Source organism: Armigeres subalbatus, unplaced genomic scaffold, assembly GCF_024139115.2.
Source record: "Armigeres subalbatus isolate Guangzhou_Male unplaced genomic scaffold, GZ_Asu_2 Contig1729, whole genome shotgun sequence".
Taxonomy (NCBI): Eukaryota; Metazoa; Arthropoda; class Insecta; order Diptera; family Culicidae; genus Armigeres; species Armigeres subalbatus.
The window spans coordinates 2,775-146,953 of NW_026942538.1; the positions used below are offsets into that span (position 1 = coordinate 2,775).

The 144,179-nt window shown below is 39.8% G+C and overlaps 1 protein-coding gene across 3 annotated transcripts; it reads left to right on the forward strand.

The window, feature by feature from the left end:
* Nucleotides 1-10,200: 10,200 nt before the first annotated feature.
* Nucleotides 10,201-83,038, forward strand: LOC134203266 (protein tipE-like). Of its 3 annotated transcripts, none has more exons than XR_009977554.1 (3): nt 10,201-11,714; nt 80,001-80,386; nt 81,215-83,038. XR_009977554.1 is itself a non-coding variant. In XM_062678140.1 (2 exons), exons 1-2 carry the CDS (start codon nt 10,942-10,944, stop codon nt 80,068-80,070), a joined length of 843 nt encoding a protein of 280 aa, XP_062534124.1. In that variant the 5' UTR covers nt 10,201-10,941; the 3' UTR covers nt 80,071-81,171. The 3 variants fall into 3 exon arrangements, 1 of the variants encoding a protein (XP_062534124.1); XR_009977555.1 differs by having other exon boundaries at nt 80,001-80,290; XM_062678140.1 differs by lacking the exon at nt 81,215-83,038 and having other exon boundaries at nt 80,001-81,171.
* Nucleotides 83,039-144,179: the final 61,141 nt, after the last annotated feature.

Sequence of the window (144,179 nt, forward strand, 5' to 3'; positions counted from 1 at the left end):
ACACTTATTCTTGGCCTATTTACTCACAGCTAGTTGTATGGAACGTGCATCCTGTTTTATTGTTTGCTATTGGAAATGGACCAGATCGGAAAACGTGTTCTTCAATGTTCATTAGACCTGTTCACCATTTTCAAAAGTATTCCAGATTCAAAGTGCCACTCCTCTATTTCAATGAGTATCTTAAATGGAGTCTCCTGACCAATTTTCAGCCAAATCCATGGAGATTTAGAGGTGCATCAAACGAGATTTGTGATTTTTTAGACTTTTCATAGAAATGTCGTCTGAATGCATCAATTTAACTCCACATACATACTAGAAGCATTAGTCGTGAATAGCTTCTTTAGACTATTACCTACCACTTTGTCATTGATACTAGGATGTTTAGAGGGCTTATTCTATGAATTTTTAGTAGATTTTGCTGAAAAAATGGCTAAAAACCAGAAAAATAATTTTAGGTGCTTCTGGGGGTAGTAAAAATTTTCAATATGTGCCCAATTCAATTATTCCGTTTATTTCCTTCAACTGTTGCGGAAGTTTCGTCCATACACCACTTTATTCTGAAAAATAAGCTTCGGCATGTAATAATGCAGTTTTCATGAAATACTCAACATTTGAATAGGGTAGTCAAGCAAGACCATTCCCCCATGCTAAAACAAAGTTGACCATGATTTATGAGCAATGTCATCCAGTATGCTCGACCTATTGGTATGGAACTAGAGTGGGCTATGTGGTAGTGTCAGGGCCTGCAGATCAAGAGGTCCACGGTTCGAGGCGCCGAGTAGATAAAGATTTTTTCTTGTCAAGTCTTATGGAAAATGCTATGTTTTCAATGACCTTTCGGGGTCGTTAACTACATTTGAATGTGACTGATTCTATACCCTTCTCCTAGTTATTGCATCACTCATGCCACTGACTAATTTTAAACGACCTTCAATTATTGAGATTATAATAAGTTCATGTCCATCATTGCAGTCACCAATGAATCGTCTACTTTGAGCGTGCCTACAGCGACACACTAGGAGTTAACTCTCTGTAATCAGTATGGCGAAAGGTATCTACAGTTGATTTTCTCGAAGTTAAAAACCCTAATCGAAAAAGTATTTGGTAAGCGAAGTAGCGGATTCCCTCCTGCATAACCCGGTACCAAATATTTTCCCGATAAAGTTACCCTTTTTGAGAAAACCCACGTAAATTAAATGTGTTTCGCCATACAAAGTTCTGGCAGTTAACTCATGCTGGCTATTTGCGCATATACGATAGCGCCTGGATGGTGGCATCGGCGGGTAGAAAACCAGCCACTACCAATAATTCATTGTGAAGTAAGAATCGATCCGGTTTTGTTTGTGCCATGAGTGTGGTACAATAACTAAGAAGAGGATAACCAATAAATCAGAATGTTTTTTTAAACTTTAAACTAGATTTTTTATCACGCTCAATTTAAAATAAGTTTCTGACCGCGACAGATTATAGACAACATGGAATTAGCCACCTGGCTTGATAAATAAAATATCTTTAACTGCTTGGCGCCTCGAACCGTGGACCTCTTGATCTGCAGGCCCTGACACTACCACATAGCCCAATCTAGATCCATATCAATGGGTCGAGCATACTGGATGACATTGCTCATAAATCATGGTCAACTTTGTTTTAGCATGGTCTTGCTTGACTACCCTATTCAAATGTTGAGTATTTCATTAAAGCTGCATTTATTACACGCCGAAGCTTATTTTTCAGAATAAAGTGATGTATGGACGAAACTTCCGCAACAGTTGAAGGAAATAAACGGAATAATTGAATTGGGCACATATTGAAAATTTTTACTACCCCCAGAAGCACCTAAAATTATTTTTCTGGTTTTTAGCCATTTTTTTCAGCAAAATCTACTAAAAAGTCATAGAATAAGCCCTCTAAACATCCTAGTATCAATGACAAAGTGGTAGGTAATAGTCTAAAGAAGCTATTCACGACTAATGCTTCTAGTATGTGGAGTTAAATTGATGCATTCAGACGACATTTCTATGAAAAAGTCTGAAAAATCACAAATCTCGTTTGATGCACCTCTAAATCTCCATGGATTTGGCTGAAAATTGGTCAGGAGACTCCATTTAAGATACTCATTGAAATGGAGGGGTGGCACTTTGAATCTGGAATACTTTTGAAAATGGTGAACAGATCTAATGTTCATGGTTCAATATTTAAAAATTTGATAGCATGTCTACTGCCGCTAACCGCAAGTCAAGCACATCTATATATATATATATGGAGGCCCATATACAAATGTGCTCAACTTCCGGTTAGCGGCAGTATAGTGGTAATCAGGGATTGAACTTATCATTTCATTATCATTTAGTATTCAGCCAATAAATTCCAGAGGCGGAATTCCGAAAAGTGTTGTATGGCGGACCTCTAGCGCTATTTTCCCTCTACAACTTTGTTTAAGGGTACATTGCTCTATGCCTAATATTTACAGCATGAAACGCTAGTATCACTTAATATACTAAATGATAATAAGTGTTATTACACAAGCCATAATGTTTTGTGATATGGAAATGCTAATATCATCTTCCAAACTTAGACGTACATGTTCATAATAGAATTAGAGGCGAAAGTATAGAATTGATAGTTCCGTTAGGATACGGCAGGCATGAAGAATGTTTTAATAGAAGTCGATTTGAAAGCGAGCGGAGGGCAATATTTGTGATGGCACATATCGCACAACCTTCCTTCAATGAACTATTAATTTCGACTGTAGTTTAATGATTCGGAGATGGCTTTTCAGTCTTGACAAAATCAAAACACTGTTATTTAATCTTGTCCAACGTTTCGGTCCGTTTGGGACCTTCCTCAGGGACTCAATTCTTACAGGTTTATCCTCAACTGTGGTTCTGCTGAACCATTGATTGTCATGAGGTCAGGATTTTCCCACGTAAACGAGAACGTTTCGAGCACCGCGTTCATGGTAAAACCCTTTCCGTTTATCGTTCGTTGGAATTCAGTGCCTGGCACAAGATCGATCACCATTGCCTAATGAAAGAAAGCACTACAGGGATGACCCGATTTTTAACATGTTCAAATTATGTATGCTCCTAATTTCGTAACATCGATTTTATGATAGCTTTATAATTTATTTACGATCCAACTTTGTCGCTTTTTTTTAGTACATAATTTTATACTAAGAAATAATATAAAAAAAAAAAAAGATTTTCATTGTCTGCCTATTATGGATTATATAAAAAATTTGGAAGTATTATTTCAATTTTTTGGAAGTATATTCTTCTTCTTCTTCTTCTTCTTCTTCTTCACATCCTGATACGGAACGGGTTTACGGAAAATTTGATCAAATTACCAAAGTAAATTTGACAGCTGATTCAGTACGGAAGACATGTTAATTTTGCTTACGGGATAATAGTACGGAATATTTTTCCGTAAGGAAAAGTGACTGCTCCATTTACTTTACCCAGCAGGCGTTATTAGCGTTAGGAATATTGATCTATTTGTCAGCTCCGTACTGCTCACGGAATTTCTGTAGCGGAATCATTCCGTGACCATTCCGTGTCCTATCTAATTGCACAGTACTTTTCAGCAGCGTACTACCCTTAAAGCTTTGAAACGAGAACACCCCTTCATTGCTACAGCATCAGAAGTGGGATTACCTTCAAAATGCTACTATGTACGGAATCAAAAAAACTTTTGAAGAATTGCGAAGCGAAATCAGGTCAGCGGAATCCATTCTTGGGGATCGAAATCTCGTCCAACTAGAAGAAGCTTCAGGATTCAGACTTGTGGAATCGATTATAAAGGATGACGATTTCGTCCAAACTGGAAGGCAAGAATAAAGGAAAGAACAGCAAACTGTAATGTATTTTCTAACGTCAGAAGGTTCGAGTAGATATCTAAAAGTCCATCAGCAGAGGCCTCCGCTTTATCAACTCAACGACTTGGAATCACTCAAGCCGGAAATGCAATCAATTGTTCTTGACAGCCGTTACAATTTACTACTATTCCCAATAACAGTGTGCGTCAAGATGAACTTTGCTTGACATTGCCAACGTTTTCCGGTCATTATTAAGAAGACTTTAACCATTTTTTTGAAAACGTTACCAAATACGATACAGGGGAGCGGGCCATTTGGCATAAAGTCATTTGGCATAACGCCATTTGGCATAAGGTCATTTGGCATAAAGGCCATTTGGCATAACGGTCATTTGGCATAACGGACATTTGGCATAATTGTAACCAACGTCAAAAGTGAGGGTCTTTTGGCATAACGGACATTTGGCATAATTTTTCTTTGCATTTGCTAAATGGTGACTAAGTGGTGCGGGAAACACCCCGGAATAGTAAATATAATACCCATCAATAACAATATTAAAAAGACATTGTCCTCTCGTGGAAAGAATGCATTTGCAATGCAATGCAAAAGTAGGCGCATGCCCGGACTAGAGCAGTGGTGGATATAATCCCCTCTTTAAAAGAAGGCGTGTTGCCGGATTATGGCAATGAAGGATGAGATCCCTTCTTTAAAAGTAGGTGCTTGCCCGGATTAAGGTCATGGTGGATCCGATCCATTCTTTAAAGGTAGGCGCTTGCATGGTTTATGGCAATGGATGATGTGATCCCTTTTCTAAAATTAGGCGCTTGTCCGGATTAAGGCAATGGTGGAAGTGATCCCTTCTTTAAAAGTAGGCGCATGCCCGGATTAAGGCCATGGTGGATGTGATCCCTTCTTTAAAAGTAGGCGCTTGCATGGACTAGGGCAATGGAGGATGTGATCCCTTCTTTAAAAGTAAGCACTTTCCCGGATTATGACAATGGTGGATGTGATTCCTTCTTTAAAAGAAGGCGCTTCCCAAATTGAGGCAATGCAATGGTGGATGTGATTCCTTCTTTAAAAGAAGGCGCTTGCCCGGATTGAGGCAATGGTGGATGTGATCCCTTCTTTAAAAGTAGGCACTTGCCCGGATTATGACAATGGTTGATGTGATTCCTTCTTTAAAAGAAGGCGCTTGCCCGGATTATGACAATGGTGGGCGTGATTCCTTCTTTAAAAGAAGGTGCTTGCCCGGATTGAGGCAATGGTGGATGTGATCCCTTCTTTACAAATAGGCGCTTGCACGGATTATGGCAATGGAGGATTTGATTTATTCTTTGAAAATAGGCGATTGTCCGGATTGAGGCAATGGTGGATGTGATCCCATCTTTAAAAGTAGGCACTTGCCCGGATTATGACAATGGTTGATGTGATCCCTTCTTTAAAAGAAGGCGCTTGTCCGGATTATGACAATGGTTGATGTGATTCCTTCTTTAAAAGAAGGCGCTTGCCCGGATTGAGGCAATGGTGGATGTGATCCCTTCTTTAAAAGTAGGCACTTGCCCGGATTATGACAATGGTTGATGTGATCCCTTCTTTAAAAGAAGACGCTTGCCCGGATTATGACAATGATGAATGTGATTCCGTCTTTAAAAGAAGGCGCTTGCCCGGATTGAGGCAATGGTGGATATGATTCCTTCTTTAAAAGAAGGTGCTTGCCCGGATTGAGGCAATGGTGGATGTGATCCCTTCTTTAAAAATAGGCGCTTGCACGGATTATGGCAATGGAGGATTTGATTTGTTCTTTAAAAATAGGCGCTTGTCCGGATTGAAGCAATAGTGGATGTAATCCCTTCTTTAAAAGTAGGTGTGTGGCCTGAATTGTGACAATGCAATGGTGGATGTGATCCCTTCTTTAAAAGTAGGCCCTGCCCGGATTATGGCAATGGTAGATGTGACTCCTTCTTTATAAGTAGCCGCTTGTCGGGAATAAATCAATGGTAGATGTGATCTCTTCCCCGAAACGCACAATTCAGATTGATTTGGTTGCAATAACTCATATGTGACTTGATTGGTTTTAGTAACTCGTCTACGACAAGTGTGTTGCTTGAGGTTTTAAAGTTAGGCGCTTACCCGGATTGGTGGATTTGATCTGGTCTTACGGCGCATGCTCGGATTGAAGCATTCATTTATTTAGTTAACATCTAAACAGATAACACTGAATCAACAATTTGACGCCACAATGCACGGTTCGAGGCCGCATCTCTCCATCCTCGGATACGTCCCACGCTCCCCAAGTCGTTCTGCACCTGGTCTGCCCATCTCGCTCGCTGCGCTCCACGCCGTCTCGTACCTGCCGGATCGGAAGCGAACACCATCTTTGCAGGGTTGCTGTCCGGCATTCTTGCAACATGTCCTGCCCATCGTACCCTTCCGGCTTTAGCTACCTTCTGGATACTGGGCCGTAGAGTTGGGCGAGCTCATGGTTCATTCTTCGCCGCCACACACCGTCTTCTTGCACACCGCCAAAGATGGTCCTAAGCACCCGTCTCTCGAATACTCCGAGTGCTTGCAAGTCCTCCTCGAGCATTGTCCATGTTTCATGTCCGTAGAGGACTACCGGTCTTATTAACGTCTTGTACATGACACATTTGGTGCGGTGGCGAATCTTTTTCGACCGCAGTTTCTTCTGGAGCCCGTAGTAGGCCCGACTTCCACAGATGATGCGCCTTCGTATTTCACGACTAACGTTGTTGTCAGCCGTTAGCAAGGATCCGAGGTAGACGAATTCCTCGACCACCTCGAAGGTATCCCCGTCTATCGTAACACTGCTTCCCAGGCGGGCCCTGTCGCGCTCGGTTCCGCCCACAAGCATGTACTTTGTCTTTGACGCATTCACCACCAGTCCAACTGTTTGTTGCGGATTGAAGCAATGGTGGGCGAATCCCTGCTTTAAAAGTAGGCATGTGGCCGGAATAAGTCATTGATGGATGTGATTCCTCTCTCGGAAGTAATTCTGCCGTTTTGTTATTTCGTTCTTCCGGAAAAGGTCTACCATCAATCTAAATTTATCAGAAAACAGCCTCGACCTACTTTATCTGCGCTAAACATTACATGAAATATCCCTTTCGCTTTTACAGCTCGAAATTATGCCAAATGTCCGTTATGCCAAATGACCCACTCTTTTCTTACAGTTCAAAATTATGCCAAATGTCCTTTATGCCAAATGACCATTATGCCAAATGGCCTTTATGCCAAATGACCTTATGCCAAATGGCGTTATGCCAAATGACTTTATGCCAAATGACCCAGACCCACGATACAGGCACTCAATGCCGACGAACAAGACATGAAGATTGTTCTGATCAAACAGTTGAAGGGAAAAGCCCAGAGCTAGTTACACTCCAGTGCCGATTTTATAGTAAAAAGCTTTAATGAACTCGTTGCAGGATTACAAGTCATGTTTGTAGTAAAGATTAACGTTTACCAATTAAGAACACAACTGGCAAAGTGAATTTGGTCTTGGTTTGAAGATTATTATTAATCAAAACGACTTTTGGCGCAGAAAATCAATCATCAGAAACAGAGCTAATCGGATATCTCGTGGAAGGAATAGAGGATCAAGTACAGCGGAACCAAGCCAGAATTCAGAATTTTGCTACTGTGAACTATGTGGTGCGAGCGTTTCGGGTGATACGTTTCGATTCAGCAGCAGCAGAAGGGTGAAGCTTTGCTTTTCGTGCAACCAACCAGTACATTTTGCTGCACATTGCTGAGTTACCCGAGGAACTAATGTCAACCAGAAGAAATTCGAAAATCCAAGAAATAAATCTGAAACAACAAGACAATTACAATCCGACAGGGCTATGAAAAATTTAGACGACCATCATGGAATCCTAAATCCCGGGTACTTTGAATAAGGTCCTTTTGAATAAGTAGTCGAAAAATGACGAACAGGTTAAATGCGGCGGCTCGGTACAGTTCAAATTAATTGATAGTGTAACAAAGTTAAAGGCCCTTTTTGATACAGGTAGGCCGGCTAATCAACATCGCTTTGGAGGAAGTCATACGAAGGGCAGGGTACGAGTGGTACGATTTTCAAGAAGTTCGTTGAGCTATTTGATTTCGTCGACGACATTGACGTAACTTTGAGAAGATATTGGAAGCCTACATCAGACTGAAGAGGGAGGCTAAACGGATTGCACTAGTAATCAAGACGTCGAAGACGATTTACTGGAAAAGGCTCAAGCCAATGCAAGGCACCTACCACGAGTTTGTATCGGTGGTAACGAAATCGAAGTGGTTGAAGAATTCGTATACTTGGGCTCAATGGTGATCTCCAATATCCAGCAGAGAAATTAGGAGACGCATCGTGGCAGGAAACCGTACGTTCTTTGGACTGCACAATCGGAGCGATCGAATAAAGTTCGCCGCTGTACCAAACTGACTATCTACAAATCGCTCATTAGACCAGTACTGCCGTGAATCGCATATCTGTCCCATCTTTGCTGGGTTTCCTATTCATATGGGACAAATATGCGATGTTAAATGTAAGAATGAATATCAGGATAAACTGAAACGTTTTGTGAAATTTAGCATAGCATATGTGATTGTACAAATCGTGGGGGGCTATACAATGCTCAATTGAGCAATCTACTGCATATTGTCGCAAATTGGTACTTGGGATTAGTACCTTTTCCTATACAGTAGCAGTTGTATACCTGGCCGCGTCCTTACAATCACGGAAGGAAGGGAAGGAATGTTAGTTCAACATCTACTAGTGAAGATGCAGGGAACCCATATTACCTTCATAGATGTCTCGGGAAGGAAAATTTGTGTTAGTGGGTAAGGTGAATAATAGGGAGCTCTATTCGACAATATAGAGCATTTGTCAATAACAGTATATGCTGAAAAAATAATAAAATAGGGGTATACACTTAACAGCGTAGGTTGCTGCGTATCTGATTATAGAAATGTTTCACACTCAATCACAAGGGACATATTTCAAATCGCCTATGAAACATTTCCATAAACAGATACACAGCAACCTATGCCGTTAAGTGAATCCCCCTAATATATTCATCAATTTACTTACGAACCGTCTAAAGGAGGACAAAGTAACCTGGATTTTACAAATGTTTCGCATTATATACAAAACACGCACACTTATTCACCGAACATTATAATCAGAACCAAAAACTCGGATTTTACGAATGCTCTAAATCCTACCTGAAACACGTCCGATCACGCACCAATTGTTTACTCACTCGGCCGCGCGAACTATCTGCTTACTGAGCAGAAACACGGCAAAACAAGCACTGACGGCCGCGCAATGCAGAACACAATATTTCGGCAAATCGCGCGATCGTTCCGCTGTCCGAAACAAGAGCCAACACGCACTATAATTAACTTTATTACCGGCCGCGCAATGCAAAACACAAAATTTCGGCAAATCGCGTGATCGTTCTGCCGTCCGAAAACTGAAACGTTTTGTGAAATTTGATCATAAAATATTCAAAGTACTTAATATTACATCAGATGTTGCCAACTTGCCACTTTGAAGTAATGAAATATATGTATATATGGTTCATTGCAACATTGGTCACATTATGCTGCGGAGTGTGGATTCCATTCCAACCTTTGACGTGAAACTTCGAGAAATTTCTTTTTTTCGGAAGTGCCAATGGACGTTGCATGCTGGTTCTTTGACTAGTGTGGTGCTTTCTTCAAACAGCCAAAAAATGCTAACAGGAAGCATTAAACGTGTAGTCTCTCTAAATAATGAGGCAGCATCATTGCCGTGTTATGTAACCAGTAATGTAAATAATTAGTTATTAAACTCGCTATTAATGGTTGTAAGCGGATTTCAGTAAAAATTTACATTATATCGATATTAGCTGATAGGCATCTCAAACATATTTTCCCTAATTGGTACAAGAAAAATATAGTCCACCCGAAAAAATGCATCCAGAGAACCGATAACTATCCACCACCTACTGTCAGCAGTTCAAGAAAAAAAATACATCGTAAAATGAAAAACACCTCAGTTTGATAGTCTCTTTCTCTTGTTGCCATAATCCTCAATCGAGATGAGAAGTATCGTTCTCTTGTAAGCAAGGATTAGTACAAACTTTTCGTCGCACACGCATACCGATGAAAGCTACGGGGGGCGGCGATCTACTCCCACAATGTGGTGACAGAAAAACAAAAACCGCGTGTAGTGTCTCATTCCACGAGTCCCGCGAAGAGAAAAGCTCTGCCTATCCTTTTGCGTGTACGGAAGCCAATGAGAGTGCGAGAGAGTGTGCAAATAACCGAATGATAGATTTTACGACCAATTTAATTGATTGTAACCCATTTCTTTGTGTTTGTTTACAGTGCGAGCGAAAGCTTTCTGCCGTTTCCACTCTGAGATAACGAGCGGAGCTTGCCGGAGAACGACCGATCCTTGCAAGAGCGAGAGAAGAATCACCCAAAGGATAGAGGGTGGTAGTAACCATCCGAGTGACAACAATCCATCGCTGCCGCCGCGGTCAGTTCCGATTATTGTGCCGTGGTGGGCTCCCTGTGTTGGTGTGTCTGGAGAGCATTCCAGTTGGAGTCTGAAGAACGGATACTGGTGAAGAAGATGAAGAAATAAGAAGATAACGGTGCACAGAAGGAGCAAAAAGAAAAGTGTGGGTGATAAAGGGAACAGACAGTTTTCGTTTTGACATATATACTTATCGAGAAAGGACACAACAGGCGATGCCCAGCGAGAAAGGTATCTCCCAGTCGAGGAAAGTGCCACGTGAATAATTTAGAGTGTACGATTGCTCTTTTATTTTTAGAATATCGTGAAAAACTGTGAAAAGCTTAGGGATTTGTGCGGTTTCTGAATTATAGAAAGGGATAAAGAGTTTTGTATTTACCTACAAATAACAAGTGCGGGTCTCAAATAGAGTGTGTGAGTGAGAGTTAAGGGAGTTTAGAGGAGCCAGAACAGACGAAGGATACGGAAAGTTGGGTGGGGATGAGGTGGTCCACCGTCCTAGCTGTTTTCGTCGTTGTCTCTAAACTGTATTCAGACAGCGCCAGCAAAGTGGACGAAACCAGGTGCTGCAATCTGCTGATTGGCCGCTGTACCAACAATGAGGAGTGGTAGCTCAGAACTTCTGCTCGAACAACAAGCAGAAGAGCTACGAAAGAAAAAGCTGCTGGAACTAGCGGCTGCCAAGAAAGCAAAAAATGGTCCCGCACCGAAGCGAACGCTGCGCGAAAATGCCAGCTTCTATACGACTTCCAGTTTGGCGTTCCTCTCGGTGACAGCCGGAGCTTCGCTGTTATTCCTGGTTCCTCTCTATGTCGATCCGGCGATCTCGACGCTGGTCGGCGACTTCGTCGAGCAGCCCACAATGTGTGTTACGACGCGGCGCGAAGATATGACCGGGCTGTTCAACTGCTCGTGGAGTTCGTGTCGCGAAGGTTGCACCTCGGATGTGTTCAAGTGCACTCATATCTATGTGACGTTCATCGACGATCTGAACTTTACGTTCCCTTTTAATGCGACGCCCTCGGAGCTGTTCAATCTGACCGATATCGAGCGATCGGAGGAAGCGATCCTTTTGGTGAACATAAAAGGCTGCGGTTACCCACCGACGGTCAAGTGCAAAAACTTCACCGATCTGTACGGCTTCGAGGGCGCAGTGTTTCCATGTTACTACTCGAAGCAGAATAAAACGGTCGTGATGACTGCGTACAACCGGGAGGAGCAGTTGCAGACGATCATACACTTTTTCGTGATTCCATTCATCATTACGGTCGTCTCGTCGGTGTTTCTTTGCGTAATGCACTGTGATTGTAGATGTAAGAAGGAGCGACGACGACGGCATCGACACCGACGGCCTAGGATAGAGAATCTAAGGTGAGTGATTATTTTCTTAAATGTATCAAATGTATTCCATATAATCAAAGGTTGAAGTGTAATTGTTTTGCATCTATCAAAGTTTGGAGGCCACAGTGTTCGTCACATGATGTTTTAAAAAGGATTTCTATTTCAACATTTATTGATTTCTGCATAGTTTCCCCAAGGTTACTCATCTACACATGCAATTACTGTAAATAATATTCATGAGGAGCCCAGCCAGCAGCTTCAAAGCAGACATTGCTGAAGATGGCTACCCGACCAGTAGATAGTAACAGATTTATATCAGACCTTGTTATTCTGTTACAGCAGTTTTTTTATAACAGCGGTTGTTATAAAACATGTACCATTAGTAGTTAAAATAACAAAAATTGTAACAAAATCTCTTCTAGTTTTAACAAAATTATTACTAAATATGTTATTAATTGAACAAAAATATAAGTCGTTGTGTTACATAAAAAGGGGTGAAAATAGCTTGTACTATAGCAAATTATGTTCCTGGAACGATTATGATTATCCATAATGTAGGCAATTAAGTTTGTCCAGCTGGTTCAACTTTGGATGTAGATTCAAGTTAGACTGTAGGTGGTACCTCACTTTTTTTTCAATTCCTATCTACCAAAAATGTAGGCAATTTTTTTCGGTGGAATAAACATAACACATTATGTTATAATCATGTTATGACGACCATGAAATTTTATTTCCTCCATTTTTGGCAGAGAATTTATAACAAAATTATTGCAAGTTTTGTAATTTGTAACACATATTGATATAATTGTGATAAAATTTTGTTATGACTAACTAGTCGGGTAGCTTTGAACTCCTAGACCGAAGTTTAGTATTTGATTGGTGAATTTAACATAGTAAAATTGACATGTTTGTTTTTAATAATATAAAACATCCCAAGTAACAATTTCTATGCTTCTTGGATTTATTTAATTCTTATTGCGGACTTATGACAGCAATCACGAAGCTGATTGCTCAGTTTTATTGGCGCTCTTATTGCTATCAATAAACCTCCCATAAATCTGCTGAAAAATGCTTCAAACGTCAAATGCCTATTGACCATATGAACAGATCTATGGTAGTGATGAAGAGCGTAATAAATCCAATTTTCAACGCTCGAATAAAGCTACAATTTTTGGTCATAATGTGGTCAAATGAATTACCCCCATAAGAATGTTTGTATTGCGAAGAGTTTATGACGGTGTTTTATAAAAGCAAAATTTTTCTGATCAAATTCCATGATGGCCATATTGAAAACGGAAAAGCATTTCGCAGTCAGTGAAAAATGTATCACTGAAATGCACGATTTAACGAAATTTTCACCGCTTATCATACTTTTTCCGATAAATAATTTTATTAATTAATAGTTTGGGCAAAATACTAATCGATTTAGTGGACATCCTAGATGTTGTGGTAATCAATATTTTCGATTTATTTCCCTGAACTACGTGATATGGCCGGCGCGTGGTGCTTAACCTTATTTTTTTCACAACATTTTACCATAAAATCGGAAGCGCACTTCTTTTCAAATGGTACTGAATCGAAGAAAACAACCTGAAATAAAATATTATTTTGTTGTCATCATCATAATTTTCATCAACAATCCATTTTGTTATTATTTTTCTGCAAAGATTTGTTTCTCTTTTTTAATGCAACATTTTGACAGCTGCCGCAGCCAAATTCCCTTTTTTGCGGGTGGTTTAAAAGGGGTTTCTAAATGCTCTTATAATAGGTTTATAGTGGTTATCTGGAGAGGGCCACTTGGCAATATCTTACTCTTATAGTGGTCATCAGAAGGTTGCCGTGTATTACTCGGTTTTATTGTAAGATCTTATAAATTGATCTTGAAAACCATTCTTAGAGCGGAATAAAACTTAAAATGTTACTTGGGATACGATTTATTATGTGTGATGCTTCATGTTTGAATACGGTTTTCGAACAAAGATTTCCTCTACTAAGGTTTTTCCCATAATTTGCATGTATTTTACGCCGACGGTTGGTTAATTCCCACATTTCTGGACACGTATGTGCTCCAACAGCTGCAGCATTTTCATCCACGACCAAACTTTTTCGTGTGGTAATGAAAAGGTTCTAAGCCTGTTCACTGGTCTGCGGTATATATACGTCATTACTAAGGTTTGCATTCAAGCAGCGATGTTTATCCATCCTGCATCGACCGCTGATGGGGAAACACCTAGCCTTCACGCAAAAGCCGCACTTGAGCACGAAACTTTTGAACCCAACCTACGTGAAGCAAGGGGAATCAACAAACACAGCCACAGCGCAAACTATCCTGATCCACACCATTTCATCAACCTTCAAAAGTTTGCTCACACTGACAACGCATAATTTCCAATCCCACTTACTTAGGCAGAGTGTGCCTTACCTAGTAAGGTACACCGGTATTTCACGGGGTGGTGGATTGGCATGCCATCGCATCACTTCGGTACGGCTAACGAATAAAGCGAAATTATGCACTGCCACGCCATTGGGCCATGCTTCCCTTCCATTGTAGTGTTCCTCAGACGGTGCGACCAAACCACACAGTAGGAATGGCATGTGATTTTAGACATTTTCTTGGGTCTCCTCCCGCAATATGTATGTAGCTGCTACTGGTCTCACTAGAAACAATGGCTCGCACGCGAAAAAACTTCGACAAATTGGGGCTGCATGCTGAAATCTTGACCCTTGCATAAAGTAACGAATAATCTACATAAGTTTGATATTGCCTTTATTTGTGCATCATAAGGAACGCTAAAAAAACAAATAGATTTTTTAAAATCTCGTCGTATATTAGATAGACATACAACTAAAGAAGTGTAAACAATAATTGTCTTCTTTTAAATTGTTTACCGTTCGCAAGAAAGCACAAGAAAACCCAAGCACAGATCAAACGAAAATGCTCGCAATTACTTGAATGTTGAATGTGACTGAATCTGGTAACTCATAAGTTGCAAACAAATTGCGGAGCATGGGTGCTACTATGGAATAGAGGAACCATCGAAACTATTTATGTAGACCAATCAGCTTCCTGTTTGTTCTTCTCCTTCAATCACAGAGAAATCACTTTCATACACAATTAAATACCGTAGATATACACCTTCGCCCAATACATTATATCAAGACCTCCGATCCAGAAATTATATTTCTGAAAAGAACACGTGGCCTTTCAATAGAACGGAATTCATTATGTTGATAGTTGACATGATTTCCGTTACGGTTATGCTACGGCGAAAAATTCATCAGCTTGAGCTACTGTAAGGAGAGGCAGCAACCGTAACGCTGACCATTTTCACGGTTGCGGTAAAATTCGCCTAGAGATAAAGGTGTCCACATGTTGGGGAGGATGTGACACTGCGCTCGCTCATAATAATCTTCTTCTGTATAATAAAAATGAGTTGAGATTTTATTCCTGACGATTTAACTCGCGAATGGTTTGATCAATTTGCAAGATTTTTTCCCTAATCGATTCGTTTTGGGATCCGCAAGGTTTGTATATACAAAAAACTGGCCAAAATTTAAGGGGGAAATGTAAAAAAAACATTATATCACAATTTTGGGTCAGTTGTTGAGGAAAACAAAACAAACGCACGAAAATTAATCTAGAGTGTGGTGCTGTAAATAGTTCATTGTGACATTTGCAACACCCAGGCAAAGCTGGGTTTCTTTCGGTAATTTCTAATAAAAAAGAGTACGGCTGTGCTACGAGAGCTCCAGCCCTGAACCCCTGAAAATGACAAATTCATTTTTTCCTCATTACATAGTTTGTGTCTTTACGAAAGTGGTAGTGAAAATTCGCCTGAACAACATGTGCGAAGACGCAAAGTTCATAATTAAATTATTTTTAGTGATTTATTACTTTTTATACCAACAAGCTTTCAACATGTTCTTCTACACATTAATTAAGCATACAAGCATATGGAGACGCATGGTGGTTTGGTCAATCAACTCCTTGTGGTGACTGAGACACATTCCGCCGTTACAAAGTTTCCACACACTTTGGTTTGCTTTTTACAGAAAAACTTTGATATAACTTAAGATATTATAACATATTTTGAATCCTTGAAAAATAATAATCGTATATCGAACCGAAATGTTGAATTTGTAAAAATGAGTTTCCTTTTAGCGATTTGCTACGTGACGTTACAACACGCGTGAATTCTAGAATTTGTACATTGATTCAATTATGTATACATTTCTGGTCTGTTCGTTATTTCTGGTCAAAATTGAGGTTTGCTCATCAAATATATAAAAATTATAAACGTTACAACGCTAGTCATTCTTAAAACAGGGTTGCCATTAATGCAATTGCGTTCTAACGTCATGAAAAAACGTACCGCTTAATGATCAGTTTTAATGCTGATTTCGATACATATATATTACAAGTAAGTTGGTCAGAATTAAAACTATATAGTGAAATAATGATTATCCCGACTGAAAACTGACTTGTGATAAATGGCCAGGCTGAATTAAACGATTTTTGTGTATAATATAGATGCATATTTTTCTGTGGTGGCTGGCTAAATTAGAAAATGTTGGTGAAACAGATTACACTTAGTCTTTGCCAAGTCTAAAACATTAACTTTAAGGTTTTCGATGGATCTTGTATTCAAATAAGAGAGAGTTTACCAAGGAGTTTACAGCAGATAGAGAGACAGTATCTCTTAAAATTAATCCGGAAAAACCTTTCAGTAATTAGTGAATGTTAATATATTTCAGTCACATATTTTAAGGTGATTATAAAATGAAGCCCGTGGTGAATTTCAAATTCACCACATGTTCATCTACATACATTTCCAAAAGCCCAAATGTTGCGTAATAGTTTTCGTACAGTGCCGAAACTCAAATTATGATTGTTCAGCATAACTAAGGAAACGATCTACCATCATTTTAGCCCCATACGCGTTATGGTTCTTCTATCTCGTGGTGTTGAAAAAAATATTGGAAAAGCACGTGGTTTACAAAATGGCCGATTTCTGGCTTTATTGTATAATCACCTTAAGCAAATCCTTGATTGAAGAAAATATGGTTTACATTCTATTTCGAGTATGTTGTGTCTATTATATGATGTTTCTAAAAATTACAGTTTTGCAAATAGCTTTTAAACTAAAAAGAGAAATTTGCGAAAAATTAAGTGATAAACATACTAACAAATTGGTGAACATCTTCAAAGGCTTTTTGATACACTGTTTACCTCTCTGAGTCACACAAACCTTTTACCACCACTGCAGTTTGGAAATATTAACAAGGGCGAGTAAAAACCTTTGCCCTTTTGCTCTAAAATAACTACCGACATATTTGTATAAGCTTTTCTATTGTCTTTTTAAAATGCATTAAAACATCCTAGTTCGTTTATTTGGTAGGCTCAGGCGTGTATAACACTTTACGGAGCAATGGTTCTTTGTGATATATACAATCAATATCATTTAATTTTTCAGTTAGTAAGAGAGGGGTAGATGCCAGCGTACTCGTGGTAACTCAAGTTTTTTTTATTATTGTCTTTATTAAGGAGACTTTCAGCCCTAGGCTGGCTCGTCTCCGATGTTACGTAGACTCGAGGTTAGTTCACAATGTTTAAGGATGGACGGGCCTAAGGATTTGGGATAAGGGAATTTCAGCTTCTCATCCGGTCATTTGGCGTCAGAGACGGTGTGGCGTGTCGTCGTGCTCGAGAAATGGTTGGACTGGGAGCATCTTCCAGATGGCAAGACCTATGGTTCTATACAGAAACAGAACATAAAGCAGAGACTGAACAAAAAAAAACTTTGAAAAAAAAAACAAACTATTAGATTTTGATGCCAGAAGGGCAAAGAAAACTATAAATGGCCTGCATTAGACCACATCACGATCTTTCAAAACACCTCGAACTTCCCTAAAGGGTTGTTTACATCGAGCAACAAGGGTATCCAATAATTGCTATCTGGAGGCGTCATTTTCCGAGCAGAACCAAACTACGTTATCGATGACATCATAACCGGCTCCACACTTACAGAAGTTACTATCGACAAGGTTTATTCTGTACAGATGTGCGCTTAGTAAATAGTGATTGTACATAAGTCTCGACATCACGCGAATGGAGCCCAGTAATGCATTTTGCTCGACCCAATGGTCGATTCTTGAAAGGATCATTTTATCTAATAATTTTCTCATGTATGATAGTACGGCAATCGGTCGGTATGAATTTTGATCAGACGCTGGTTTCCAAGGCTTTTGAATAGCTATTACTTTGACCTGTTGCCACTCAGGTGACACAATGTTGTACTCCATGAAACAGTTGTACAGGTAAAGTAATCGTCTTTTTGCGATATCTGGGAGGTTTTTAAGAAGGTTGAATTTGATGTTATCCCATCCCGGAGCAGAGTTATTCGATGAAAGAAGAGACATAGATAGTTCCAGAATTGAGAATGGTCCACTGAACCGGGATCAGTGACTGATTCTCGAAATAGCGGTTTTCCTGGTAAGAAATCTGTACAGACCTTTTTTGCGAAGTTGAAAATCCATCGATTGGAGTATTCTTCACTCTCGTTGGTGAAAGTGCGGTTCCGCATGTTGCGGGCCGTTTTTCAAAGAAAGTGTTGTCATTGAGGTTTCTCGTGATAGTCCCTCGACAAAACGTCGCCAGTAGCTACGTTTTTTAGCCTTGAGAAGATTTTTGAGCTTTCTTTCAAGCTTCAAATACTCTTCGAAATGCTCAGACCTTCCGTATTTACGGAAAGGCTTAAAGGCATCAGATTTCTCAGAATACAACTTAGTACATTCATCATCCCATCCAGGAGTGGCTGATCTTTTTATGACAGATGTGCGCATTTTTTAATTAACTCGGTAAGGAATCAATATTCATCCAAAGGTAGAAGAGTATCAGTTGATTCAATACCAATTTTTACCGCCGAAGCAAATTTTTGCCAGTCAATGTTCTTCGTGAGGTCGAAAGAAACATTAACTGACTCAGATTCTTGTTAGCCACTTTTGTTTATGGTGGCTATCGGCATATGGTCACTACTATGAGGATCTTGGATTACCTTCCACGTGCAATCTAACGATAGTGAATTTGAACGTAGGGACAGATCAATACGGCTTTGCTTACCATTTGGTCCTATTCGAGTTACTTTACCAGTGTTCAAAATATTCAAATTGCGATCATACGTTTCGCCCCATCCATGTGCGTTCACATCACCCAATATCAAACTGGAAATGATAAAAGTAAGACTGCGCTCCAAAGATGTCGACAATTAAGAGAGGCATTTGAAGGAATGTACACTGAAGCTATACAAAGATCTTTATTCTTCACATTTACTTGGTATGCGACGATTTCTAAACAGTCAGAATTGGAATTCTGTAGAAGGAGTAGCATTTTGTGTTCCTCAAAAGAACCCCACCATAATGATCTTGGCGAATAATATTAAAATCGTGGAAGTTGATTTCGTCTTTGGAAGAAAGTCATGTTTCACAGATTGCAAGTATGTAGCAATCGGAATTGCGGATCAAATACTTGAACACGTCTAATTTATTTTTTAGACCATGACAGTTCCACTGCAGCACAGTGATTGCATCTTGTGTAATTGCCGTATTATCCATCGAAAGATACAATTCCTGCAAGAAGGGGCCATGGAAAAGTCAATTGCTTCAGATAACTTTCCACTGTTGGTATAAAGAGGTCAATGATTGGCCTCAATGAATTCGGAATATTGAATAAATTCAAAAAACGGTCCACAAGGTCCTTAAAGGAGATCAATCCTTGCTTGGACGGAGTACTTTTTTTTGTAAGAACGAATTGCAGTTTTTCTTTCATTAATTTTCCTAGCCGAATGTTTCTTGGAAACATCGGTTTTGGGCAATGGCGGGAATGTCTTGCTGCAAGATGGATCCAAAGGAGCAGTGAAGACAGTGATACCACAATAAGCACATTTTGTAGCTTGTTGCTGGCAGGACTCCTCCAGATGTCTTTCGTAACATTTACCACAACGTGGTTTGTTGTCACAAAACTTGGCAGTGTGACCAAGTTGTTTGCAGTTGGTACAATCAAATACCCTTGGCACAAAAAGACGCAGCGGAAACAACATATTTTCTATATCGACATATTTTGGGAGTATCGAGCCGACAAACGTCACGTTTTTCTTGTACACAGTATTGAATACAAGCTCCATAATAGCGACAACCTGTAATTTTGAAGAAAAAGATGGAAAAATGAGTCGAATCGAACGGAGTCTTTTTGTTACATTACGCAGTATAAAAATGTTTCAGCATATATGATGTAACGAAAAGGCTCCATTCGATTCGACTTATTTTTCCATCACTTTTTTAAATTACAGGGTATCGTTACTATGGAGCTTGTATTCAATATTATGTACAAAAAAAACTTGGATGAAAAATTGAGTGTTATTCACTACAAAAGTATGGGTTCTAATATTTTAATGGCGTGTAATTTTCAGAATTATTTACTATGTATATATGCTGTAACATTTTTATACTGTGTAGGTACGGTGATTCGTAGTTTGTTCCTGTTGATCTGATTAAAATCAAGCTTCGTAAAACGACGCGTCAAATCTCGTTTAATGCCGAGAAAGTCACTTTCTGCCGCACCAGACAACAGCACTCGCACTGCCTAACACAATCCGCGATGATGCACATAACACACGTCTGGCTCGTACACGCTATCGTCACAGAATGATGAATATTTTTCATTACCCAGACCTTGCCCAGGATTTCTTGCAGTGCTGTAGGCTGAAGAATTGTACTGATTTCAAGCCCGTATCAACCCGTAAGGTAATAACAATCAGACGAAGAGCTGTTCCGTTCCGATGTTCTTTGCACTGACTATTGTGTTGAGATTCCGGCTATAGTCATGAGTTTGGGGTACACAGATGCAAACTATCATATGTGTAGGGGAGGAAGTTCGGTTGTGGGTACTCCTTTGTCTTTGGCCTATAACTTTGGTTCTAGTTGATCTTATGCCGAGATTTGTATACCAATGGAAAGCTAATCAAATAACCCTACTGTTAGCGAAGAAATTATATTGATTTCGACGATTTGGGAAATTTCATTGACAATTTCGCAATTTTGACATTTTTGGACATAAATTTTGATCCCCGTAGTCCGATTTGACCATTATTCGAATGCTACTTGTCAACGTTTAGTTCCAAAAAGTATGTGTACAATAACTAGATATGCCCAATAAATAAAAATATCAATTATACTCATTATTTTTATCAATTATGTCTAAATAATTTTAAAAGCTGCTAGAAAACGTCAATAAAAATAAGTTAGGGAACAACTACAGCAGCATTGATTGAGTTGTCGTTAAAATGAGGGTGCCCACAACCGAACCAATAAGGGTTAACACAACCGAATTTCGCAGCCTTTTTGGAATGCGAAGAAAAAAAACTCTCAACTTTGATGGCAATCGTCATTGATCCTCAATAGGGGAGATTGGGAAGACTTGATCCCCTTTTCTGATTTACGATGTATCACAGCCAAAAATAAATAAAAATACGCGATTTCCACACATACTCTCTAAGAAATATAGTATTTAACTTTACTGATGTATGACAGTCCTTAAATTATTGTTGTTATTGATACACAATCGATTTTCGATCGAGTGCTGTTAAAAATCGACAAATTCGGGGGAAATTGAGCCCTCTCCAAGAACTTGCTTTGATTAAATTAGAAAGGAGCCCTCAGATTCTTTTATATATGAAAAATAGGCGGAATTTTTGAATTGCTGTGGGTATACATGATCGATTTTTGTTATTGAATTCGACAGCACATGCAATTTTAAAATTTGGGGAGACTTGATCCCCTTTCTATGATATCTACGCAATCAATATTTTTTCCTGTCAACCCTTCATCAAATCTGTCAAATCTACAAAAAATTAGAAACCTGAGAACAGATTTATATTTTCTGAACAACAACTTCAAATCCAAATATCCTAAAACTTTGATGGAATGTTGACATTTTCATCAGTACAGATAATATGGCTTTGTGCTGTGAAAAAACGACAGCACTTGGTCATTCTTCTGGATAGTTGTTCAAATTTTGCGTTGCCAATAAAAAAATCTTTAGGAAGGTCAAAACATTCAAACCGCCCTGCAGAATAAATAAGGTTGTCAATCCAAAAAATAACTCACCACGTAAAGGTCATTTGTGTAGAGGATCTATACTAAAAATACGCTAGAACAAAACTACTTTAGTTCTCGATAAAACAGGGGGTGATCATGTCTCCTCGGGGATCAAGTCTCCCCACCTTCCCCTATAGATTAAATTTACTGTATAAATACGCATTGGAACTCATTTTTTCAATTGAATCATTTTAATTTATAACACGTTGAAAAAGGTAAAAAACTTTCGTGCTGTTTTCTTGTAAAACAATGATTTGTTCGTAGTTTAAAGTAGAGATGTCTATCTGGTTTGATATTGAGCCCAAAACATCTTGTTACTATAGCAAACAAATTACGGTTCAGTAACAGCATCTGTTATCTGTATCTGTATCTGCCCATGAAAAGGAGTAAGATTTTTTCACGCGTTTTTCTGTATAAATATAACATTTTGGTCATAACTTCTGATCTCATAGTCTGATCTGTTCCATTTTTGATAGGAAATAATCGGAAAGTCGAGTCAAGTACGAGGCACTGAAGACGACCTCACTGTTGAGATCGAAATACGTATCGGTAAAGGTAAAATCAAGTGGTGGAATTGAACGGGATGGTACAAACTCGCCTTATGACAAGTGAATCGGACAGAGTTTCCCTTGTTGTGAGTAAATCGAGCAAAGTTGAGGTGACTATAAAATGAGTGACACTGTTGCACTTTTTTTGCGAATAAAAAAAATATTTTGGTCCTAAAGGCCAGTGTTGAATTGAAAAGTAGAGAAGTCACGGAATTTTGTTCATTATTACCAAGCGGAATTTTGACAACTGATCTGTATGGAGCGAAATGTCACTTCTACTTACGGAAAAATCGGGCAGAACATTTTTCCGGAAGTAAAGTGTTAGCGTGTTAGTTAGCGCGAGAACATTACAAATGCCTATTCCGTTTTTGTTCTTTTCAGGTGGATACTGTTGGAGAAAATTCCTTTTTATTCTTTACTTTTCCGTTTCAGTAAGCGGAATTTACTATGCGATTGGGATAGAAAAAGAAATTTCTTTTGAACACGATACCAACCTTAACTTCTGAATCCATAATTCGATCTTACTGATATTTTCAATAAGAAACAATAGGACCAGCATTTCTCATCGAAATGGATAAAGAAAAGTGCTTGACAAAAGAGTGAAACATATACACACATACATTCATACACACTCCTCAGCCATGCGGTAAGATGCGCGGCTACAAAGCAAGGCCATGCTGAGGGTGGCTGGGTTCTATTCCCGGTGCCGGCCTATGCAATTTTTGGTTTGGCAATTGTCTCGACTTCTCTGGGCATAACAATATCATCGTGTTAGTCTCATGATATACGAATGCAGAAATGCTAACTTGGCTTAGAAATCTCGCAGTTAATAACTGTGGAAGTGCTTAATGAACATTAAGCTGTGAGGCGGCAATGTCCCAGTGGGGGATGTAATGCCAATGAAGAAGAAGATACATACACACTTGGCCAACCAGCCCCGGTCTTTGCTATTCCTTGGAATCTATCGCCCTAAACTGCTATTTTGATCTCTCTTGTGTATTTTTCTCATTATATTTTATAATACACAAGAAAGACACCATCACCCAAGCCATCTCCGTTAGGTGAATTATTCCTTTTTTTCATAATCCCGCGATCACGTCATTATGGATTAATTGACATTATTCGTAAATAGTCGAAAACCTTGTATAATCCTTATAATATACCCAAAGTATATGCAAGAGACTTCAACGATTTACCAAGAAAAAGCTCAAGCGACGAACTCGAGATTCAACGTTCAAGCATTCACGTTCACTACACAGGCACATTTGATCCCGTCTGCTCCTAATGTCACTGCATCTCAGTTCGTTAGGCTGACATGAAAGTGCTTCTTTTTCACCTGTGCGGCTCTATTCCGCAGGCAGTGGCGTGTTTCGCGTGACTGTCCTCTATAAGCTGCCACAAATGAACAATGGTGGAATATTTGTTATTTCATTACGATTAATGTTGTGATTGCGACGTACACTTTGCTTGGCACCGAAGTCGTCATCCTTATATTTTCTTTGTCTCTGTGTGTCACATGGCGATGACGATGGACGACGACGACGACAACGACAAAAAGGCTCCCCCTGCTCATTCGTTATCTTCTCATGTAGGGTATCATGTGTGGTATGGGTGACGTAGTCCTACGTCGTCGTTCAATGTGCGATGTTGAGCGGCAGGTTAGGAGGGTTGTCTAGTTTCATAGCCACTGGCAATGGATGAATGACATTTGATGGGTGAGAGAAAAATGTTACCTTACGTGAAATAGAATTTTGTTCTTCAGTGCTGTTTCTTTGCTCGCATTATTTTTACGATTGATGGGAGGATGTTACCGTATTTGGCAAATTTGAGGCCCCTTCGTTATATTTGTGTTCTTCGAACGAACTTTTGATTATTTGGGTGGAGCATCGTTAGGTTTAAACGCGAAGGTTAGAAAGTAATCTTGTGTGTATGTTCATGCTTTAAGTTTAATATCATTTGCAAGAGAGTCAACATAATATGGAAAAGTTAACGTCGATAAGTTAATAAATAGTCGAGTAGTGATACTATATTTCTTGCATTAGCCAAGACACTTAATAACTTTTAAATACAATGGTTGATCGTTATCACATTCAATAATGATCAACTAGCCTTTACCACTTTTCGAATGCATTTTGTTGCGACAAAATCGAAAAAGGATTTCTATATGAAAACTATATGAGACATACATAGAAAGTTCGTTTTCGGAGTTATATGATAGCCTTTCGGTACAACTTTGTTGTACAAAAAGAGCAAAACGTTATTTGGCATTTTCTTTCTTACGTCCAATATCAGACTATGTACCATAATGTATACATAAGTTCAACTCATTGAAGGCTACATAAGGTTAAGCACTGTGACACCCATTTTTATTTAGCTGTATCCCAAAAATCATCTACCCCGGATTAGCACTCGTAAATGTTCCGAATGCTAATTTGTAATGCGAACACAGAAAATCACTGTTTTGCCTCTCTCCTGTACTAGTACTATAATAAATTTTGCTACAGTCAGCTCTACCATTTGACCAATTTACCTCGCTAGCTCGATGTCTTCCTTCACTTGATATTCTCTTTAATATCAGGAAGGATACAGTTCAATAAGGTACCAGTCAAAACGTTCAATGCAAGAGATGGCGTTGATTCAGTGGTAGTAAAATCGAAATTTCATCACTATAAAACTACTAATCAGTGCAAACTAAGTGCAGGAGATCATCTTTTCACCTCATACTTCATTCCTTATCACTACTTTCTTCTGAAACACCCCCTTTTCCATTAATTTGCGAAATACCTGATTTACCCATACATTTGATCGATTTTCAACTACCATTCTTCCATGAGCTCATGGTGGAAATTTCAAAACATCAGGTATCAGAACGTCGGCTCCAGCTCAATTTGGGATATTTGTGCCATCGCCTTCACAGCTTTTCTCATCACGCACCTGACGGAAAAGGAAGTGAACAAAAAGGAAAGGATTAAAGATGGGAGAAAAATGGGAAATTTGGGAAAGGGACCCTTAAAGAGGGCATACAACGTATACAACACGTACAAAAGCTCATAGCTCCTTACCACAACGGGTTATGAGAAACAGAATACTTTGAAGGTCCAGGTTTCTGTAGTCAATTTCACTTAGTAAGTGTTTACCAAATATTTAAAACCGCAGTTGCACATAAACTGGGAAGTTAGATATCAGATGATAAAAAGTTCCAAATTGGATTCACATCCATCCCAGGCAAATGATCCAATACGTTGAATATTTGCTACTCCAATACCGTTTGTGCCGACTTCGCGCCTGCTTCCCTCTGCACGACTGGTATCAAGAATGATGATGCCGCGTGCACCCCAAATTGACCTTTCTGCGATAGGGCCTATTCGCCAGCTCACAGAGGGACTTGCCGACGCGAGGCCTACGCCTGCCCCAGCCTTGCCGAGGACCCCTTTCCGTCCTCGGGCTCGGAACCCGCCCGGTTGACCGACGCCGCGAAAGCGACGATACCATGTTGTTCTTCGCGCGGCCACTTGTTCGATAAAAGGATCGAGTTCGACCACAGGGCACCGGTATGACCCATGAAGCCGACTCCGATCCCTTGGACCACCTCTTATTTGCGCCTGAACTTGCCATCCTTGAGTCCACGCGCCACCTTCTGTGTAGCTCCGAGACGATTTGGGCGATAGCCGATAAAACGGCGTTCCAGCCAACTTCATCTTTACACATCCTCCGAACTAGGTTGTCCGGGGTAGTGTCCAGACCACATGTGGCAAGCATGTGATCACGCATTGCGCGAAAACGTGAGCACACGAACAACACGTGTTCCGCCGTTTCCTCTAAACATGCGCACACCAAACACTCGGGCGAGGCCGAGCAAGCCAGCTGCGTTACCTGCACTTTGATTTTGCAGCACGCTTAAACGCCGGGCACATCGAACCCCCCATGGGGTGCTTGCTGTTCACAGCTTTGCTGGAACAAATCAAACAATTGGGAGGGTTCGTGCAGCATTGTGCCTTATGTCCCTCCAATCCGCAGCGTCGGCAGAGATTGCTTCTGTCAGGGCCTTTGCAGTCCCATTGCTTGAGCCCCGGTTCCAGGCACTTGAAGCAAACTTCGGGTTGCTCGTATATGCGCACAGGGCATACCGACCATCCCACCTTGACGCTCCCTAACTTTACTACCTTTCGAGGCGTCCGCTGCAGATAGCCGAACCAATGCTACCTGCGTCCCTGCCGGACCTTTCCGTAGCCGAACGGCTGCGGTGGGCGTCTCCACTTCACGCTGTCGCCGCAGTGCCGTGACGAGCTCTTCGACTTCAGTGATCTCGTCCAGGTCTTTAACCCTTAGATTCACCTCCGTCGTGAGTGCCCTCACCTTGACCGTCTCGCCTAGGACCTCCTCCGCCAACTTCTTGTAGGCGGCGCCCTTTTGCGAGACGCCGCGCTTCAGCTCGAGTATCATCTCGCCCATCCGGGTACGTCTTATTCGACGTACGTCGGCGCCGAGTTCACCGAGCTTGACGTCACTCCTCGTCGCCTTCAAAACATCCGAGTACTTAGCCTCGTCCGCCGTGATGACTAGGGCATCGCCCCTGGAGCGATTGGCGCCTACCCTAGACTTCCTGCTACCCTCATTCGCCTGGGCCTTCTTTTCGGCCATTAACGTCTTCGGTTTCCTCTTGTTCTTGACCAGGGTCCAGGAGGCGTCATCCCCCTCTATTTCCCTGGTCTGGTACGGCTGAGAACTTTCAGCCTGCCGTAACCCCTTACCACCGTCTTTCCTGAGTGGACGGACCCTTCCAGGTCCTTCCTCCCCAGTTTTGGAGGTACCTGACCGGGGTTCAGCTTCCAGCCCCACTACCCTTGTTCGGGGTAGTAACCCTCCGCGTTTTGGAGCGGCCCCAGGGAGCTCATCCCCTGGAGACTGTCTCCCCTGTTTTGTGTCTGCTCCGTTGGAGCAGTCACCCCTGACGTACCCGCAAATACTTGAGCCTCAGTCTGGGTAGACTTTGGCACCACCGTCTTCGCTGGCACGCCTTCGGTCGATTCGACCTTGCCCGAGTCCGTCCTTGGGCCTCAGTCTGGGTAGACCTCGACTCCACCGATTTCACGGGTTTACACTTGGCCGTCCCGACCGCCCTCTCCAGCTTGGCGTCCAGCATCGACTTTCGAAGTTTCTGCAAGCTCCTCTTGAGGTCCTTGCTGATATTATGCTTCGATGACGCAAAGTCGATGATGGCGTCCAGCTGTTCCGTCGCCACATCGAAGGCCGAAAGCCCATCGCGTTTGCGGTTCATCGCCTCCACAAGCCATGGGCCGTCAATAACCCCTACCGGCGTTTTTCTAGCCGAGAGGAAGGTTGAGTGACCCACGCTGGCGCTGCGCACTGAGCTGCCGACTATTGCCTCTGGCCTCCTAGGCAGAGACCTGAACAACCCACCTCTTGCGAAGGGGTTGTCGCCTACACTACTACCACTAATTGAAGAGTTGACTTGGTTTTCCATTTTGGTCCCACGAGTTGCTCGGGAAAAGAGGTCCACCACGCCAGAGCCCAGCATGACGCGGTAAGGGACAATTACTGTGGAGGGTGCCCAGGTACCCCACAGGCTCCGTTAAAGGCCTAGCTTATTATTTCACCCCCTGGCCATGCATCCCCTCGGCACGGGTCGCTTGACGCCTTGGGATTAGGGGTTAGGGACGATGGTCCCGGTCTAACTCGCAGTGGCCATGGGGAGGGGTCGTCAAGCCCTTGGACAAAGTCCCTGCTGCCCCGTGATGCTCCAGTGCGAGCTAACTCATCAGTCAATTCGTTTCCAGCTTTGGATGAACGGCCAGGTACCCATATAAGGTGTAACGTATTAACTGAATTCAGTTCCTCAATTTGAGTTCGACATGCGATTACTGACTTCGACCTCGAGTTGGCCGAAGCAAGAGCTTTTATGGCTATCTGAACAGAAATATATTATTTTGACCATAATGTGCTTTTGCATTGCGGATTGCACTCCACACATGATGGCAATTATTTCCGCTTGAAAGACAGTGCAGTGTGTACCCAGTGAGTGTGACTGTTCCAATCTCAGCTCACGCGAATAGACGCCTGACCTTCTCTACCTTTGAGGAGGGAGCCGTCAGTGTAACAAACAATGCTGTCCGACATACTTCTCTCCAAATAGCCAGATGTCCACTCATCCCGCGAGGGGAATTGTGTTGAAAATGTCCTATAAGGAAAATTACTAGCGAGTGTGAGATCACTTGAAGCGAGGACAGTTCTGTCCCAATCAACCATGAGCTGTAACAACGAAGTGTGTGTAGAACTGCGGTTTACAGGATTCTCTTCCATGAAACCGAGAACCCATAATCGGTAAGTACAAGAAAGTGATTCTTGTTTGAGATGTATGTGTAGTGGGGACACGTTGAAGAGAATCTCGAGAGCAGCCGTGATAGTCGAAGAGAACGCACCAGTCATTGCAGTTAGGCACATTCTTTGAAGATGGCCTAATTTAGACTGAATTGTCCTCACTTTACCCTTTTGCCACCACACAAGACATCCATAAGCCAAAATTGGTCGTACAACTGTTGTGTGAATCCATTTGATATATTTGGGTTTAAGATCCCAAGTTGTACCGAAAGTTCGCCGGCATTGGCCGAAATCCATACTTAATCCCTAGAAGCACAATTCTGGCTGATTTCGTTGCTGCAACTCTAATGTGACTCAATTTGGTCACATATGAGTTACTGAAACTTGTCTATGACAAGTGTGTTACTCGGGATGTTATGTGTTCAGGAGAGCTTGGAATCAAGAATTAGTCCCACATACTTTACCTGACCCGTTACATTGATTTCAGTGTCAAAAAGATGTAATGGGCGAATACCATTACGGTTACGTTTTTCCGTGAAAGGCCATATGCGTGACACAAAATTTCTACTGCCTGAAGTGCGTTTTGCATCAGGTCGAATAAAGTAGTAATACACAAACCGACTATCAATATTAGATAGTCGTCGACAAATCCATAGGTAGGAAAACCGCAATCGTTGAGTAATCTCAATAGCGTATCTGCAACGAGGTTCCACAAAAGTGAGATAATATCCCCCCTTGGGGCATCCGCAGACAATTAATTTCCTAATCGTTGCTTGGAGTAATGTCGGTTTTTCAGCATCTGGTGAATCCATTTGGTTATTATATTAGGGAGCCCATGACAACGTGCGGCTTCCAATATGGCATCGAAAGACACGTTGTCAAAAGCACCCTCAATATCTAAGAACGCACCCAAGCATGATTGCTTTTGAGCAAATGCTTTCTCGATGTCGTAGACAACCTTGTGTAGAAGAGTCACGGTGGACTTTCCAGATTGATAAGCATGTTGATTAACGTTTGCCAAACAGTCATCACGAATGTGATGATCGATAATACGTTCTAAGCATTTCAGAAGAAATGAGGTCAGACTGATGCACAAAGGTTTTTCCAGCCGGATCGTTCAGCAGATCGACCTTCTTGTAGGCTTTCCGAGCCGACTTGAAAGACTCCTTCCCTGCTGAATGGCGACTGTTCCAACTCCTAATGCACTGCTTCCTGAGTTTAGCCAATTTGGAATTCCACCATGGGGTTCCTCTTGAGGTTTTTACAGAACGCAAAGGGCAAGCTTCTTCGAAAGCTTCCACGATGTGCAACGTTGCAGTATCAACGACATCATCCAAGTCGGTAGGAGTTTCAATGGTTGGTAGATATCCATGAAATTTTGTCGATAGCAGACAATAGTATAGAGATCCCAGTTGGTTGAATGAGGATTTCTAAAACGCAAGGTCTGTGAAGTAACATTGAAATGATCAAAGAAGGTGTAGCGATGGTCAGATATGGATTCTTCATCTGATACATGCCAATTCGTCAACTCGTGACTGATTCTATTGGAGCAGAGAATTATGTCTAACACTTCTGCAGATACCATAAAGGTTGGGCGATTGCCTATGTTAAGTAAACCAAGTTCGGTACTACTTAAGTATTCCATCAAGCTGGAGCCTCTCAGATTGATATCCGAGCTACCCCAGATGATGTGATGAGCATTAGCATCACTGTCGACAATTAGCGGAAGGCCTTTTGAAGTGCAATAAATGACAACTTGTTTGAAAGCATCCGTAGGGGATGGTTCATCATGTGGTAAATAAACCGAACAATAGACGTATTTTCTGACGGGCGTTCCACCAGTTACATCAATTGTAACAGCATATGCATCTCTGGTTGTTAGTTCAGAGATAAGTAGGGTATCCAATCATAGTTTGAACTAGTGAAAAGCGTATCATGGTTTGAACCATTTTGAAATCAGTAGAAATTACCGTCTCATTGGCAGGAAATGAACCTAAAACAGTATGAATGGCATATTTAGCTATACTGGAAGTGATAGAGTTTATTTAAACATTTGTACATGTGGTTCAAGTAATAAAATGGAGCGATTTAAAAACGTCCTGAATTTGCGCTAAATCCTCCCCACCAGTGGCATAATTCCAAAAAGTGGCTTGTAAAGGACGCATTTTATGACACAGGTGTGAGATAATATATCAAAACAACGCTATTTTTATCTGTAATCGATTGACATCATCATACAAATGGGAAACAGTTTTAAATAGTTAAAATAGTAACATTTTTACAAGGTGAAAACTGATCATGGTTTGAACTAAATTCGTACCATTGTTTGAACATGTAAATGCAGTCATGTTCTGCTGCTGTCCACTAGGAGTGCTGCATGCGCCTAGCTGGAGCATTTTGTTTACATTTCCAATATGAAAAAATCGCAATTTTTTTGCACTGCACATGTTGCAATTTTATCCCCAACATTTAAACTCTAGATAGAGGGACGAATCCTTAGAAAGAGGGTCAAAAGGTCATTTTTCAAAATGATGTATTCTATTTTTGAATTATTTTTCTCGCATTATACAGGTAATAAACCATTGTAAATTACTTTGGTTGAGTCAATTTGACGATATTGTGCCCATTGGGGTACCTTTGAAGTTGGCATGAAAACTGTTTTTTACACCATTGATAATATATCAATATGAAGTATGATATCTTTTCAATATTTTTATAATTTGTTATTGAATCATTTCAAACTCAATACATCTTCAAAGATAACATAATCAACTATCAATTGCATACATTGTATCACAAATTCATGATATGTTCACCCTTGGCTTATGGTGTTGAATTTGGGCTTATTTCGAAATTTACTCATTTCGTGGTGTTTTCATGTGGTCAGAAAACAATTTACCCATCATTACCCAGCGCTGAAAATTACATGGCTACTAGTTTACATTATATATTTTCAAACTAAACCAAATTTAGGGCCCGCAGGTTTTTTCCGAGGCATTTGAAAATGACAATCGTTATGAATGTAGTTGAAAATGATGAAATTTCATCACAGTAAGTATAATAAACCCAGTTGTTATCATTTTAAACCATATTTGTACTTTTGACCGTCTTTTTTTCAATCCGTCCCACTGTGCATCTGTCCAGTCCAGAATATTGATCAAAGATATAAATTGTAAATAGAATAATTATTAATTGAGAAGAGTAAGGGATATGAACTTCATTGTTCTCTTTATTGTACAGACTTTATTTTTCTGATATGACATGCTAATTACAAATTATTATTAGAGCCTTTTTATGATTGATATATTCCAATTTCCTTTTCTGTATTTGAAACTTCGTCTCATTTTACGAATAACTCAAATTAGAATTGATAGTGCCAGCTCAATAATTCCCGAATAGATATATTGCTTATTTGTCACATTGGAAACGATTCTGATGATAGTCATTTTTAATTTTACTTAAATCACTTTGAAGCTTAGTTAAGTTTGAGTTAATTAAGAAAATAAGAAGTAGCTAAGAAGCAGTTAGATGCAACAAAATATGCAAACATATTGAGAAACGCGCTGGAAAATTATTTGTTTATTATTTTAGGTCCCTTTTATGTGTTTTTCTCGAAATATTAAAATAGTGCACAGGTTGAAGAATCGATCACGCGACGCCTCTGCGAAATACATGTTAAATATCAATTTTTGTATAACAATTTATTGAGCGTCTTTTCTTCAAGTTCGTTTTTTTGCAACATATGTTTGTATCAAAATACTAATAGGACTAATAAAACCGCGGTAAGTATTACAACCCTTCTAAATGGCCTTATTCACCACTATTTGAATAAGCACCGCTTTTTCGGATTTGCTTTTTGTACCGTTGGTCAGAGTTTTTTTTTGTTGATAGAACTTTATAGAATTCGGCACAAGATACGTTGATATACAAATGAATGTTAAGGCCAGATTTGATCATAATTGATTAAAGATAAACTTGGCAAATATTAAAAAATCTGCCAAAACCGCAATTTCTTCTGAAGTAATTAATTATGCAACGTTGTAATTAACTGTAATTAATAAGGTAATTAACTGTATAGGTAAATAAAGTAGACAAATAAGATTAGATTAGGTAGCGTAGTATAAATAGTGTAAGTTGCGATTGTTTTCTTCAAGTTGAGTCAAGTACGAGACACTGAAGACGACCACATAGTTGTGGTCGAAATACGTATCTGCAAAGATTTCGAAATAATTGGTGGAATTAAATGGAGAGTGCTAAACTCGTCTTCGACGGTTGAACGTTGTTGCAGTTATTCCTTCGGAATTTCCAGAGGAATATCCGGCAGAATAATTTGCGTAAACTTCAACAGAAATTAGTCGTTATTTTTCGGGAAAATGGTAAATGCATCATGAAAAATTCATGATTACCCTTAAAAAAATGAAAAATGCTCCTTAAAAAACTGATAATTTTTTCCTCATCCTCCGAAACATCTAGCGGAAATTTTCAGGGAAATGTTTGCAGAAATCCAACTGCCCTTGGATCTGCTGAAGTGTCTGAAGTCGCTCCAAAATTGTCTGTGGAAATTCTTCCGAGAACATCTGTGAGAATTCTTCCGAGTATTCTTAGAAAAATTCCCCTGGGTAATTATTCTGCAATTCATTTGGGAATTTTGTCGTGAGTTCAAGTAAATTCTACAAAAATAACCTGCGGAAAAACTTCAGAGCTTACTTGCAGAAACTGCGGAAAAACTCCCGGTGCAATTTTTGAGCATTTATTACAGAAATTTCTGTGATCATCGTTATAATCCTTTTGTAAATTCAAAGCGGCATTCTTTTGAAAAAAATCCTGCTAAAACTTTTGAAGAATGATATAATATATCATGCTGAGTGGTTCACCGTAAAAGAAATAACCAATCAGAAACTGACAAATATCTTGGAATTACAAAGAAATTGACAAGATGAAAATGGGTGTTTATGTCCTTCAATAGACATGGTTTGTGTGCGTCGTGTTTTAGAATGGATTAAAAATGACAACAAGTGACGTATCTCTCATCATCTTCTTCTTCTTCTTCTTGGCATTACATCCCCAGATACTGGGACAGAGCCGCCTCGTAGCTTAGTGTTCATTAAGCACTTCCACAGTTTTTAACTGCGAGGTTTCTTAGCCAGGTTACCATTTTTGCATTTGTATATCATGAGGCTAGCACGATGATACTTTTATGCCCAGGGAAGTCGAGACAATTTCCAATCCGAAAATTGCCTAGACCGGCACCGGGAATCGAACCCAGCCACCCTCAGCATGGTCTTGCTTCGTAGCCGCGCGTCTTACCGCACGGCTAAGGAGGGCCCCTCTCATCATAACATTTGTTTAAAGAATGCTTGAGAGTGTAATAATGTTCATAACCTTGAAAAGTAAATTTGTTCTCAACAGCATTTGCTAATGAAAATAAAACCCATCTAGATAGACACAAAACTAATTTTCAAATAAACTTCCTTAGATTTAGCATTTTATTTATTAAATTTCCGACTAAAACTAAATCCGCGCCAAATCCGCGCGAAACCCTAAAATCGTTATGTAAATCCGCGCCAAATCCGCGAAAATCGCGAAATCCGCGTAGTCGTAACAACCCTGGATTTGCCATTTTGGTTAAGTCTACTAAGATTAATCGTTGCTATTCTTTTATGCTGAAGATTGATTTGAGCTATCTTAACTGTAGCCATTGCGAATTAAAATAATACACTCCACAACTTCAACATTTATCTGAACAACAACGATGAAACCAAGTCGGTACCGTATCAAGAACGTCAAAGACGAAACACAGAGTAAACTGTGAAAATCGCATAAAGAGAGTCCATTTAGGTAACAATTTGATGAAAAACTAAATAAAAACATACTCATAATCCCAACCTCAAGTTGAGATTGAATAAGAGTAGCCGATTATTTTGGAGAAGCAAACAGTCAACTACGCCATAGCTCCGGTTAGCGCAGTAAGGGCTCAAAAATGTGAAGGGTGCCCTGGTGCTTCACAGGCTCCGTTAGCGGTTGGGTTTTTATTAGACCTTCCTAACCATCCATTCGTAGGCACGGTAAGCATAAAGCCGCATCACACCAAGAATTAGGGGTCACCTATATGGTTGACTTCTACCACTGGAACAGGCAATCCGTATAGTTATTCTTAGCCAGACAACCGGCTGCCGACACCACGCGGCTATCTAGGCCTTTCGTGGAGAGAAGTTGACATTGACTTTACGTCAACTCTCAATGTGGCCGAACAGCCATTTCCGAATGCTGATTTGTAATGTGAACACAGAAAATCACTGCTTTACCTCTCTCCTGTACTATAAGAAATTTTGCTACAGTCAGCTCTACCATTTCACCAATTTACCTCGCTAGCCTGATGTCTTCCTTTACTTGATATTCTCTTTAATATCAGGCAGTCAAAATGTTCAATTTAAGAGATGGCGTTGGTTCATTGATAGTAAAATCAAAATTTCATCACTATAAAACTACTAAGCAGTGCAAACTAAGTGCAGGAGATAATCTTTTCACCTCATATTTTATTCCTTATCGCTACTTTCTTCTGAAACACCACATTTTCCATTAATTTGCGAGTTACCTGATTTTCCCATCCAAGTTATCGATTTACAACTACCATTCTTCCATGAGCCCATGGTGGAAATTTCAAAACATAGAGTAGCAGGTTTAACAAATCATATAGAAACGCCGGTATCTCCACTCAGTGACTAGTACCGTAAACATGGTGCACGGAAAGTTGTTGTCTATACACTTTTCACTGCTGCTGTCAACTAGAAATTTCATTTTAAAAAAACAGTCGGTACCTCATTGATTTATAATTCCTTGATATGAAACGTCATACCTGTGTATTATTTCTCTGTTCTCATTATCATAGGATTTGCGTTTCTCGTACCAATGTTCAATATTGAACCCGAAAATGTTGTTTAATTGCTGACTATAAACTACTGTCGAATCGGGATCACGTCAAAACGTGAAATGTCCAGCTGAATTTTATTTGCTAGACCCCACAAGCAGGTTAAATTGGAAATTATTCCACATATCCAGCAAACAATGATACAAATTGTGCCACTACAAAAGGGTACCGTTGCCATTTTCCCAGCGGAATGGAAAATTTAATGAAGCATCAAAATACAATAAATGTTTCAGCAATCAAATTTATCAGCAATTGCAGCGAAATCCACCCATCCCACGCATTGTGGCATGATGAAGTGCGATGCACTTTGTCGATGTTGCTTTTCGTTTCTCTGCGGACTCCGTGCAGTATGGTGCGACTGATAACAATACAGCTCATCAAATCCCATGTACAGTATACATAGTGAGGCACAGCAGAAATGTGTTCTGTGCTGCTTATGTGTTCTTCTCATTATTTCCCTCTTTTTTGTGGAACTACGTTCCTACTGGGACATAGTTTGTCTCCGCCTTTTTCGGATATGTGGTGAAGTTAACTAAGTTACATAGAACTTCCTATATTTCATATGTTTATGATATGTTATTAATTGAAAATTGGGGAAGCTTTTCCTTTAAAAATATGTATCAGTCGAATAAGAATTGAACTCAGTGTCTCCAGTCATATTGGCAGAGTTTTTGCTGTAAAGTCCAATGAGAGTCCCTCTCGCATTAAATATATTTTTCACGTATGAATGAAATGGATCTATCCATGTATGGCTTAGCCTGGTGCAGTAAGGCTATATAGAAGTGACTCAAAAACAAAGGATCACGTCGGGCCTGCCTGTTCTTCCAATCCGAGTTAAAGCTATTGTTACGAATTTCATTGGAAGCTCATGCCAATATATCATTATACTTAAAACGCCTTTTTTCAGATGGCTTCTTCTACTAGCTTGGAAGGCTTCGTCCAGAAGCTTTGAAGGCTTCCTCCAGAAACTTGAAAAGCTTTATTCAGCAGCTTGATAGGCTTCCTGCAAATGCTTCAAAAGCTCTCTCCAGAAGCTCCAAAAACTTCCTCCAGAAGCTCCAAAAGCTTCATTCAGAAGCTTGGAAGACTTCTTCCAGAAGCTTGTACTTGAAGGCTTCAGAACCATAGAAGGCTTCCAATACACGGAGGCGAGCCAGCCTGGGGCTGCAAGTCTCCTTAATAAAGCTAATAAAAAAAAAACTTCCAATACAAGCTTGTAAGGCTTGCTCCAGAAGCTACGAAAGCTTCCTTCAGTAGCTTGAAAGGTTCCCTCCAGAAGCCTAAAAGGCTTCCTTCATATTCTATTACTTTACATCATTAACCTATGGGGCTGTCCATATACCACGTGGAAAGATTTTGGTCAGTCAGTCTATGTAATTTTGGTCTGAAATGATGAATTTTGATTAATTCACATGAGCAACGATCCGATGTGAATTGTTACGTCCAAAATATAAATTTCATTATTTATGAGCCGGTCTATTGTTGTGGGGTCGTCAAATGGGACGACGACAACATCCACTACCACGGCGACGACGATGACGGTGGTCCCTCAGTGGGCGTTGTTGCATGCGTCCCGGAATGCCTCAAGGCTAAATGGATTCATTGTTGAAGTTTGTTACGACTAAAGCGATTAAAGCGGAATGAAGTTGATTCCTGTTGTTCGACGTAACACTTTGCATGCAAGGCCTTTGTTAGGGATATGAGCTTTGAGCTTTCGAACGATTTCATACCTCGTGATCATATAACAAAGCGGGAAGAAAGCCTAAGGATTCAGCAGAAATAAGTTTAAACACTTGATATATCCATCTATATATACCAATCAGATTTCTTCAAAACATTTTTTGCCCGATATAGGGCTTCTTATTTCTCATCTACGAAAGAAAATTTGAATTTGGGTAAAAAAAACCTTGTTGGATTTATTCTTAAGTTTGGGTTCAAATGTAACATTAACCTTCAACAGGTGATTCAAAGTTCATCTTGGTGCTATGATTGAATCTGATTTTGCTTTTGAATTTTGTCTTCGTCGTTGGTCCACCTATAGGAAGCGGTTCATAGGCATACCGCAAGCTTCGCAAGTCCAAGTAGATATAGAGCAGCGTAGGAGTTATATATTATAGATTGTTACAACCTGACCCATATTTCGGCCACAGTGTCGCTCTGCAGGGGGTAGAAATGGTGCAGTGCTTATCGGTTTCGGACTGGTTGTGACAGTGTAGATACGCTTTGTTTTCATGTTATCATATTGTGGAGCTTTGCTATAGACACAGATGAAAAGACCTAGCAGATGAAGTATGGGCTACAACAGATTATTTTCCATCTGCCTATTCGCAATGCCAGATAAAATGCTATCGGCGTTTTTCTGTTAGTCAGAATGTGATGACGGTATATAGGTTTAGTGCTCCGGGATTTCATTTCCTGGTTCCCATTTTCTTCCTAGCCTAAACATACGCATAAAATGCACAAGTTTCATCTTTTTCGTAAGCAAAAACACCTTGAACATATTTAAAAAATATACCTTTAAAACGGCTTGTCCGATCGCTTTGGTGTCCTGGGCAATGTTCAAATAATAAATGGGGCTATGTGGAAAAATATAAACTTTGAAATAAAAATTGTACAATCATTAAAATTAAAATTTTAAATTCATTTTTCTCGATAAAGAATTTTTCCACATATTTTTATTTTTTTATATATTGTAGTTGACAAATTTTATGAGAGTACGGTAAACTTCCAAAGGAAATTTCGGATTGGAAATTGTCTCGACTTTCCTGTGCATAAAAGTATCATCGTGATAGCCTCATGATATACGAATGCAAAAATGGTAACATGGCTTAGAAACCTCGCAGTTAATTACTGTGGAAGTGTTTAATGAACACTAAGCTGCGAGGCGGCAATGTCCCAGTGGGGGATGTAATGCCAATGAAGAAGAAGAATGCACGTAAAACTGGCTTAATTTTTTTTCTACCAAATGTTTTCTACGAGACGATGAACCACTACGCATTTCCACATATTCATTCTGAATCCATTTAAATCATTCCAATCCATTCTGAATTTCAACTGGATTTCTAGCCAATATAAACGAAAACGAATTTCGAGCTAATGAAAGATGCTAATGACTAAGCTCAAGAAAATATCGATCAAATTATTAATCGGTGAGTCAAGATGAGCCCTGAGTTCCAATTCGAGATCCGCATCTAAGTTGATTCTTCCTCAATCAAACTGCACAGTTTATCAAACATTGTAATATTTCCGACATTAACTTTGCGTCGCCAGTTTTTCAGCATTGCCGCGAAGGCTTGCAAATTGTCTCTGAATTGATTCAGATTGGTTTGCATTGCCTGTAATTGCAAGTTCAGCGAGTTAAGTTCGTCAAAAATGTTCAATAGGTAAGCGAGACATTTATGCCATCCTTCTTCATTGAGGTTGCCGAGCAGACCATTTTCAATGATGAACATGCCAAGAGTGGAGATATCTAACCATATGGTTGAAACGGGTTTTACATCCGCGCAGCCGAGTGGCGAGCTGCGCGAAGATTGGCATCCATTGCTCCGTGATGTAGAACGGAGCAGAATTCTTCAAGAGGGACATTTTCGTTCTCCGGCTGTCGACGGAACCCAGAGGAAGGGACGGTGGAAGGATTGAAATCGCTCGTCAGGGAGCCGCGATAGCCGAATAGTTCACCTCGTTGAGTGCAGGAACACGGTTTCTCTTCGGCAGGGTCCTGGTGAAAGCCTTCCCTTGCAACATTTTGCTTTTTGGTGTTTTTATAACACACTCGAAGAGTAAAATATAATTTTCAAGAGTGCTATAAAATATACAATGTTGCTTGGGTTCTTCCGGATTTCTAGGAAATCCGCCCGCTTTAGACAGTCCTAGCTTGTAGCCCGTAGTTCGTCGCCACAGTTGGCGCACATGCGATCGGCCACCTCCATCTTGTCGCACTCGTCGGACGGATGATTTTCGCCACACTTGTTGCAACGCGGCTTTATGCGGCAGTTCCTGGTGCCGTGCCCGAAGTTGAAGCCGTTAGTGCACTGCCTGACGTCTCGGTGGACTGGCCGATATCGTTCCCAGTCAACGACGGTGTAATTTAAACGTTGACCAGCTTCAGATCTTTCTAGGTTATAGGGTCGTGTTTTAGATGGACCAGATGGTATCTCCTCGCCTTGTCGTGACGAGCGATCTTGTGTATAGCCATACTGGCTTCAGGCCGCAACTTCCGAGTTCTGCTTTGAGTTCCTCTTCTTGTGGAGTACTCGTAGCTAAGCCTTGAGTGGCTTCTTGCCGATATGGTCAGGAGTGTACGACGAATTGATGACCTTCATCACTTTTACGCCCTCGCTGCAGAGCCGAAAAGTTCATTTCAGCCCCTTAGCGATCAACTGCGAATTTTCGGGCGCAAATCCGGCGGATCGCTCTTCACAAACACAGGCGGGCACTTCTCTTTCCGCAGGTTGCACCTGCATTGCCGGCATCGTCGAACATACGTTGCTCTGCAAAAGCTGCTTAGAGGGGTAATGCGCGCCTCCAAGTGCAGTGTGCTGGCTCGAATCTTCCTCGATCCTCCAGCTAGATTCGTCAGTCGCATACCGTCGAAGCTTGGCACGGTGTTGCGGAACAGGAGCGGAACCTGATCTGAACGATCCACGCCGGAAGTTGGATGGAGAATCTACCGATGGGAGAACGCTGAACTCGACGGGAGTCTCGTCACCGGAACCCCTCCAATCGGCGGATATACTGACGCCATCTTCGGAGGCATCCGAATTGTTCAGCTCCATTTGGAGTAATTGAAAGACACTTGACTTGCCGTGCTCAAATATCACTTAAGACTGAATTTATTATCATAAATAATTTGGCTTTAACCTTCTTCGGATATTAGAAAAAACTTACGAATAAGATGTTAGGGTCATATTGAGCCAGAAGCCAGAAATGTAAATGCTTATAAAACAGTCAAATTATAACCGAATTGCAAAGTTTATATACCGTTCGAAAGATAAACTCATCAATTTTGTGGCTGATATGCTGGTTCTGGAGACAATGGCTACCGGGAAACGACTTCCACGGGGACCTTGTCGGTCATATAAGTGGAACATAAAAATCGCTCCATATATGCCATTCGATCGCTAATTCTTCATAGATTCTCTTAAAACGGTAATGTAATGTCCATGAGAGGGCTTCCGGCGAAAGTGGCCACTCCTGGTACATGCCAGGTGCCCCCGGGGAACCCGCAGGAGGGGACATTTCCGTTTAAGCACCAAAATATGCCGTGCGGCGGCTCTGTCGTCATGATTTTCCACAAAATAGATGATAATGCGCTTGAAATCGCTAAGTGATCACATTGGCCACTCTTGGAGCCTATGAGGTGCCCCCGTGGAACCCGTAAAAGGGGACATTTCCGTTTTAACACCAAAATATGCCGTGCGGCGGTTCTTTCGTCATGATTTTCCACCAAACAGATGGTTATGCGCTTGAAATCGATAAAAGACCACATTGGCCACTCCTGGTACATGCAAGGTTCCCCGGGGAACCCGCAGGAAGGGACATTTCCGTTTTAGCACCAAAATATATCGTGCGGCGGCTCTGTCGTCATGATTTTCCACAAAATATATGATAATGCGCTCGAAATCGCTAAGTGACCACATTGGCCACTCTTGGAGCCTATGAGGTGCCCCCGTGGAACCCGTAAAAGGGGACATTTCCGTTTTAACACCAAAATATGCCGTGCGGCAGCTCTTTCGTCGCCGCGTTCACGCAAGGTATCCGGCATTAAATGTAGTCGTGCACACGTTTACGTGTGCATTACTCCATTTGATGCTGGGTACCTTGCGTGAACGCGGCGTGCAAGCAGCGCGAAAAAACTTTACGTGGACATCGGCCCTTAAAGACATGCCGTACAGCGGCTCTTTCACTATAATTTTCCATCAAATAGTTGGTTATGCTCTTGAAATCTAATATCAACCCGGGGGGAACTCCAGGCCCAATTTCGGTAATTGTGCAGTGCCGTGAAGAGTTCATTGAAAGTGTCTGTGCACACGAAATCTAACTCACTTTTTAGGAACTTTTCCTCAACCGAATTGCTCGCAGTACATAGAATTCGACGAAAATCCTGCCCTATTGTTTCCTATTGGAAATTTGCCAGATTGGACTATGGGCTCCGAAGTTATGGCCAAAATACTAATTTCAGCAGCTACATGGGAAAATCACTTTTCTGGCACTTATGCTCATCCGATTGGCTTGCAATAAGTTGCGTTCAGCAGAAAGTTTTAGAATGCAAATAAACAAATATGAAAAATAAGAGCTATCTACCTATTTTTTGTTATATTAGACTTTTCTTATATGTTTCTCAACCCTTTTGAACGAACGATAAAGGCACCATCACCACTAGGTAGATTAATCTTGTTTTTTTTTTCTATCTATCTATTTATTCATTCATTCTGAACTTAATATCTACAACCTACAAGGTACTCGCAGGAGTCTCACAGAAAGAGAGATTTTTTTATATCAAAATGTTGCGTTTTCATATCATTGTCCACGGCGATCGGTGAAAACCTCAAACTTCTATGAGTAGATATTGAAGGGACCATCGACTAATGGTAATATCGAGATGCGGAATAGAAAATCCTTGGAGAGCTGTTCGAAGAAATCATCACAGTAGCTCAGAAACTATTTTTTAATTTGACTCAGTATACTCAATTTCAAATGAAGAATAATTTCAAGCGCATAACCAACGAAGATAGAGCTGCCACAAGCGGCACAGTACATTTGATATAACCATGAAAATGTCCTCTCCTACGGGTTCGCAGGGCATCTCAAAGGTTCCAAGAGTAGTCAATATCACTAATCAACTCCAAGCACATGACCATCTGTTTGATAGAAAATAAGAAAGAAAGAGCCACCGCACGGAATATTTTGGTGTTAAAACGGAAATGTACTCTTCTACGGGCTCCCGAGGGCACCTCATAGGTTCTAAGGGTGGACAATATGTCAATCGATTTCGAGGGCACCTATTTGGAGGAAAATCACGACGAAAGAGCCGCCGCATGACATATGTTGGTGTAAAAATGGAAATGTCATCTTCTACGTGTTCTCCGAGGGAGCCTCATAGGTTTCAAATGTAGCCAATGTGGTAACTTATCGATTTCGAGCGCACGTCCATCTGTTCGATGAGAAAACACCAAAAGAGCCGCCGCACGGCTTTTATTGGTGTAAAATGGAAATGTCCCCTTCTACGGGTTCCCTGGGGTCCCCTCATAGGTTCAAGGCGTTGCCAATGTGGTCACTTATCGATTTCAAGCGCATAATTATCTATTTTGTGGAAAATCATGACGAAAGAGACGCCGCACGGCATATTTTGGTGCTAAAACGGAAATGTCCTCTCATACGGAATACCCGGGGGCACCTTGCATGTACCAGGAGTGGCCAATGTGGTCTTTTATCGATTTCAAGCGCATTATCATCTATTTTGTGGAAAATCATGACGACAGAGCCGCCGCACGGTATATTTTGGTGCTAAAACGGGAATGTCCCCTCCTGCGGGTTCCCCGGGGGCACCTTGCATGTACCAGGAGTGGCCAATGTGGTCATTTATCGATTTCAAGCGCATAACCATCTGTTTGGTGGAAAATCATGACAAAAGAGCCGCCGCACGGCATATTTTGGTGCTACAACGGAAATGTCCCCTCCTGCGGGTTCCCCGGGGGCACCTTGCATGTACCAGGAGTGGCCAATGTGGTCTTTTATCGATTTCAAGCGCATTATCATCTATTTGGTGGAGAATCATGACAAAAGAGCCGCCGCACGGAATATTTTGTTGCTAAAACGGAAATGTCCTCTCCTGCGGGTTCCCCGAGGGCACCTTGCATGTACCAGTAGTGGCCAATGCGGTCTTTTATCGATTTCAAGCGCAATATCATTTATTTGGTGGAGAATCATGACAAAAGAGCCGTCGTACGGCATATTTTGGTGCTAAAACGGAAATATCCCCTCCTGCGGGTTCCCCGGGGGCACCTTATATGTACCAGTAGTGGCCAATGTGGTCTTTTATCGATTTCAAGCGCATTATCATATATTTTGTGGAAAATCATGACGAAAGAGCCGCCGCACGGTATATTTTGGTGCTACAACGAAAATGTCCCCTCCTGCGGATTCCCCGGGGGCACCTTGCATGTACCAGGAGTGGCCAATGTGGTCACTTATCGATTTCAAGCGCATTATTATCTATTTTGTAGAAAATCATGACGACAGAGCCGCCACACGGTATATTTTGGTGCTAAAACGGAAATGTCCCCTCCTGCGGGTTCCCCGGGGGCACCTTGCATGTACCAGGAGTGGCCAATGTGGTCTTTTATCGATTTCAAGCGCATTATCATCTATTTTGTGGAAAATCATGACGACAGAGCCGCCGCACGGTATATTTTGGTGCTAAAACGGAAATGTCCCCTCCTGCGGGTTCCCCGGGGGCACCTTGCATGTACCAGGAGTGACCACTTTCGTCGGAAGCCCTCTCATGGACCATACATTACCGTTTTAAGAGAATAAATGTTGAATTAGCGATCGAATGGCAGTTATGGAGCGATTTTTATGCTCCTTTTATATGACCGACAAGGTCCCCGTGGAAGTCGTTTCCCGGTGGCCATTGTCTCCAGAACCAGCATATCACCACATAGCAACAAAATTGATGAGTTTATCTTTAGAACGGTATATAAACTTTGTAATTCGGTTATAATTTGACTGTTTTATAAGCATTTACATTTCTGGGTCAATATGACCCTAACATCTTATTCGTAACTTTTTTTGTGGGGTCGTTCCTGTTGCACCTTAAAATACTTTTTTCATGTCAGATGCTTCATTTCCACAAAATATTAAAAGTCAAGAAATTTCAGAACGATCGGATTATCAGGTAAAAAGTTATTCTACTTTGAAGTTTTGTTTTGGGTCATATTGACCCCAACATCTTACTAAGGTTAACTACTCTGATGCCTGTGTCTCCTAAGTTAATTAATTTTTTAAAACATATTTTTAATCAAACTCATTTGTACACTACATTCTTTACTACCCCTACTGATTATTGATATACATGATACATGAACATATTTTTAAATCTAATGGGTTTCTGAATATTTCTTCTAGGTCTGGAAATGTTTATGTCCTGCTGTTCGTTATGTTCCACAGGGTTACTGTCCATCAGTTGCTCATTGTCTGATCCAAACATGAGTGCTCGATCTTCCTTGCTTGATACTTCCAAGGATTCTTGTGACTCCAATTCAAAATTTGATATACTTTTAACATCCTGAATATTTCTTGTAATTTGCACACCTCTATCGCTTTGAATAATAACCTTGGCGCCATCTCTCGCAATAATCGTGTATTTCTCCTTTGAAAATGTTGGGTCAGTCTTGCAATGCCTTTTAGTGGCCAATAACACCCTGTCGCCAATTGTTATACTAGATTCTTTCGCTCCCCTATGGAGATCTGCATACTTTTTGCTGACTAGTTTTGCATCTGACTGCATCTTTATCTCGAACGGCATCACGGTCGATCTGTTTCGGAGGCACCCAAAGGCTCACGAATGTACCCCTATATTTCCATCCGACAAGTAGTTCGAACGGTGTAATACCGAGACGGGAATGTGGTTTCATGGTATTATGTGTATGCACATAGATATTCAACGCCTGCTTCCAATTCGTCTCATCTTGCATTGCTCCTGTTATAGCCTTTATGATACCTTGATTTTGTCTTTCCACTACACCATTCGATTGCGGACTTAGAGGTATGGATTTTCTGACCTTGACCCCTTTAGCCTCCCAGTGATTGACAAACTCGTAACTTTGAAATGGTGGCCCATTGGCACTTTGCATTATTAACGGTAGGCCCCAAGGGAAAAATATCCGATTCAGTGCTAGGTTCGTGTTCTTGGCGTCAATGCATTTTATTTCAATGACAGAGATCTTGAATAAGTGTCTACAGCCACAAGAAATTCTCCCGAGCCACATTTAGGAAATGACAGGAAATCAATTTGAATTATTTCCCATGGTCCATCTGGCAATTCTCTACTAGACAATGAATTGAAGCACAACCAATATGACCCTGATGTGCTGTTTTTAGAACCTTATCGCGAAGTCTCTTAGGAAGTATTACTTTGACTTCTTTAAAAACCCGGGGACCTAAATTTCGGAGATTTTTAGCATGAGCTTCGTAGCGACCTAGATTCGGGGGCCATTTACTGGATTTAAGTGCCAGCCTAACGATCTCGAGCTCTTCATCACATTCTGAAGCAAGATCAATATCACTCCATGTAATACTCATTGATCCAGCATCTAGAACGTAAAGTAAATGCTTATCGTTGTCCTCATCGAAAGATTCATCAATTTTTGATCCTGCGATCAGCCTAGACAATGCGTCAGCAACATTGAGGTGACCTGGTATATATTTCACAGTGAAGTCGTATGATTGCAATCGTAACGCCCAACCTTCTGCGCGAGACAAAGCTCTTTTGCCGGTTCGGAAAGCGCTTCCAAAAATGAATTCATTTGCTTCAGAGTCAGTTCGAACAACGAAAGAAATTCCCAATAAATAGAATCTGAAACACTCGATTCCCCAAACCATGGCTAAGGCTTCCTTTTACGTGTGTGGATACTTTTGTTTCCGATGATGTTAGGGATTTGGAAGCACAAGATATTATACGGGGTGTTCCATTTTCGTTAAACTGTACTAGCACAGCTCCAAGACCTATTGGAGAAGCGTCTACATATAATTCTGTTCTATCCTTGTAGTCGAAATATCCCAGCTTCTGAATTGATTTGAGCGCTTCGTATTTCAAAAAATTGAACTCGTCATCTTCATCCTTTGTCCAGTAAAATTTGTCCGATTTAGCAAGCAATCTCAGTTTGTATGTCTTTTCCGCTCTTTTGAAGATGAAGCGCTCTGTGAAATTCATGAGTCCTAGAAAACTTTTTACCTGTTGTTGAGATTCTGGACGTCTGAATTCACGTATCGCTTTCAGTTTCTCTTCATCTAAACTCAAACCATCTTTAATTATCATAAAACCTATGAACTTCACGGACTGCTGTCTAAAAACGCATTTTTTCTCATTTAGTTTTACTCCATGTTGATGTAACTTGTCTAATACTGCCTTTAAGTTCGCATCTATTCTTCCTTCGTGTTACCAAATATAAGAACATCGTCTAAATAATTTACCACGCCTTCGCTGTCAGCTAACACGACCGTTTGCAGTATTTCTTGAAAAATATCCGGCGCATTACACAAACCGAATGGTAGTCGCATAAATCTGTATGTTGATTCCCCGGCAAAAAAATTCGTCAAATGCCTGGAACTGGGGTCTAACACAACGTGGAATAAAGCGTTGGTAAGATCAATGCTAGAAAACCACATTGCACCATTTAATTTAGAAACTATGTCTTCTTCATTTGTACACTACATGCAGCACGCTTCGAAACCTTTTCCGCGACCGAGACTCTCATGACGAGTCCGGGAGAAATTAACGCTATTGCGACGAAGCAAAAACAATTGAACGAGAAATAAACGAGAGAAAACACTTGGAAAACATTTGCGAACAAAATTCACGTCCGTACGGGCTGCTGTCACAAACTGGGAGATTGAACTGAGGATTAGAGCCCAGCCCGTTTTTTTTTATTCCTTTATTTATTTGTTAGACACTCTGTGTTACTTAACCGCTACTGTGCCGAGATCTACTGTGGTATTCTGCTCTACAGAATCCACACATAATCAATTTCTAGATTTCCATTACCATTATTGTTGTCCTTGCCAGTCCATCTCATCGTGGGTCCATTGTGTCCGTTTGTTCATGTCGTGTATTCAAGGTTATTTCGCCGAAAACCATTTCGCGGAATTTTTTTTCGCGGTGTGACATTTCGCGGAATGTATCAACTCACCGAAACACATTTCGCGGAATGCACCTTTTTTCCGAAAGACATTTCGCGGAATGTACATTCTCACCGAAAGTCATTCCGCGGAATGCCATTTGGCGGAATTCAGTTAGAATAATTATCATAATAATTATCAAATTATCAATAATTGTTATCAAATATTATCATCGATTTCTGCTTAATTACATGAAATTGGTGCAATTTTTTTTTGCATTTAATGCAAATCCGAACCCGACCCATTCCCGAGAATTTCGATTAGAACCCGACATAATTTAATTATTTTAGCCCACACACAATTTTTCCCCGAAAATTTCAAACTAGATATTTTCTGGTTCTCTTAAAATTGAAAAAAAATGTAAGCCCAAACAACAAACTAGCCTCACAATTAACAAAACTGAATAAAATAATTTGCAGTATTTTATTTCTCAAACCCGTACCCGACCCGAACCCGATATTGTAGTAATTTTTCAAACCCGAACCCGAAAGGAGTGCGAAAGGAGTTGGTAATGCCTTCTTTAAAAGAATGCGTCTGCCCGGTATAAGGCGAAAAAAGTTGATAATGTCTTCTTTAAAAGGATGCATCTACCCGGTATAAGGCGAAAGGAGTTGGTAATGCCTTCTTTAAATGAACGCGTCTGCCTGGTATAAGGCGAAAGGAGTTGATAATGCCTTTTTTAAAAGAATGCATCTGCCCGGTATAAGGCGAAGACAGGGATAACGCCTTCTTTAAATGGATACATCTGCTCGGTATAAGGCGAAAGTAGTTGATAAGGCCTTCTCTAAAAGATTGCGTCTGTCCGGTATAAGGCGAAGGGATGGGTAACGTCTTCTTTAAATGGATGCAAATGGTATAAGGCGAACGGAGTTGATAATGCCTTCTTTAGATGAACGCGTCTGCCCGGTATAAGGCGAAGGAGGGGTAACATCTTCTTTAAATGGATGTATCTGCCCGGTATAAGGGGCAATTGAAATTTTGAAAACTACTTCTAAATATTCTGGGAGGCGTTTTTAGCTGTGCGGGAAGATGCGTGACTGCAAAGCAAGCCTATGCTGAAGGATAGTCTCGTTAAACTCGTGTTAAACGAATGCAAAACAAAATGGTAACTTGGCTTAGAGACCTCGCAGGTAATAATGTCGGAATGCTGAATGAACAAAGGCTATTATTATTAATATTCCGCGAAATGGTGCATTCCGTGAAATGGTACATTCCGCCAAAAGTCATTTGGCAAAAAGGTACAATCCGCCAAATGTCGTACCGCGAAAAGTTACAAACCGCCAAATGTTATTCCGCGAAATGTTCAACCGCGAAAATGAGTTCCGCGAAATAGTTTTCGGTGAAATGTTATACAATCTGTATTCAATGATCGTTGGATTGTTCGGTTGCCGTTAATTCGGGTAACGTTGGAGGAATGCCACCGAGAAGAACAAGTTGTCAGTCGTTATCAGGCAGCCGTGACGGTAAGTCGCGTACCCCAAACGCCACCGCTGCGGATCTGGCGATTGACGAGGGTTTGGTGGAGGGGCTGGGAATCGAACCCATGACCATTCGCTTGTAAAGCGAACGTGTAGCCAACTACGCTACGGGACCCCCTGCTTAACCCGTTAGTTGCACGATTTTGATGTCTATGCTTGTGATGCATGTGCGGGATTTGTAGGTTTATCGATTTTATATAGTGCCTAGTGATTTTTTTTAGTTAAGCGTCTTTAATCTAATGTGTTTAATAGTTGGGTAAAGTCTTAAAAAGCTCGTCGATCGATTGATACTAATATCTGCCAAATCGTACTTCTTGACCATTTTTCGTGTTGGTTTCAAATTTGAATCTACTGAATCTACCCCTACTTCCCGAAAGAAGTAATCCTACGTCAAAAAAAAACGTGGGGTACCGTCAACTGGGGGCAGTGGCGCCGGGAGTGGGTAGGACAAGTAGGACATGTCCTACGCACGAATTTTCGTGGGTGGGACAGTCAAGGCATTGTCCTACCCATGATTATGCCGAGCAGAGCATAAAATATTCACCTTCACGAAGCAACTTCGGCCCGAATTTCAACAAAGTGTCCATCAGTTGAATGTCGGGGTCAGATCTATGTAGGTAATTGTGCAAATCATTATATATGTGTTCAGTTTTACAGACATTTATTAGTTTTCGAAGTCTGAATAAATTCTGATATGTTCAGCCGAATATGAATATGTTACGAAGTGAGAGTGTCGAAGAGGCTTCATCAAAAACATTCGATTATTTTAAGCTCTTGTTGCAATACTGTCTGCACACCTAAAATCGCTAAATTCACCGAATTGTCAACAGCATAACTGTTTGGTAAATAGTTTTACAGATTTTCCGTGGCTTTGACAGTAGAACAAAGGAAAATATCACAGAAAATCGGTGAAATAACTACCGAACAATTCTGTTGTTGGGATTTCGGTGAATCTCAACGAAATTCGCGGTATCTTCGGCAGAAGGACTTCATTCAAAATGCCTGTCTTTCACGATTTTTATGGAATATCCACTAGAAAACTGAACATACTTTGTATACGAAAAAGGCAAAAATGTTCTAGGTCCTCCGATACAACATTTTAATTTACCCATGATATGAAAGAGGAGAGTTTATACTTTCGCGTAATAAGTATTTCAATGAAATAATATTTTCACACAGAGCATCGTGAATTCACTGAAATCTGTGAACTGATTTAAGTGTGTGATAGGTCTGATACTGATTTCTAGGTCTTTATAGTATCATCAGATATTGAGTAGTCTAACTTATTTTTAGTTTAAATGAATTATTAGAAACTTATGGAAAGAAGTTTTGTAGAAACCTGGAAGGACTAAGAAATCACAAATATCCTTAAGTCCGCATAAAATCTGGTCTGCGACGGGTCCTGTACTCCCCGAAAGATTATTCAGCGATCATACGATTTCCTGGATAAGCGACGATCCATAAAAATGTCAGAGGTAGAAGGGACAAATGATTGAATAAACAAAACATAGAAATCTTCAATTTCATATACATGATGACTGGGACAATATTTACAACAGTAACTTATAATTGCCCAGAGTTTCTCCTTCCTTATTCAATTTAATTTATAAAGTGTTCAGCAGCCTTCGGGCGAAAAATTTGTGTTTTTCTTTTAACTAGCTGTTTCGTTTCGTGTAAGCCGGGTCAAAAAACTCAATCTCAAAAACCGTGTTGAAAAGAACTGAAGTATTTAGTCGACTTCCCATACATTACTATCCGTCTTGTAGCAATGATTGTCGAAATAATTTTCTTCTCCTTATCCTACATTGATCATCGTTTTGATTAAAAGAGCAACTAGCAACTACTAGTACAATCATGCTTATTGAAGAAGCTATTCTGAAAATCGATGAAAATTTCATAAATTATGTGAAGATTATGTCTGGAATGTCAGGATGTTCAGATTTTTAATTTTTTATATGTAATATGTGCATCGATTTCTCAACACCAGAAGTGTTGCGCAAACTGACATTTTTCCTATTTGTCCTACCCACGACTTAGAACGTGGATGCGCCTCTGACTGGGGGGAAGATGATCATTGAGGTGAAGATGACCATTTGAAGTGTCAGTCAAAAGTACCATTTTTTTTATAAAACGGTGGTCAACCATATTATCTGTTCAAGTAATGTTACCGCTAGGTAGAAATCCGAGTTTTTCGATTATAATCATGAAAATGTATTTTGTGGAAGAGAGAGATAGTCATAAATGACGCTATTTTCGTTTCAAATATTGACTTCGTAGACTTCTTTACGTAGTAAATTCAACATTCATACAAATAACCTAGTGTATTTTGACTACTAGGTCATAATGATTTTAGTAGAGCTGTCTTGATCAATTTCACCCCAAACCAGATTACTCAAAAAATGTGTGATAATTTAATTTATTTTAATAAATGCGAACGCATTTCAGAAAACTAAAGTTGTTGATTTTTGCAACGTATAGCAGTACATGTTTTGAAAATATTTGTTTCGATTTAAAATGTAAACACACATTGTTATTGCATGTTTTGTCTTAAAAATGATCATCTTCCCCCCAGTTGACGGTACCCATAGCCGAACAGTGCCCAAACCCGAACCACTTGTCCCCAACATCAAAACAAGTTATCGATTTGATCTGAAGCTTTGCTCGAGTAATCCGCCAGGAAGGGTGTGGTTGAGCCATGAAAACGCATGGTATTCCACTACGCGGGAAGTTTCACCTCGTTAAAATATTGAAAGATTGCTCCAAATATTGTTGTTCCAGTTGTCTCAATACTGCTGTTGCCCAACCTACGACAATTGAGTCTAGCGTTGCTAGATAAAGCTTCAACGTGAAAGGAATTGTGAGAACAGTGAAAAGGCTTTTTGCTCCCGGGGTGTCTTCCCCTACAAAAAGAAGCCTCATTAGGAATTCTACAGGCGACTTTGTCGACGACGGTTTGGATGCCATAATAGTCGAATACATAAACACCGAATATAATACCTAACCAAGAAGAGAAGAACAAACTACAGGATCTCGCTCTCGCTACTTGTTACTGCGAAAACTGGCAGAACAGAAAGCGCTTGTTAGTGACAAACTGTAACCGCTTGAATGAATTGTCGGACTTGAAACGATTGGGGCCGGTTTTGCATTTTATACCGTGTTGTATATCTATATTATATAAAACCCTTCCGTATACCATCGGCATCGGAGTAAACAAAGTGCAAAATTTAAATGCCACCTTGCAAACTACGATGAAGAAGATGATGATACGACACGACATTAGGCAATAAGATAGGCGGCCACTACTAACAGTGGCAGACAGCGTGAGATTGGGGGCTCGTACCATACCATTGTGTGCTGTACAATCTGTTGCTGGGTTGAATTGCCAACTTGAAGCATTTACTACAGCTTGAGAATACTTGATTTCGGAAGCTGCGGTCGGTGCTGGCTTCATTCCGTTAAATTTAATTTTAGTGGAAGCCGATGAAAGGCTTGAATGGAACCACCATTAGTGGATTATTTATGCTACTTGTGCGAGCAATATATTTAGATGTTTTGAAATTTGAAATACATTTGAAATACAAAATATTGAAATACAGGAAAATTTGAAATACAGGATAATTCAAAGCGCCTCAAATTAATATTTCCCTGGCAAATGACCAAAGCAGCTTTTGTGAAATTTGCAATGTTTTGTTTATATTTACTTATATTTTTACCTATATTTTTTACCTATATTTACCTATATTTTTATATTTTATCATCCTGAATCCTTCGACGCCTAATGAACAAATTCAAAATTAAAATATATCACTGTACAAAAAGCGATGCCTTGCAGAATAGAAGAGGGAAATTCAGCTATATTTAAAGTATGGGAGTTTTCGGGGCAGAAGAAACTATGTTCAAGTGCCTGACAAACCGGTTTCTGGTCCCTGCAAGTTGTGGGGATTGTTAGAATGGAATTGCGTTTGAAAATGAGCTCTGTTCAATTTCTCAAAAACCTACATTGAATCCACAAGTGGGCTCTACTAAAGAGACCGTGTGCCGCTTAGAGTACGATAGCCTAAGTCTTGGTGATGGGTGGGACCTGACTCGATAGACCGGACCTAACTCGGTTGCAGGCCCAATAAGCCGCCTGTAAAACGCCTGTAAAAAAACCGACTCTAGAGTACATCAGCACCTCAAAAGAAAAGTATATTGCGTTTCAAGTTAGTTGACTCCTCGACCAGATAGTGATGTGTGTGTGTGCTTCATCCTCTATCCCTCGCTCAACCGGGAGCGTTGGTTAAGTAGTACTACGAATAATTTGATCGAATCTCATGCTCCGTAATGGTGCCCTTTTTGTTATGGATACTAGTACTGTAAAAAGGAATCACTTCTGAAGCAAATAGTGTCTTCAGGAAGTGTGGGGGGAAAGGATGTACTAGCTATCCACAACAGGTACAGCAAAACATCACAAGGACGCCCTTATTCGCACTAACTACTCAGGGAATAGAAGGTCGAGAAGAGCCACCGTTGCTAACTAAAGCTTGAACCGGATACCTGGGACTCCCACAGTATCCGCGGCAATAGCAGCAAACGATGCCCTGTACGTATTTAGTTTTCAGTTATAAAAAGCATTTAATGATATAGAAATAGGAAACTGGAACATGCTCACCAAAATAAAGCTAATTTTTGTCCATCTCCAGCACAGGACACACCAGAGCAACCATTATCACCATTCTCCTCATTATTCTTCTGACTCGGAAAGATTACCACGTTGCTTGACGGTAGCGTCGGTTTATCCGTTCCAGAACTTGTTATGATCTTTGCCACTAGCGCCAAGAACCGTAAAGCGGAAAAGGAAATAGAACAGCAACACAAGAAGCTTCTGGTTGTGAGGTGGTAGTAGTACGGATCAGTATGTAAGCATCTGTGCTACACCGCGTCATATCTTCCGCTCGTCGACTCGAGAATAGAAACGAAACGATCTCCACAAAGTTCTTCCCTTAAACTTCCCATTCTTATTTTCGCCAACATCCTCTTAGTCATCAGCTGTCCAGTATCCGGTAGCCATTATGGCTCGATTTGTTGATGCTCACTAAAGCAGCAGTTTGAACCCATTTTTGCACTTCGTCGTTTGCATTTGTGTTAAATAATTGCTTATCGGTTCGGTTTCTTGAAAAATCGACTGACCGGGCGGCCTGCTATACTCGGTAGACTAGGTCCACCACTCCATAGCATTCGTCCAACTACTCGAAGGACTCGGAATCTGGATCACTTTCGTCATCGAGTGCGTAGTCCAACGATCGATTCCATCCACATTTGTTTGCATTCGGCAAAAGCTTGACCAAGCTCAGTTTTTACGCCAATGATATGCGTGCGTCAAATTCCGCGCTATCTTTTACACTCAACCCTCTTTTTACGTCACTTATTGGGGGGACGTAAATCAAATGTGACGTAAAAAGAATTTTTGCTAAAATTTCTAGTATTTCACTTAATTTATTGATAGCGAGGATACTTTCAAATACATTCACTTGCGTCTTACATGAGGTATTGAAAGATCTATCGGAATCCAGCAGATGTTATGAGATCTTCAAATTGTCCTGGAGTTTGAATCAAATGGTCTACCGAATCAACCAAAGCCTTCATGATATCCCAAGTCCCAAGTCGTGGTATCAACTCAATTATGTCCTCCGAGGATTTGTCTTTCACTTGCGTCTCAAAACAACACATATGAGGTGTTGTAAGAGCTACAAATTGTCCTGAAGTTTGAATCAAATGGTCCACCAAATCAACCAAGGCTTTCATGATGTCTCCAGTCTCGGTGTCAACCCAATTTTGTCCTCCGATTATATGTCTTTCACATCCGTCTTCAAATGTTGCATGTATGAAGTTGTAAGATCTCCAAATCGTCCTGGAGTTTGAATCAAATGGTCTACCAAATCAACCAAAGCCTTCATGATGTCCCAAGTCGTGTTATCAACTCAATTATTTCCTCCAAAGATTTATCTTTCACTTGCGTCTCAAAACAAGACATATGAGGTGTTGTAAGATCTCCAAATTGTCCTGAAGCTTGAATCAAATGGTCCACCAAATCAACCATGGCTTTAAGTCGGTATCTTGTTCCTTTATTTTGACTAGGATTTGGGTGGTCAGCGTAGCTCCGTAATCGTAACAGAGTTGAAACGTTTGTCTTTATCCCAGGAACATTAGTTGTGTGATAGTTGAATTATCCCATCCAAATTGCACGACTCGAATGAGAATTGTCGGTATATCAGTATGCTTTTGCAATAAGCCCATTTATCAACTTTTCCCTTTGCCTTTCGTATTTCTAGGAATAGCTTTTGATTAAGGTACCGAAAAGGAACCGATTTAGGAAAATTCAAAATTGATGTTGGCAAGCAATAGAACCGCGTTGCAATTGTCCCGTCGCGTGTGTTTGGGGGAACCTTAATAATGCGGGTATCCATTAATTGTAAATAAGGCCATTCATCAGTAACTGAACTGTTGGAGCGGAACCAAACGCTTGCCTCGCAAATATTTGGGAAACGCAAAGTTTGAGAAGTACAGCTAATAATGCGGACTCCTAATTTTTCCTAACTATAACTATAAGAATAGATAAGGAGCTTTTAGTTGGGGAACTCTTTTAGCAGGAATCGAAGGCCGCCCAAGGCGGTAAAGATTAAATAAACAACAACAATCTTTTTGCAGGAAGACTGTCTTTGCATACAAAAAGCAATGCCCGAGAAACCGTACGATGTTTTTATTATATTTCCTCCCCTCGGCCATCCGCTTTTTAAATATTCCTACTCCAAATGCATGCTCTATCTGTAAAGAACATTTTAACAGTTAAGTCGTAGTTTTGTAAGTGATGCTTTTTTCAACTCTATTTGTCCTGTTTTGCATGCATGCCCATCTAAAATAGAGAAGAAGTATTGAAAACAAAGCGAAATATATGTAGAAATGAGAAATAGGTAACGAACTATCAAAACAATTCGAAAATTTTGACGTTTTCCGCAAATTCCTAAGGTTACTAGGATTGCAAATACCATAAAATCTGTACACATCATATGTCAAAATCAACTACACGGTTAGATGACTTTACCCATTAATGGGTACTGTGTTATTGTTGATATTATTCCCACCGTGAAAAATTCACCCATTTTCTTCAAAAAGCGTCACTACTCATTAAAATGGGTAGTGGCACTTTTTCAAGAAAATGGGTGAATTTTTCACGGTGGGAATAATATCAACAATAACACAGTACCCATTAATGGGTAAAGTCATCTAACAGTGTATGGTAATCATCCTTCGCTGGATAAGCGAGGATCAATTGAGTGTGACGCTGTAAAAAACGCGGGGTGGAATAAGAATCGGTCATGTTGAAGTGGATAATTATTTGTTGCAAGTATATAATTTGGTATTTCTTTAATATGTATATTTATCTAGAGTAATTGATATTGAAATTTGTATAAGGAGCATATAAGTAATGAGAGCGACATAACCAGCACAGAATAATTCAACAATAATTTTTTAAATGAAGCAAAACTGCAATTAGGCTTTCAGCGATCGTGTACGTACACGCACGTTTCACTCACACTTTAACTCGGTTTGTTTGCAACCACGAGCAGCTGTCACGGCAAAATCAAATGGGATTGTTTGCAACCAAACCCTAATGACCCCGGCGAGACCCTTATGAGAAAGATATTTATGTTAGAGCTTTTTTTTTTAAATATTTTGTTCTTAGAATTCCCTGAGCATCATCTTTTTTAACTTTAGTTATTATTGTGGTTTTTCAAATCGGAAACTAAGTACAACACCGATTGGCATTTTCCGAGAAAATATTACATTTCCGAAAGTGCACCTTAAAAAAATCTTACATTTATATATATGTGGGTCAGTCTAAAAAAAATCATTATTATACGTATCGCAATTTATTACGAGTGGGATTTGCATATTTTTGCGGCACAAATCCTCATAACATCGGTGAATGCTTTACGATAACTACGTGCCCTCATCTATCAGCAGAATAAGATGTGTCATACGGGGTCGTCATTAACGTAGTTATAAATTTCCACCATTTAATCTTCATTAGGGGTTTGATATTTCGCTCTTCCTTTTCCTTCTGTACAAAAAGGTTCCACCCACTCCACGTTCCCATCCTTTCGTATCTTCTGCTGCGTTTCCCTTTATCGAATATTACTTTTGTCAAGATATTCGCCTAACGACCGAACTGTTATCGTATTCCTTATCGAAGCCCATCCATTAGGAGCAACCAGCACACACGTCTTGGGTGAGGCAGCAAACGGGGGTGTGATGTGAAATTTCCCTTCCGCAGTTCCTTATCAACCCAAAATTTTCGGTTTTCGCTTCGCAATGAAGGACACAGTTTTCTTCCCGTTTTCGATCGTTAAATTGATGACGATGGGTTCGACACATTGCTCAAACATCAAGACGCTGATGCGAAAACCAGCCACCTGAGAGCTATCAGAGCTGGTCCGAATAGTTTTGAAGATTCGAAAATAATTGGGCAATGCTTTTGGGTTAGGGAAGGTTACTCTGGCAAATTAAATCACATTTAGTACTATTAAAGTGATAGATTTAGTAGTTTATATTTTTCAAATTTTGTACACATACTACGTAGCATCAATGATCTAAAACTAAGGTGATTCTGATTCTTATCTGACGTACCCTTTTTAATATCTGTTAAGTTATTATATTTAAAAAGACGGTGATAGAATTAAGAATTTTATCAAAACAGTAAAATAGTTCTTTTCTAGTTAAGGATTCAGAGTCAACTGATCGATTTTGCACTTTTGCGGCTCAGCTACTAGAGTAGAGTGGGGCAAGAGTGCGCGTGGGGTAAGAGTACGTTTTCGATTTTTTGAAGTAACAAAAAAAGATAAAATAGCAGCACTGCATCAGTTTGACAGGTATTCTGGCCAACTATTATCATGTGTAATTGTAAACGATTTGAATAAACAACAAGGGAGATATGGAGTTAGATAACTTTTTGATCATTTTGCTAAAATAAATTGGATTTCCGCAACTAGTATTTCATTACCATATATACGTTCAATCAGGTGAACATTATACCATTTCGATAACCTATTGTATAGAGTACTTTATGGTACAGAACACCAATCCGGTTGGTTTTCCAAGAAGTTAAAACCATTACTTGAATAATTTTTGGGACTGTGGGGTAAAAGTACGCAGGAACCGGTGGGGCAAGAGTACGCATATGGATCTTCAAGTTATGATGTCAAACCCGTATCTCAGGCCGAAATAAGACTTCTCCCAAAGCGTAATGATCCACAACTTAGAAAAAAGGGACAGAATTTGAAATTATCACAAGTTTTTAGGATAAGTTGAAGTAATTCGGTGTTAGAAAGGACTGGACCGGTGTTAGAAAGGACAAAGCACTGAAGCGAAACAATGAAATTGTTTTAGGACTTGTTGTACATCCAAACATAGTATGAAAACACAATTTAATCTAAATGATCATTTCATTTAGTCAAAAGAAACATCCATAAATTACGCAACGCTTAGCTGGGAGGGGTTGGGAGATGCATGACGTCCATGAAAATTTTAGAGGATTCATACAAAAAGTTTAAGATAGGGGGGAGGGGTGATAAACTGGCCAAATTTTACGTTACGTGATTGGTGGACTTTCTTTAAGGAAAATGCCTTTGTATACGCCACGCGTAACCTGATATATATTCTTACCTCTGTAGTTTTGTGTATATATAAAAAAACAATGGTTTTTCGTATGAAAGGGCACACTTTTAGGACCACCTCCCCCTTTAAGAGTTACGTAATCTTTAAACATTCCCTAATATATGCTCATTAAACATCAATTAAATGTTATTAACTCTTATTTGTGTCAATATATACTTAAAGCACATGATTGGATAAATGCGTACTCTTACCCCACCCGATGCGCACTTTTACCCCACCGGTGGGGTAAGAGTGCGCTTTTCACTTGTCTTGCAATAAGGGTTCTACTAAAACGAATCTCAATAATTTCAATATTTTTTCCACTGGGTAACATAAAGGAAGAGTATATGAATCATCGACACTGATTTGATATGCAGAAGCTTGCTTCATAAGGGCCACATGATCGATTGAAAACTAAGTGCGTACTCTTGCCCCACTCTACTCTACTACTTATCCTTGTCAGTTTTCACCAACAAGGCCTCGCTTCTGTCCTTACATTTCTTTGAGGATCACGATGCGCTTGATTTCCGTTTTGCCTTACTGACCAGCTTCCAGGGATTTTCGATCCCTAGTGCCGATGGCACCGGCCGGCTGGTAGCCTCTTGCGGCCCGGCGACTTGCGTCTGGTTGGTGCCTTTTGGCTTTTTGGGGCTGAGAAGTCGCCTACTAAGTTAGACGCCCTCTGGTTTCCTCTACACTCGGTCTGCTCCGTCCAGACGACGTTTGGCCTTTATGGTCGCACGTCGTTTGGCTTTACTTTGAACGCCTTCGCCGGATTACTGCCCGAGCCATCTCGGGTTATTCGCAAACTTTTCCTCATTGGCCGTCAGGGCGAAATCAATCGCCTCTTGGCCATAGTCGCTTTTCCAAGGAAGGAGAAGGCATCGGTTTGGGCACCTTTGTCGACCTTCTCGTTTCCCGCCTGGTAAAAGTTTCCTGTTCTTGTCTTGTGACGGCGGAGCACCTGAAGCTTCTATTTAGTTCCTGTCTTGCCTTGCTCTCGTGAACTCGATGATATTATCCTGTACACCTCCGTTGTTGCAAAGGGCCGACTTGAAAGATCTCCATCCTGAGCGATGTTATATTTATTATTATATTTCGGTTATATTTCGGTCGACTTCTTTTATTCCTTTATTGAGGCTTCGCTTTTATGAGCCTCTGGTTCGATGTTCCGCTGGATTCGTTTCTAATGCTTGTTTACAGATTTCGTTTCCGCCCCTACTGAGAGTGTGGCCGACCCAGCTTCCGATCCCGAATTTCTGTTGCTATCGGCCTCTGGTGACAACGACCATGGAGCTCGTTGTTTGAGATCCAGTTGTGAGGCCACCAGGCCCGAATTATATACCACAGGCATCTGTTGATAAACACCTGCAGCCGTTGAGTGTTTTCCACAGATACACATCATGTTTCGCTAGCGTATAAAAACACAGATTTCACGTTAGAGTTGAAAATTAGTATTTTGGTGCGTTCACTTATCTGTCTGTTTTTTCAGATATGTCTTAAACTCGCAAAGGCAGCCCTTGCTTTCTTGATCCATGTCGATCTTAGTACCGCCGTCTGACGCCATTTGACTACCAAGATATTGGAAGCTTTCAACATTATCCTTAGCACCGACTAAACGTTGACCGATTTGGCTGATATTTTGTCTAGAGCATCAGGGCATCTAATAGGACCGCATAAGAGGGTCCATCTAAAAATTTGAAAAAGTGTTTTTTAGCCACCTTATTATCCACTGATAGCCCGGCTACTGTGAAACTGGACGGGGTCACCGTGTTTACATCCACCGATTTGAATTTGTTGACGTTGATACATACTCTGCATATCAGAGCGTCGTTGAGCGAGGAGTGCAACGTCGTCAGCTAATTCTAAGTCGGTTAGGTGCTCCATGGTTATAGGCTAATAACTTCTTTTGCAATATGATTTGAATAAGTAATTATTCACGCTTGACGTCATGCCAATCGAAGAACAAATCAACTGGTATATTCGGGCGTTTGTGATAGAACCTCCATAAGTATCATATGCTATTTGACACACTTTCGTTCTATTTCCAATTTACTACGTTGGTACGTTCTACTAACAATTTACTGATTTTGTTCAATAAGTCATTTCCATTAACAATTTTGCATGAGCTACATGGTTCTTCAGTTGCGAAATAATCAAAATAACATAGAGATAGATCTTCAAACAAATCATTTTCCCAGCATTAGCTAACTTCATTGGCATGTTAAGAAAATTATTTTGAGCTTTTTAGTGGAGTTCATTGGCATTGGCCAACTTCATTGGCATTAAAAATTGTATGCATATGAATGTCACTTGCAGCACTTTAATGTTTTCTACGAATTGTAGTCTTTTTTGAACCCATTCACAATTTTGTCACATCACAAATTATTTCTAACTCATATGGAGTAATATACTTAGATTGCAGCTAGTTCAATCAACTTTTGTTGTTTTATAAAGTCCGCGAAGGTGAATTTCAAAAGGCGTAGGCCATATAGATAGTTTTTAAGACACCATGCTTCTCCATTGATACTTGTGTTAAGATTATTGCAAAAATGAAATGGTCATAGTAGGGTTAAGGCAGGTATTTTCGTCTTTTCGTCATAGTCTCGAAAACCAATAAAGGAGACACTTTGATGACAAACTCATTCGTATCAAATCTTAAGCTCAGGAGATACGTTCTGCTATAGTGGAGCTCTAGCGAATGGATGTTGCTTTCGATGGTTTTAGCCCCTATGACGATGGACGGAAATACCTGCCGTGTCCCTACTCCTCAAAATCACTTTGTATACTATTATGTAATCGTAATCGCCATCTTGTGTGTTCTGATTTCAGTTATGACGAAAATATGCAAACAGAAGTCAAACGTCTATACTACCGTAATCTGAAAAAAAAAACGTAGTGGAAAAGACGGCTTTGGCAGGTTTTGTTCTATTGTTGTCAGGGGGGTTTTTGTCGACCAAATTTAATGAAATTTGGCCATAATATTCTTTGATATACAAAGAATGTTTAAGCCAAATTTGAGCATGATCAGTCATAGAAAACCCCTCTGACAATAATAGAACAAAACCTGCCAAAGCCGTCATTCCCCCTATACACCATTTTCTAAAAAATGTGTTACCGAGTATTACTCATCGAACTCTTTAACAGAAAAATGAAAAACATGCATTAGGGTGGCTCAAAAAACACTTTTTCAATTTTTTTGATGGTATGGACAGTGCGTGGAGACGCGAGTACATTGTAGGATAGTTCCACTAGGGCGTTTTGCCTCGCCGAAATGTTAGATGTTTTATCAAAATGTGGAAAATTTCAGTTTTTCCTACATTCCTATCTATTATTTTGACACTTTTTTCGCCTAACCTACATAATTTCACGTCTAGTTTTATTAAGGCTATCTCAAACATGGTGAATATAAGTGAATACCCGAAAGTCGTTTTACCCCGGGGGGCGTTTTGGGGCCTCTTCCTCTATCATAGCTCTTCATTGGAAATTGTGCCGTCGAACTGCAAATCACTGCTTTTGGATGTTTTTGCATACTTTTTTGCATATAAACTTCCAACGAGTTAAGCACCGCCTAAACGTTGACCGATTTGGCTGAAATTTTGTCCAGAGCGTCAGGGCATCAAATAGAACCGAATAAGAGGGCGGCCCATCGAAAAATTTCAAAAAAGTTTTTTCCATACTAATTTGAGATACCCTAACATGCATGTTGTAATTTGGCGCAAACGTCACTTCAAATTAGGAGATTACTGTTACCTATCGAAACGAAGTAATGATAATAACACCCGAAATAATTTTTAACCGTTTTTTCATCGCCACTTCAATATCTGTTAAGGTAACTCTTCTTTCTAACTCTATTATTTATCTATTACATGCATTCGTCTGTGCTACTGTGCCGTGATCTACTATGTTATTCTGCTGTGCAGAATCCACACAGAATCTACTTTTAGATATCCAATATTCGTTATTGTTGTCGTTGCCAGTTCATCTTCTCTTCTTGTTGTGTCCCTTTGTCCATGTCGTGCATCCAATGATCGTTGCATTGTTCGGTTGTCATTTAATCCGGGTAACGTTGGAGGAATGCCTCCGAGAAGAACAAGTTGTCAATCGTCATCAGGCAGCCATGACGGTAAAGCGTGTACCCCAGAACGCCACCGTATGGGCTGCGGATCCGGCGACTGACGAGGGTTTGATGGAGGGGCTGGGAATCGAACCCATGACCATTCGCTTATAAGGCGAACGTGTAGCCAACTACGCTACGAGATCCCCTATGATACATTTTTAGTAATCTATCTATCCATCTATCTATATAGAACTCAATGTTTGTATGTTTATATGAATGTTCCAGCATAACTTCTTAATTCATTGAAAAAGGGTGAGGGTTAGGGGGGAGGAGTATTCATAAGAAGCAATTTAATTTTATTTTGAAACCCTTGACCGATTTCCACCAAATTCGGAACACATAATCTTTGTCTTAAGAATACGACGATAGGGGGTTATGGATGCTCTTTGAAAATGGGGGAGGGTGTGGGGGAGGTGTAATGTTTAGTTATCGCCCAACTTAGTGTAACTTCTGAACCCCTTGGCCAATTTCAACCAAACTTGGAACACACATTCTTTATCTTAGACAACGATAGGAGGGTCAGGGATGCTCTTTGGAAAAGAGGGAGAAAACGAAAACATAAGAAAACGATCAATTTAGTTTAACTTTTAAACCCTGTGACCGATTTCCACCAAATTCGGAACACATAATCTTTATCCTAAGGAAACGACGATAGGTGATTAGGGATGCTCTTTGGAAAAGGGTCGAGGTGGTATAGATTAGTTATCGATCAACTCAGGGTAACTTCTGAACCCCTTGACCGATTTCAACCAAATTTGGAACACATATTCTTTATCTTAGGGAGACGACGATAAGGATGCTCTTTGGAAAACGTGGTGGGTGTGAATGGAGGTGTATTGTTTAGTTATCGACCAATTCAGTGTAATTGCTGAACCCCTTGGCCGATTTCAACCGAATTCAGAACACACATTCTTTGTCTTAAGGAGACAACGATAGGGGGTTAAGATTGTTCTTTGGAGAAGGGGAGGATGTACCCTTTAGACATAATTTAAATTTCCTGATTAATTATTGTAGAGCGTCTTAGGGGACATGCTACAAGGTTAAAAGACTATTATTCTTCCATTTATTTCCACTATTCAATAGTGGAAGTAAATGGAAGAATAATAGTCTTTTAACCTTAAATTTCCTATTATTTAGTTCATCCGAGGTTCTTTGAAATTGTACAATTCTCCGGAAAACAATTTCCCGAATTCCTCAAAAATAGCAAATCCTCGAGAATAACATTTTCCCGGAAATAACATTTCCCCAAAAATGACTTAAACGAAAATGATATTTCCCGAAAATGATTCTTCCCCGCAACACATTTCCCAGCAATTGACATTTCCCTGAAAATGACATATGGCCCGCTTGAAGAAAGGGGGCCATTGGCATAACACTATTTGGTCGGGGTTCAGCCAAATCACATCAAGCGCCAATAAAAAATTTCCAAATTTCCAATTTCCAAAATTTTTGCTAAAGTTTTCGTGTAACAGATGCAATTAAATACAAATCGCATTAGACATCGTTCGACGCCATACCCGAGCAAAGGCAGATAACTGACATGATGTCAAACTGACAACAGGATTAGTTACCCTTATTATCATCTTGATATTTAGTTATCAATCATGTGATTGCCTGATAACTGAATAATAACAAAATGTATTATCAATACAAATTTGGTATTTTCTTCTAAATTTTGCGTCGTTCAGATATCAGGCTAAGCATGCTACTTTGATAATTTTGAAAATTTGACCGCCACGCGGTGGTTTGTAGCGATGAATGCCAGATCTGTAGAAGCCTTGAAAAAATGATCATGAAAGATGTCAACAAGGCACAATACTTCTGCTAAATGTACCCGGCCAATGCTATGAATAGTGTGACAAGAGCTGTTTCCAAACACTGAACTGAAATTTTCGTCTAAGCAGACTGTGATTTTCCTCGTTACTAACGATATCTACTGATTTGTTTATTTCTCTGTCAACATAGGAATTTCAACAAAAGTTGAAATTTTCCTATCTGTTTTATACTATGCTTATTAACTTCACTTTCATTTCAGGTGTTGTTGAATAATGAAATATGTATCTGAGAACCAAGCGTTGTAGTTTGATAAGTACTTAAAATGGCCTTGCAGCTCCCGGAACATATGATCCAAGGGCATGTGCTCATTCAGGAACGGTGAATAGTCTTGACTAACCGCAATATAATTCGTCTTGGGATCCACAGTGCTTATGTATATGGGGAAGCGGAAAATTTAACTGGAAGTGTCGGATAATCAAGAAATTTCAACGTTCTGGTGTGTGGTGGAGAAAACAATTATGCTGCGCACTTTAGTCGATTTATTAATGTGCTCAACCAAAGAGTAATTGCTCAACTACTGACAGTTTAAACCTAACGAGCAAGATCATCTGCAGTCAAACCTCCAATAGTCGATGTTGAAAGGACGGTCGACTCATGGGAATATCGAGATGTGAATTAGAAAATCCTTTGGAAGGTGTTTGAATGGACCATCACAGTAACCCAAAAAATATGTTTAATTAGTCGACCCAGCAGACATTGTAAGCGAAAATGCGCGTTGTGGACTAAGTAGCCATACGAAATGGCCGTGGTCCCGAGCTCCCACATAACCTTATGTACCAAAAGCAACCTTTTTCGTTCATTTTGGGCCCCCCGAAAACTGTCCTATCCTGGATCCACCGAATAGCAAACGTTTTTTCACGGAATAATTCTTCCTTTATATATGCATATGAAAACATGAAACATTTCACTGTGAAATGCAAGGCTGTGGTTTAGTTTGAATAAAACCTATAACTGAAATCGATTTACAGCATGGTGCTGCTAGCAAGCTAATGATTGATAATATAAGAGAGAAAAACTAACCTAAGCCTATTATTTAATTGGTCACAACTGAAAACAAAATGTATTCAATAAAAGGACGATGAATCGTATTTATCCTAATTGATTGCCGATTCGCTATTTTGAATGAAATTCATTTCGGTTATCATTTTTGCTATGTTGACTTTGTTGCGGTAGGTCTATTGGGACTTCTTCCAGCAAACCAACTTAGCGTAATTAAGTATGATCAGCTTAAAGCTAAAAGGTATATTTATTTCATTATAAATTCAGTTTCGTATCAATCAGTTACTTACATTACAGTATCCACAAAAGTACAACTACCTAACTCACAACAAATCTATCAACAAGATTTCCTGATCTGTAAATAGCACATTAGTTTTACATCATTCTGACAGCATACACAGAATTATCTAATTCACCCTTGTAATATAATTCAATGGAATAATCAAATATAATTTTAAAACAATCCAAACTAATTCCTGAAATCACTCGTTTCTCGTATCACCGTCTGTTGATGTTTTCTTCAATTTTGCCTATCATCTCGTTTGACGGTCTGCGCTTCTCGGATTTTCCGTGTGGCGTAGTGTTGCTCACCCGCTACCAAGTGGGGTAACTAATACGAGGGGCTGTTGCGGCGAACATCCTCCCCCCGTGTCGCCAGCGTCGGTTCAGCGTCACCAGATCCTTCTACGTCTAGCACAGCCAACTTCGTCACAGCTCTCTTCAAAACAGCGGATAACGTCTTCACCTCAGCTCGCCGCGTTACTCCATCTTTTCCCGCAGTAGTTTGGATAACTCGTCCACGTAACCATCGGTTCCTCACATTCTCGTCAACCACCAGCACCAGATCTCCAACCTTGATAGGCTGTATGTCCCGGAACCACTTCGTCCGTCGAATGATAGTTGGTAGGTATTCAACCACCCAACGGTGCCAGAAGTTGTCCAGCGTGTGTTTCACCATATTCCAGCTATTCCTCAGCGCCTTCCCTGCATCTGTTGGACGTTTCTCCGGTTCTCGTACCCCATGCGAATTGAGCAACAAGAAGTGGTTAGGTGTTAACGATTCTTGTTCAGCAGTTTCCAAAGGGATAAACGTTAATGGCCTGGAATTGACCATGCTTTCAGCTTCTGCCAGTACCGTAGCGAAGGATTCGTCATCCAGTTTCCGAGCAATTGGAACGCACCCGAGTGCCGCTTTTACTGCACGAACCATCCTCTCCCAACAGCCTCCCATGTGTGGAGCAGCGGGAGGGTTGAACCGCCACTGGGTTTGTGCGTTCGTGAAGGTACTGCTCAGTTCAAAGTTGATTTTGCTGATTTCATCGTGCAACTCCCGACTCGCTCCAACAAAATTTGTACCATTATCAGAGTATATTTCCAAAGGGGATCCTCTTCGAGCTATAAACCTTCTGATTGCCTTCTTACATGCATCGGTGGACAAACTGGAAACCACTTCAAGATGAATGGCTCTGATTGTAAGGCATGTGAAAAGGCAAACCCATCGCTTCGCAACGCTTCGACCAACCTTCACCAGGTATGGCCCGAACATGTCTACCCCAACGTAGGTGAAGGGACGTACATGCGGTTGTAACCGTACTGCCGGAAGCGGTCCCATTTTAGGAGCCTCCGGAGTTGCCTTGTACACGCGGCACCACATGCAACGTTTTCTAGTCAAACGAACTTCTACTCGCAGTCGTGGAACGTGGAACTTTTGACGCACCTCGTTGACAACAGTTTCATCATTGGCATGGCCATACTTTCTATGATAGTAATCCAGCAACAGCTCCGTAATGCGATGACTTCTCGGCAGAATAATTGGAAACTTCGCATCATAGGTTAGTATCTGCGCATTGGCAGCTCTACCGCCTACCCGTAGCACTCCGTACTCGTCTGCGAAAGGCGATTGCTTCAGGATACTACTGGATGCTCCTATTTGCTTTGGATGTGTACTGATCTTTCCCGCATGCTGCACTTGCTTCTGCTTCAAAACTACAACTTCATCCGGAAACGCGTCAGACTGTACAATCAACCACAATGTTCTTTCGGCTTTCTGAATTTCCGCACTAGTTAATCCAACAGTATCCACAAATCCATTACTTTTCGAAGCACGCAAGCGATCCATGAAATGATGAACGTACGCCACCGAGCGTAACATTCTTTCGAACTTAGAAAATCTTGCAGAATCTAGCACCGATTGCTTTACCATATGGCTGCATATGTACGCCTCCCGTAACTCCTTGTCGCTTTCATCCGTACCTTCTTCCAGGGTCATAGACCAGTTTACTTCATTGTCATAGAGAAACTCGGGTCCTTGAAACCATCGGCTATCTATATTACATGAAGGACCTTTTCCCCATTTGGTGGTTTAATGGTCTGCAACATTAACCCTAGTCGAAATCCACTGCCATTCATCAATCCGTGATAGGCTCAATATCTCATCAACCCTGAAGGCGACGAACTGGCGATACCGACGCGTGTCTGATTTGATCCAAAAGCAAACCGTCGATGAGTCACTCCAAAAGTAGGTCTTCTTTATATCCAGTGTGTGATTCTCTACAATAGTTCGACGCAAACGAGCTCCCAGCAACGCTGCCATCAATTCCAACCGAGGGATCGAAATTGCTCGAAGTGGTGCGACCTTCGTTTTGGATGAGACAAGAGCGACCCTGATCTGCCCTTGATCCAAGATGCGAAAATACGCAACCGCTGCGAAAGCCTGGGCACTTGCATCCACGAAAACATGTAGCTCAAGTGATTTGAAGCTCTCCGGATCGTATCCTGGAAAATAACACCGGGGGATACGCATACCATCCATTTTCTTGAGCAACGTGATCCATTCCTTCCAACGGGCAGCAATCTCTGCTGGAATTTTGCTATCCCAGTCTGTATCGCTTCGCCAAACTTCTTGGATGAGAATTTTTCCTTGGATAACGAATGATGCCACTAATCCCAAAGGATCGTAGATGCTCATGACGAGTCTTAGTAACTCTCGTTTTGTTGGGATCGTGGTCACTTCCAGCAGAGTATGCACTTTCTCACAAAGTTGTAGCGAAAATGTAAAGACATCTTCTGCCTGTATCCACGCCATTCCCAACACTCGTTCGAATCTAGTCTCTTTTTCAGGTAACATAGTTTTCGATGACTTTCTATTTGCTTCTCCTAACTTCTCTAGAACGCTCATGTCACTAGACATCCAATTGCGAATATGGAATCCCGCTCGCTTGTGTACCTCGATTACTTCCTTCGCCACCTCGAGAGCTTCCGCCGCGGTATTAAAGCTATCGACGTAATCATCTACGTAATGCTTCTTTTTCACTGCTGCTGCACCACGTGGTAGCTCTGCTTCTTGTTCTGACGCGTTCAAGTTTTTTATGTACTGTGATTGTGTAGGTGAACAGGCTGCTCCGAATATCGCAACATCAGATACCATAATACTCATCGGCAATTCTGGAGAATTTCTGTATGGGAACAGCAAAGCACTGCGATCCACCTCTCGGATAAAGATCTGCAAGAACATCTCTTTGACATCTGCTGACACTGCCACTTGACGCTCCCGGTACGGAAACATAACAGACAATAATGGTGTTAAGAGATCCGGACCCTTGAGCAACATAGTATTCAGTGATACTCCATCAACCTTCGCCGCCGCATCCCAGATAACTCGCACTTTTCCTGGTTTCTTCTCATTGACGACGACTCCAATCGGCAAGTACCAAGTGCGACGTAGATCAAATCCTTCGATTTCCTCCGCCGTTGCTTCATGAATATAGCCCTTGTTTTTAAAGTCATCTATTTGCTGACGAACGCAGTCGTAAAGCAATGGGTTTTGTGTTAATCGCTTTTCCAGGCACCTGAATCGCCGCTCCGCCATCGGTCGGCTATCCGGAAACTCCACATAATCATGTTTCCAGAGCAGTCCTGTTTCATATTTCTCTCCTTTTAATCGCCTCGTGGTTGCTTTCAGGATATCGAACGCACGCTGTTCTTCTGCACATTTCACGGGTGGAACTACTGCTACGCCCAAGCTCTCAATATCGAAAAAGTGTCTCACGTAATCGTGAAGGTCTACGACAGCTGGTTCAACATGCATGTGAAGTTGACTGTGCATCCTATTATCAGATATCTTACTCAGCCGCCCACTCACTGTCCATCCGATTCTAGTTTTCGATGCTATCGGCTCGTTCAGTTTGCCCTCTCGCAATTTCAGTGTAGCTAGTAAGTGACAATTGCTCTGCCCGATTAGGATACCTGGTACTGCGGATCTAAAACTCTTCACCGGAAGTTTGGTCAGATGGGCGAAGCGTGCAGTTAGCTCTGCGTAGTTCGTAGTCTGTTGTGGTAAGCCCAGATTGTCGACTGTGTACACTTCAGATAACCTGAATCGTTTGCCTCCACCAGCTTCTGATATTTCCATCGTCACAATTTCGGATCCAGTAATCGTCCTGTCAATACCTCCAGTCCATTCGATATGCAGTGTTTCCATCTCTCCGCTGACTCCAAGCGTATCTGCGATCGACCGCTCTACGAGAGTCACCGACGACCCATCATCCAGGAAAGCGTAAGTTTCAAGTTGTCCCTTTTTCCCAAACAATGTGACTGGAAGGATGCGGAAAAGCGTTGATGACGATTATTGACGATGAACAGCTACTATCGCACTGGTAGCTTTAGACGTCTCTGGAGGCTCGAAATGCAGTAGACGATGATGTCGTTTGGGACATTCGTTGATTCTACAAACTTCCCCTTTGCAGGGCCACCGCGCATGCGACGTAAGGCAGCGTGCACAAAGTTTGTTCACCTTCACTGCCTTCCATTTACTGTCTAAACTCAACTTCTTGAAGGATGAGCAGTTTTCGATTTGGTGGCTATCGACGTTGCAAAGTGAACACTGTTTACCGCTGCTCGAAAATACGGCTCTTTCCTTATGTTTTCCACCATTAGCTCCTGCTTTCTCCTCCTCTTGACGAATCGCTTTTGTTTGTTCCAAGGACACGTGCGCGTTCACATACGATCTCTCCTTTTGTCGACTTCGCTCATCTTTCACAACTTTTTGCGGGATGCTAGCAAGTTGTGTTACGCCACTCGCAGCTGAAGAGATTTTTGCCATATAAGCGCTAAACACACTCAGGTCTACTACGGGAACTTGCTCTTGATAAAGCGCCCAACTAAATTTTACTGTGGCTGGCAGCTTTTCTACTAGCTCCTGAAGTAGTATCGGATTTGCTAAGTGACTTTCAAGCCCAACTGCTTTCAGGTGTCCGCAAAGATTTTGAACCACCAGTCCGAAGCTAACTAGTGTATCCATCCTGTCTGGTTTTGGGGGAGGGGTTGCCCGAACCTTAGCGATCATGTTGTTTACAATTTGCTCTGGACGGCCGAATAGCTGCTGTAAGGTGGACACAACTTGAGGCACTGTTGAAGGGTGGAGTAAAAAGCTGCTGACGGCATCCTTCGCATTGCCTTTCAAACTACGCTGCAATCGCAAAAGGTTTTCTGCGTTGGTGTATCCACAAGCATCCGTTGAATGCTGAAAGCTGCTTATAAACAGTGGCCAATCAATCGGATCTCCTGTGAAACTTGGGAGCTCCTTAATGACTACCTGTCTAGCCGCTAGTTGTTGAGGGGATGGTCCGAATTGGCCGCTTGCGCAGGTTGGTACCAGAGCTGGAATTACCAATTGCGGGTAAATACTTGGTATGGCTACAGACGAGATCGGAGGAGGAGGAGGAGGAAAGGGGAAACTTAAGTCGTTGTGATTTGAACTTCCCATGTTAGTGACATCCGAAGACTCCAACCACGATGTTGGCGGTGGTGGTAGCGGAGGGGAACAACTGTTATTTGCGGACCGATAACGACTGATAATCTGTTGTACCTCTTCATGCAGCTCCCAATATTCCTTCTCTGCTTCCTTTCGCAAACGAGTGGCTTCTCGTTCGCGCCGAAGACCAGCTTCCATCTGAGATTGCAGCTGCTGTTTCATCACACGATGACACTCAATTTCGCTCTCCAGCTCTGCCACCTGTAGATGAAGTGCTTCACATTCCCGTTGACGTAGCTCGAGCAGATCCCGCAAATCTGCTTCCGAAGTGCGCATCTGCTCCATCTCTCCAGCTAGCTGCATCTTTAGGTTCCCTAACTGCGACTTCAAAGCCTCTTGCTCACGATCACGGTTCATAAGTTGACTTCGCAAATCTGTTTCCGAAATGCGCATCTGCTCTGTTTTCTCGGAAAGTTGCCTCCTCATGTTCTCAATTTGGTTTCTTAGGACTGTATGCTCGGAATCACGGCATTTGAGCTGATTTCGCAATCTTGTTTCCGACTCGAGAACTAGATTTAACTCATCTACGTGTCGTGCTTGCAGACTTTTAACATGATTCACCAATTCCATTTCTCTGTTCCTTCTTGTGTCGATGTCAGCCTTATGTAACGCCACCAGCTCTTGGGTGTTTTCCCTTTCCGTTCGATGTTGTAGTCGTAGGATATTCTGCCTTCGGAGTTCGCCAGTTTCCACACTCCAACGCTTGTAGTTGCATTCACTGAAGCGATTAAATTTTGGAATTGTTCCAGTATGTGCTACTTCTTCAACTTTCAACATGTCCACATAAGGTTGAATATCCACGATAGGCAGCATGGATAGTGGTTTATTCGGATTATCCTTGCTTGCATCACCTCCAACAGCACCTTCTAACGAATCATCAGAATCCTCTCCAATTGTAATGCTTCCCAATATTCCTGGAGTAGACATAACTTCTGATCCGGTACTCCTACATCCTACGACGGGTTTAGAAGGATCGACGGATGCTTCATTCTTCAGTGGCGTTGAAGAAGGATGTACTCCCTGCGGATTTCCCAAACTAGGATCTTCTGGTTGATCAACACTTGCAGATATCAATGCCGGTGTCTGCTCAGTGACTATTTCATCGTCACTCGCAACAGCATCGGTCTGCCTTACCCAATCTTCCGTCCGTCTTGCACTCATTTGACTGCTCCGCATACTGCGCACACTTCGCCCTTCTTCATCGTCTTGCCGTTTTAATAGCTCATGCTTCCGAGCGATAAACTGCCTTTCACGATCCACTTTTTCCTGTAGCTCTCGTTCATTCAGCGCCCGTTCCTTCTCGATCCGTTCACGACTTACTTCTTCCAAAAGCTTCTTCTCCTCATCAAGCTGCTGCATTTCCCGTAAAACTCTTGCTCTACGGACACTGGATGTGCTTGAAATACCGCTAATCTGACTCGGTGTCGGTTCAAGTACACCAGAAACTTCACTTGGCTTACATACTACGCACAAGAAACATGTTGAACGTACAGTAGCCGTGTTTACGTTCGCGCAGGAAAAGTGGTACCAGAGGCTACATTTCTGGCACTGTACCATATACCGCTCAGCATTGTTCGGTTTGTCACAACCGGCACAATCACGCAACTCACCACTTCCACTGTCTACCATGGATGGGATGAACGACTCTTCCGACGATTGACCCGTCACCTCATCAATTTCGACCAATTCGAGGTTAGCATTCGCCTGCTGGGCCCTCGTCTGCGACCGGGTTTTTCTCACATTCGCCTGTGAACTCATCCTGGTCCGGATGTAACGGATGTAATCTTTAAGATTGTTGCGGTAGGTCTATTGGGACTTCTTCCAGCAAACCAACTTAGCGTAATTAAGTATGATCAGCTTAAAGCTAAAAGGTATATTTATTTCATTATAAATTCAGTTTCGTATCAATCAGTTACTTACATTACAGTATCCACAAAAGTACAACTACCTAACTCACAACAAATCTATCAACAAGATTTCCTGATCTGTAAATAGCACATTAGTTTTACATCATTCTGACAGCATACACAGAATTATCTAATTCACCCTTGTAATATAATTCAATGGAATAATCAAATATAATTTTAAAACAATCCAAACTAATTCCTGAAATCACTCGTTTCTCGTATCACCGTCTGTTGATGTTTTCTTCAATTTTGCCTATCATCTCGTTTGACGGTCTGCGCTTCTCGGATTTTCCGTGTGGCGTAGTGTTGCTCACCCGCTACCAAGTGGGGTAACTAATACGAGGGGCTGTTGCGGCGAACAGACTTATAATTCAACCAGAATGATAACAATTCTAGTTGTCAATAAAACTGAATAGTAAAATTTGTTATTAATAAATTATTCTACTTTGCACTCTGTCCAACCGACTGTTATTTACATAAGTGGTTATGGTTATATATGGTATCATGATTTGATTATGAATAATCTTCAGTAAATGCAAGATCGTAGAAAGCGTAGTGCTCTTCTCTCCTGCACCTCAAGAAAGCGTAATTGGGTGAGTGCCTAGAGACAACGCCGTACAATCATTCGATTTGAGTTCGAATCCCAGTGAATGCTAACGTTTTTTTCAATGCGTAACGAAGTCGGCAAAGAAGATTTTACTATTTTGGGCGATAAAACAGTGATGACTGATAACTTAATAATAACTAAATTAGTTATTTGAGTGAATAACATGTATAACAAAATGTGTTATCAATTTGGTATCAGTGATAACCTAATTTGTTTTCAGGCAGTTATTTCAGGAACAAAATTCTGGTATCATTTTTGTTATGTTGGCTGTTAATTCAGCTAAAATGATAACAAGTTCAGTTATCAATATGTCCGATAACCGGATAATAGAATTTGTTATCAATTAGTTATTCATTTTTGCTCGGGTAGCTGAGGATATTTTACAACAAATGTACGCATGAATTGACATAAAATACTTTCCATTTGCCTTTTGCGAACAAAATATCACAAGTCAGTCTAAAAGCCACTTGGTGCGGTTTAGTTGAGCCCCGACCATTTGGCCTAAGGTCATTCGGCATGAAGGACATTTGGGATAATTATGAACAGCATCAAAAGTGATGGTCATTTCACTTAACGGAGGTTTGACATTTTGTTTGTTATAACTGAAATAGCTATTTGTCTGAGTGGTGCTGGAATAAAGCCGCAATGGTGCAAATAACTCCGTTCGGTAATACAATTAAAAAAAACCCTCACAGAAAGCATGCAAGATAATATTTTTTTATGTCCAGCGCCCAGGGAAGTCAAGAAAATTTCCAACCAAAGTTTACTAGACAAACCGGGTATCGAAGCGTGGTGTTAGCTAGTTATTAATATTTTTTCAATTGCCTTTGGCAGTTAAGATGTTTTAAGATGTTTTACAATGTTTTTAACTTAAATCAAACTTAACCTAATTAAAACTAAGGGTATAAGGAGCTGATCGTTGCAATTGAAGATTATTCTATTGGACATTTGTTTCAATGTCTCAATATTAGAAATTCTATGACGTTCATTGGTACTATACCAGGGAGGCAACTTCAAAATCATTTTCAAAATTTAATCTTGAATCCTCTAGAGTGCCTTCTTTCTGGTATTGCAGAAGCTAGTCCATATTGGCACTGCAGTACAACATGTCGATTTGAAAACGAACGGAGGGCAATATTTGTGATGGTATGAATCGCACGACCTTCCTTCTGCCAAACTCCCATATGAAGGAGGAGGGAAGAATATCAGTGTGGAAGCTGATATATTTTCACTGGCAAAAGGTGGTTTGATTTGCTCATATACCAGGGCGTGCGGAAGGGTTTCTATCGACGATTACTGTCTCTAAATTTCTAATATGACATCAGCATCTAGTCAAATAGGATTTTTATTGTGCAGTTCTATTTTCTCCATGTGTTATATAATATTGCCCTCCACTCGCTTTCAAATCGACTTCTATAAAAAAAACATTCTTCATGCCTGCCGTATCCTAACGGAACTATCAAATCTATACTTTCGGCTCTAATTATATCATGAACATGTACGTCTAAGTTTGAAAGATGATATTTGCACACTCATATCATCGGCGATCTGAAAAATAATTTTGGATCAGTTTAATAATGTACAGAGGAAAATTAAAATTCATCAATTTTTCAATCAAACCTTCATGCCAAACACTGTCAATCAACTCTCTATATCAAGAAGAACAATTTAATTCTACTTCACAAATCTGAAGGATATTGGACCGGAGCAATATCCTTCAGATTTGTTAAGTAGAATTAAATTCGTAACTCTTAACATCTGATGAGTGGTTGAATGCCCATGGCGACAACCAAATTGCTCATCCTTCAGCAAAAAAGAACAGGCAACCGCCCAGTACAAGAGCACAATACAGTCTTAAGAACGTATTTGTTGCGGCCGAAGCAAAGCGCAATACATGCGCATTAGCCACCGAACACCAAATGGATAATTTATCATTTTCGCGACGATGGATCTGTATGTCTAACTTCTTACACTGAAAATCAAAAAAGATGAATAGAACTAAGTTTTTCCGTTACGCTGGGATACGGATACTCTGAAGTAGTGCGTAACGGTGTAAATCCGGTCATATAACAAGTATTAAAACGGCCAGGCCCACTGTGCAGGCTTAAATTTGGGAGAAAATCCATAACTCCCCGGCAATCAGATTATTTAGTAATAAATAACATGATCAACGAAGAGTTTTGAATCTACGAAAGGAAGAAACGGGGACAGCCGTACACACCGTTTCACATTCAGGGGGAAAGATGATTAACAAATCGTTGGGAGTGACTTTGCTAAGAATATTAATGTACACTCCTTGGGTCCTCGACATCTTGGGATGGGACACAGTTTTTAGTCTACACTGCCAAAAATATCTATATAAGATATATGTGTCGCCGTTAAAAATTTTTGCAATAGCTCCACCCTAATATAACCGATATAGAACCACACATAAATTAAATAATTGCTAATTCGAGACCACACATAAAGTTTATTTGGATATATATTTTATTAGTAGTTCGCGTGGAGAATGGTTATGTGTGCGCTGATATACATCATAAGTTAAATTTATGGATTTTTGCCAATAAATATGTGTTGATTTTTAGTAGTGTAGTGCCCTGGCTTGTACACTGATGAGCAAAAGTATTCACATAAATTTAGATAGATTACTATGAAAACATGACGAATACTTATGTACATCAGTGTACACAAAGGCCTAGGTTCAAGCGCCATTACTCGCTCTCTGAAACGAGAAATAGAAAAGAAACAAAAGCGATGAAAAACAAGGGAAAACTCATAAGACGATAAAATTATATCATATTTTTACTTACATCTTCATATTTTCCTTGCTTGGAATTGTTCTTTTCTATTAACTAACGTCAAAACACAATTTATTGAAATTTCTTACCACAAATTTTCGCGAAAAGTGAATGAGGAGTAAAAATGAAAAAACGAAAAAAAAATATCAAGAAACCCAATTTTCGTTTAGCTCCCAAGAAACCCAATTTTTGTTTAGGCTCATTCTGGAGAAAAGCTATGCGGTCACCATACTTTACCTTATGAAGCATGGAGCCCAATAACGGTACTAGGTATGCATCCCCACCCATACCCGCAAATACTGTACCAGGTCCACACATCCCGTTTAATTCATCCAGGAGTGTGTCAAAAAAGTTTTTCATCACAAACTACGAAACATTGTCCATCGACCAGAAAATTGCATGATTATAAACCAAATCTTCATATTTTATCATAATTTTACACGATAATTATTATTATTATTATTATTATTATTTCATTGTCTTTATTAAGGAGACTTTCAGCCCGAGGCTGGCTCGTCTCCGCCGATAATTCTAGACCAACATCCGAAAAGGGTGGAACAGCCAAAATTCATTCCTTCTGATTCTTCCTGTACATATATAGCTATATATGTGGACTAAGAATCAGAAGGAATAAACCCCGGCTGTCACGCCCTCCTCAAATCTTGGTCTAGAATTATTGAATTAACTATAGCCCACACTTTAAACGCGTATAAAAGAACAAATTGTAAAGAATACGTTTATAGAAAATGTAAGTATTAATTTTTGTTTGTTTGATATATGATGTATTTAAGTAAAAAATATATAACAGAATAATGTGAAATGGCAATAATAATATGAGATGTAATTCAATGTGGTACAATACGAACTGAAGTTGAATAATAATGGTAACCACGGGTGTAGAGAATTTTCTGCCTTCAAAGTCGTTAGACAGCTGACCAAATCCGTTAAAATTACCAGTTCATTGAGGAAGTTCGGGGTGGCGTCAGTTGTCTTTGAGGCGTAGGCCTCCGCCGAAAATACAAGCAGTATAAAGAAGAATAATAAGAACAACTGGACGGTTGATATTCGTGGGTGGAAGAAAACTGCACAAATTAGAAGAATAATTGTGATTTAAAATGAGGAAAGAATCATCTGAATATGTGAAAATCTAAATTCTTCGGTTACGGTTAGTTATAGGTAAGTGGATGAATTAAACAAAATGTGTGGACCCAGTACAATAGTTGAAGGTATAGGCAAGGATGCACACCCAATACCGCTATTGGACTCCACACCCCATAAGACAAAGTATGGTGACCGTATAGCTTGCTAAAGATTGTTACTCTACAGTATTGAGAAAGGTACTAAATCAACTAGAGCTTGCATTTTGAGCTATTGTTCCTTTTCGTGATTCAGTAAAGTAAAATTAAAATTGAACTCACCTTCATGTTTCGCTTAAAGCCACTTACCTGTTATTAATTGACTTACTGCCCATATCTCGAAAATCTCATTCCTGGACATCATTTTCCCTGAATTTGAGCTTGTTTATAGTTGGCTTACGCGTCTATGCTTCAACTTGAACATGATATGCTTGAGTCGGCTTTAGCACCCTCAGGAAAAGCGTACTTATCCAACTTATCCCGGTAGCTACAGACGGACAGCTGTTTGGATTTCACTAGAAGTTGTAACTCTGCTGCAATCCGTCAGAAGATATTGTTGGCGAAGCTGTTGAACGTTTTCCTGTCCTTCGACGACATATCGGTATCCTGATAGACCTGTTTCCGTCCTTTTAGATGTAGATAGTGTAGATTTTCGTCGCGCTTCTGAGACGCGATTCTCCAGAATTCTTCTCATAGTGGGATTTTGTGGCACTTTGGAACGATTTGATCCGAATATTAATCACAAGATGTGAGAAACTCTTGAGAAACTAGCCGGAACTGGAATTTAGCGTGCTGGAAATTTCACGACCCAAACGCAATGAAATCAGATCTCTATACAAAACCGAATTCGGACCTCATAATAAGAAGCAAAAATATGTTTGAACTTTAGTACCGATGCATGGTCAAAATCAGTATCAAAGGGGCGCGCCTTTAAGAGTTGGTATAAGCCATTTATCGAAAGGTATAGATTGCGGTACCTCAATCTAAAGAAGTCTCACATTAAGTTTTAAAAACATTAAGTTTAAAAAGATTAAGTTTTAAATAAAATCTAAAAAATCAAAATGTGAAATTGATGAAATCGCAAATCACATTTTTATTGTCATTGTTTACTATTGCGAATTACGTGTTCAGATAGATTTTAGAAAGCAAAAAAGTGATTTTGAGCGAAAACAAAAATTTGGATTGTAGAGGGTTAATATTGTTAGTTTATTTGCAAATATGTAACACATTCCAGATTCTAAATTTTGTGATGTGATGTATGGTGGCTCTAAGTGTTCCAATAGTCAATAGCTACAGCGTGGAAGCTCTAGTAACAATTAATGCACTTAATAATCATTTGGCTTCCTTTCTCATATAGAATAGATATTCAATGGCGATATGAATTGAGGAGCGATTGCTCATTTTTTATTGAATTCTTCAAATATAAGAGAATGCGCCAAAAGATAGTTTTGCATTGTTACTAAAGTGAGAAAAAAAACCAGATTAATCCACCTAGCGTTGGTGGTGGACCGATCGTTATAAAGTTCAATAGTGATCAACAAGGCTTTGTCCCCTGTCGAATGAAACTTGTTGCGAGAAAATCGGTTAAGGATTACTGTACGAAAAGTTGTCTAATTTTTTTTTATAGCTTTTGTGCACACACATACACACATACATACACACGGACAGACAGACATGTGCTCAGCTCGTCGAGCTGAGTCGATTGATATATAATGCTATGGGTCTCAGATGCTTCTATAAAAAGTTCGTTTTCGGAGTGAAATGATAGTCTTTCGGTACAACTTAGTTGTACGAGAAAGGCAAAAAGATACCATTTCTGTCCACGTGATTAGAATCCAGCTGAAATAGGACTGCTATCATAACCAGTTTTGCTATACAATCTCTCGGACGTTCAACGTTTTGTATTTCCAACTAGCCACTTACTTACTGCACTCACCAAAACGCGGAGGTCTATGTTCTAATTTAGAACCCAAACTTTTCAAGCGGATCTTCTCCATAAAACTACTATACCTAATCCAAGCACGCTAATAAAACACTGTCTCTACCTTTCCTCTGTTTTTTGCAGTGATTCATCGATATCGACCCGAGTCGATATGCTGACGCCCGCGATCGAAGTATACAAACCACCCCTCTGACACAAGGATGACACCCTGGAGAGCAACCTCGGCAATCCATCGACCAGTAGCGATCTATGACGAGGTGCACTGTTGCTGGCGGTACGCCACTGTTGCCTGAACTAGTAGCGAGGCTCTTCCCCACCACAGCACGTCATCTTGTGAGCGTACCGTACATCGAACGTTACTTTCCGAACGATGGTGATCCGCTTCATCAGGTGAATCCTGCCGCCCATCGGTGGTAAGTTTTGCCAAGGTAAAGATGAGGACGACTGAGCCGATAAAATCATTTATGGGCTACCATCGAAGGTGGACAGCTGAACAGCCAGACACACACGTGAGTGTCATAAATTAGAAGCAGGGTATTCGAAGGATAATGCTGCTACTAGTTAGAAACCGGCGCGACGGAAGTCATCGCAGGACGATGATGGTTCCGTTCTATTTGACTTATCTTTTCTCGATGTTATTGTTATTATGATTATTATTATCGATGGTGCTCCAACGAGTGAGGATGAGCGTCAGTGGCACAATGGTGTTTGACTGTTGGATACGTGATGTTAGACGAAAGAACGTTATGGAAAGTACACACGGTCAAGCAGTTTGACCAACATTGACTCCACCTCTCGTTTATTCAAACATCCATCGAGTTTTACCAACAGCGGTACGAACAATCAATTTATTCGACCAACAATATCACACACGAACGACCGAAGCACCAACTCGAGCACCAACCATCAAAAAATATATGGGGGTTTGTGCAACTTCACTACAAATGCTCAAACATGTTCGACGAACCTTGACTCCACCCCCGACAACTCAAACCAAAATCAAACCGTTTTAATTTTTTCCAACCGAGCCGCCAACTGTCAAATGGTTGTTCGAACAACTTCACACACGTTCAAACAAAGCAGCAACCGAAGCGATTTCTTGGGGGCGGAGTCAATGTTCGTCAAACTGCTTGACTGGTGTGTACGTAGCATTAGGCATGACCAATGGTAAATATCATGCACAATAGGCATATTGAATACTGTATCTTCTTTAAAAAAAACAACTTGTTCTTGTGTTACATGAGTTATGTCCAACTTCTCATATGCCTGATTATTTGTTGAATATGAAATCATAAGGTCGGATTTTTTTTATATTAATTTAAACAACATGCTTTCAGGACTATCTAACAGTTCAGCACCATTGCCGATTACCGACAACAGTAGCAGCATGAAGATGAAATAGAAGCATACAATCTATGTAAGCTAGAGTCACCTGAGAAGAATGGCGTAAAACATAGCAAAAAATAACAGCAGCAGTAGCGAGTCTATAAAACAAAAAAAAAAGAAACTGTCTCTTCTGGGTGTCAAATTAAGCAGCAAATCGATCTAATAGGATTAAATTCAATTGACTAAAGAAATGGATATAGTCGATAACAGAAACAGAGCTATAAACTAAGTAGCAACACTAAGTAAAATCCCATGTAAGTTAAATCTATACATACCCACACAAACGTACCGTACACACATACAGAGAAACCAATCTTACATATACGACAGGAGTAACTCGCATCGGACGAGTATAGGAATGATTTGTGAACTGACAAGGAGAAGCGTACATCCGAATAGCAAATAATCTAACCGTAAGAGGGAAAATTAGTCTAAGTAGGATTAAACAAGGTAAACCGTAGGATTTAAAATTATACACAATTGGTTTGGGCTAGCTGCGATGGCTGAGGGCCGCAGGCGAATGGGTTACGTGAACTATTTTGGAATTGAATTGAGCGAGGTTTTTGTGCAATGTTATCATTTGTTACATTCGTTAATCATTTGGCGAATGTGAAAACGCTCATGTCCACTCATGGTTGATTAGAGCTTGAATATTAGGGTTATTATGGAGACTCAAGATTTGGCAATTATATTTCTAACCTCTAGCCAAACTCAGGCATATTACACAATCTCTGTTTTCATAAAAAGAAAATTCGTGTGTGTTTATTTCTCTTTAAGAAACATAGTAATATTTATTTGAACTCCGATGATCTTCTCTATTTTAATTCATATTTGTACCAATATGCTTGTTTGAATAAAATTAATATTTTATTAGTTATTGTGGATATGCAGACATGGGTTTGACATGCAGCACAATCATGATAAAACCAACAATGTTGATACTGCTCAATCGCTATGTTACAGCCGAACAATAGTAAAATAATTCACATGTACCATCGCCGGATGTATTATCACAGATAAGCACACATTATTCTTCGAACATCGAAACTATCGCAAAAACATGTTCACCCTATGTTGATCATCATCAAGTGGAAACCAGGTGGAGATAGTGCGCTAATTTTTAACTCATATAAAGTCGGTACGAACGGGTCGTCGACCACTAAACCATGGCAACAAAACGATTATCGGAATTCACGTGATGCATTCTCATGATGAGTATTCTCTATGACTGTCACGTTTGCTTATATGTGATAAAACTTGAAATCATCATCCAGCTAGTTATAAACTTAATAAAAAAAACAACAACATCAAGAGATTCATACGCAAAGACAGCAAAACAGAAAACCCCATTCGTTCTAAGTTTTCTTTAGTGGTAGCGCATTTGAGAACATAAGTCGGAAAATAATTAATTAACTCGAAACACATTTCAAAGAAACAATTAGGCAAGCAATCGAAATTTTATTCCCAATCTCGGTAAAATAGGATACTCAAAATCGGAGGAAAAGTCTCTGCAATTGGCGAGAAAACTGAACAAAACAGCAATAATTACAATTGGTCACATACTTTATGTAGCAAAATTTTCATTCTTAGGTTTTAAAACGAATTTCACGTTCACATTAGTTGCCGAGTGCGCTTCAAACTGCTAATAATTGTGCGCGTAGTAGAGTTACATATGAGGGAAACGATGACCATACAAAATCAGTGTAAGAGCAGCGAAACCGGATTAGTTTCTTTCATCAAGATCGATGCAATTAAAAGCCTTTGAACACTAGAAACTGCCATAACATTACGTTACCTTCTTAGAGAAATTCCGTAGACAAGGATGATGACATCACCTGGGCATTGAGCATTGATATCCCATGTCGGTTTTCAATAGACATTAAAAGTGTTTCTTCGGGTCAAAATAAAATGCTGTGGCTTTAACCTCTATGTCCTTTAATGATACATACTTTGTGGTTCAATCGACGTTTCAACGCAAATTGAACCAACATGCAACGAGGTCATTTCGGAAATGCTCCACCTTTTGCTTCGAAGTTCATAATTGATTCAGACACCAAACAACAACAACAACATTGTACCTCATCAAAACGACATGCCCCGGCCGGAAAGCAAGGCTTTGTTTCCTGCAACGACAGATTGGTTTATTGGATCAATGATTCACGTTACCACCCATTTCGAGGAATGAATAAGTCCTACTAGTGGTGAATGTGTGTCTTTCTTGTTTTGTATGTGTAAAGGCGAGGATTTTTTTTTATATTTCGTGTCTAATATTTTTTCTATACGATGGTCAAAGAAAAAAAAAACATAACACATCCATTGTCTATGCCATTTTTTCTGAGGGTTAGAAAAATACAACTTTTTTTAACTCTTAAAGTTCAAGAAAAATTGAACGAAGGAAAGAGGTTTCCGATCGAACCACCATTGGCTGTGTGTCGTTTGTCTCTTTCCATCTGCCGCAAAGTTATAACTGTAGTAGTATCGGGTGGCAGCACAAACACTCATAAAACACACGTGTTTGTTTGTTTCCTTAAGGCTATATAAACCGTAAACAATCCGACAATGACGATGATTTTATTTGTTTTACTAATGCAGTTTTGGTTAAAACTTATTTTGGGGCTATTTACCGACGTACCTCCATAAATGCATATTTATGGCATTTTCATATAAATTTTTCACTTTTCTAATCGAACAATTACACGTGCTCTAACCAACTCCCAAATAAAATACTGCCTACCGAGGAGAAAATATAGTCTCCAGCCGGATAGGGGAAGTATTCTTGTATCAAAACTACATCAATCAATAGCGAAGTTAGGGGTCACTCTCCTGATGTGAGATTTAATTCAATTTTAGCCGAGTATTGTTTGAAGTACAGTTCTTAATGTTTTATTTGGAAGCTCACTTTCTTAAATATGTATTTTGCCTGAATTTGAAATGTTTACTTCAAAGATTAACCTTCCTGCAGTGCCCAAAAAAAACTTACACTTAAGAGTTCGGGGCATATCGACCCGGATTTGACTTGGCAATATTCCAGACATTTATCAGTCAAATTTACATGTTTATGTACCCAAAATAATCGTCAGCTCATTAACACGGGCCTCAGATTAATGATCGACCACAACTACACTCTATGATTGACGGTGGATGGATCGACAGTTTGCCATATTTAAATGGACGAAAAAAGCATAATAACCGCGCAACAACAATTAAATTTCTATTTTTTCTCGAAAACGCGGTAAACTGGTTCAATTACGCTTAGTTCAAAATTGATAGTAATTCCTCATATCCATACAGGCACTTAGAGGCCATACATACAATTTAGATGCGACCAAACCGGATGTTCTAAGACCTCCAAATCATTCTGTGTTTCAGCCCAATTGGTCTACCAGGTCAACTATGTCCGGAACAAAATCGATAGTAAGCCCCCATGTCCATAAAAGCTTTTTAAGGCCATGTAAATGATTTTTGATTTACAAATGACTAACACGAGGATTAAGCTCTCAAATCATTATGGAGTTCGAATCAATACTAGGCCAACTAGGCTCAGCTGGAAATTTATTGCAACGCATCATGTCCATAGAGGCCCTTTGGTGTCATGAGTATGACTTTTGATTTAAACATGATCAAAATCGATGAACTAAGCCCCTCCCCATCGTTCTGGACTTCGAACTAATTGTTATACCAGATCAACTAAACTCAGTAGAAAATTGACAGCAACTCCATCATGACCATACAGACCCTCAGAGACCATGCGTACAGCATCCGGTATGGACAAATTTAAATCGTAAATCATACGCATGGCCTCTAATGGCTTGATGGGTGGATTTGCTATCGATTTCCGAACAGGCCTAGCTGAGCTGGTAGATGGATTAGTCTTAAGTTCAGAATGATCTGAAGCTGAGACGAGACCTGCAAAGACGCTGCTTCTTTTCTCTTGGTTTGATACTTGTTCTTCTTTTCATCACAGCTGACCATCGAGCTTCACTTGTTTCCTTGACTGTTTCACTTAAACCCCGGGTAGACTCTTCTGAGCACAATAAAAGTGTATCCAATTCATGAATTAGTAAATTCATTTTCATAAGGATTTTTATACCGGGAACAAAATACACGTTTATAACTGATTATTAATAAGCTAAACGGATGATTTGAAATACTCGTAAAAGTAAAACCATTCACCATGACCTATTCGGCCAAACGACCCTTTCGGCCAAATAACCCTTTCGGCCAAACGACCCTTTCGGCCAAATGACCCTTTCGGCCAAATGACTTTCGGCCTAATGGTCTGTTCGGCCATACAACTTTCGGCCTAGTGGCATTCGGCCAAATGGCTTTCGGCCGAATGGGTTTCGGCCAAAGGATCCTTCCCCGTTTTAAACACCTACGATCCAAGATCTACTCATAATCTATGTACTGAGCTAAAATACCCTAAATCGGATATAAGACTGCAAAAATACGGTCAAAAACTTTTGTCTATATTTTTCGAGAGCGAACCCAAACTTTTGGCCGTTTACATTTTTGGAAAATATACAAAAAAATGAGATAAATTTCCAAATATGTACTTCAGAACTATACTAACCATAATCGCATATTTGTCCCATATGAATAGGAAATCCAGCAAAGGTGGGACTGATATGCGATCATAGGCAGTACAGGACCCATTAGTAAGTATGTAAGCAAGTAAGTAAGAAAGGAAGTAATATAATTTTTAACATTGATTTTGTCCGGGTCTCTGAAAGACCTCACATCTCTAATGTCCGAGAAATGTTGCCCGTCGATCCGACCATAATCTATCTGTGAGCAAGTGTCGTCACTCGGTTACCATGTGAGTTTTCGAATAGGGACTGCTGGTCGCCATCCCTCCAGCTGCAGCAAAGGCTACAAATCGTTGATAGGCGAAAGAAGTTTTTTGTCTCGATCTGCGCGTTAATTAGACCTGTGCGCCAATCCACTTTGAACCGGTGGGCGGCGTGAACGCAATTTCTAGCGGCGGCGGCGGCTTAGCCTTCCCTATAACTTTGAGCATCATCGTGTTAGCACGTTTTAGTGTTATTTTCCAGGAGTTTCTCATCCAGAAATTCCGGGACACGTATTACTCATTCCTCAGAACTTCAGAATAAGGGAATCCATAAACTCATAGATAAGGAATTTACTTACTTTACTTATGGATCCTGTACACCTCCGGTGGTGCAAAGGGCCGACTTGAAAGATCTCCATCCTGAGCGTTGCCCGGCTATCGCTTTAACCTGTTGCCATTTAAGATTTCGGTCGACTTCTTTTATTTCTTTATTGAGGCTTCGCCGCCATGAGCCTCTGGGTCTGCCTCTGCTGCGATGTCCCGCTGGGTTCCAGTCTAATGCTTGTTTACAGATTTCGTTTCCGCCCCTACGTAGAGTGTGGCCGACCCAGCCCCACTTCCGATCCCGAATTTCTGTTGCTATCGGCCTCTGGTGACAACGACGATGGACCTCGTTGTTTGAGATCCAGTTGTGAGGCCACCAGGCCCGAATTATATACCGCAGGCATCTGTTAATGAACACCTGCAGCCGTTGAGTGTTCTCCACTGATACACACCATGTTTCACTAGCGTATAACAGCACAGATTTCACGTTAGAGTTGAAAATTCGTATTTTGGTGCGTTCACTTATCTGCCTGTTTTTCCAGATATTTCTTAAACTCGCAAAGGCAGCCCTTGCTTTCTTGATCCGTGCGCCTATGTCGATCTTGGTACCGCCGTCTGACGCCATTTGGCTACCAAGATATTGGAAGCTTTCAACATTCTCCACTGGTTGCCCGGCTACTGTGAAACTGGAAGGAGTCACCGTGTTTACATCCAATAGATAAAGAATACTTGGAGTAAATTAAAAAAAACTGGGAGTATAAACCACCCTCCCCCTACAGTTTCACAGGAATTCTTGTAGAAGGAACTTTTTAGAACTCTATTGAAGGAATTTCCCAGAATATAAGGAGAAGAAATTTCTTATAATTCATAGGAGAAGATTTCCTCATAATTCGTGAGTGGGAAATTCCCCAGAGTTATTAGAGAGAAAATGATGAAAATGAAATTTTTAGGATGATAGAAATAATTCGCCGGTATCTTTGAAGGATAAATTCCTCCAAATTTTTATATTCCTTTCTCAATTCAAATTAATTTCTGGAGGAAGGATTCCACATAATTTGTTCGCGAGGAATCGACCTTTGGAGGGGCAAAACTCTTGAATGAGAATTTAGGAGAATTTCTGAAGAAGCCATTCTTGTAGGTTAAATATTGATTTATCTATTTTTATTTTCTTCTTTTTTATTTCTGATGTCCCAATGACTATAAAGGCTCCCCCAGACCTAAGCGATTTCATCGCCGTGACGGCGACAACTAGTCGCGGCGATTCTATCGTTGGGTCGCTGCAGGCATATTTTATTTACGCTTCCATACCAACGGCAACAGAATCGCAGTCGCCAAGCGATAGAATCGCGTCGCAATTGTCTCGTCGCCTGTGTTTGGGGGAACCTTAAGGATAAAAATGCCCCTTGAATCTAATTATGATACAAACATGGATAAAATATGTTCTTAATAGTAGACAGAATACATAAGAAACACATCAATACTATAAAACGGGACATATTAATACTCAGTTTATGTGTTCATTTGTGCCTCGAAAGTGAGCTGCAAAAAGTCGTTGTAAAGCAGCTGGTGATGGATTAAAATCAAAATGATCGAATACTGCGATGAAATTGGAATATCCCAGAGCTTCTGAAGAAAAAATTCTACAAAAATACTATCACTCTAAGTTTTTCTTTTTCAAGCTCGGCAAAATCATGCACCGCTGTAGCTCAGTAAATTTAAAAACTGAATTTTGGCAGAAAATTTCGTTTATTACAACAACCGAACAGTCGCTTTTACTAAGATTTTGGCAGAAATCATGCTTGCTGAAAAAAAAAACATAAAACACTGAGATCTTGGCGTGAAAAATTAAGTACGGAGTAGTATGGAGTAAGAGTATTCCAAAATTATTGTATAACGAGTTCCTAGAGTTCCTGAAGAAGAATTTCTCCAAAATATCTGGGGGAAATTTCCAGAGAGTCTTACAAAAAGGAATACCTGGGTTGAGGGGAGTTTGCTGCTGTTTTTCAGATGTTTTGGTGGAATAATTCACCATAAGTCCTGAATGTACTAGTTCTCAGAACTCCTAAAAAAGAAAATCCCCAGAATTCCTCGAGATTCGATATGGAAGAACCCAGAATAATTGGAAAATCAGTTTCCCAGAATTCATGGAGCAGGGGTAGGAATTCTCAAGAATTCCTAGAGAAGGTATAACCCTGTATTCTTGAAATATGAGTTTCCCAGAATTCCTAAAGAAGGAATTTCGCAGAATTTCTGGGAGGTAATTTTCTCAGAATTAAAGAATCCAAAATTCTTAACGAAGCAATTCCTCAAAATTATTAGTGTGGGAATTCTTCCGAATGCTCGAAGGAGTCTTGAATCCCCAGAATTTCTGTAGAAAGAATCGTGGCGGAGTTCCCAGAATTTAGAATCCCAGAATTGAATTTTCCAGAACTCCGGGAGTAGAAATTTCCCAGGAATGCTATGCTGATCATCATATCGAACCATTTGATGGCACAATACATCATGTTATCAGTTACAAATTCAAATTAGTGGCGTAGCGAGAAAATTTCGTTGTAGGAGAGGGGAGGGACTTCTGTATTAAGTTTGATTAAGCAACTAAGGACTGTACGGAAAATAAGCTATCCACATTATTTTATTCGAATAAAATTAAATAAATATGTTAATTCTGTTTGTTCATTTTTATGAAAAATATTATGCTGAATAAATAATGCACTATTCCGACATTTATCCAATTTCCTGTTCACAAATCGGCATAAAATCATAAAATTGCTTCGTTTTATAAAATAGATTACTTTCTGGTCAAATTCCGGTAAATTGATCTTGATTTTCTTCATTTTTCCGACAGGTTAGCGGACGTGTAGTCCCCCCAAGCTTGTTCACCATCACTTGTCATAAGACGAGTTTATACAGTCCCATTGAATTCCACCACTTAATTGTATCTTGACAGATACGTATTTCGACCTCAAAAGTAAGGCCGTCTTCAGTGTCTTGTACTTGACTCGAAGTCGAGTCAAGTACAAGACACTGAAGACGGCCTTACTTTTGAGGTCGAAATACGTATCTGTCAAGATACAATTAAGTGGTGGAATTCAATGGGACTGTATAAACTCGTCTTATGACAAGTGAAGACATTCCATTAAAAAGCTCAAAAATAATTTTCTTATTGTTCACCATGTTTTTTTTTACCTTTGCGGGGTAGATAGCAAAACGCTCGGTCAAATTATCCATCTCGATGTACTTCTTACGAAGCCATGTGTCAAAAACTCGAATTTCAATATCACGTTCAATTTGCAATACATCGGAAACAACAAATTTTCAACAAACAAAAAAAAAATCTGATTTGAAACTTAACATATCAATATATCGAGTGCAGGATAAAACAAACCAATACCTCCATGAACCTTCGAAAGTGGATAACTTATTTTCGATACTGCCTGAATTTTTCCCACGCCGTTCAAATACAATGATCCAGAATCTTTTCATTTCCTAAGCCTCTCTTGAGCAAGTAAAATATTAAGCGCAACGGATCGTTTTCCAACTTTTAAGATTATAATTAGAAAAGACTCATACCTACCAATATGAAAAAAATATGCATCCCAGTCCATACAAGAATGGCCTGAAGTATAGGCCTTAAGCTCCTTAAGAGCTGCTTGCGTTTTTTATTCGTTTATGCTGACTGTGATCTATAGAATTGAATTGGATGAGCGTTCAACAATATTTCCATTTACAGTTCATCCATGAGTTCCCTGGAGTTAAGGCATGAAGGTTATTATTATTAAAATCTTTATTAAAGAGGTTTTTAGCCCAAGGCTAGTTCACCTCCGAAAAAGGCATGAAGGTCTGCATCCGCATCCAAACGGCTGTTTGTTTTCTTTTTTTAAATGGATTGTATTTCATAGAACGAAATCAGTTGCCCTTAAAAATTATTTTATTCCAGGTCTTTCGAGATTTTACTTGAGTATACGCCCTATCGTTCTTTTTCTAGAAGTAGTAAACAGAGCATGTTTCATTTCAAAAGGAGTTAATAGATCTTTCATTACCCGTATAGACGATAATTAATTTAATTTGGGTCCATGGATTGCTATGTATCATATTTAAAATAATTTGAAGATTGATTAAATGAAAAACAAGAAATCTAGTCTAGTCTAGTCTAGTCTAGTCTACACATACACAGCCAGTTCGTGAAAGAATCCTGGAAAGTGATAGATTCGACCACATCTATCACTTTTCTTGTCAATATTTATGTCTGAAGCACATCATAAATGCAGTTCAAACATAAAAGCGGCCAGGCCTACTGTGCAGCGTTGTTGAAAATACCTGTGAGAATCAATTCTAAAATTGATTTCACAATTAAGCCATAGAACGGGGACATCTCGTACCAACCGCTCCGTTTACATTACTAGGTTATGGTTGTTGAATCGTTGGGAGTGACTTAGCTAAGATGATTAATGGTCACTTCTTGGGTCCTCATCGTCTTGGGATGGGACACTGGTTTTAGTCTAGTGTCCTGGCTAATACACTGATGGACAAAAGTATTCATATGAATTCATACAGATTACTATGAAAACAAGGCGAATACTTATGTCCGTCAGTGTACATGCAAGCCTAGGTTCAAGCGCCATTACTCGCCCTCTGAAACGAGAAAAGAAACAAAAGCTATGAAAACAAGCAAAATTCTATAAGACAATAAATATATACCACATTTACTTACAACAGCTCCATAATTTTCCTACTTGGAAACAGTATCTTAATTATCACAACACAATCAAAACACAGCTTATTGAGAACATTTTATCAATTTCATAAAATATTCTGAAACTTTTCAAAGCAAACACTTGCATTAACTACACCTTATAAGATTTTGGAAACAGTATAGAGAGGTCTCCGAATAGGAAGATAAATAGGTATCGTTTGAAATAAATAACTGCGTTGCAAATTAAATGAAATTTTGTTATTGTGTTATTTCCGTTAAGACGCTCATATATAAGTAATGAGGAATTGATTTAAAAAAAACCCTGATTAATCCACCTAGCGGTGATGATGCCTTTCTCGCTCGTTCAAAATAGTTGATAAACATATATGAAAAGTCTAAAATAACAAGTGGTGAATAAGACTTATTTTTCACATTTATTTATACCAGATGAACCGGCCTAGGGTCAAAGATCTTGTAACGTTCTGCTATAGTGGAGTTCTAGCAAATGTACGTTGCTTTCGTTGGTTTTAGCCCCTACGACGATGGACGGAAATACCTGCCGTGTCCCTATGAAAATTTGTATTTTGGCCATAACTTTTGAGCCCATAGTGAGTTCGGGCTGATTTTTAATGTGAAACAATGGGACAGGATTCGCCGTTTAAATAATCGGTTCAGGATAAAATTTCGAAAAATGAGTTAGGGGTCGTTCAAAAATGATGTCACAGGTTTTAGGGGGGGGAGGGGTCTAAGATTTTGTGACAGTACGTGTACTAGGTATACAAAAAAGCGTGACAGAGGGGGGGGAGGGGGTCTAGAAATCCCAAAAAGTAGTGGACGTCATACTTGAATCGCCCCTTAGATTTTTTTGCACACATGCTCATACACATACTTCTTCTGAAAAAGTTCGTATCGTTTGCTTTGAATACGAGAAAAGTAAAAAAAAACGGTGGTGAGAACAATGTTTCCATTTGTCAAACTTTTGAGTGCTTTCCTATTAAACTATTAAATCCATTAAATCAAAAGATGTTTTAGTTACAAGATAAAGTTTGTCGCTGTCGTCGCTGTCCGGAACATCTTTTGCCGGCGATGATAGGGGAGCTAAATGTCAAAGAAGGAAAATCCATACGATTTGACAGCTTGATACCCAACATGTTCCGGACAGCAGAACAAAGGGAACCGAAGCGACAATCTTTATCTAGTAACTAAAATATCTTTTATTAAATCGAAAACAAAAACCGAAAACGTGTGCATGTGTGAACCGGTCTGCAAAAATTCACTCGATGTTCGTTAAAAATCGAACAGCACTTTTTGTTTCGAATTTAAAAAATATTTAGTGGCGTATAAAAATATAGGTTAATTGGGAATGTTGACCTTAAATAAGCCAAAGAATCGATTAAGGGAATACATTTTTGACGAGAAAGGTAAATTTTTGCTGATGAGCAGTTCCATTTTTGTCATTATCATTCAAACACTTTTCAACAAGATTTATAAATTTGATCCGACTTAAAAAAATCTGAAGAGAATTCTACTGGGGTTGCTTTTCTTTATATGGAAAGCATTTCGCAGTAATTGGTATGAATGTATGGTTAAAATTGAATATTTTAATTTCTAAACTGATCCAAAATTATTTATCAGATCACTCTTTACAGGTAAACGATTCAAGCACAAAATCTGATAGATAACGCGTGACAGAGCTAGTGTTACCAAAATCAGCATTCTTGAGCTCATATTGTGCAATACTTTATATCGTAATGATAACATATATCGGAAAATCGAAAATCGTTGCTTACCTTCGTGTAATTTGTTATGGCAAGGCTGTTTTCGATCATTTAGTAATATAGTTTCGATAATTTAGTAGTTTGTCAATAACTTATTCCAGAGGTTAAATTTCAAAAGTGATATGTGGAGGACTTCTAGAGCGAAGGTTTTTACAACTCTGTCTAATTGTTGTTTCTATTGCACTAATAACAGAGTTATAGCGCTAGTTGCAGTAACTTATTATACAGACTGATCGAAATTTTGTTATCATTTAGTATTAGTAGCTAGTGCTTTAACTCTGTTATTAGTTGAATTAAAACAACAAACTATTAGGCAGAGTTGTAGAAAAATAATCGCACTAGAACTCTGCTGTAACACGTTTTGACATTTAACCTCTGGAATGAGTCATTGTAGTTTGGCAATAATCGAACTAAGACTATTAAATTATCTAAAACATACTTGGATTATAGAAAAGTTTGAATACTTTTTCTACTGACTTACAAAAATATATGAACGGGGTTCCAATTCCGGGGTCTAGCGAAGTCCAAGATTTAGGACTTATGTATAGCATGAATTAATTAACTATCAAAACACACACAGAAGGTCAAAAAGGTACAAAAATAGTAAGTGAATATTCATAGAAAATCAAAATCTTAAAATATTTTTTTGATTTACAAACTAATTGTTAGGCCAGCCATATTTTACATATACTGTGCCAATATGGGTTATTTGCTGCAACGCCAGGAAGAATGCATTTACAGAGGATTCAAAATAAAATGTTGAAATTGATTATGAAGTTGCTTCCCTGCGCACCAAAACAAAAAGAATATTACATGTGACTTATTTGAATGAAATGACACAAAAGCACCTGACGTAAACTCAATCGTACCGTTTTGACTCAAATCCCGAACATGACTTATATTCCGATTTAAGTAAACTTTTTATCGGTTCAGATTATATGCTACCGAACCAAAGCACAGCCCCCGGTGCGTTACCACACGTATGCACAAGCAGCCTATGTCTTGATGTAGTGAAATAGGGTAGAATACGGCATTGGCAGGGTGCGACGGTTGTTGGCACCCTCAACAATATTTGGGTTTTCCAGCAAACATACACTATTTATGAACATAATTTTGATTCAATCACACAATTTCATGTCTAAGCTTTCATTTGAATAAGTTGTTTGTGTAAAAGTAGCAAGATTTGATGTGTTAATCACCGAAATTTGCACGTACGAAATCCTTGCTATTATTGCATTGCCAAAGAAAGCAGCACACGAAAAGCAAACTGTTACTTACTTTTTTGGATCGCCTGTTTCTCCTCTTCATTGCGTATGACACGACAAAGTAAGTACATAAACTACTTTTTACACTTTATCAACACTTGATTATCACCACAAAGAGCAAATTTATGCAATATTTGCTCTATGTTTCACTAAATAAAATCGAGACTGTTCGTTTTCTTTGACAGTAGCACACTTCGGAATAGAGCGAGAGAATGTGTTTGTGAGCATATCAAACACACGCTAAAAGATACGACGCACAATTCTGTGTGATTTTATTTTAGCAAAAATACGAACAAAATATCCAGCGATGGCATTTATTTTCAGATTTGTACGCAGGCCATGAATTATATCAAAAGTGATAGCCACGCCGTAGTATTTTAACCCTTATGTGGCTGACAGAACCGTTTTCCTTTTGCAACTTTAATACTTTCCAAGCTCATTAAAACAATCATAACCATTCCCGTTCCTACATAGCGCATTTAAATCACAAATAATTGCCTACTTTTAGGATATTATCTATTATTCAACTATGAAACGTAGTGTAAGAATGGGGTGGTCCTAGATTAAATGAAAAACAAGAAATCTGAACAAAAATTCTTTTCGCATCCTCCCAACAAAGTGACATACAAAGAGATTTGAGTAAACATGTTCCTTTCAGTAGGATGAACTCCCAAAACCACCCCCAGGCTACGGCACTTGAATAAATTCAATGGTGCGCCCAAAATTCACCGACGGCGTGGTCGAAAAAATTGCAGCGGCGTGCCGGTCAAAAATGATGGCGCCGGTGGCTAATAACAATCGACAGCGGCCGCGGTGCGGCGGCGCACAAATCTACCCCGAATACAATCATTGTGCATTGTGTGTTGTGTGTGGCCATGTTAGTAGCATCCTTCAAGTAATCAGGTTGTAATAATTATAAATTGATTATTTTATAACACCCCCTCCCCCCATGTAAGATATTTCCCATACAAATATTCTTTTCTTTATATGGAGCGTAAGAAAATGACAGACCCCCTCCACCCATAAGTGCTTACGTAATAAGTGTACGACCCCTAATCGTAGTAACTATGTTAGCGAATTATGTTATTTAATAAGCTGTGTTATTTTATAATTTGATTTAACAATTTGTAAGAAATATAGCCGATGGCTCAAAATGTAATGTGCCAGCCAAAACTGTTTCCACCTCATCATCGACTACAATACCCTTTCTCTCGCCAAACAGTACGGAAAACCCAAACCAAAAAGTCATATCTCACGCAATCAAAACTTTGACTTTACCGGACCCAGCTGGCGGGTACTGGAATGACCGAACTGACTAACACGACGAGCAATCATGATGATGGGGCTGTCGCCACGGCACCACACCCTCCGGTCGGCGGCGATGTCGTGTCGATGGGCAGGCACAATGCCTCAGGTGACGATAAGGTGAGAAACAACCGGAAAAATTATTGTAGACCAGGGTCGTGTGCGCTTCCCTTCTATCAAGTGCGGCGGGAAGGGTAATTTGAAAATCCGAGCCGAGAAAAATCCATTCAATCGTGACAGTGGCGGGTATTTTCCACTGATGGGCGAGTGATGTTGTCGGATGTCGGGGTTGACATTGTTGTAGGCATTAGCTGCCGATGCCTACCTTCAATGGGATGGTAGAAACTATCAAAAAAAAAGTTTATGCTTGTTACGTGCCGTATCATGCTTGAGAAGGAATGTTCAGCCTTTTCGCTCGTTTTATTGTAATTGTTGTCTGTGATGTTTTGAATGTTGTCCTCCACAACTGACATTGAAGCCATCATGAAACATTACCCGAGTGTTATATTGAGGCTGCCCTCTCAGATCTCTGAAAAAATATCTTTTGCCTGAATTTTTGTGATCCCTCGTTTTATTTAATTTGCTAATTATCTAATACATGCATTTATCTCTTAGACTAGGTGTTCCGTGTTTTCTTAACACTATCATCCTATTGCAAAGCAAGACCATGCTGAGGGTGGCTGGGTTCGATCCCCGGTGCCGGTCTAGGCACGACTTCCCTATGCCCAGGGAAGTGTTAACCTCACGATATACGAATGCAAAAATGGTAACCTGGCTTAGAAACCTCACAGTAGATAACTGTGGAAGTGCTTAATGAACACTAAGCTGCGAGGCGGCTCTGTCCCAGTGGGAGGATGTAATACCAATAAGAAGAAGAAGAAGATCATCATCCTTATTTGCTATTTTTGGTTTGGTTTGGAAATTGTCTCGACTTCCCTGGGCATAAAAGTATCATCGTGTTAGGGTGGTTAGCCTCACAATAAACGAAAGCAAAAATGTTAACTTGGCCTAGAAACCTCGAGGCTAATAACTGTGAAAGTGCTGAATGAACACTAAGCAGCGAGGCGGCAATGTCCCAGTAGGGGATGTAATGTCAATAAAAAGAATAAGAAACGTAGTCCAATAACTATTTTTTGAGTAAATTTGATACCAACCTGAACAGCTTCAGTGTTGGATTTTTTTTTAACATTGCACCAAATATGTGATGCAATTGTTCAGTTAGAAAATCAAAATCGAAAGCAGCCATTCCGTTGAAGAATTTGTTCGAAAATCATTCATCGTCGGTTAATTTTCAAAAACCAAATTTCGCCTGCCTGAAGCTATGCTTGCATAGGTAGGTGTTTGTTCGTTGATTGTAGTGGGTAGATATAATTTGATCGTCCGGCAAATGATTGCGGACTTTGAGTGTTTATAATGTTTTCCCCGAATCTGGGATCCTATTAGAATTTTCCGTCATCAATTTTGCACGGGAATTTTTCTGCGTGAAGGGCATTCCCAGAAATTGGATTTGTGATTGCCCCCACGATTGGCACATTTAAATTCATTGGAATCTTCTTCCACAGGACAGGCGTCCTTGGCGTGAGAGCTTCCCGGCAATCTGAAATAAAACCTTGATCCCCTGAAGGTTACTCAAAATCTCATTCCTAAAGCCAGAAAACTCGGCAACAGATACCACAATTGGCGGAATCCTTTGCTTCTTGGCATGAATCTAATCACCTGGGCTAGAGGTAGATCCGATTTGCTCAATTTCGTCATGAATAAATTCGAACTGATTGCTCAGTTCGATAGAAGACGAATTATTGTCAATGTTAGAGTTAGAAGGAATATCTGAAGTCTCCAGCTTTCTTCTATTCTTCCGCACTTTAGTATGATGGTCTTGAAATCTTCTTTCTTAGAAGGAAGTGAAGAATTCAAAGACCACCCCTCCTCTTGTTTTTATTAATACTCATTGCTGAGCATGGAGACGTGACCTTCTAATGGTTGTTTTTTTCAGAACGGTGTCCTTGCAGTATCACCACCGCTTGTCGGAATTTTACTTTTGCAAACGGGTTCAACGTAAAACGAAGGCACGGATCCAAGCAAAGATCGTAACAGGATCAGGTACAAATAGCGCTTCGGGTAGTATTAAAAACTTCATTCCGCAAAGAGAACAGACAACCGCACAGTACAAGGGGGCTGACCATAAACCACGTAGACTCTTGAAGGGGGGGGAGGGGTTTCGAAAAAGTCTACGATAGTCTACGAAGGGGGACGGGGGGGTATACCAAAAGTCTACGCAGACTTTTTTTTATTTATTTTTTTTTTTTGAAAACAGCAGCTTTGAGCGGAGTTCACTAGTTTGATTATTTTTAGGATTTTCCTTTTTTTTGCATGACTTGACCGAAATAATCTCTTGTGTTTCTCCGTTTCTCCATAAAAATGTTATGAATTTCACTGAAGTAAAAGTCTGAACTACGGCTTAAAACTATCAAGAATTTCACCAGAAAGTTCTTCTGTGTTGAGCAGAAAAAATCTCCAAAGTATTCTATAAAAATTTTCAACTTCCCCACTTGGATTTTACTGCAGATTCTACTAGAATTTCTTTTGATTTTCGGAACTTCTTTGCAAACTATGGAAATTATGTCGTACTTTACAAAGGAAGCATTTTGGAATATCCCAGGAAAAGTCTTTAGAATACTCAAAAGATATTCTTTGGAGCTTGTAAAGGGAATTCTCCGGAATTTCCGCGAGAAACCTTTCAGAATATTCACTGGAGATTTTCTGGGAAGTCCTCAAAATTTTTTTCTTAATTTTGGAAATTCTTCGGAATTTTCGCGAGGAATTCTTTAAACATAAAAGCAAAATTATTCGAAATGCCGTGGAAAATTCTTCGTAAATTTCTTCGGCAGTTATAATGCCAATTCTTTGGAATTATCGATGGAAAATTTTCGGAATTACTAAATAAGTTTTTGAAAACTTCCAAGAGAAATTATTTGAATTTCCCACCAAAAACAGTTTGAGTTTCCGAAAAATTTGCATTTTAAAAAAAAAACCTTTCTAGTTTTCATGAAAATTTATTCGAATTTTTTACGAGAAGTTCATAAAAATTTTAACTGAAAACTCTCTAGAATTTCCGCCGAAAATTATTCAGAAAATTCCTTGGAATGCCCATAAGATTTATTTAAATTTCCTAAAGAAATTGTTCCAAATTTGCAAGAGAAATTAAAAAATATCGTAGGAAACCATTCTAAATTTCCACGGAAAATTACTTACTTACTTACTTAACGGGGAAACTTTTGGAATTTAGAAGAAAAATCTTGGGATTTCAACAGATGATTATTCAGCGGGATATGACGTGGAACTTTCAAGAAAAGCATCGGAATTATCACGGAGAGTTCTTTGGAGTATTTCAAGGTTATCAATCGGGAAATTTTACGAAATTTCCACGCAAAACTTATTGGAATGTAGAATTAACATTGTCGGAATTTCAACTCGAAATTTTTCCAAATTCTGAAAATTCTTCGGTTTTCCCAATTTTGAACCGGTGTTGAGAATTATTAGTCAGATGCGTGACAGATTTTATCAGTGGCGCGCCGATGCAAAAGTGTCGGCGATGGCGCACACCTCTAGGAGGAATTGAATTCAACAGTAATTAAATTGATTGGCTTTGAGATTTGATTTCAGGAGTTATGGACAGAGGATTAAATTTGATTTCGTTTCAATTTGATTTTTGTTTTTGGGATTTTGTTCAGTTTGATTTCATGATGTTTTAAATACGAACTTTGTTGTAATGTTTACATGGAAATATAATTGAATAGCTGAATTGCTTAAAACGTGGTTGATTTCCATATTTTTCCAATCACATATGAGGTTTTGTAAATTTTGGAAAAGTCTACGTAGACTTCAAGGGGTGGGGGGAGGGGTTTCGGAAAAGTCTACGAAAGTCTACTAGGGGGGACGGGGGGGTTTGAAAAAGTGAAATTTCGGTCTACGTGGTTTGTGGACAGCCCCAAGAGAACAATGCGGTCTGATTGAGTAACTTCTGCTTTTGCTCTTTATATAATTTATCAATTTATAAAGATTTACCCCAACTAAGTTTCTGTGTGTTCGTACTAAATCTCTACTACACGCTACAAAGAAAATGTGACATGTTGGGAAAACAACGCTTACTAAATATTGTGATACATGCTCAAATTCTAATCTTTCATTCTTTCACAATTTTTTTAATTAAGTAATTTTAATCAGTAATTAAGAAGAGGACAACGTAATATGTGGGCGACCGTTTCTATATTTAAGGTTTGCCTTAATTAATCATTTCTTAACATAGGTATTTATTAAGCGAAACATATCAAAGGTTACTACAAGGTTTGAGCTACTACACAGCTAATATTTCACTTATTTCTCAACTAACTTTTTATAAGGCATGAAAACAATGTACAGAGTAGTAGTAGAACAGTCCTTTCATCAGATATCTTTGATTGTTATGCTAGATGACATAGAGATTCTCCTATTATGCTGGGTGACATAGAGGTACTCCTTCAGAAAAAGAGTAGGATTTGCCGACGAGGCACGAAAGTCCATCATTTTGTCTTAGTCCCCGGCCCGATTCGAACGAAATATGATAGACTTTGACCGTTAATATCTCATCCGTTTCTCGACGAGTTTTCAATTTTCTTGGACCATTCGATCAACGACGAATTTCGCGCCAACTCGACCAGTGGTTGGCAGCACCATCTCAGAATCAAATGAAACTTGGTGGGCATAAAGATATGGTATTTCTAAGCCACTCTGCATACTGCAAATTGTCAAGAGTAAAATTTGATGAGGGTCTAATGTTTTTTCATCGATTTTAAAAAAATCGATGTAGCTCTAAAATGACAAGACCTACAAAAAAGTGTTGTATGGCGGACTGTCGTGAAATTCCCTGAAATTTTTTGGAAAAATATCCAAAAAATAAAAAAAACAATTTCTACACTGAAAAAAAATTAGTCTTAAAAATTTAAATCGATATTACAAAAAAAACCTCATCTCAGAAATCGATGAAATTTTTTCTGCAGATAGGTATTTAAATTATCTAACTTTTCTGGGAATAATGTTCCTGTGACATATTTAAGGAAAAAAAGTTTTTCTAACAAAAACTTTTTTTAAGTCCATATTGAGTGAAAATTTATCAGCGTGTTTTATGCATACAGCGCCAAATATAGGTTCAGCAGCCTATCATCAACCAACGACACATTTTGGACGTATAAAAATTTGTTTAGGAAGCAATTTCTAACATTAATGTGGACCAACATTTGAAAAGGGCGTATATTTTCCTAGATTTCTTATATCAATGTTACACACAAATGACCAGATTTACAAAATTGTGATGTTTGATGGACTATTGTAAATTTGACTGTAAAATCTGAAACATAAAAGAGCGTTTCGTTCACCGAGAAAATAAATCAATGAATGTAAAGATTAAAATTGGTTTAGCAAAAAAAAAATTGGAGGTCGATTTTTTATATCAGATAAACATTTTGATTCCAAACGATGAAGTTCGGTAGATAATTTCATTAGGGGGATTTTGGGTAAACGCACATTCAAAGAATAATAACTTTTTCCCTTTTTTATGTTTTTTATTTAATTTTATTTGTTACTTCATTTAATTCTTATTTCTACTTGAATACTCATAAATTTGTAAATTTACTCGAACAATTTGAAGACATTTTGGTCTTCATCTGAGTTGGAATATTTTGACGTAAGCTACGTCTAAGGGGAAGACTCGGATACAGGGTGACAAATGAAAATTTCCAAATTCGAGACCGTCACGAAATCATGTAAGATTTTGAGCTTTAATAGCGCCTTTATCTTCCGATGGATTTTTGAGATTTATATATCAATCGACTCGGAAATTCTCTACCAATTTGTCAGTTATATTGAAACTTTGGGTTATGAACGTTAAAATAGGGTATCGGATCATTTTGGCAGCCATGTCCGCAAGATTCTCGTTTCGGCCGTCGCTGTTCAGTGCGGTTGGCTTTTGGCCTCTGCTTTTTGTGCCGTGCGAATTGAGGTGATGTCTGTGTTTTTGAGTGCAAAAAATCTAACCAATTTTGCGGTACTTATCCTTATCCTTATTTGCTTCCAACTGGTTGCATTTAATGGGAAATCCTGTTTCCTATTGAAGCATATTGTTTTGTATTGATAATTTCATTTATCGGACAATGGACTCAAAAGAAATAAAGGCAAACATACTATTTTTTGTACAAAAAACTTAAATAGTCTAGCTATTTTATTGGCACCTATTCTCAACCATCAAGTTGCAATGCATCAAGACTGAATCGGACTATAGACTCAAAAGTTTTGGCAAGAATACTATTTTTCCATATTACACCAGAAAGTCACCGATACCGCTAGGTGGATTAATCAATGTTTTTCTCAAATAAACTCTGACTACACAACTGCAAATAAAATAAAACATAAGTTTTTTTTGTCATTTAATTGCAAATTTGATTTTTTTATGGTAATTCGATTATCCGGAGGATTCGATTATCCGGAGTGAAAATAAAATCGATACTCCGGATAATCGAGTCCGACCTGTATTACAATTAAATATCACTTCAATTTCGTTTCGGCAACATTAGCCCGTTTTCAAAGCAATTATTTGTTTTTTTTTGTAAACTCAATTGTTTTTAAACTACTTCGATACAAAAAGTCAAAGAAAATGTAAACCCTTTTCAAATGTTGGTCCACAAATATGTTAGATTATGCTAAATTGCTTCCTAAACAAATTTTTATACGTCCAAAATGTGTCGTTGGTTTATGATAGGCTGCTGAACCTATATTTGGCGCTGTAGGCATAAAACACGCTGATAAATTTTCACTCAATATGGACATGGAAAAAGTTTTTGTTAGAAAAACTTTTTTTCCTTAAATATGTCACAGGAACATTATTCCCAGAAAAGTTAGATAATTGAAATACTTATCTGCAGAAAAAATTTCATCGATTTCTGAGATGAGGTTTTTTTTGTAATATCGATTTTAATTTTTAAAACTAATTTTTTTCAGTGTAGAAATCGTTTTTTTTATTTTTTGGATATATTTTCAAAAAACTTCAGGGAATTTCACGACAGTCAGCCATACAACACTTTTTTGTAGGTCTTGTCATTTTAGAGCTACATCGATTTTTTAAAAATCGATGAGAAAAAAATAGACCCTTTTCAAATGTTACTCTTGACAATTTTTGAAAAACTAAGTATGCAGAGTGGCTTAGAAATACCATATCTTTATGCCCACCAAGTTTCATTCGATTCTGAGATGGTGCTGCCAGCCCCATAGAAGGGTTGGCGCGAAATTCGCTTCATATCCAATCATTCACTTCATATCCAATGTGTTGAAATTTAGATTTTCAATTATTTACCATTTAAAATTTCCTAAGAGCATTGTATGTCAAATTATCCGATTTAAATGCATCGTAACGATGCACAGTGGCAAAAATAGTTTTTTTTTACAATTCCTGATCATAATATCTGGTTTACAGTTCGTCTTTGAGTGATAAACGGCCTACTTTTCCATGCCAACGAAATAGGTGCTTTAATGACCATTATGCAACTCAAATGAGTTGTATAAAATACATTATAGCACTCATTTGGGTGCTATAATGAAAAACCAACATCAGAACAGTCGTTACATGACTACATTTTGCTGAATTATAGATTTAAGTTCATCTATCGCTTCATTGTATGTCGAGCTACGAAATGTGGTACGATAACAAGGAAACTGATAGTTCTCAGCAGCAACATGATTTATTGGCAAGAATGATCATGTGCAGTAAATTGGACTGTACAATTTTGGTACGGATTTATCATATAAAAGCCTATTTCATATCATTTCAAAAAATAGCGTGTGCAATTCGTTGAAACACTCGATTTTTTTAGCACTCGTAGTAGGGGAAAAGACGGCTTTGGCAGGTTTTGTTCTATTATTGGCAGGGGGGTTTTTGTCGACCAAACTTTATGAAATTTGGCCACAATATACTTTGATATGCAAAGAATGTTTAGGCCAAATTTGAGCATAATCAGTCATAAAAACCTCCCTGACAATAATAGAACAAAACCTGTCAAAGCCGTCATTCCCCCTATTTATCCAACGTACAACTCGTGCTGAAAAAATCATCTTTTGCATCTAGTTGCACAAACTACTGTTAGGCTCGTTTTTTAGAAGTATTTTTATTATGTGATTTGGCGTTATGGTGTATTTCAGACATTTGATCAGTAAGCTAATGCGCTTCTTTGGAGGTATTCAGCTAAATGATCGATCCTCCTAAAAGTGAGATGAAAAAAATATGTTTTCTACTTTACATCGTACAAAGTTTGTATCTGTACAAAAGTTGTAGCAAAACTTCTCCTGGAAAACTTTGTCGAAGACGCCAAGTTCGTAATTATATTACATTTAGAGATTTATTAATTTTTATGCAAACAAGTTTTAAACATTTTCACCGTATAAGCACAGTCATATGGAGACGCATGGTGCATTGTTTCATCAACTCTGTGATTAAACACTTTTGTGTAAAAATGAAAGGTTTATAATATTCTGCATACCTTTTTCTTGTTCTTATTGGCATTGCATCCCCTACTGTGAAATTTCCGCCTTGCTGCTTAGTGTTCATTCAGCAATTCCACGGGCCAAGTTACCATTTTTGCATTCGTATATCCTAAGGACTAACATTATGATACTTTTATGCCCAGGGAAGTCGAGACAATTCCCGAGCAAAAATGAATAACTAATTGATAACAAATTCTATTATCCGGTTATCAAATATATTGATAACTGAACTTGTTATCATTTTGGCTGAATTAACAGCCAACATAACAAAAATGATACCAGAATTTTGTTCCTGAAATAACTACCTGAAAACAAATTAGGTTATCACTGATACCAAATTGATAACACATTTTGTTATACATGTTATTTACTCAAATAACTGATTTAGTTATTATTTAGTTATCAGCCATCACTGTTTTATCGACCAAAATAGTTAAATCTTCTTTACCGACTTCGTTACGCATTGAAAAAAATGTTGGCATTCACTGGGATTCGAGCTCGAATCGAGTGATTGTAGGGCGTAGTCTCTAGACACTTACCCAATTACGCTTTTTTGAGGAGCAGAAGAGAAGAGCACTACGCTTTCTACGATCTTGCATTTACTGAAGACTATTTATAATCAAATCATGATGCCATGACCATTTATGTAAATAACAGTCGGCTGGACAGAGTGCAAAGCAGAATAACTTATTTAACAAACTTAATTATCCAGTTATATTGATAACTAGAATTGTTATCATTCTGGTTGAATTACAAGTCAACTTAACAAAAATGATAACCGCCATGAATTCAAAACAGCGAATCAACAATCAGTTAGGATAAATACGGTTTGTCGTACTTTTATTGAACACATTTTGTTTTCAGTTGTGACCAATTAAATAATAGGCTTAGGTTAGTTTTTCTCTCGAATATTATCAATCATTAGGTTTTAAAACAATTACTAGCAGCGCCATGCTGTAAATCGATTTCGGTTATAGTTTCAAACTAAACCACAACCTTGCATTTCACAGTGAAACGTTTCATGTTTTCATATGCATATATAAACATAAACACTGCTGATCCCAGGAAGAATTAATCCGTGAAACAATGTTGCTACTCGGTGGTTCCAGGGCTGGACAGTTTTCGGGGGGCCCTAAATGTACGAAAAGGTTGGTTTTGGTACATAAGGTTATGTGGGGCCCGGGGCCATGTTTCCCGGAATTAGGATTCGAATGAAAATTCCGTATGGGTACCTAGTCCACAACGCGCATTTTCGCCTACAATATCTGCCGGGTAGACTAGTTAAACATATTTTTGTGATAATCCATTCAAACACCTTCCAAAGGATTTTCTATTTCACATCTCGATATTCCCATGAGTCCTTTCAACATCGACTATTGGAGGTTTGACTGCAGATGATCTTGCTCGTTTGCGTTCAAACCTAGGTTTAAACTGTCAATAGTTGAGCAATTAGTCTTTGGTTGAGCACATTGCTAGATCGACTAAAGTGCGAGCATGATTGTTTTCTCCACAACACACCAGATCGTTGCAATTTCGTGATTATCTGACACTTCCAGTTAAATTTTCCGCTTCCCCATATACATAAGCACTGTGGATCCCAAGACCAATTATATTGCGGTTAGTCAAGACTATTCACCGTTCCTGAATTAGCACATGCCCTTGGATCACATGTTCCGGAAGCTGCAAGGCCATTTTAAGATCTTATTATACTACAACGCTTGGTTCTCAGATACATATTTCATTATTCAACGACACCTGAAATGAAAATAGAGTTAATAAGGATAGTATGAAACAACCAGGAAAATTTCAACTTTTGTGCAATTTCCTTTGATGACAGAGAAATAAACAAATCAGTTTATATCGTTAGTAACGAGGAAAATCTTCGTCTGCTTAGACGAAAATTTCAGTTCAGTGTTTGGAAAAAGCTCTTGTCACACTATTTATAGCATAGTCTGGATACATTTAGCAGAAGTTAGTATTGTGCTTGCAATCGTGATCTTTCGTGATCATTTTTTCAAAGCTTCTACAGATCTGGCATTCATCGCTACAAACCACCACGTGGCGGTCAAATTTTCAAAATTATCAAACTAGCTTTTTTGCTACAGGTATGTTTTTCTTAGGCGACTACTTGGCGCTTATTTTTGGATGCGTCGAAAAATAAGCGGATGAGTAGATTTTTTATGCGCTGTATAATATGTTTGAAAGAATAGAATGCTTAGCCCGATATCTGAACGACGCGAAATTTAGTAGAAAATACCAAATTTATATTGTTAATAAATTTTGTTATTACTGAGTTATCGGTTAATCACATGATTGATAACTAAACATCAAGTTGATAATAAGGATAACTAATCGTGTTATCAGTTTGTGATCATTTCAGTTATCTGCCTTTGCTCGGGTTTCCAAACCGAAAAGTCTATTACTTGTACTTTGTTATGCGCATGAGATTGTTTACCACAATTTGCCCGTTGTATTAATTATGTAATGTTGCAGCTATATCAAATTTGACTAAAAAAATCCATAGAAAAAGTACCAATTTTTATATTTACCAAGTTTTTAAGTCGCAACAGTCACCAAAGTGCGTATTTTAATATTATCTAAAACTTTCTGGAGCATGCAAACAATGTAGAGATGAGCTTAAAAAAAATATGATGAGAAAACCATTTTAAGGGGTTGTTGGCATAAAGGATCCTCCAATCACATGCGACGCGACAATCGCGTTGCGATCCTATCGCTTGGCAACTGTGATTCTGTCGGCGTTGGTAGGGCAGCGTAAATGGAACATTGCATGCAGCGACCCAACGATAGAATCGTGGTGACTACTTGTAATTAAGTGGTTGAATTAAATGGGATTGTACAAACTCGTCTTATGACAAGTGAAGACATTCCACTAAAAAGCTCAAAATAATTTTCTTAACATCGTGGTGACTAGTTGTCACCGTGGCGGAGATGAAATCGCTTAGGTCTGGGGGAGCCTTAAATCGTGACAAATCTTCAAAAGTACTGAATTTATGAACTTGGCATCTTCGACAAAGTTTTTCAGGAGAAGTTTTACTACAACTTTTGTGAAGATACCAATCTTGAGCGTTGTAAAATAAAAAAAAGTAATTTTTTATCTAACTTTTAGTAGGATTTATCATTGAGCTGAATATCTCGATGGAAGTGTATTAACTTACTGATAAAATGTTTGGAAGACACTATCACGCTAAATCGCTTAGTAAAGGTATAAACGCGCTGAAAGCACGATTCAAGCAGTGAAGATTGGACAAATCAAGCATCCGAAAGATATTCAATTTGCAAAAAAAAAACAGCTAACCGCGGTGGAGGTTGGTACTCGGATTCTGATGGCTTTTCCGCAAACGTGACCCTTAAGTGCTCTTGTTGTGTCACGCCTATCTAGAGAGTAGGAGGTTGAGCGTTCGAGTCCCTCCAAAACATGTGGATTGTTTTTCGCAAATTTCATATCAATTTGTCCATTTCGAAACATGTGCTTTGCATATGCACAGCCAAGATATTTTTACTTTTATTGCTTTTTTATATTTTTTCAAGGAAATATTCATGTTTCTTTAATTGCTTTTTTTATTTTTTGTGGAAGTTTTGTGTGATTGTTACCATTTTGTTGGGAAATACCTGTACTGTAAAACCTCTTTTTACGCTGCCTCCTTTTATGCTCCCTCTTTTTGCGCCGCTCTTTTTAGGTTCAAAATTCCAAATAACGCTCCCTATTTTTACGCCCTATCGGAGCGTTTCGGAGCTTGTTTCCAGATGCTCTAAGTACCTACTGCAGGTGTTCTAGGAACAGAATTGAAGCTTGCATGCGAAATGGTATTACCTGTTGTCATAGGTTGTAGGTAGCCTACGAACTCCATACAGTCAAGGTCTGTTGATCAACCTTCGTAATGGAGGCAGTTATTGAAGAATAACCAAGTTGTGTGACCCCTTCTTGGTATATGTTTGTATTCCAAGCAGTTCATGTTGTTGTCGTGGGATCCAGGTAGTCTACGAACTCAATGTCTGGGGATCAACCTACGTAATGGAGGCATTTATTGAAGAATGAACAAGTTGTGATATCACTTCTAAATATTTGTTTGTATTCCAAGTAGTTCTTGATGTTGTCATTGATGCCAGGTAGTCTACGAACTCCATAGAGTCAAGGTCTGTTGATCAACCTTCGTAATGAAGACAGTTATTGAAGAATGAACAAGTTGTGTAACCCCTTCTTGGTATATGTTTGTATTCCTAGTAGTTCTTGTTATTGTCATGATTTCCAGGTAGTCTATGAACTCCATAGAGTAAAGGTCTATGGATCAACCTCCGTAATGGAGGCAGTTATTGGAGAATAAACAAGTTGTGTGACCCCTTCTTGGTATATGTTTGTATTCCAAGTAGTTCTTCTTGCTGCTGTGGGCTCCAGGTAGTCTACAAACTCCAAGAGTCAAGGTCTGTGGATCATCCTCCATAATGGAGACAGATATCGAAGAGTGTACAAAATGGGTGAACCCTTCTTGGTATATGTTTGTATTCCAAGTTGTTCTTGTTTTTGTTATTGGTGCCAGGTAGTCTACGAACTCCATAGAGTCAAGGTCTATAGATCAAACTCCGTAATGGAGGCAGTTATTGGATCAAACTCCGTATTGGAGCCCCTTCTTGGTATATTTTTGTATTCCTAGTAGTTTTTGTTGTTGTCGTAGGCTCCAGGTAGTCTACGAACTCCATAGAGTCAAGGTCTATGAATCAACCTCCGTAATGGAGGCAATTATTGTAGAATGAACAAGTTGTGTGACCCCTTCTTGGTATATGTTTGTATTTCAAGTAGTTCTTGTTGATGTCGTAGGCTCCTATTCTATGCGTCAATTGCAAAGGTTCACGGTCATCCAGGAAAACCCTGGAATAGGCCTTAAGATCTACACGCGTAACCAGGAATCTTTCGCCTTGTTTCAAAAGTGGTACAACCGCTTTGGGGTACATAGAATAGAATGCGTCCATTGCAATGGTTCACGGTCACCCATGAAAACCCCGGAATAGGCCTTAAGATCTACACGCGTAACCAGAAATCTTTAGCCTTGTTTTAAAAGTGGTACAACCCCTTTGCGCGTGTAGATATTAAGACCTGTTCTAGGGTTTTCTTGGATGACCATGAACATATGCAATGGTTGCATTCTTTCCAATGTATCACAAAACACAGGTCCAAGCTCCAGGAAGTTCTCGAAAAACTTCAAATACTTGAAAATTATAATGAACGTCTTACTGTGCGTCATCAAGGATCTGCACCACTTACGATTTCTTGATTTCTTCGCGTACCAAGAACATCTTAAGGCCTCAGCACTAAATCAATTGGACGACCATGATAACGAGAACAACTTGGACGACGCTAATACCGAAATTGGTAAGAGACACATTTTAAGACTAAAATTGAGTTAAATATCAAACATTGCGTACCTAAAGAATTGCAAACTTTTTTTACGCTCCAAATTCCAAATAGCGCTCCCTCTTTTTACGCTCAAAATTCCAAATAACGCTTCCTCTTTTTACGCCCTAAATTAAAAATAACGCTCCCTCTTTTTACGCTCTGATTCACGCTCTCCCGTTTTGGGCGCAAAAAATGTTTTGCGGTTGTGGGGAATAAAGTGAGCTTGAAAAAAGCATTTGCAGTTTTTGGTTACATTGATAAATAAAATAGAATTTAAATAAAATAAAATGATAACAAATTTGAAATTCTTTCGTAGTAGGCATTTGAAATGCCAGCATGCTAAGAAGCTAATGAGAAGAAATTTCAAATTGAATCTCAGTAGGCTGACAGGGAATTCTTGATTGTTAGAAGGGGACAAAGAAAACAAATGAAGATCATTCAGTGTTCGTTTTTTGAGGCGTGAACACGCCATTTGTTTGCAAGTGTCCAACGTTTATTTTCAACAACAAAAAGCAAGTTGGAGAACGGATTTGCTTGGCTACGACAGCGGTATCAGGAAATTATCCATATAAATTTTAGTGTCCGAAATATGTCTAGTACAAGCAGATACTGCCTTGTTTTAGTGTTGCTGGAAGCAATATTATGATAATTCTAAGGACAGGCGAAGACAGACACACTACAGTTGTCAAAGCATACTGTTCTTACAACGAATGGTGCCGTCAATGATCATCATAAAATAATTCTACAAATCTTCCAGACAGATATGATTTAAAGCATTATGACAAACAATTTTATAATATTGCAATCATTGAGCAGCCTAATAAATCGTTTCAGTTGGTAATTATTTTGTTGAATTGCCCGATAGCCCATCCAGGACGATGAAAGCCAAGCTATCTATGCCATCACCCCTTTGCACATATTTTATAAAATCCTTCCCTCAATTTTAATTATCTAAAAAATCTTCAACCCGCAAACCGTTCAGTTGAGTGGAAGCAATTCAATTTTCGGAAGGCAGCTTTTCACCAGCTGCTGAATGCATTAGATTTTCACCCGACCCGATAGAAGTTTTCGTTGGGTTACCAACGATGAAAGCGGAAGCAAAAAGCGATGGGTTGGTTAGTCGGTGGATCATCCTTTTATAGACAGAATAATCACTCTAGGCATTTGGTGGAGTGAAAATATTGAAGTAACCACAGCCTGCTCTCTACTATTTTCAGACGAACAAAACAAAGCAGATCAGGCATCTGCTGAAATTTATTATTTCTCATGAACGAAATCCTTTTAAAGCATAACCACATCTTTAAGTTATTTGAGCTTATCACAAATAGTGGTTTTAATTATAGTAAAAAATCTAAGAAATAATGAAAATATCAAATGTTACCGATTTGTTTGTATTGTTTATTAGAAGTCCATCTTTATGCAATTATGCATTTATTGAAAGAAAACATCATTTTAAAATAAACATGTTTAAACACAGCATTTCTAAAATGACCTCATAGTGGTAAACCAAATATCCACCGGATACAGCAGCGTGGCGGTTGAACATGTTCGAATATAGTGGCAAGGACGAGCCACCGAACCAAAAAACCAAACAGGAAACAATAATAAATAGCACCCCCGCGTAACTTATCATACAAAATTTCCGTTTGAACATGCAAACATACACATACAGATAAACACATAAACCAAATGCAGCATAACCTTGTACCCCTCGTATAGTCGCAATCCCCAGCCAGAAAAAAAATTGATTCATGTTTGCAAGCGCCAAAATTCAAACAGCAAATCGCCGCACAAGCACACATTACGTCTCGTTTCCGCCAAATGAAGCTGCTCGTCCCCCGACCGACCGTTGGTGGGAGGTCTGGGTGGTGTTCGAATAACAGCCGAACAGAACGGCTCGCCGCGCTGGGTGTGATGATAACGAAATGAAATACGATTATCGTTTTGTTTTTTTATGTCTACAGATTTACGGGTAGAGCAAATGATTGAATCGTGCATGACAATATTGAAATCGAACTCTAATTTATTGTAGACATTAAAGGGCAAAACAAAGCGGGAAATGTGAGGAAATTGCTTTTAAAATCCGTTATGAACTCTGTCAGATGATTCAGTGGTTATTATAAAGTTACGCATGTAAGAGATAAGATTACATAATGTTAATCAGATTTATTAGTAAATTAGTAAACCTATAGTAGCTACCTATTCGTCAAATTCCGAATGCAAATGGAGACGCATGGTACCTACATATGTATGTTCCGGCTACAGCAACCTACAGGTCGTTTTTCTACATCCAACCAGGAGATGTCAGATTTAAAACTATTTCTGCTTTACTCACATGCATCTACTGTATAGTAACTTGGCATATATAACAATAGTATAGACTGGACCACAGATAGTCCAGTGTATATCGCTTGGAAGAAATTGAAAATATTATTCACACTGGTATTTATGTAGATTCATCATGTAAAATAATTTTTTATTACACCCTGGTTCAAAAATGGTAACTTGACTTAGAAACCTCGCGGTAAATAACTGTGGAAGTGCTGAATGGACACTAAGGAGCGAGGCGGCAATGTCCCAGTGGGGGACTATCATAAAAAAAACTCCGAAAACAGTGCTATGTAGGGTCTAACTCGAAAACAAAAGTCAAAGCATCTAAAACGCACCGAAAAAGCCTTCAATCTCAGCTTGCAGAGCAGAACTTCGATTCGTAAATTCAAACTTTTGCCACCGCATTTACCCGTAACTCACCCCCTTTCTACGGCTGCAAGGATTGATACCAAACCAATTGAAATAGTTGATAGTTTTGTGGCGAGGAAACGATAAATAGGCACTGAAAACAAAGTAGCAACAAACTCGGTCAAATATTTATGGAACTTGTCGATTCTGAGGTTCGGTAGCAATGAAATGACAATAGCGTTATTCGTAAGCACAGCACAGCAGATTGTGTTAGAATTTATAAAATTTTATTCCTTTAAGCATTACATTTAATGACCAATACACAAATGTAGGTAGCTGAAGCCACATGTAAGTTTCGCATTTCAAAAGAGTGACGGTAGTTTGCACGTACCGTCGTTCGGGGTGACATTGGGCCTAGGGGGTAAGATTGGGCCAAAAACGAGAAATGTTTCAACTCCTAATATCTCAGAAACTGTTACGAATTTTGATGAAAACTTCAAACGGTTCGAAATTATATTAAAATTCACGTCTAGGAAATCACAAAACAAATTCCAAGAACTAATTGTGCTCGTACGATAATGCTTGGAATTTGAATGTAAAACTATTGAGCGAATGAACCCGTATTAAAATAGTGTCAGTAATGCCCCACAAATCTATTACATAACTAGTTTTTAGATCGATGGATACCTGGTTATCATGTTACGATAATCTGTTGTTGTTTTATCGAATTTTATTAAAATTTATATAACGGTTCTGGTTTTTCGTAGCAACGAGCAATGCACGCAAAAAAGGGGTAAGATTGGGCCAAGATTTCAGTTGATTTGCCTTACATAGTTGGTAAGAGCCGTAATGTAGGCAATTATTTTGAATGAACGATTGAATCAAAAGATATTTTAGTTACTAGATAAAGATTGTCGCTGTCGTCGCTGTCCGGAACATCTTTTGCTGGCGAGGATAGGGGAGCTAAATGTCAAAGAAGGAAAATCCATACGATTTGACAGGTATGTACCACACATGTTTCGGACAGCAGAACAAAGGGAACAGTAGCGACAATATTTATCTAGTAACTAAAATATCTTTTAATGAATCGTTTCATCGTCACCGCTGAACTATTTCATTTGGCCCAATGTCACCCCCTGTGCGGGGTGAGAATGGGCCAATTTTGAACAACATATAACTTTGAAGAATTTCCATAATTCATTATTTTTTCCCCAAACAGCGGTAAATTTATTATTCAAGCTTGTACCAAACTAATTGAAACTTGATTCCAATGTTAACTACTAGAGCTGTGTAACATTTACTTGGAGCATACCACATTTTGGCCCAATGACACCCCCGGTTGGCGGTAGTTCTGAAGGAATCACAACAAGCACTACCCTTCTTCTTTTTTTAGTGTAGCCTAAAGCGTGGATGACGATTTGATTTGTGGAGCTTCTTCTCACGCCAGGGATGCCTTAGATAGGGGGATTGATTATAATTAATAAGTTTAGACATGCAAGCTTTTTAAAATGTCATTCGCCCGAAAAAAAAAAACAAATTATCGTGCATAGTTGATGATAGGAAGCGTTAAACGGATCCCTGATTCAACAGGTGAACATTTGCATCAACAGTTATCCATTCAAATGAATATTATATCTAGCATACGCTAAACTTTGATAACATAAAGATATTTTTGCTTCACACTAAACGGGGCTCTTTCGGGAGAACAGATAAACAGAAATCGAAGTTAATTGCTTAGAATGGAGATTCATGGTACCTATTAGTCACCTGCCGTGGATATTTGTTTGAAGAACTCAATGATCTTATGCCCGAATCTTTCATTTTCCTGTGGGGCACAATTGTGCATATATGGTACATTTTATTACCTTTAAGTGAGGTCTTGACCGCATGATGGAATGAATCTATTATATGGTACAAATAAAAACAAGTTATGGGTGCAAATTTTATTATTTATGGGTCAGCTTTTTTTTTCCATGATACTATCTAATTTTATTTTATGGTACAATTGTTATTTTTTATGGGTAAAATTCTAAGTTTTACCGGTACACTCCCCCCCCCCTATTATGGAACGCTTAACGATGTTCTCGACATTCAATTTCTTCTATAACGCCACAAAATCAACCAATTGTAGATATTCATGCATAGATACCATCATTAGGATCTATATATTTTTTTCTTTGAGCAAGGGTGAACGGAAATCTGCAACCAGACACCTGAGGAGGTTAACTCAGGTAGTTTGAGGATGGATATGTCATGTAACTCTTACCAGACCCACTAAAACCAAAACCCTTTCGCCAGTCCTTATCACCGGTACGCAATTAAGCAATATATCAGGGGGGGCTATTGAGAACGCTCACGCCTATGCTAACACACTCGACGTTAATACACACAACATCGACTTCAAGGGTGCTAACCTCACAACCCGTGACATGATTTTATCACCAAACCTAATTCATGACAGGATTTTATGCCAATGATGCCCACTGGCATGCATAATCGACGTGGTTCGTGGAATTGAGCTTATCGTTTATTATCACGCCCAGATGCTTAAGAGACCTCACGGAGCTAACTGTGCAGGTTCTTACTCTTATCCTCGCTTGCTGCAACCCATGGCGATTATGCACCATCACAACTTCTATCTGTTGATGTGCAAGGCACAGCCGCCTCGAGTTGAGCCATTTCTCTACTCTTCGTCATCCACAAAGCCTTCAATTTTTACACCGGCCGAGAGACTTAAGCGTAATACTCCGTCGTACATGATATTCCACAGAACCGGTCCGAGGATCGATCTCTGTGGAACACCCGCTGATACTTCGATCGACTTCTGACCAGCATCCGTCTCGTATATCAACACCCTATTCTGAAAATATCTTTTCAGTATCCTGCACAGATAATCCGGAACCCTCAAACGGTGCAGGGAATCAGCAATAGCTGCGCAGCTACCGCCCAAGTAACAATTTCCATGCTTCTTGGATTTATCTAATTCTTTTTGCAGACTTAGGATATCAATCACCAAGCTAATTGCTAAGTTTTATTGGCGTTCTTATTGCTATCAATAAACCTCTCATAAATCTGCTTCAAAAAGCTCCAAACGTCAAATGCCTATTGACCATATGAACATATCTATGGTTGTGATAAAGAGCGTAATAAATCCAATTTTTAACGCTCGAATAAAGCTCAAATTTTTGGTCATAATGTGGTCAAATGAATAACCCCCATAAGAATGTTTGCATTGCGAAGAGTTTATGACGGTGTTTAATAAAAGCGAAAATTTTCTGATCAAATTCCATGATGGCCTGAAGTTGAAATTGAAGTAGCATTTCGCAGTCAGTAACTTATTTCATTGAAATTCATGATTTAATGACATTTTCACCACGTACCATACTTTTTACCATACCATACTGATAAATAATTTTATTTATTAATAATTTAGGCAAAAGTACTAATCGATTTAGTGGACATCCTAGGTGTTGTGGTGATGAATATTTTCGATTTATTTCCTTGAATTACGTTATACTGCCGGCGCGTGGTGTACAACGTTATTTTTTGCCAGCTTTGACCATAAAGTTAGACGCGCACTTCCTTTCAGTTGTACTGAATCGAAAAAAAAAACAACCTGAAAAAAATATTATTTTGTTGTCATCATCATAACTTCCACCAACAATCCATTTTGTTATTATTTTTCTGCAAAGTTTTGTTTCTCTTTTTTCAGAGCAACATTATGACAGCTGCCGCAGCCAAATTCCCTTTTTTGCGGGTGGTTTAAAAAGGGTTTCTAAATGCTCTTATAATGGGTTTATAGTGGTTATCTGGAGTGGGCCACTTGGCAATATCTTACTCTTATAGTGGTCATCAGAAGGTTGCCGTGTATTATTCGGTTTTATTGTTAGATCTTATAAATTGATCTTGAAAACCATTCCTAGAGCGGAATAAAACTTGAAATGTTACTTGGGCGTTGTTTACATCAAGTGTAATCAATGCGCAGTACCTGATATCTCGCCTATTCAAATCTCTCGCTATCTTAGCCGTATCCGTTAAGGATCGAATTGCTTCGATGGTAGAACGATCCTTACGGAAACCATACTGGTTGCTAGATAAGCCACCAGCATACTCTGTATAAGCCGACAATCTATTCAGGATAACCCTCTCTAGCAGCTTTCCAGCTGTCTCGAACAGGAAATTGGTCTGTATGCCGAAGGATACCCGAGCAAAGGCAGATAACTGAAATGATATCAAACTGATAACAGGATTAGTTATCCTTATTATCATCTTGATATTTAGTTATCAATCATGTGATTAACTGATAACTGAATAATAACAAAATGTATTATCAATACAAATTGGGTATTTTCTTCTCAATTTCGCGTCGTTCAAATATCGGGCTAAGCATTCTATTTCTTCAAGCATATTGTCCAGCGCATAAAAAAATCTACTTTATTTTTCGACGCAACCAAAAATAAGCAACAGATAGTCGCCTACGACATACCTGTAGCAAAAAAGCTACTTTGATAATTTTGAATAATTTTGACCGCCACGTGGTGGTTTGTAGCGATGAATGCCAGATCTGTAGAAGCCTTGAAAAAATGATCATGAAAGATATCATTATGTTGCAAGGCGCAATATTAACTTCTGCTAAATGTACCCGGCCTATGCTATGAATAGCGTGACAAGAGCTGTTTCCAAACACTGAACTGAAATTTTCATCTAAGCAGACTGTGATTTTCCTCGTTACTAACGATATCTACTAATTTGTTTATTTCTCTGTTAACGAAGGAATTTCCACAAAAGTTGAAATTTTCCTATTTGTTTTATACTATGCTTATTTATTTTACTTTCATTCCAGGTGTCGTTGAATAATGCAATATGTATCTGAAAACCAAGCGTTGTAGTTTAATAAGTATTTAAAATGGCCTTGCAGCTCCCGGAACATATGATCCAAGGGCATGTGCTCATTCAGGAACGGTGAATAGTCTTGACTAACCGCAATATAATTCGTCTTGGGATCCACAGTGCTTATGTGTATGGGGATGCGGAAAATTTAACTGGAAATGTCGGATAATCAAGAAATTTCAACGACTTGGTGTGTTGTGGAAAAAACAATCATGCTCGCACTTTAGTCGATTTAGCAATGTGCTCAACCAAAGACTAATTGTTCGACTATTGACAGTTTAAACCTTGGTTTGAACGCAAACGAGCTAGATCATCTGCAGTTAAACCTCCAATAATCGATGTTGAAAGGTCGGTCGACTCATGGGAATATCGAGATGTGAAATAGGAGATCCTTTGGAAGGTAATTGAATGGACCATCACAGTAGCCCAAAAAATATGTTTAACTAGTCGAGCCGGAAGACATTGTAACCGAAAATGCGCATTGTGGACTAGGTACCCATACGAAATTTTCATACGAATCCTAATTCCGCGTGGCCATGGCCCCGGGCTTCCACATAACCTTATTTACCAAAATCAACCTTTTTCGTACATTTAGGGCCCCCTGAAAACTGTCCGGCCCTGGATCCACCAAACCGCAACAATTTTTCATGGATTAATTCTTTCTGAGATCAGCAGTGTTTATGTTTATATATGCATATGTTTATATATGCATAATTGAAATCGATTTACAGCTGCTACCAACCTAACGATTGATAATATAAGAGAGAAAAACTAACTTAAGCCTATTATTTAATTGGCTACAACTGAAAACAAAATGTAGTCAATAAAAGGACGATGAACCGTATTTATCCTAATTGATTGCCGATTCGCTATTTTGAATTAAATTCATTTCGGTTATCATTTTTGTTATGTTGACTTGTAATTCAACCAGAATGATAACAATTCTAGTTATCAATATAACTGGATAATTAAGTTTGTTATCAATAAGTTATTCTGCTTTGCACTCTGTCCAGCCGACTGTTATTTACATAAATGGTTATATGGTATCATGATTTGATTATAAATAGTCTTCAGTGAATGCAAGATTGTAGAAAGCATAGTGCTCTTCCCTCCTGCTCTTCAAGAAAGCGTAATTGGGTGAGTGCCTAGAGACGGCGCCGTACAATCATTCGATTCGAGTTCTAATCCCAGTGAATGCTAACATTTTTTTCAATGCGTAACGAAGTCGGCAAAGAAGATTTTACTATTTTGGTCGATAAAACAGTGATGGCTGATAACTAAATAATAACTAAATTAGTTATTTGAGTGAATAACATGTATAACAAAATGTGTTATCAATTTGGTAGCAGTGATAACCTAATTTGTTTTCAGGTAGTTATTTCAGGAACAAAATTCTGGTATCATTTTTGTTATGTTGGCTGTTAATTCAGCCAAAATGATAACAAGTTCAGTTATCAATATGTTCGATAACCAGATAATAGAATTTGTTATCAATTAGTTACTCATTTTTGCTCGGGTATCCCGGCTCTTTACTTGGCTTCGGTAATAGCATCAATTTTTGCCGTTTCCAGCGATCTGGGAAGTTTCCTTCGTCCATGCATCTTTGGAGGCACCTCCTGAACATATCTGGATCAGCAAGAATAGCATGTCTAAGGAGCAGGTTTGGAATGTTATCCGGGCCTGGTGAGCTCCTCGTTAGTCACTAGTGATACAACGTCGACTGACTCGAACGGTGTACCGGGCCAGTTCGATGATTCATGTCTCGGAAACAACCCTTCGACTATTCTGGCCATCATCTCCGGGGATTTCTCAGGAGGCGTGCTGTTAGTCCTAGCCATCACCATCCTGTATGCGTCTCCACATGGATTGTCGTTCGCCATCCTGCACAGCTGTTCAAAGCAGGCTCTCTTACTACATTTAATCTCGTAGTTCAGCGCGTAGTTCAGGGCCCTCCTTAGCCGTGCGGTAAGACGCGCGGCTACAAAGCAAGACCATGCTGAGGGTGGCTGGGTTCGATTCCCGGTGCCGGTCTAGGCAATTTTCGGATTGGAAATTGTCTCGACTTCCCTGGGCATAAAAGTATCATCGTGTTAGCCTCATGATATACGAATGCAAAAATGGTAACCTGGCTTAGAAACCTCGCAGTTAATAACTGTGGAAGTGCTTAATGAACACTACGCTGCGAGGCGGCTCTGTCCCAGTGTGGGGATGTAATGCCAATAAGAAGAAGAAGAAGTTCAGAGCTCTGCTCGCTGTTTGGAACACCCTGCGTCTGCCGACTTTTTCAGCGTCTGATCTGGCACGTCGCAACCTTCTTTTAGCTCGAAGACAGGTTCTACGAAGATCTCCAATTGTGTCTGATCACCAGTACGCTGCCCGAGCAACACTAACTAACTAACGAGCCCGAGTAGCTTATATATGACCAGATTCAGTCGCAATTAGGATGCTGCAACCTGATTCACTTGACTTGTGCTGCTTGGGTGATTGTCGATTTCTGGGAGGTTTGGTCCTCCAAGTCATCGTCACATCGCATGCACGGGTTAGTACATCGATTAACTCATCGCCACTTAATCCCGTTGTTCGTCTCTCCCATCGTAGTGATTCCTCCAAGAGTTCTGCGTTGAACTGCAAGGTGCGCCTTCCTAGTTCGGCTTTGCCGATCCGCCTTGTGTGACGGGGGTATACCATACGAATTTCCTGATGGTCACTGGAGGTATTCCCATCATGAACCTTCCATTCTGGTTCCACCGCCCAACCCGCGCTGCAGAAGGTCACATCGATACATGAATCCCCACTCGATCCTCTGAACGTTGGCACTTAGTCTTCGTTCAGCAGAACTACGTTCAATACCGCTAGCGACTCTAGAAGGGTATGACGTCTAGCGTAGGTGAACCGGGGCGGGGAGCGGTATGGATCGGACAGCAAGGCTACATCAGCTTTACACTCAGTAACCGACTGTTGTAGCAGCAGTTGAGCCGCCTTGCTGTGGTTTAGGTTTAGCTGTGTTACCTGCGTGTCTGGATCCTTCTAGAGGCCGGACAGGCCTGAACACCGGTAAGGTGTCTGTTGTGTGTATCCGGGGGACAGATCAGTCACCTTGGTGCAGCCTGAAAGGTGCGAGCTTGGTGGCACCAACGGCATAGTGTACTGCGATCAGGGCCTTCACAATCATGAGATTTATGAACGTTGCCAAGACACTTGAAGCAGGCCTGAATCGGTTGGCTCATGCTCAGCGGGCATTCTGACCAACCCACTTTCAGTTTAGCCTTATCCTTTACATATTTGAGGTTATGGCTTTCAGTCTTCTTATGCTCAAAAACGGGTTTTACGTTTTTATCCGACGTTTCGGTTACATATATTGTACCTTTATCAAGGAGTTAACTAAGTCCCGTTTTATAGTTACATTGTGTTAGCATAGAACGTTTTGTCTCAACTTTATGTTAAATCGCCCCCTCTATTTTTCGGTAGGGGCTGCGAAATTTGAATTCATCCGGGCACCAGGAACTATCGTGTAGTACTTTTTAGCGCCACTTCTATTATTCTATGAATAGACAATGCAACAATAAAACCGGGCTTAGTTAACTCCTTGATAAAGGTACAATATACCCGACTAGAAGAGCATAACAAAAATTGAGCACAATTTTAACATATTATGATATTTATAATTTATTTTGATACAATTTTGTTCTCAGTAGCCATTATCTTTCAAATGTTGTAACAGGATTATATCATAATATGATTTGAAACATGCTTAACACCGAATTGCCCAATAGTAGGCAATTAAAATAGATGTAGCAATAAGTCTTCCACCCATATAGGTATCACAACGCTGATATAATTTGAGAAGGTTGCCTTATTTGTTATGTTGTTAATTTCATGTTCTCGAAAAATATTCTTGTTCAGACAAAAACAAAAAAAATATGATTGTTGATCACAATATTGAGACCTATCACGACCTGTAAAAATTCCAACTGCACAGAAACAATATATTTTGTATCTGATTCTGTTATAAATTTCTAACAGAATATGTTATTTTTATGATAAAATTGTAACAAAATTTGATAGTTTTTTGTTTCCAGTAGTGCAGTTTTTGATAGAAATTTAGTTATTTTAACAACATCCAGCACCATGTTTCTAACAAATTTTGTTATAAAAATTTAGTATAACTTAATAACATAGTATGATATAATTTTAATATGACCTTCTAGTCGGGTATGTAACCGAAACGTCGGATAAAAACCCATATTAATCCACCTACAGTGAGATTTTGACCCTTCCTTAGTTATAAGGATTTTTTTTCCAGACTCCAGTATTTAAACCGAGATAAAACTACTCAGCTTCCCACGGTGATTTACCGTGAAGCTGACAAAATAATTGCCTACCCAAAGGCGGATGTCATGGGTTGAGTGACAACTCAACGAATGATAACGTACTGTACTTCATGCTGCCTATCTATAAGGCCCTCGTCGGGTTGAATAACTATTGTGACATGGTTAGTAACTATCGTAACGGTGGTTTCATATCTCGGGTACTTTTTCAAAACGGCGTATGTCGCAAATTGTAAACAAACCCGTTTTTAACAGCATATGGCATTAAATTCATCTAAAAATGTGTATATCTTCAAAGCTACATGAAAATGTGTTTTTAAAAATGTAAATCAATTTTTTTCAAAACGGTGTAACATCATTGTTGAAAATATTGCACATACACCGCTTAGCAGAAAATGTACTTTAAAAAGTTTTTTCGAACAACTAAATAGTTTAAAACATGCGTCTGCTTGTACTTTTTCATCACTGATTTCAAAATTAAACATGTTGCTTGAATATTCTGATTTTCGTTAAGAAAAACATTTTACGTTGTTTTTCTGCAGCAAATGTTGTTACGTCGTGTTGTAAGTGTTGCAATTTTTTTGTCGCATGTGCGTGAAACATTTCAACTTGACGCAACATTTCGACGTAACAACAATGCAGCGTACGGAGCAGCGTAACATTTCGACGAAAGTAGCATGACCTCGGTCATGCTGACGTATCAAAACGACGTATGTGATTTATCTGTTGCAGAACGTTGTAACATATATTTTTATCAAAATAACTGAAATGTTCACACGCAGTGCAGATTTCAGGGTCAGTGACGATGAACCTTTTCATAATGTATCGTTGAGGTGTATTCAATTGCAATAAAAATGTTTAGTTTCTAAATAGGAATAAAAATAAATTCTGAAAACTTCCAAGCTCATTTTCTCAGCTTGATCAAAATGTTACATACGCCGATTTGAAAAAGTTCCCGAGAATATATTGTACTCGTAATTTCCAGAGACCTCGATATTAATTAATCCAGAACTAACTAAATCAGTCATTGATCTGAGCGAAACTCAATAGCGTTCAATAATAACACATATTTCGCCTTATGGATGCCTAATTTGCTAGAACTAAACTTGTTCAATACCTTAAAAATGAGCGAGATTTTTATGGTAGTAAATTTCAGAATTTGCACACATACGCACACATACATGCAGACAAGTGATCTATTAGTGTCTCAAAACATGCTCACATTTGCTATCTAGCTTCCACTGAAGAAATTTTTGAAATCCCTTTCAATTTTTACGTTTTTTGCTTTTCTGAGAAGATTTTCTTGTACATGCTTCTATATGTTCCTAAATTAAAATCATTTGTTTCTTTGAAACAAATCAGAAAAATAGGCATAATTCCATGTCATATTATTTGTTATAATTATATTTTCAATGTCAAAGTGTATTTGTTTAAAATACCATACATTTTATTTTATAATTCACGAGATTTCTTGATAGATCAATACGTAACACACCTGCGTAACGCATACAAAGTGAAATTATAGACACTTCCGAAGGAAGGGTCAAAACGTAAAACCCGTTTTTGAGCATAAGAAGACTGAAAGCCATAACCTCAAATATCACCATCATAGTCGATCTCTCCTAGAAACTTATCCATTACCTTCTCGGCCTTAGCTTTTGCTTTGCGAACCGCAGATTCTTGGATCTCGACATTGCACTGATCTCCCAGTGCGTCGACCAGGTCTCTGGCATCGGTTACTTCATCCACTGGATATTCGAGACTGGGCATAAAGCTCTTACTTGAACCCCATCACCCAGGACCTCCTCCGTCAGCTTTTTGTACTCAGAACTCCTCTGAGCATCATCCCGCTTGAAGACGAGAATTATCTCGCCTTTCCACGTCCTTCGGATACAGTTGACATCCCCTCCAAGGCGTTAACTCTCATGGCCTTCAAGACTTCGGGTAGCTTTTATCGTCAGTCTTGACGATAATCGCCTCACCTCTGTCTTTGCGCTTGCCACTGCCATTGGATGGCGTACCCTGGGCTCTACCCTTCTTAGCAGTAGTGCGCACCGTTCCAACTGTCGCATTCTTCGCGGCCTGCTTGCAGCTGACTCCTCCTCGCCTTTTTGGAGTCCACGACCTCCCTCCAGGGCAAATCTTCTTCCCGGCGAGTTTCAGTGGTCCACGCTGGTAAAGGCACTGGTCTCTCCGTCTTGGTAGGGCAGGCATTCCGCTCGACCTGCTCCCGTCTTTCCCGCTTAGGAGCTGCTGACTTCTCGGTATCTACTTTCAAGTCCGCCTCCTCCGTAACCTTACTAAGCTTCGGAGTCGCCCCTGTCACGGCTATCCGCCTACGGTCTCCGCCAGCCGAGATGAATCCTTGATTCAGCCTTCTCTTTTTTTATAGAGGGATGAAGGCAACTCTGTTTACAGACACCTGAAATTATCACTCAGGGAGTGGGGTTGGCGCGAAAGGCAGAAGGCCAGACCGCCGGACCCACTAAACCCACCCAAGTAACAGAGGGTTACTTGAGTTACCCTCTCTTCTGATGCCCTGTCCCCCCCCGGCACTACCTTACAGTATTACTTCTGTGGGGGAAAGCAGTACTGAAAGTACTCTTCCCAAACCGACACCTTTCACAATGCCTCTCTTCGATGTTTTGTTCTACGTTTGAGGCCTTTGGCTCCCTTGTTGATGACAGCAAGCACACCAAAGCGTTGAGCCCTTGAGCCCTTTATTTTTTCCTTGTGTCATTCAGCACCACATCTATTTTCTTTTTTAAGGGCCATTTAGCTCTCAACGTACTCGCAAGCTACTTAGATAGTCCCCGGCGGCGGATATATCCTACTCCGACGGGGAGTACCCCGGCGGCGGAAGCGCCCTAGATACCGACGATACGCATCCGTGGAAGGCTGTTTCATTACCAACACTACACCTTCACCTGGTTAGCATGTTCAAAGATCCGCTCAAGTCCTACGCACATTCTCACTTCAACGGATGACCGGATGAATGCCGAGGTCAGACCAAAGATTCCGGGTGGAGATAGCTTTCGGTTCAGTGGTGCCCAGACGACCCGAAGCCGGTGCATTTGCGCGCCACGATCTACTCAACTGGTCCCCGACGGTGGACCTAGCCTACTCCGATTAACCGATTTCCCATGCACTGCGCCTTTTAGCTTCTTGCTTTACTTTTTTTTTATAACTCCTACGGGGAGTTCCCCGACGTTGGAAGCTCCTCCGTAACCGACGACCCGTCTCAACGGCTGACCGGACGAGTGCCGAGGTCAATCCAAAGATTCCGGGTGGAGATGACTTCTGGTTCAATGGTGTCCCGACGACCCGGAGCCGGTGCATTCGTACCCCACGATCTACTCAGCCGGTCCCTGGTGGTGGGCCTAGCCTACTCCGATAACCAAGTTTCGATTACATTGAGCTACTCAGCTCTCACTTTATTCGTTGAGCCATTTAGCTCCCGGCCCGGCCACGATCGCGAATGATTCGGATAGTCCCCGACGGCGGATCTAACCTACTCCGACGAGAAGTTCCTCGAAAGCGGGAGCTCCTCCGAAACCGGCCGTTTCGTCACGTTCTGAGGCTACGCGCGGTAGCTGGCGCTGGCGTTTCCATTCATTATCGACATATATATTTACGACTTCCGCGGCGGAGTACTCATGATCCGCGCTATCTGTATAGGCTACCTGCTGCTGCTCTATTCGCCAACTTCGTTGTAGGATGTCGGCTAACCTGGATGTCGCTCTTGCGACCGCTCTCCACTGTTCTGAGTTCTGGCACATTTTTATGACGATGTTATAAAACCGGGGACATGTGAACAGTATATGTTAAGCCGTTTCTGTCACGTCTGGGCATTGCGGACAGGCGGGAGAAGCCGCGTGTCCGAACCTGTGTAGGTACCAGCTGAAGCATCCGTGGCCTGTTAAGAACTGGGTCAAGCCAAAGTTTAGCTCTCCATGAGGTCTGCTAATCCATGCCGACACACTTGGGACTAGGCGATGGGTCCACCTTCCTTTAGCCGAGTTGTCCCACTCCCTCTGCCATTTGGCTACCGTTGCTGCCTTGATATTCCTTCGAGCGTTATCGGTGCCCCTGAGGGCGTAGCACTCCTTGTCTTCCTCCACTTGGATAGGCATCATGCCCGCAAGTACACATGCCGCTTCGCGAGATACGGTGCGATATGCGCTGATGACTCTCAGGCACATTAGCCTATGAGTACTCTCCAGCTTTCGCACGTTGCAGTTTACGCTCAACGCCGATCCCCAGGCTGGACCTCCGTATCGTAGTATTGAAACCGCCACGCTTGCTGGAGCACACCCTAGAGCTGTTCGCCATCATCCTCGACAGTACCGTCGACGCGCGCTTGCAGACGTAGTCGACGTGACTTGCAAAGCCCAACTCATCGTCGAGCATCACCTCCAAATATTTTCTTGGAGTTTTCAAATTTTCTTGGAGTTTCAAAATTTCAAATTTTCTTGGAGTTTGTCGCAGCCGCCGACTCTAATTGTCGCCTCTTGAACCGATTTCCGGTTGTTAACGACTATCATCTCCGTTTTATGATGCGCCAGCTGGAGCTTCTTACAGCGCAACCATTCCTCCACTCGACTGATGGAATAGGCTGCAGTCAACTCGACCTCCTCGATGGATTCTCCGTTCACGGTCATGGTTACGTCATCGGCGAATCCCACTAACTTGACTCCTGGTGGGAGCTTTAACCTCAGCACGCCATCGTACATCACGTTCCACAGAAATGGTCCCAAAATTGGTCCCTGTGGGACACCTGCCGTGATAGTGGCCCTCACCAAGCCTCCGTCTGTCTCGTAGATCAATACTCGATTGGATTGAATTTCTCGATGCGATCCTTTATCACTTCCGCCGAGCATGTCCTTTGCGTTTATCTTCTAGCCGGGAGGCAGACTGCTCGAAGGGCTGCAATATGCTCGCTCCACCAGTATACCTGTGGTCGACAATTTGGTTGTAGGACGAGTGGCTCCCCGACTTCTTCTCTTTGGCTCGCTGCTTATCCTGTACCGAATAGCCAGATGGTCACTATGGGTATAACCATCGTTGACCCTCCACTGCAGGACACCGGTCAAACTTGGACGGCAGAATGTCCAGCTTAGCTAAGGCTTCTAGTAGCGTTTGCCCTCTCCGGTTAGTGAGGCGGCTTCTCCACTCCATCGCCCACGCATTGAAGTCCCCTGCAATGACAACTGGCTTGCGACCTGCCAGTTCTGATGTCAGCCAATCGACCATCTGGGTGAATTGTTCTATCGGCCACCTTGGCGGCGCATAGCAGCTGCACTCCATTTATCTTAGCTATAACTGCACCCTCCGCTCTTGTGTTTACCACTTCCTGGGTCGGAAATCTTCCCGTCGTACAAATCGCCGCTGATCTGGATCCGTCTGCTACCCATTTCCCGTTATCCGCGGGGATGCGGTACGGGTCCGACAGGATAGCTACGTCTGTTCTAGCTTCTGCTACCGACTGCCACAGCAACTTTTTTTTTAATCTTTATTATGCCACAGCAACTGCTGTGTTAAGCCCTTGGATATAATCCTTGCTGTTCTGACATTTTCTGATTTGTAGGGGTAAAATTTCTATTTTGTTGCGGCAAAAGTGCTATTATTCAATGGTACATAGTAGACTTTTTTGGGTATAATTTTGTTTATCTATGGCACATTTTTGTTTTCTAGGTATGCAAAAATTCTTTGCCCATGCATATACCAACTTTGAGAAACGTCTCAAATTAAATGATAGCCACCGCTACAACTAGTGAACGCAACTCATGACAACTAGACTATTTGCTCGGCTGCTAACCGGTCACTAGAAAAAACATCAACTGTCAATGAGGAAACTCCAAGAACCGGTTGAAATTGATGCCTTTCACCAGCGATTAAAGCATCAGTCTTTGCTGAAAAAGTTTCCGAATGTAAAAAAAAAACAAAAGCCGTTGGTGGAAAGGCATGTACCGTGTGCTACTAAGCTATCGAATGAACAGATGGCAGCTCGACAAGCCCTCTAAAAAGACTAACCCGTATTTTATGGCGAACCAGAGTTGTGGCCAATCTTCATTAGTAGCTATGAGTATGCCACGCAAGCGTACGGGTTCCCAAACTTGAATGACCCCAAGCGGCTACAAGACAATCTACAAGCGCACTCGAGACGGTGTGAAGCCGTCTTGTGCAGAGTCTATTCCAGATGTTATCGACGATTTGCGGCGTCTGTTCGGGACGTTGTTGACAAAGGTACGCAGCGCACAAGTTCCGAAAGTAGATCGTCTAGGATCAAGAGGAGAAATCCTGAACATCCAGAATCCAGAAATCCAGACATTTTCGCCTCACAACATACAAGGTTTGTGCCTTCTTAAAAGTTGAAGCAAAAGTTTCCCAGAAACACTTTGTCTAAGTCAGTCCATAGTTTTACTACTTTTGGAGATTTATTAAGTTTATGTCAACAAGCTATAAACATATTCGTTCATTATTGTGATATGGAAATTCTAATATCATCTTCCAAACTTAGACGTACATGTTCATGATAGAATTAGAGGCTAAAGTATATATTTGATAGTTCCGCCAGGATACGGCAGGCATTGTGATGATAATAATGTTCGTTCATCATAGAAGCACACGAGCATGTGGAGACGCATGGTGTATCAACCCATCAACTTCTTGTCGCAAATCTTTTTGAGCATAAATTTAAGTTTTATAATGTTCTGAATACCATCTAATTTTACGGGGAACTGAACACCTTTGAAGAAGCGCATTAGTTTACTGATGAAATGTCTGAAAGACAGGAGTAGGCTAAATCGCATAATAAGCTGATATTATCCGTCCGGGGACTTGCACCGTTGTAAAAAGTACACCACCTTCGAAAAAAGCACGCTTGTCGTTCACAGGAGTGGCGGGACTGCTTGAGTGATCCAGGACTATGAGAGTCCTGAAAGGTTAATAAAACACGATTCCAGCCACCGTGCATCAGTGGGAATAAATTCTCTGCTGCCTTCTTCTCCACCATTCAGATGTAGGTAGTGTAGTTTTCCTTCCTGTATTGTTGTTTTTTCCTTATTTCCCTTGGCGACGCTTTTCTGAGACTCTTCAGACTTCCTCTCGGTTTTTCCAATGGGTAGCGTTTATGGCTGATTTATTCGGGATATTAATCGAAGATGTTCCTACCACACTTAAGTGAGGAAATAGTTGAAAATAGAAATCCAATTGAGCACCTGGAAGTTCACGCGCACTACCTAAGTGTTGTGTAAGTCAAGATCTCCAAGATATCCAACAGGAGATTGGTCAGCTGAATAACGACAAACAGCTTGCCAAAATCGCGGACAGATACTTCAACACGGACGCGGTGGACAACAACTAAAAAACAAATGCTACCATATTTATAGAAGCTCCCCACGAACTCCTGCGTCACTTATGTAAGGTATTCGTTTTTTACCATTGTCTACTCGTGGACAAACATTGGTAAATCAATACCTAAACTTGGGTGCCGGCTTTAAAACTAAGAATTACAAGCGTATTGCTGCATGTTTACATGAGATAGTTAAATGCCCAAGGACACAATAATAATTGTAATTAGAAGTGTGGGTGTTTTTCCAACTTCCCACGTTCTCAGGTGTTAATGACGCGTTATATATCCATACATGCATACGACGTCGGAGGGCAATCACACGCATTTCAATGAAGCGAGCGATATGGTTACGTTGATGATAATAATAATGGTAGTGGAATGATGGTTTGTTCAACAGCAGCAGGTAGGGACATTAAACAAATAGTAAAATGAGCGTGAGAAGATCCGCGAAATCAAAACCAGGGCATGATAGAAGTACACATTTTGATATCATCTTCCAAACTTGGACGTACATGTTCATGATAGAATTAGAGGCGAAAGTATAGAATTGATAGTTCCGTTAGGATACGGCAGGCATGAAGAATGTTTTTATAGAAGTCAATTTGAAAGCGAGCAGAGGGCAATATTTGTGATGGCACATATCACACGACCTTCCTTCTGCCACACTGATATTCTTCCCACCCCCTTCATACGGGAGCTTGGCAAATGGAAATTTCATTTATCCGTGTGTATTAAAAACATGTATAAAGTTAAAGTACACTCCTTCAAATTTATTGATGATTCACACAGGGTAGTTTCAGATTTTTTTATTTAGTCTTCGGCCCTGCTTGAAGATGCCAGTTTGATTCACAGGTTTTTTTTTTTGTTATCGATACTTCATCACTCATACTTCAAGTCGAGTCAAGTACGAGGCGCTGAAGACGGCCTTACTGTTGAGGTTTAAATACGTATCTGTCAAGGCACAATCAAGTGGTAGAATTAAATGGAATTATACGAACTCGTCTTATGACAAGTAAGGACATTCCACTATAAGCTCAAAATAATTTTAAAACTTCTAAATAAATTGCAAATGCAAAAACAATTCAGAAACTTAATCAACTTTAGGCAAGACGAAGCTCGTCGGGTCTGCTAGTAATAGTAATAAAGTAATAGAAAAATAATTACGGTTTATAACACTATGGGCTTCTAAGCCTCCTATCAAAAGTTCGGTTTTGAACTTTTACGAAAAAGACAAAACTAATCACAGGCAACACGCTAGAAAAGATATCCACTCGTTGGCTCACACTCAGACATATCGCGGCAGGAAGAAGGCCGGCAGGCAGCAATTTAATTAAATTCCCCACAAAATTATGTTGACATCGTGAAAAATGCACGACAATGGTGCGGTGGCCACATTCCCTCCAGTCGACTTGCATTCGTTTGACTGGGTGGAAGACATTTGGTTGAATTGCCCTTTCCTTTGGTGCTCTGTGAAGTACGTTGCTATATGGGCACAAGAACGTTTGTATGTTCTTAGGGATACCAGGGTCAAATTTAGGGAACTGATTAAATATTATAAAATAATGTAGTGGCTTAAGATCCAGATTATTTAACCTATCGGTGGAGGTGACTTTTGCGTACAACATAAAAATGAAAGTAATAGAAAAGGAACATTTGAAGACTAAATTTAGTACTTTATGGGGCCATTATCCCGACTTATTTGTGGGCTTCGTGGCCGTGTGGCTAGCGACGTCAATCGTCTAGGCGCATGTGCTATGGAGTGTGGGTTCGATTCCCGCTCCGGGAAGGAGAAAACTTTTCGTGATCGAAAAATTCTCCACTGGTCCACTGGGTGTTATTTGTCCGTTGTCTAATGTTAAGTGTTAAGTGTTCAGTCTGTACGACCTCTGGTCGAAGACGGTGTTCCTGTCTTTTTTTATTTGTTTCTCGCATTCACTAAAATAAGTTCATACATTTTAACCAACGGCAGTGAAGTGAACAGTCCATTTTCTTCGGTCTAGGAAAAAAAGAGTAAAAAAGTACGCAAGTCATCTGGATTTATTTGATTGGAATCCTCGCACATGGTAACAATGAAATCGCAAAAAAATGAAATCTAATAATTCTAGCCCTCCGCTTGTTTTAAGCACTTTTCAGTAGCAAAATCCTGCCCCTGCCTCCAACTCCCGTTAGAGTAAATCCGACACTGCAATTGATAGGTATATGCAGCGGTTAAATGAAATATATATCTTCTATTATGGAACGATTTCCGCTTCAGACTTTAAAGACGGCGGCTGGCTGTTGGTTTCAGTCGGTGGAGTGCGGAGCTGTTTGGCGTGACTGCCCTGCGGCGGAATCGAGAGGAAGCAATGAATGTGAAGGACACGATTTGTTGCACAGTTTCGTGCAAGGAGTTTGATATATTCAAACACACATGCACATTAGGATGATCCAGAAATTAGCTTATACTCATAGACGATTAAAATAATCTTCAAAAAGAAATCAACTCGATAAGCTAACATTTGAAATTTTATTGTTAAAATGACAACTTTTTGTTTTTATTTCTCGCTACTAGAGCGAACTCTGAAGTATAATAAAATTTACTTTTGAGGCTATATTGTAGGCAGCGGAAGGAACATTTCTAGCAATAGGTTAAAACAAACCTTGTACCATCGTACTAGACTGAACGTAAGTTAGGGAACAATGTACTAAGTCTTCATGACTCGGTAAACAATATTATTCCGAGGAACATACGGAAATTCATATTACCATACAATTTCTTTTATAAGAAGTACTAAGCAAATTGGTACATGGTCTTAATTTTGATGATTCTAGATTTTAGAATAAACAAGAAGTGACCATGGAGCCGATTGGTATTACTGGTTTTGTTCTTCTCAAGAAAGGATTGAATTCTCGATAGTAAGAAACCTTCTAAGTAAGATATGCCTTCTGAAGCTTATGAGAAAAGCAAAACCGATACTGCTCTGGAGTAATTCGATTTGTACTGATGGGTATACCCCGTTGAGCATAAGTACGTTAGGCATAATGGACGCCGAACAGCCTATGATATAAGAGATGAATTGAGCCTAACGTCCATTATACCTAACATCCTCACGTTACGTTATAATTACGGATTATGCTATAATAGATCTGATTACTGGCTCTCTTCTAGACTTGTAATAACATTTCACAAAAGTAATCGTTAAGTAGTAAATAATGCGTTTGAGCTGGCCAAACTTACATTTACCATTTAATTTTTTTCGAAGATGTGTCAGCCTAATGAACATTGCACGTAAATAAACTGCAGTTGGTGTTTTTGTAGTGCATTTAATATTCAACCGCCTAGCGTTCTAACAGAGAAACATATTTGCCTATATGTGCATAGGTCTAACAGAAAGTTACACACGAAGAAACAAAGCAAATTTTATAAGGCAAAGAAAAGGCAATCTTAGTGAAAGCAACTTTGCTTTCGTTTAACGTCAATCTTACAATAGTAGTATGGTGAGACAATAAAGGGTTTAGTAACATTACAGCAGAAAGGTCACCTGATTTTTGTGCAACATGAGAAATGCTGAACTGATACCCGTAATGCTGGGTAGATACCTTTTCGTGGTGTAAGTGTAAGTTCGGGGTAATTTCTACCATAGTCAAATTGCCAGCTACAGGCAAATCCTGACCCAACGAATACCTTCCCAATATCCGACTCCGAGGAACATAATCCTTCTCTCCCTAGTAACGGTATAGAAATGGACTAGGAATTCTAATGCTATTGTCTTTTTTGTCTTAGATTGAAGTTAAGGACTAAACCCACCTTGATTTCTGATAGCAATCTGGACAGAGATGTCAAAGGAAACATGAGTATCACTAGTTTCCAGTCTACGAAGTATACCGCAGCAATGCCATGCTTTCGTGATTTTATATATCCGTATTATTTTTCCTCACATTTCATTATATCCATTTTTCATATTTTTACATTTTCAAATTTTTAAATTTCATATTTTTACATTTTCATATTTTTCTTATTGAGTTTTTTAAATAAATTTCCATGTTTAACACTTTCACAATTCACAATAATAAAACATTTTTGTATCTCAAAATTTTCATGTTATTATGTTATTATCATATTTCCATATTTCTTAAAGAACTTGTATTCGGTTACTCATGCGGATGTCGGTCGGATGCTCTGGTCGAAACAAGCGCGATCTTCAATAGTTTGCAGAAGCCATCGAGCAAGTGAGTACAGTGCGTGTTTTAGTCGTCGGGAAAATAATAAAATATCTATCTTGTGTTCGGTAGCTCATGCGGATGTATTGCGCTTTGCTCCAGTCGAAAGAAGATCTTCTATAGCTTGCAGTAGCCATCGAGAAAGTAAAAGTCCAGTGCGGGTTCTATTCGTCGCGAGTAAGTACAGAATACTATGCGTCGGTTGGGTCATGCAAAACGCGATCCTCCACAGTTTGCATATGCAGCCGGGCATGCATAGTGAGTAGTGTCCATGCTCGGCGTTCAATTCTTTTGTTATAGGTAATTGTAGTAGATTATTGTATTTTCATATTTTTTATAATTTCTTGTTATTGCACGTTCATATTATAACATTTTTGTATTATCATATTTTCCATATTCTTATATTTTTCCTATTTTTATATTGCTATACTTTTATATGCTCACATTATCATGCTTTTATATTTTCATATGTTCATTCGTTCACATTTTCATATTTTTATATTTGTGTATTTGTTCATATTTTTATACTTTTATACTTTCAAATTTCAAATTTTTATATTGTCAATTCATTGTATTTTCTTTTTTCATGTTATAGTATTTTCATATTTTCATATCATCAAATATTTATAATTCATGTTTTTTTATAATTTAAATTTCACATCTTTTTATATTTTTATACTTTTCAATTTTTTAAATCTTATTTCCATATTTATATATAATTTTTTTATTTTTTATTATAATTTTATATTTTCATATTTTTTTATTTTTATATTCATATTTTTGTGTTTTCATATTTTTATATTTTCACATGTTGGGGAAAAGTGGGTAAAACCGACACCTTAAGCAACTTTACAGTTCCCCAATCTATGAATCAATTTTTCGGTCTAGAAATCTCATACAAGCGTACTTTGGCTCTTCATGCAACAGTCCATGAGGTCTCAGGACAATATTTCTTGGTAGAATTTGATTTATGATGAAAACGCGAACAGCTCATCTTCCAGTCCAAACAGCTGGGGTGCGGGTAAGATCGACACCACATGAGGGTAAAACCGACACATCAAGTCGTTATGGAATTGAACATCATAACAATTCTAAATGATGTTACAACATAATCGAAAATGTTTAACAACATTCATTTTGATATTTGTGTATGAAATTCATGTTCAGGGGTCACTCATAAACGATGGTTGTACAAAATTGTATATATTTAAAATCATCACCACATATCATATTTTATTTAGTTTCTTTAGTGGGACGGATGAAAAATATACAGAGTATAAGAATGTTAGTAACTAAAGTAACAACAGTAGTTAGTGTAAATATTGACCTACATTTAAATTTCACTTATTTTAAAAAGTTGTTTATAACGGCGATTCAAAATAAATGCGTATGGTGCAGTTATGACAAGAAATAAAAATGACTAGTTCCGTAGGTGACAAGTTACATGTTTACAGGGGTGAAAATGGATCACGGAACACTAGATAACGGATTGAATATATCTAAGAGCAAAATAAGCCTAAAAATACAATTCTTCTTTGAGTGCTTTTGTTATTCGACCTGCAGGTTTTCCTTGATGACTCAATATTACCCCCTAGACCTATAGTCACGCCCAATGATGATATGGTATGTAATCAGTAATCATGATTATGTTATATTCCTCGGCGCCTCGTTTTTCAATACCTACTTGAATTATATTATGCGAATGATGAGTCTAATAAAACAGAGGTATTTCGTGATTCGATGGCAGGTGTCGAATTTACCCCTACTGATAACATAATGAAGATGAGATACATGTGGATGTTTATAATTAGAAAAATTAACTATTTTTCCACAACATACACAAAATGATGTTCAATTATGGATCAGAGATGGATTAAATACTGATAATCAACAAATTATTGTCGAAAAAGCTTATACACCGATGCCAAATTTTTACATAACTCATCTCCTCAATGGTGATTAATGCTAATTGTCTGTTTATTATGACTCTTATACGTCTCCGCCAGTTACAAAATGACTAGAAATACAAGAAATCAAACATAAGAAAATTATTTTGAGCTTTTTAGTGGAATGTCTTCACTTGTCATAAGACGAGTTTATACAATCCCATTGAATTCCACCACTCGACTCGAGTCAAGTACGAGACACTGAAGACGGCCTTACTGTTGAGGTCGAAATACGTATCTGTCAAGATACAATTAAGTGGTGGAATTCTATGGGATTGTATAAACTCGTCTTATGACAAGTGAAGAAATCAAACGTTTATTCAAAGTGTGTCGAAATTCTGTCCAATAATCACTCAAAATCAGAGATTTGAAGTGGTGTCGGTTTTACCCGCAGTGTCGGTTTTACCCACAATTCCCCTTCATATTGTCATATTTTCATAATTTTGTACTTTCATATCGCTTTTTATATTTTCATCTTTCTGAATTTTTAATGTTTTCGTAATTCCATGCTTGAATGTTTTATTTTATCTATTGCGTTTATTTGACAGGCTCAGGCGTGTATAACACTTAACGGAGCCGAGACTTTATGATATTTATTACAATCGATATCATCTTATTATCAACAGTTAGTAAGGGGAAAGGGTATAGACCAAAATACTCGTGGTGACTCAAGGTTAGATTGTGTAATTTCAGGACGGACTAGGTTGGAATTTAGCTTGAATGTTTTAATGTATTCCTATTTTTGTACTACATTTGTTTGTATTTTATATTTTAATACGTTTTTCATTTTCATACAGCAATTTTTATACTTTATCACATCATACTTGTATGTTTTTGTTTTCATATTATAAACGTTACATATTTTCATGCTTTTATATATTTGTACTATTGAATCATCTCTGCGGCAAACACAACGTAGTGGGCCTGGCCGCTTTGACGTTTATGTCATTCCACTGATATAAACCTCAATATTGACAAAACAAATTATTGGGCGTCATCTAACTCAATGATTTTCCAGGATGCTTTCTTTGTACTGGCTGCGTTTGTGTTCGATTAAATTAGACAGATTAGACATGAGAAATGCTGAACTGAATAATCAAATAATAATAGAAAAATATATTGATACTGCTGTATTGAAATGAATAATGACAACATTGCCGTTTAATTATGTTGGATCTTTAAAGCTACCTAATTAATACTTGACATATTTCAATAACGTTTTAAAGGTTTTTTATATGCTCTATGTATTTTTTTTTCTCTTTCATTTAAACTGGCTACGCAGTCTTTAATTTGTCCAACATTTCGACACGAGATTGGTGTCTTCTTCAGGGAAAAAATATGATATAGCATAATCCGCCTAGTGCTGCCCTAAATACACATAGTTCAAATTCAAATTTTGAGGAAGTTTTGTTGAGTTTTGACTTTGTTACATCATTTTAAATTGATCATGAATGCTGATTTTTAAATAAAAACGCTGCTAGACCAATCGTTTAGATCAGTATCGTACGGCTACACTGCCGTAATCTAAAAAAGTGACATATACTCCATTTTCCAAAAATGGTGGTAACGAGTAGTACTGATCGATCTCTTTAACAGAAAAATTGAAAACATGCATGTTGTGATTTGGCGCATACGTCACTTTTAGATTCCGGCTGTTCAATTACATCGCTAGCCCCAATATTATTTCAAAACTGCATTATCATGGCCTGAAATAGTAATTCTATTATGAAAACTCATATGTGAATATGTACATTATGTGGAAGATAATGATTTGGAAAATGTATTGGAGGTAATCACTTTCCCTTCGATGGGACTCGAACCCACGACCCTACAGTACGCTAGACTGGTGCTTTGACCTACTAAGCTGCCAAGGACCTCCGTCGGCCTTCGCAACCCAAATTGGGAATCTCGAGCTCATTCAGTAGCCGCTAGGTTGCGAAGACCGACGGAGGTCCTTCGTAGCTTAGCTGGTTAAAGCACCAGTCTAGCGTACTGTAGGGTCATGGGTTCGAGTTCCATCGAAGGGAAAGTAGTTACCTTCAATACATTTTTCAAATCAATATCTTCCACATAATGTACATATTCACATATGAGTTTTCACAACATTGCAATTCCAAAAGTTCATCCCAGAGCTTCGCGATTTTTTTCGAAACCATTCATTTTGACAAATTGTGGGTGCAATCAATAGTAAATGTCTTCTGTGACCCCCAAATGCCCCAGAAATGGTTCCCCGGAAGAATCCGGAACATTCGTAAAAGAGGCCAATTTCAAAAGTTCATCCCAGAGCTTTGCGATTTTTTGGTAACCATCTATTCTGGCATATTGTGGATGTAATCAATACTGAAGTCGTCAGTGGCCTCTAAATGCCCCAGGAACGGTCATCCAGATATTCCGGAAAATCCATAAAATGGCCAGTTCCAAAAAAGTCATCCTAGAGCCTCGCGATTTTTTCAAAACTGTTCATACCGGCGAATTGTGTATGTGATCAATAGTGAAAGTGCTCTGATTTTTTTTTTTTTTTGGTCTTTATTAAAGTGATTTTTCATATGACAATAAGTTCATCACTAAAAAGTGCTCTGAGACCAAATGCTACCAAAACGGTTCTTCGGAAGATGCGGAACATCCCTAAAAATGGTCAATTCCAAAAGTTCATCCCAGAGATTCACATTATTTCGTAATCATCCATCCTGAAGAATAATGGATGCAGTCAGTAGAGAAAGTCTTCCGTGATCCCAAAGAGTGTTCGAAAGGGTCCTCCGAAAGATCCAGAACATACGTAAAAGTGGCCAATTTCAGAAATACATCCCAGAGCTTCGCAATTTCTTCATAACCAATTATACCGGCAAAATACCTGTGCAATCAATTGTGCAAGTCTTCTGCCACCCGCAAATCTCCCGATACGGTCCTTCAGTCTTCCGGTCTCCCAGGGCATTGCTATTTCCATACGGAAAAACTGTGTACGCAATAAATTGTTTGAATCTTCTGAGATGACCACAAACGGCCCTCCGGGAAATCCGAAACATCCGTAGAAGTGGCCAATTCCAAAGGTTCATCTTAAAAAAAAAATTCGAGACTGATTGTATCAGCGAATTGATTATGCAATCAATAGTGAAAGTCTTTTGTGACCCAAAATAACCACAATACGGTCCTTAGGAAACCCGATACATCCGTAAAATAGATTAATCCTAAAAGTTGATCCAGAGCTGATCAGTTTTCAAATAAAGACAGGAACACCGTCTTCGACCAGAGGTCGTACAGACTGAACAGTGTTAAGTGCATGAGACAACGGACAGGACACATAACACCCAGTGGACCAGTGGAGAATATCGATCACGAAAAGTTTTCTCCTTACCGGAGCGGGAACCGAACCCACACTTCATAGCATTCACGTAGTAACGGTGAATTATATGTGGAGTCAATAGTGAAAGTCCTCTGTGACACATGACACATTTCTTTCATTTCCAATTTTTCTTTCATCGCCAATGATTACAAAACGGTTCTCTCTGAAATTTGGTACATCCGCTAAAATGATTAATTCTGGAAGTTTATCCCAGAGCTCAAAATTTCATTTCGAAACCATCCATAGAGGGGAAGTAATTGTGCAATCAATAGTGGGAATTTTCTGTGACGTCTGAATGTCCACAAAAACGTCCTCCGGGAGATCAGAAACTTTTGGAATTGCCTATTTTTACGGATGTTCTATATCTTCCGAAGAATTGTTTTTGGGATATTTGGGGGTCGAAAACGACTTTTAATTATTAACTTTAACTTTTAAGACTTTTAGATTATTACTTACTAGACTTTTAATTATTATTGAACTTTTAATTATTAAATTTAACTATTAATTGCACCCACAATTTGCCAGAATGAATGGTTACCAAAAAAAATCTCGAAGCTCTAGGATGAACTTTTGGAATTAGCCATTTTACGGATGTTCCAGATCGATCTTCCAGAGGGCTTTCCGATGACCGCTCGAGGGATAAATTTGCCCAGAAATGGCATATACAAGATAGCAAATACAGTGGGATCATCGGAGCACTTTTTGCAAGCAATTTTATGTTTCATAAAACGAAACTCGAAAATTGGGTGCCAAATTGAGAAGCTCAAGAAGTACCTTTCTAGTACGGGTTCCCCGGGGACTAGAGGGGTCATTTTGGATTGTTCTAGGAACCTACAGCTTTCTTTTGGTGCCTAAAGATCGAAAATCGGATAAAATTTGAGTTTTTGTGATCGTGATGAAATCTTGGGTCCAAATAGACCCCAATGCACAATGTGTCACTTTTTTTGTGGCGCCTCTCCTGGATGTCGCTGGAAGCTGATGTTCTCTGTGAATCTTAGTTTCCGGAAGCTAGGAAAAGTCAGAATTTTTCAGATTTTTATCTCGTTGCGTTACAAAGTTACAGCGTTGTTTGGGTGTGTTTGGGTCGAAGTGGACCCCAATGCACTAGGAAGGTTAATGGGTATGCGTTTGAAATTGTTGTAGAATTTTTTTTACCTTGGAAGACTTGTGACATGTTACAATGGCGTTTCCCGTGAAGTGAATAGACGTATTGCTGCTGCGAATAGGGATCACGAAACCAGCTTAGGTCCTGCAACATGCAGACGGAAACGAAATTTCCTCTATAAAAAAAACTCTGATTCTACCAGTGGCCCTTTATTGACATGAAACATTTACGTTAGAAGAAGCGGACCGGATAGCTTTTGGGGGTTTCGAGCGAAAAGTGCTGCGTACAATATTCGGAGGTAACCTAGAAAATGGTGTGTGGCGCAGACGCATGAATCATCAAGTATACAATGAAGAAAATATTGTAAATCGTATAAAATACAGCAGACTTCAGTGGGCTGGTCACTTAGTGAGAATATCGATCGGAAAAAAGAATAACGAAAACAATATTCAACAGAGGATCAGATAGAGGCCGACGAGTTCGTGGAAGGCCACGAATAAGCTGGTTGCACGCAGTGGAATCGGACCTGGTGACCCTAATCGTTCGGGAAAACTGGAGGAACATCGCCCAAGACCGATGATTATGGAGCTCTACAATACGCCAGGCATAGGTGTATCGACGCTGTGGTCAACTGTGGTATTCAGGTAGGTAGTACTTGTAAATGCCGCCTTCACTACTAACTGATAGGAGCACTGCATGCGAAGGTTTTCACTCGATTCGAGTTACTAATTTAATGCCAAATGAAGAAAATAGGTAATCAAATCACGATTGGAAGCTTGGAACATGGAATTGCAAGTGGCTAGGTTTCGCAGGTTGCGACAGGATGATCTACGATGAATTACATCCCCGCAACTTCGACGTCGTGGCGCTGCAGGAGATTTGCTGGACAGGACAGAAAGTGTGGAAAAGCGGGCATCGAGCGGCTACCTTCTGCCAAAGCTGTGGCACCACCAACGAGCTGGGAACCGGCTTCATAGTGCTGGGTAAGATGCGCCAACGCGTGATTGGGTGGCAGCCAATCAACGCAAGGATGTGCAAGCTGAGGATTAAAGGCCGTTTCTTCAACTATAGCATCATCAACGTGCACTGCCCACACGAAGGGAGACCCGACGACGAGAAAGAAGCGTTCTACGCACAGCTGTAGCAGACATACGATGGATGCCCACTGCGGGACGTTAAAATCGTCATCGGTGACATGAACGCACAGGTAGGAAGGGAGGAAATGTATAGACCGGTCATCGGGCCGGATAGTCTGCATACCGTATCGAATGACAACGGCCAACGATGCATAAACTTCGCAGCCTCCCGCGGAATGGTAGTCCGAAGCACCTTCTTTCCCCGCAAAAATATCCACAAGGCCACATGGAGATCACCTAACCAAGAAACGGAAAACCAAATCGACCACGTTCTAATCGACGGTAAATTCTTCTCCGACATCACGAACGTCCGCACTTACCGCAGTGCGAATATTGAATCCGACCACTACCTCGTTGCAGTATGCCTGCGCTCAAAACTCTCGAAGTCGAAGTCGGACGCCGCGGCTTAACATTGGGCGGCTACAAGACGGTAGACTAGCCCAAGAATACGCGCAGCAGCTGGAAGTGGCACTTCCAACGGAAGAGCAGCTAGGCGCAGCGTCTCTTGAAGATGGCTGGAGAGATATTCGATCCGCCATTGGTAGCACCGCAACCGCTGCACTTGGCACGGTGCCCCCGGATCAGAGAAACGACTGGTATGACGGCGAATGTGAGCAGTTAGTGGAAGAGAAGAATGCAGCATGGGCGAGATTGCTGCAACACCGCACGAGGGCGAACGAGGCACGATATAAACAGGCGCGGAACAGACAAAACTCGATTTTCCGGAGGAAAAAGCGCCAGCAGGAAGATCGAGACCGTGAAGAAACGGAGCAACTGTACCGCGCTAATAACACACGAAAGTTCTATGAGAAGTTGAACCGTTCACGTAAGGGCCACGTGCCACAGCCTGATATGTGTAAGCACATAAACGGGAACCTTCTTACGAACGAGCGTGAGGTGATCCAAAGGTGGCGGCAGCACTACGAAGAACACCTGAATGGCGATGTGACAGACGAAGATGGCGGTATGGTGATGGACCTGGGAGAACGCGCGCAGGACATAATTCTACCGGCTCCGGATCTCCAGGAAATCCAGGAGAAGATTGGCCGGCTGAAGAACAACAAAGCCCCTGGGGTTGACCAACTACCAGGAGAGCTATTTAAACACGGTGGTGAGGCACTGGCTAGAGCGCTGCACTGGGTCATTACCAAGATTTGGGAGGAGGAAGTTTTGCCGCAGGAGTGGATGGAAGGTGTCGTGTGTCCCATCTACAAAAAGGGCGATAAGCTGGATTGTAGCAACTACCGCGCAATCACATTGCTGAACGCCGCCTACAAGGTACTCTCCCAAATTTTATGCCGTCGACTAGCACCAACTGCAAGGGAGTTCGTGGGGCAGTACCAGGCGGGTTTTATAGGCGAACGCTCCACCACGGACCAGGTGTTCGCCATTCGCCAAGTACTGCAGAAATGCCGCGAATACAACGTGCCCACACATCATCTATTCATCGACTTCAAAGCCGCATATGATACAATCGATCGGGACCAACTATGGCAGCTAATGCACGAACACGGTTTTCCGGATAAACTGACACGGTTGATCAAAGCGACGATGGATCGAGTGATGTGCGTAGTTCGAGTTTCAGGGGCATTCTCGAGTCCCTTCGAAACCCGCAGAGGGTTACGGCAAGGTGATTGTCTTTCGTGTTTGCTATTCAACATCGCTTTGGAAGGGGTAATACGAAGAGCAGGGATTAACACGAGTGGTACAATTTTCAATAAGTCCGTCCAGCTATTTGGTTTCGCCGACGACATAGATATTATGGCACGTAACTTTGAGAAGATGGAGGAAGCCTACATCAGACTGAAGAGGGAAGCTAAGCGGATCGGACTAGTCATCAACACGTCGAAGACGAAGTACATGATAGGAAGAGGTTCAAGAGAAGACAATGTGAGCCACCCACCGCGAGTTTGCATCGGTGGTGACGAAATCGAGGTGGTAGAAGAATTTGTGTACTTGGGCTCACTGGTGACTGCCGAAAATGACACCAGCAGAGAAATTCGGAGACGCATAGTGGCTGGAAATCGTACGTACTTTGACTCCGCAAGACGCTCCGATCGAATAGAGTTCGCCGCCGTACCAAACTGACAATCTACAAAACGCTAATTAGACCGGTAGTCCTCTACGGACACGAGACCTGGACGATGCTCGTGGAGGACCAACGCGCACTTGGAGTTTTCGAAAGGAAAGTGCTGCGTACCATCTATGGTGGGGTGCAGATGGCGGACGGTACGTGGAGGAGGCGAATGAACCACGAGTTGCATGAGCTGTTGGGAGAACCATCCATCGTTCACACCGCGAAAATCGGACGACTGCGATGGGCCGGGCACGTAGCCAGAATGTCGGACAGTAACCCGGTGAAAATGGTTCTCGACAACGATCCGACGGGTACAAGAAGGCGAGGTGCGCAGCGGGCAAGGTGGATCGATCAGGTGGAAGATGACTTGCGGACCCTCCGTAGACTGCGTGGTTGGCGACGTGTAGCCATGGACCGAGCCGAATGGAGAAGACTCTTATATACCGCACAGGCCACTTCGGCCTTAGTCTGATTAAATAATAATAAATAGGTAATCAAACTTACGACTCAATGGATTTTCTCAACAGTGCATGCGTAAAAACAATTATTCTACTTAGGAGCTACTACTAACTGTCAGTAGTTCAAACCACGACTGATTCTACATCGAACCATGATTAGGGTAGTTCAAACCATAGAAGCATAAAAAATTCTTCAATGAAATTAAGAAAACCTATTCAATAGTCTGTAATTTGGTTATCATGCATGTCTCTGATGAAGCTGTAAGCCTATGATAAGCAACATGAAATCACAATTTACTATTTTCTTTATTATCGTTGACAATTTCTAACAATGACCCTTGTACGAATCGTTCCGAATCGATTTTAACCGTATTGTGAACTCAACTCACAACTCGTGTCTAGCTCATTGCTTCCAGTAATAGAAATCAAGAATTAAATTTCCCCCAATCTTAGTACGAGGAACAATAATGCTCTCAGGTGTAAAACTTGACATACTTCATGGCATGAACGCTAAACGCATTCTCATGACAAATTAACTTCCTGCAGTTTAGCTCATTATGAAACTTACAAGGTTTGAATCACCCGTAATCACTTCTCATCTTTCACCCTTCGCCATCACATGGTGTAAGTTGATGGATTAAAATAAGAAAATTACTAAACCACATGCTTGCACGATCTTACTCTACCGGCAAGCCAGTAAGCCTAGTTGGCGCCAAAGCTCGTTCCTGAGTTTGCTACCGGGGAAAAGTTTTAATTACATTTTAACTCATAACTTTTCGACGAGTAATTTTCCGGACTTTTTGAAGAGGGTTGCTTGCATGAGTGATTGCATAGCTAAACAGGCACGAGAGCACCATCTAGGGTTTCAAATACGTGTGATCCAAACTGAAATTTGATAGGAGAAAGCGAGAACCATAGCAGAAGTAAAGGAACATATTTGCATATAACTAGTGGTGCATAGTTTCCAGTTTTACTGGATTTATATAGTTGAATACAGCAGGGAATTGTTTCGAATATATTTATGCTGGACATGATGCAATGACGAATGACCGACGTCTTGTTCGTTATTATTCTAAAAAACAACATGCAAACACGAAATCTTTGGGAATGGCCATATCGGTTGCATGCTAAAAAAATAAACATAAAATTATCATTCAACACAAGCTTTACAGTTACCCTACTCACATGCAAGCCAATTTTTTGCAGGTGGAATTATTAGCTTGAATTAATGTCTTATTGATATTACCATTAGGATCTAAATTGGATTTACA

What these genes read in the sequence shown, in the direction of transcription:
- LOC134203266 (XM_062678140.1), top strand. Translation starts at nt 10,942, where the DNA reads ATGAGGAGTGGTAGCTCAGAACTTCTGCTCGAACAACAAGCAGAAGAG. An exon ending in CCTAGGATAGAGAATCTAAG is followed by an intron (nt 11,715 to 80,000) that starts GTGAGTGATTAT and finishes TGTTTTTTGCAG; the next exon opens with TGATTCATCGATATCGACCC.